The sequence below is a fragment of the Peromyscus leucopus genome, unplaced genomic scaffold (genome assembly GCF_004664715.2).
Source record: "Peromyscus leucopus breed LL Stock unplaced genomic scaffold, UCI_PerLeu_2.1 scaffold_523, whole genome shotgun sequence".
Lineage (NCBI taxonomy): Eukaryota > Metazoa > Chordata > Mammalia > Rodentia > Cricetidae > Peromyscus > Peromyscus leucopus.
In genome coordinates, this window is record NW_023505424.1 from 2,282 (window position 1) to 146,460 (window position 144,179).

At 41.6% G+C, this 144,179-nt stretch overlaps 3 pseudogenes; 1 reads left to right on the top strand and 2 right to left on the bottom strand.

The window, feature by feature from the left end:
• Positions 1-407: 407 nt before the first annotated feature.
• On the top strand, positions 408-5,123 carry LOC114701363 (annotated as a pseudogene).
• A 30,999-nt stretch (positions 5,124-36,122) lies between these two features.
• Positions 36,123-96,622, bottom strand: LOC114701346 (annotated as a pseudogene).
• On the bottom strand, positions 77,733-78,253 carry LOC114701364 (annotated as a pseudogene).
• Positions 96,623-144,179: the final 47,557 nt, after the last annotated feature.

Genomic DNA, 144,179 nt, shown 5'->3' on the forward strand with positions numbered 1-144,179 from the left:
GCAGTGGGGTGGGGGAGAGAACGAAAGATCTGTCCTCCGCCCTCGGAGGCTCAGACTTTGTTTAAATGGGTATTACCTGCATTGGCTGTCTCGGATCTTTGGAGAGGTGTGTTCTCATTCTTGTAGTCACAGTTAGCGTGTGGCGTGGTGAGGCTAACAATCCCAGGTCTTCCACCGGTTACTGGGTGACTTAGTGTCTCTGACCTTCTGGAGAGATGGCTCAGTGGGTGAGAGCACTGGCTGCTCTCCCAGCACCCACATGGCAGCTCACAACTGTCTGTAAGCTCCAGTTCCAGAGGATCTGACACCCTCACACAGACACACACACACACATACAGGGCAAACACCAATGCATATTAAATAAAATTAACTGATTAATTAAAAAAATCCAGCAAAGCCAGTGAACTTGCATTTGTATATCAATTGCTCAGGGTGGGGAATGGCTCTTCAGGTTCCCCTGTAGCTGCCAGTTGGTAGCACAGAGCACTCTGTTAGGAGGCCATTCCTCCTGGTGGACACAAGACCCTAACATCCCATTTCTTTTTCTCCTTCCTTCCTTTAGCTCTGGATCTAGTAACTGGAAAATCAAATGCTTCTTAACCCCAAACACTGAGTGTGACCTCACAGATGAGATCGTACAGGATGTGCGCCAGATTTATCAAGCAAGAGTCCTATCTGTCCCAACAAATAACACTTATTGGGGGAACGCACCACTTACAAATGCCCCAGAATTTTTACCTTACCGAGACAGTAAGTAGCTTGGCTTGTAATGTCTTCATTCTTGGTCTAGTCTTCTGTATATTCTTGTGCTTTGTGACCCCTACTGGCCATTAGATTAAACATGTGTCTCTATACACAGAGAGATAGATGCACATCTAATAAATGAGCTCCCGCTCTCTGCAGGTGTGGCAGGAGGTCCACAGAACGTGAACTTGTGTGTTGATCATTGTGCCATCTACTGTCTACCCTCAGTTCCTACCAGTAACCAGCTGGAGGCTGCACCAAGGCTAGGGTTGTGGCTTTTCCTCGGGATACTCTATCAAGATATTCGGCACACGATGGATTTTTCAATCCTTTCATCAGATCAGAGGTCCTAGTTGAGGATTTTCCCCAAACAAGCACAGGTCCACAGGGAAGCTCGCTTGTGCCTATAATCTGGTGCATTGGTTCCTCAACCAGCTGAGCTTCATTTGATCCCCAGATGAGCTAGTACCTGCCAGCTCTGGGCCAGCCTCCCTCGTGCTGGGTTTGAATGTGTGGCATGCATTCTTCCCTACCTTTGGCCCAGTGTGCTAGCCTAATAAGGAAGTGCAGAGAATTCCGCCAAGTAGGCGATTTGCCAGGAGGTGGGGGAGGCAGTCAGGACTGTGGTTCAGAAGTAGACATTTCATAAGCACATGCAGCATAGTAGGAAGACTGAACTCCACTCCTTTTTGCAAGGCCTGCTGGGTCAAACAAGAGTGTTGTATTTTTGGTGATCCCATCTGTACCCCTCTGACAGCACTGTGACATGGATGGGTAAGGGACGATCGACCAGAGTTTTACTTCTGATATTTGCTCTGATGGTCTCATTACCCAGGCGAATGTGGCCGAATTCCTAGGGTCTCCATTGACAAGGCCCTCTCTTCGGACTCCCTTGTGTTTTTCCCCCTGTGTTTCTGCTTCATCTTCATGCAGGCTCACTGGCAATCATTCTCCCCCAGCCATGACTATCCTTTATAGTTCTTGAGCTTTCAGTAAGCCAGGCCAGATCCTTTGTGGTACATGGCAGAGCACACACACACACACACACACACACACACACACACACACACACTGTCCTTCGACTTGCATAGAGTGAGGACTTATCTGACCATCATATAACCAGAGCACAGGAGGTAACTGAACCAGGAACCAATAGCTTAAAATGGACTCCTGGGTGGACCAGGGACACCTCTTGGGCTTCCCGGCCCCTAATTTATTATAGCTAAAATATGGCAGCTTGCAAAGCTGCATTGGACAATGTACATTCCATCATCCACACATGGCCACCAAACTCTAGAAATATGGCTAATGCTGCCAAGATGAAATATATGCCAGTTTTTGAAAAATGTAAAATATCCATAAAGTGTTTATATTGATTGAAGTTTATTATTAAAATTAATCCCACCAGTTCCTTTTCAGATTTTCTAATGATGAAAGCTCTCCTTGTATTTCCAGAGGATGGCATTGTCATGTGCTGTCTTGGACTCAGCTCCAGGAGCCTCCACCACCCTGTTCCTGGAGCTGAGTCTGTACAGATGTTCTATCTGAACAATAGAGGAGCTGTCCATTATGACAACTAAGTGATCTTTTCTTTGTATTGACTGTAATTTCCAGCCAAGGTAATTTAATTTTTTTTTCCATTTCAGCAAAACTCGGACAGCCAGTAATTAAGAATTTTAAACAAGTTGGTCGGAAACTGAACGTGACAGTAGAAGACCACGTACTCTGGTCAGACAGAACGGCACCTTCCTCACCCTGCGGGACATTTTCGGCAAGGACTTGAGTTACACACTCTTTTATCGGAGAGACGCAAGCACAGGAAAGGTGAGAAATTTCTCATTCATTTTTATGCCTTGTTTATAGACCCTTGATTCTCCACGGCCCGCTGCTTTCTTTCCTAGTTCAAATACAGCAGACTAGGGGTTGTCAGGGTGGTATGGACGACAGGTCCTCGCTCTCCTGTCACTTTGAGTTAGTTGCCTTGTGCCCTGGGGCAGGTCCTTTCAGACATTCCAGTTTCTCAACCAAGGAGCTGGACCAGATAATCTCCGAGGGCTGGGGGCGGGGATGACTTATTAATTAATTTGTGTGCGCACATGCGTGCATGTGTGCATGCCGCTTTTGTGATGCTGGGGATTGTTACGCAGGCCTGGTACACCAGACAAGTTCTCTACCACTGAGTTACATCCCTGGCCCCCAAATGTAGCCTCTTCAGTGATTCTATTTTTTTTTTCCCTATAGAAAAAGGGGCTGAACTGAGTTGGATGTACCTAAGTTGTACCTTTTCAGCCTTGGTGAAGGCATCCTTAGCAGTTATCAGGAGTTACTCGTTGACACCAGTAACTTCTAATCCTCCTATGTCAATGATGTCTGCATAGAACTTGGTTAGATCCCAGGTTTCACCCTCCTCAGTGACTAAATAAGGTGAAAGAATTCATGCTGAGCCTCGACGGACTAAGCACTCTTTATCTTTTCACAGAAAGAAGCCACTACAAGCACTGATAATTTTTCCATTGATGTGGATCAAGGAGGAAGCTACTGCTTCTTTGTCAAGCTCTGATTAACTCCAGGAAAATTAACCAAAGGAGCCCAGAAAGCATCACCGAGTGCACGGACCAATGGAGAAGTATAATGGGAGGTGAGTGGCCATGGCTGTCAGTGGCCTGGTGGGCTGCCCCATGTCGGAGACAGCATGGACCTCTTTGGTTCAAACATTCTGGGAGAAATAACTTTAGGGTGTTTTAGGGTTTCTTTTGGGTTCTCTTCGGGGCATTTAGAAATGATTCCATGTGGCCCCCTTGGTTAGCAAGCACTTTTCTGGGCACTCGCAATGGGTCCAGTTCTGTGGGGCATTGGGTATGCAGAGCACAGTTAGACTTAAGTCTCGGGTCACGGCCATCTCTGCCTGTGTTTGCGGACACTATGATCTGGGGGGCAGTGGCTTCTGGACCAGCTAGCTCTGGACATGGCAGATATTTCAGCACACCTATGATGGCCTGTTGCTACAGGGGATGTGTGTGTGTGTGTGTGTGTGTTGTGTGTGTGTATGTGAACACACACTCTGGGTGTTCAGTGTCATGCCTGAAAGCCTGTGGATATCCCTCTGGGCCCCACAGAGAAGGGGAGTTGCATGCGATCAGGGAAGAAGAGGCAGGGACAGAGCAGTGGCTGACCCCTGTTAAGTTTCAAGTCATTATGTTAAGGCAAGTAAGCCAGACTCAGAAAGACGACTACCACAGTTTTCTCTTATATGTGGTATTTTAAAATTATATACGTGTGTGTGTGTGTGTGTGTGTGTGTGTGTGTGTGTGTGTGTGTGTAGGTCATGGAACTAGAAAGAGGACCATGAGAGAGAAGGGAGAGCTATAAGGGAAAGGGAATGGAATAGATGTGATAAGAAAGTACAGGGGTGGCCTATCTGGAGAAAGACAAAGGGTATGGGCGCAAGGGATGAATGAGAACAAAGTCTAATTACATGTACTTATGAAAATGCCACATTAAACCCATTACTTTAAATGCTAACCTAAAAATAATATTTTAAAATGCAAGAATACATTGAAGTATTCTGCCTTCTTACTCCTATTGACAGAAACTTCTTTCCACTGGGCCACACCCTCTGGGCCAGCTCCTGAACCACAAGCCTCCAGATTCCCTTTCCTAAGCTCTACTCTAATTCTGTGGCCTCACCTCTATCCTCTGAGGTATTTCCTCTAGAAAGCCTCCTCGCTACACCAGCCAGCTACTGTCTCCTCATCTCCTGCACCACACTGGATCTCCTCTTTGCCCTTCCCATTCATCTTCTACTATGATCTCGGCCACCAAACACAGGGTCCCTTTTGGCACATTTCCAATGCCTGTTCTTGCATCTGACTCCAGGGGTCTTCTCTATCCTAGGAACATAGGGTGACTCATTAATGCTATAGTCGTTGTCAGTTTCTCTCAAGCATATGAGGTTGGTAAATTCTTTTTTAATCTAAGAATGGTAGAAAGAGTGGAAGAAATAGACTTCAAATTTCAAAAAAGCAGGATGGTGTCATTTGGGGTCACGCCCACCTGTGAATGGGATTTGAGCCTCCAAATTGACTTTGTGTCTTTTTTTTTTTTTTTTTTTTTTTTTCCAGAAACACTCATCATTGTGGGAGCAGTGGTGTTCGTGGTCACCATCTTTATCATCCTCCTGTCCATATATCTGTGCAAGCGGAGACAGAGCAGAGCTGGGCAGAAAAGGAAGGAGACCTCCCCACTTCGAGTGGCGTAGAGGAAGGAGGCTGAAGCCACTAAGTGCCACACGAGCTGCATGGCACTGTTACCAAGACCTCTGATGGGAACAGAGGATGTGGAGCGTGGAGCTCTAAGAGTCTGCTTCAGAAAGGCTCCCTGTGACCGATATTCCAGCCAACGCTCTGATTCCAACACTAGCATTTGTCACTTTAAATGTACTGAGGGTACAGACTGGTGAACACTACAGCGTCTCTTGCACAAATGCTTTTTTTAGATTGTGTATTCTACACTCAGGAAGACACTAGGTCACTGGGGACTTTTGGAAGGGCCCTGGAGAAGCGATTCATGGACTCTAGGGCAGTATAGTGGGAACTGGTGGACTTTTCTAACAGCTGTCCTTCTGTAAAGCGGTATGTGGTTTATTTGTCTCCCTTTCTAGGTACTTTTGGAAGTTCAAAGCAACTGGTAGACTTTCATATTAATGTGTTAAATGCAGGATATTTCTGCTTGGGCATCTTTCTGATATGTGTTACAATTCAGCACTTTAATGACAATGGTGGGGATTAAACATCGATAGCCAGTTCTATTTTTATAAGACTACTCCATAAAGAAACTGCACTGAGTTTTATGACTTAAGGTACTTCAAAGTGTCTATGGTTAACCTTGCACATATTTATATAAATTTTAAAGGTTTTGTATATGGGTTTTTCTATGTATATAGCTTCTATTTGTATATATTGAAATAATTTATTTAATATACTTTTATATAAATAAAGGCCATTGGGAATTGAGACTATTACATTTATATCTTCCATTTATTATTTACTACTTGGAATTTGCATTAGGTGACTTTGCTGCAGCAACACATGATCCTAAAACTCTCAGTGGCTTACAACAGTGTACAGTTTTCACTGACACCACATTTGTGAGTCTTGGTAGGCAATGGCTCCTTGAGTGTCTTCTCAAACAAAGCAGAGATCTCTATTTGGATCAGAGCAAAGGTGAACACACACACACACACACACACACACACACACACACATACACACACACACACCAAAAACCAAACACCAAACAAATAAACCCAGGTTGCTGCACCTTCAATGTTTAAGCCACTTTTAAAAAATCACTATTTAGGTTATAATATAATCACATCAATTCCTCCCTGGACACTTGGTCTCAATCAAACTCATGGTCTTAAAACTTCTGGTCCATACTTTGGTTCACATGGCAAACAAGTCATGTGACCAAGCCTGATAAGATTTGACCTTCTGAGAAGGACCAGAAGTCACAAATTGATGGGCAGGGATATAATCTTACAAACAAGGAAGAAAATGCTGAAATCCAGTACAGATGAGAGATTTCTTCCCATAGTCACTCACTTGCATTGTGGGAGGGCTAAAAGAGGAAGAAAACTGCTCTTGACTTGTAGTGGGTAGCCATTCCAGCTTTGATCTGGAAGTTCCAACCCCCATTGAGGCTTCGGCAACTGTCACGCCTACAAGGCAGGGCCAAGGGAGGTGCCTAGAGACCCGAGATCTGGATGGGCGAGCGTTCTCTCTGTGCCGGGACCCTGAGCAGTGGAGGTGGACCTAGCAGAGCTCCAGAGAACACCGCTGGATTGTGATACACCTTCCCCAGACCCCCCCCCCGCGACCTACCTATCCCTTCATTTGTAAGTTATCCACTAAATAAATCTTCCTTTTAACTACGTGGAGTGGCCTTAATAATTTCACCAATATCTGGCGCTCACGTGGGGCAAATTACAAAGGCCTGGGTGGCTCCCACCTTCAGCCTCCTCCCCAGCTCGCAGGTAGGTACCTAAACCCACCTGCAAAATTCCATTTAACCAGGGAACACCTACATGGTTCCATTCCCGAAAAAGGGAACAGCTAGGAGGAAGAAAGCTGCTCTTGACTATTTATTATCTTGACAAAAATTAGATCCAAAAGGGAGTGAGAGAGATGGAAAAAAGTCTGGACTGAGAGCTCTTTGTGGGTGACCACTGAGTTTAGCTCTTGGTTTAGACCTCTTTTGAGGAGACTAAGCCCAAGGACTTGGTCATGCTGAGCTGACTTGGTGACTTCTAAAGTGGAAACTGAGGGAGACCTTCACATCAGCAAACTCTGCTGTATAGAAGGAAGATTAGAAGCGGATGAAGAAGGTCTGAGTTGCCTGAACCACAAACCTGTTGGCTTCCCTCTGGAAGGCTGGGGAGCTGCCAGCGGCCCATCTAACCTGGTAGGCTTTACTTGTTTACTCAGTAACAACATGCTCAGTTGCCCACTGCAGGGGCCGAGCCTGCTTACACCCCTGCAGTGTTTGTTAGAGCAGCAAAGGGCATGCGCGGCAGTCCAGAGAGAGGAGGGCCAGGCTTGGTTCACGTCCTCAGAGAAGGGTGCCTTTGCCCTTATCTTGTTCCTGCTCACACGTCTTGCCGAGGACAAAGAGCTCCATGTACTGCATGAAGGGCAGCAGGCTGCAGGAGCTTGTGCCTGGCCCTGCCTTTCTCTGCCAGGAATAATTATAGCATTATGTAATTCCCTTCCTTCATAATCTAAGGAATTTGAATTATCCACAGACTGAAAGCAGGTCTGGATATAATAAGGTACCTAGCTGTTCACAGGGGAAGGCTTCCCAGATCTGGTGAGGCAGTAATGCAAGGATCAGAGGGCTCCACTCCAAACGTTACCCACTGGCGCAGCCACACCCCTTCTTACTGCTGACACTAAACAGCTGCTCCTTGATCATCACGGTGATGGGCAGCTGAAACCAGACACCAGGATTTGCTGCCCTCTAGTGGGCCAAGCTGAACACCTCCTTACCTTACTACTTACTGATAAAGCTTACTACTAACTAATAAAAGAACTTACGTGCTTTCTACAGATATTTTTCCCTCTTAAATTAGTTTGGCGTATACGTAAGAAACTAGAATATGTGAACTCTAAGGACAGTGACAGCTGATGACTCTTAGTCTGAGTACCAACCTCTTAAACAAACGATCTTGCTCCATCAGAAAAAACTCATTTCCAAATGCCTACACGGTCTAGGATCTGCATTATATTCCTCCAACTGTTGGCTTCCTTTTTTTTTTCCCATTTAATCTTGGATTTAATACTGTGGGATTAATCCCACTTAAGGAGAGAAGCTCTCCAATGACTATCATGTAAATTTGTTTATCGCAGCAGGAACCCTCTCTTAATTTTACACAAAAGGATGATCTAACTGGGCGGTGCACATAGATGATCTGGGTAGCAAGATAAGACAGTTTTGGGATGTGACACAGACTTCTGGAATATGCTTTACCACAAGTGCCACCCCCCATGGACTTTTCACTGGACCTATTGTAACTAATTTTTTTCAGCAAGCTGAAGTGGGTTTTCTGTTCTCTGTGATCAGGTTTTCTGTTCCTTGTAGTCAAAAACACCACACTAACACTATATAATCATTAATATGGAGGTTAAGAATAAAGGAAGAAGCCACGCATGGTGATTTAAATGAGAATGGCCCCCATAGGCTCATTTGGGAAGGCTTAGGAGTGTGGCCTTGCTGGAGCAGGGTGTCACTTACGTTGGGCTCTGAGGCTTAAGAAGCCCATGCCTTTCTGAGTTGGCTTTCTCTCTCTACTCCATGCTTGTGAATCAAGACAAGCTGTTAGCTACTGTTCCAGCTCCACGCTTGCCTGCCTGCTGCCATGCTCCTCACCACGATGAGACGGAGCCACAGATTCAATAGTGCTTTGTCACAGCAAATGAAAAGAAACTAAGACAGCACCTATAATGAAAACTTAAGAGGCAGCGCACCCCTAATGTAAATAAATTCCATTTCCATGAGTTCACAACTCTCTAAAGACTTTGCCGCTGAAATCATCTTTTTCTAGCATGACGTCCTCCTCGTTTGGTTATTCATATCATAATACAAACACACTATTTTCTCTCTTAAAAAACACTCCACATTATGAAAGTCCTATTCCTGGGACACCCATCCTCTGCCCTGTAACTCATAAATGCTGAGTTGACCTAGTGCCGGAACCTGTCTCCATGAGTGGTTAGTTGCTCTGGCATTCTGTCCAAGCCTAAGGTCTAGTCAAGTACACGTGCTGCATGCCCACAGCACCTAAATGTGACGATGCCTTCCAAAGACGTACTGCAGGCCCAGCTTCTTTCAAAGTTCAGAGCTGACCCAGCTACTTACACAACGTCCTTGATATCTAACAGGGAGCTTATTCAGACCATCCAAAGAAACTAATTTCCTACCCCCCTCAAGCCTGTTTTCTCCATTCTTTCCCATTTCAAGAAATGATACGACCATTGGCTCAGCCCCAAACCCTGGTGTAACCATTAACTTCTCCTTCCTTTTCCCATGCACACTTCAATCTAAGTGCAGTTGGCCAGCATGCGGGTTAAACCAGATCCCAGTTGCAGCCATCATCTCCACCCCACCTCCACCCCCACCTCAAGCCACCCTGCCTTCACTGCTCATCTCCTCACTCCCTGCTCCAGCCAATCTTCACAAAGACCACACACCAGTCTCAACAGCACAGCAGGGTCACAAAGCCTGGGACACTAGATGGCAGCAATCATCCCAGGCACTCCCATTATTCCCCACTGCTGTGTGGGGTTTCCTGGAGGCTGTGGACACACATCCTTCCCTGCAGCTAGGACACCAGTGACAGACCAAGGAACAATCCCATCTTGAACTGGGTTTGTCAGCTTGACATAAGCTGCAGACACGCGAGAATGGGGACTCCCAGATGAGAAAACGCCTCCAGAAGATCAGGCTGGAGACAGCAAGGCTGCATGGCATTTTCTTAATAAGAGATTGATGGGGGAGGGCCAGCCCCAGCCCATTGTGCGTGGGGATATCCCTGGGATAGCGGATCCTGGGTTCTCTAAGAAAGCAGGCTGAGCAAGGCATGGGGAACAAGCCAGTAAGCAGCACCCTCCATGGCTTCTGCATCAGCTCCTGCCTCGGGTCGCCTGGTTTGAATTCCTGCCCTGCTTTCTTACAGTGCTTCACTGCCCCGGCCAGCGGGGTCTTCAACGGGGACCTAAAGGGAGGGCCGGCGAATGAGAGGGACAAGAGACACAAAGAATGAGAGCCAGACAGGACGTCTGATCAAGCTCCAAAATTTTATTTTCTCTCAAGGCATATATATAAGTAGGCAAAGGGGGTTGAGAGCAGGAAGGGACTTAATTATGGGGGTTGCAAGCAGGAAGGGACTTAGTAATGGGGGCTGCAAGCAGGAAGGGACTTAATTATGGGCTGTTCAGCCAGCAGGAAATGTTGCTCTGGGGGTTATCTATCTATCCTTGCTAACTGCCTAATTGCTTAACTGCAGCTCATTCACCTGATATCTGAGAAGAGGTTCTGGTGTCTGTGGGAAGAGGTTCTGGTGCTATGGAGACTTAAGCAAGGCTTAGATCTAGGAAAAGAGGAGAGAAGCCCAAATATGGCGGCATGTGTGTCAAGGGTCGCTTAGGCTTACGGCTCCGACCGTCACTTCACACTGATGAAGAGTACCCATCCTACAAATGTATTGTTAGAGAGGGGAGGAGCCTGTGCACCCTCCCTCCCTTCCACAAGAGGGCGCTAATGGGCTCAGTCTTGTTAAGATCCCCTGCAGGTAACCAGAGCAGCGCTAATTTGATGGCAACTGTTCCATCATGCTCAGAGGGCGGGCAGAGTTCCAGATGACACTATCACTCACTCCCTCCTAACTCCCTCTTCCTCAGTTACTGCTTGCTTGGCTCAGAAGATCCTTTCCTAGTCGAGGGTGGTGGATGGAGGTGGGACAATGTTCCTTATTTGACGCCACGCTCTTTCCAGTTCTTGTCATGCCCTGGTCCTCACTACCTGCCATAGGAGGCACTGCTTCCAGCTGCCACATCCTTTCTGAGACAAGGATCACAGAGCTGCTGAGCTGACTAAATGGGAGAAAAGTCAGATGAGCGGGAAAGCAGTTTCCTATCCCAAAGGATAGCTATCACTCTACCGTTTAACAAAGGAAAGGATTTAAAAATCATTCACATCAAAGTGCCGACAACGACTCAGAATATTTTACCAAATCCATGCTCTTAGAATAACCAGACTTTTTTAAGAGTAATGGTGGTATTGCATTCCTAGCTCAAAGCTTAGGGGGAAAGGCAGGAGACATCCCCCACACATACACACACTGCATCTGCAGGCTGTCTTTCCGACAGCCCTCCTGTCCTTTGCTCTGAGCCCAGATATCCACTTGTCCACATTTTACCGCCTTTCCCCATATCAGAGAAGCTACGCCACTTACTTTTAAAGGAAAGCTGCGAAATGAAATCTTGTGTACATATTTGACCGCCTGGATTAATCCTGCTCATTTTCCAGCATGCTTCCACGACATCACCTTCTTCCAATGTCAGCTAAGCCACTGTGCTCCAAGTACAGTCCCCGATGATCAGCTCTGGTGTCACCCGAGAAATACTTAATTAGTGGTCTGTTTTGACAAAAAGCTCTGAAAACAATTCTAACACCTCAAGTTTGAGGCCTCTATTAACAACTGCAATTAGCACAACATTTATTACTTAACTCTCAAGGAGGCTGGGGTAGGTACAGACCAGAACAGGCATTCCCAACCATTGGAGAAGTCAGAATGCAGTCACTTCAACACAAATTAAAAGCAGGAAAAACAAGACACAATTTTCCCTCTGCTGATGGCACACTCCCTGTGAACATCTGTCTGCCACATGTGCAGCTGTGGGGACTGGCCCTACTGAACAGAAACGGTCCTGAAAGTTTAACTGAAAACTGGAGGTCTGGGGTGTGTGTGTGTGTGTGTGTGTGTGTGTGTGTATGTGTGTGTGTGTGTGAAGAATCTAGCTGTTCTAAAGATCTTCATCTCTTGGCTCAGTGGGTAAAGGCGTTGGCAACACAAGTTCCCTGGCCCCCAAGTAAAAAGGTGGAAGGAGGGAACGAACGGACTCCACAAATGGTCCTCTGACTGCCACATGCACACCCACACAAATAAGAAACTTAAAAATGTTCATTTTTTAAAAAAGACCATCTCCCATGGGTGGACTGCCCCAGGCAGTCCTGAGGAGGAAGCCGGGTCCTGCCTAGAGCCATGATAGACAGAGACAGAGCGAGACAAGGAGATGCATATGCAGGCCCCGGGCAGTTTGCCCCCAGGCTCCGAGGAGAAAACACAAGCCTGCCAGTGCCTTCTGCTCCAGGCAGACAGGCACTATTATATGATGTGGTATGGGGGGAGAGAGTGGGGGTGGGGTGGACAGAGGCATATCTGAAGAGGTGAAGCAGTGAGGAGGGGGCTGGTGTGGGTGACTTGATTACCACCCAGGGCCATGGTGATGTCTAGGGCTCATGTCTGGTTCATGGCTCTGATGAAGTCACAGTCTGTGATGATGTCTGTGGCTTCCAGAGGATAGGACTGTACAGAGTTGGCCACGCCCCCTCACTGGCTACAACATTAGGGAGAACTGGCCCTGCCCCTCACCGCCTGAAGCACTAAGGAGAGAGGTTCTACACCTCATCTGGGCAGCACAGTAGAGCTGACCCTGCTTCGTAAGGGCATGGTGAGCTGGTCCTGAGGGTCTGAGAATGGGAGAGTGGGTCTCGCCTGCCATGTGGTGAGGGAAATTTGCCTCCTTGTTGTGGAATATTTGATGATATAAAGATGTGTTACATTGTTTATGCTGCAGAATATCACTTTAACTGTGTAAAGGTGTATTACATTTGTTTATGCTACATTTGTTTAATTATGTAAAGATGTGTGGCATTTGTTTCACCTTGCCTGCCTAAGGCACCTGATTGGTCTGATAAAGAGCTGAATGGCCAATAGCTAGACATAAGAGGGATAGATGGGGCTGGTGGGCAGAGAGAATAAAAAGGTGAGAAGGAGGGGAGGAGAAAATGAGAAGAAAGAGATTGACATGCCCAGAGTCAGAAGCCAGAGAGCTGCCAGACAGACAGACATAGAGACAGCAGAAAAGTAAGATATACAGAAAGTTAAAAATCCCCAAGGCAAAAAAAAAAAAAAAATCCCAAGGCAAAATATAAAGAGAAATAGATTAAAATAAGAGCTAAGATAACTAGTAAGAAGTCTCTGTTGCTGTGGGATGATACTTCTGTACACTGTGAATATGTATTTCTCTCATTGCTTGATAACAAAGCTTTTTTGGCCTATGGCAAGGCAGGATAAGATTAGGTGGTACAATCAAACTGAGGACTAGGGTGAAGAAGGGGGAGTTGGAAAGACATAAGGAGCCAGAGCCACTGAAGAAGCAAGATGCCAGAGGACCAGTAAAGCCACAGCCATGTGGCAATGCATAAATCAATAGAAATGGGTTAATTTAAATGTAAGAGCTAGTTAGTAATAAGCCTGAGCTATCGGCCAAGAATTTATAATAAATATAAGTTTCTGTATGTTTATTGGGACCTAGCAGTCAGGACAAAAGCTCCACCTCCTCTTACACTCTATGTCATGATTTGGGAGCTGGTTGGTGGCCCAAAAGAAAAAGGTTGGTGTGGGAGCCCACAAGACTCCAGTTTATGGCTTGATTCCATCTTGACTCAAGGTCAGAGTGAAGGCGTCACAACACACCCCACGGTCGGGTGTGTTTGCATATGCCCAGCGGACACTTCTGCCTAGCCAGTTCCAGGTCAGGATAGCCATTTCTGAGTCAGGGTGTCTCTCGTAACAGGATGCCTGGCGGACCTGGACACTTCCGCCTAGCCAGTTCCAGGTCAAGATAGCCATTTCCGGGTCAAGGTGTCTCATGTGATCTACACACATGCGGAGTAGTGACATGACCTGGGCACACCCAGCCTTTAAAATCCAGCGCCATGTTCCCGGTTCCTTCTCCACACATGTGTCTCTCCCACAGGCCTGAACACTCTCTGTCCCTTTATCTCTAATAAAACTCTTACTAGCGGATTCTGTCATGTTTCGTGACATTTCCTTGCAGGGTAAGAGCACAACACAGCCAATTAACTAACACAGAGAGTTCTAGCTTGTCTTTGCTCCTGAAGGTTGGATAACAAGATGTTTGGCCAAAGGCATGGTCACAAGGTATCTTGAGAATTAAGGAAGTGTTTATGTTTGTTTGTTCCTTGAACCATGGTGTCCTTGAGAGGGGCAATTCTTTTGCGCCTCCTTGCTTTGGGTATAATAAAACTGAAAAATAAACTCAGGTAAGCCCTGAACTTGGCATTATGCACAGACTGGGCAACAAAGTATATAGCTACTTTTCCTAGAATTTGACAATTAACACAAATTTTTTTCTTTTCACAATAAAGATACCTTTACCCATACCCAGCAGGAAGCAATTTTAAGAACATGACCCCACATTCCCAAAGAGGTGGTGTGGGGCTGGTAGTTTTTGGTCTTTTAATGGTTTTGGGGTCTGAGATAATTTTCATTATTTAGGAGTGTTGGTTACAAGTTGTTATTAAGGGTTAGGAAAAGGGTTAAAAGAAAATTAGACTTAAGGTTCTTATTTTAAATAAAAAAATTAAATAAATAAATAAAGGATATATAGAAATGATAGAATAGAGGGTAGATTATTGAATCTACTTGGAAAAAATAAAGAGAAGATATAGATACAATATAGATAATAAGATAGATTATTGAATCTTCTTTTAAAAGACAATTACTAGTTTTAAATACTTTACATTGGATTGGATTTTTGTATATTGTATACAAATTATATATATTGAGATTGATATTGTTAGAAAATGCCATACATATATTTCTAATCTTGTTCAAGATATTGTACTTATACTGCTCATTTAACAATGTAATGAAAATTTGCTAATCCTTGAATGTTATTATTACCAACTATTAGGATATAAAGAAATGAAAGTTAGTAGTTAGACATTATAATCAAACTTGTAGCCATATTAGGTATGTTTTTTTAATTTTATTTATTTATTTTACAATAACATTCAGTTCTACATATCAGCCACGGGTTCCCCTATTCTCCCCCTCCCACCCCCCATTCCCACCTCCTCCAGGGCAAATCCTCCCCAAGGACTTCGATCAACCTGGTAGACTCAGTCCAGGCAGGTCCAGTCCCTTCCTCCCAGACTGAGCCAAGTGTCCCTGCATAAGCTCCAGGTTTCAAACAGCCAACTCATGCAATGAGCACAGGACTTGGTCCCACTGCCTAGTTGCCTCCCAAACTGATCAAGCCAATAACTGTCTCACCTATTCAGAGGGCCTGATCCAGCTGGGGGGCCCTCAGCCTTTGGTTCATAGTTCATGTGTTTCCATTCATTTGGCTATTTTTTTTCAATAATTGAGTAAAACCGAAATTTATTATAAGCCACAGTCGTCCTAGGGACTTCCATGCTATATATATAGCCTCCATGATTCTATGGCTTGTGGTCTGATTGTTCTTTATTTTATATCTAGAATCCACTTATGAGTGAGTACATACCATGACTGTCTTTCTGGGTTTGGGTTACTTCACTCAGGATGATTTTTTTCTAGTTCCATTCATTTGCCTGCAAATTTCATGCTTTCATTGTTTTTCTCTGATGAGTAGTAGTCCATTGTGTATATGTACCACATTTTTTTCCATCCATTCTTCCATTGATGGGCATCTAGGTTGTTTCCAGGTTCTGGCTATTACAAATAGTGCTGCTATGAACATAGCTGAGCATGTATCTTTATGGTATGAATCAGCATTCCTTGGGTATATGCCCAAGAGTGGGATGGCTGGGTCTTGAGGTAGTTCGATTCCTAATTTTCTGAGAAACCGCCATACTGATTTCCACAGTGGTTGTACAAGTTTACATTCCCACCAACAGTGGAGGAGTGTTCCCTTTGCTCCACATCCTCTCCAACATTGACTGTCATTGGTGTTTTTGATCGTAGCCATTCTGACAGGTGTAAGGTGGTATCTCAGAGTCGTTTTGATTTGCATTTCTCTGATGATTAAGGATGTTGAGCATTTCTTTAAATGTCTTTCAGCCATTTGTAGTTCTTGTTTTGTGAATTCTCTGTTTAGCTCTTTAGCCCATTTTTTAATTGGACTGTTCAGTATTTTGATGTCTAGTTTCTTGAGTTCTTTATATACTGTGGAGATCAATCCTCTGTCAGATGTGAGGTTGGTGAAGATCTTTTCCCATTCTGTTGGCTGTCTTTTTGTCTTATTGACTGTGTCTTTTGCCCTGCAAAAGCTTCTCAGTTTCGAGAGGTCCCATTTATTAATGGTTGTGCTCAGGGTCTGTGCTGTTGGTGTTTTATTTAGGAAATGGTCTCCGGTGCCAATGCGTTCAATAGTGCTTCCTACTTTCTTTTCTATTAAGTTTAGTGTAACTGGATTTATGTTCAGGTCTTTGATCCACTTGGACTTGAGTTTTGTGCATGGTGACAGATATGGATCTATTTGTAATCTTTTACATATTGACATCCAGTTATGTCAGCACCATTTGTTGAAGATACTTTCTTTTTTCCATTGTATAGTTTTGGCTCCTTTGTCAAAAACCAGGTGTTCATATGTGTATGGATTAATGTCAGGGTCTTCAATTCGATTCCATTGGTCCGTATGTCGGTTTTTATACCAGTACCAAGCTGTTTTTATTACTGTAGCTCCATAGTAGAGTTTGAGGTCAAGGATGGTGATACCTCCAAAGGTTGCTTTATCATATAGGATTATTTTAGCTATCCTGGGTCTTTTGTTTTTCCATATGAAGTTGAGTATTTTTCTTTCCAAGTCTGTGAAGAAATGTGTTGGGATTTTGATGGGAATTGCATTGAATCTGTAGATTGCTTTTGGTAAGATTGCCATTTTTACTATGTTAATCCTACCTATCCATGAGCATGGGAGATCCTTTCATTTTCTGATATCTTCTTCAATTTCTTTCTTTAGATATTTAAAGTTCTTGTCAAAAAGGTCCTTCACTTGTTTAGTTAGTGTTATCCTAAGGTATTTTATATTATTTGTGGCTATTGTAAAGGGTGATGTTTCTCTGACTTCTTTCTCAGCCCTTTTATCATTTGTGTATAGGAGGGCTACTGATTTTTTTGAGTTGATCTTGTATCCTGCCACTTTATTGAAGGAGTTTATCAGTTGTAGGAGTTCCCTGGTAGAGTTTTTGGGGTCACTTATGTATACTATCATATCATCTGCAAATAGTGAAAGTTTGACTTCTTCCTTGCCAATTTGTATCCCTTTGATCTCCTTTTGTTGTCTTATTGCTCTAGCTAGAACTTCTAGTACTATATTGAATAAATATGGGGAGAGTGGACAGCCTTGTCTTGTTCCTGAATTTAGTGTTATCACATTGAGTTTCTCTCCATTTAATTTGATGTTTGCTGTTGGCTTGCTATAAATTGCTTTTATTATGTTTAGAAATGTTCCTTGTATTCCTGATCTTTCTAAGACCTTTATCATGAAGGGGTGTTGGATTTTGTCAAAGGCTTTTTCAGCATCTAAGGAGATGATCATGTGGTTTTTTTATTTCAGTTTGTTTATATGGTGTATTACATTGACTGATTTTCTTATGTTGAACCATCCTTGCATCCCTGGGATGAATCCTACTTGGTCGTGATGGATGATTGTTTTGATGTATTCTTGGATTCGGTTTGCCAATATTTTGTTGAGTATTTTTGCATCAATGTTCATGAGGGAGATTGGTCTGTAGTTCTCTTTCTTTGTTGCATCTTTGTGTGGTTTGGGTATCAGGGTAATTGTAGCCTCATAAAAAGAGTTTGGTAGTGTTCCTTCTGTTTCTATTGTGTGGAACACTTTGAAGAGTATTGGTATTAATTCTTCTTTGAAAGTCTGGTAGAATTATGCACTGAAACCATCTGGTCCTGGGCTTTTTTTTGGTTGGGAGACTTTTGATGACTGTTTCTATTTCTTTAGGGGTTATTGGTCTATTTAAGTGGTTTATCTGGTCTTGATTTAATTTTGGTATGTGGTATTTATCCAGAAAATTGTCCATTTCTTCCTGGTTTTCCATTTTTGTGGAGTACAGGTTTTTGAAGTATGATCTGATGATTCTCTGGATTTCCTCGTTGTCTGTTGTTATTTTTCCCTTTTCATTTCTGATTTTGTGAATTTGGGTGCTCTCTCTTTGCCTTTTGGTTAATTTGGCTAGGGGTTTGTCTATCTTGTTGATTTTTTTCAAAGAACCAACTCTGTTTCATTGTTTTTTTGTATTATTCTCTTGTTTTCTATTTAGTTGATTTCAGCCCTCAATTTGATTATTTCCTGGCATCTATTCCTCCTGGGTGAGTTTGTTTCTTTTTGTTCTAGAGCTTTCAGTTGTGCTGTTAATTCATTGGTATGGGGTTGCTCCATCTTCTTTATGTGTGCATTTAGAGCTATGAATTTTCCTCTTAGCACTGCTTTCATAGTGTCCCATAAGTTTGAGTATGTTGTACTTTCATTTTCATTGAATTCTAGGAACTCTTTAATTTCTTTATTTCTTCCTTGACTCATTGATGTTTCAGGTGGGCATTATTCAGTTTCCATGAGTTTGTGGGTTTTCTATAATTTTTGTTGTTGTTGAGGTCTAACTTTAAGGCATGGTGGTCTGATAAGATACAGGAGGTCTTTCCTATTTTTTTGTATCTGTTGAGGTTTGTTTTGTGGCCAAGCATGTGGTCAGTTTTTGAGAAGGTTCCATGAGGTGCTGAGAAGAAGGTATATTCTTTTGTGTTAGGATGGAATGTTCTGTAGATATCTATTAAGTCTATTTGAGTCATAACATCTGTTAGGTCCTTTATTTCTTTGTTAAGTTTCAGTCTGGTAGATCTGTCTTTTGGTGAGAGTGGTGTGTTAAAATCTCCCACTACTAATGTGTGGGGTTTGATGTGCATTGTAAACTTTAGTAGTGTTTCTTTTATGAATGTGGGTGCTTTTGTATTTGGAGCATAAATGTTTAGAATTGAGACTTCATCTTGGTGGATTTTTCCTGTGATAAATATGTAATGTCCATCCTGATCTCTTTTGATTGATTTTAGTTTGAAGTCTATTTTATTAGATATTAGGATAGCTACACCAGCTTGTTTCTTAGGTCCATTTGCTTGGAAAGCCTTTTCCCAGCCCTTTACTCAGAGGTAGTGTCTGTCTTTGAAGTTAAGGTGTGTTTCTTGTATGCAGCAGATAGATGGGTCCTGTTTTCTTATCCATTCTGTTAGCCTGTGTCTTTTTATATTGATATTGATGCATATTAATGACCAGTGATTGTTAATTCCTGTTATTTTTTGTGGTTGTGTTGTGTTGTCCTTCTTTGGCGTATGTTGGTGTGGGATTATCTATTGCTTGATTTTTCATGGATGTGTTTAGCTTCTTTGGGTTGGATTTTCCCTTCTAGTGCTTTCTGTAGGGCTGGGTTTGTGGACAGGTATTGATTAAATCTGGTTTTATCCTGGAATATTTTGTTTACTCTGCCTATGGTGATTGAGAGTTTTGCTGGGTATAATAGTCTGGGTTGGCATCTGTGGTCTCTTAGTGTCTGCATAAGATTTGTCCATGATCTTCTAGCTTTCATAGTGTCTATTGAGAAGTCTGGTGTTATTCTTATGGGTTTGCCTCTATATGTTACTTGGTCTTTTTCCTTTGTGGCTCTTAATATTTTTTCTTTGTTCTCTGTGTTTAGTGTTTTGATTATTATGTGGTGAGGGGACTTTTTTTTTTGGATCCAGCCTATTCGGTGTTCTGTAAGCTTCTTGTATCTTCATAGGTATTTCTTTCTTTAGGTTAGGAAAGTTTTCTTCTATTATTTTATTGAATATATTTTCTGTGCCTTTGAGTTGGTATTCTTCTCCTTCTTCTATCCCTATTATTCTTAGGTTTGGTCTTTTCATGGTGTCCCAAATTTCCTGGACGTTTTGTGTTACGACTTTTTTGTCTTTAGTGTTTTTTTTGACTGACGAATCTATTTTCTCTATCGTGTCTTCAGTGTCAGAGATTCTCTGTTCCATCTCTTGCAATCGGTTGGTTATGCTTGTTTCTGTAGTTCCTGTTCGTTTAGTCAGGATTTCTATTTCCAGCATTCCCGCAGCATGTGTTTTCTTTATTGTCTCAAATTCATTTTTCAGATCTTGGAATGTTTCTTTCATCTGTTTAATTGCTTTTTCTTGGCTTTCTTCCCATTTTTTGTTCGTTTTTTCTTCCATTTCTTTAAGGGAGTTTTTTTTTTTTAATTTCCTCTTTAATGGAGTTTTTCATTACCTCTTTAAGGGATTTTTTTATTTCTTCTTTAAGGGAATGTTTTATTCCTTCTTTAAGGGCCTCTATCATCTTCTTAAAGTTGTTTTTAGGGTTTATTTCTTCTGTTTCTTCTGTCTTGGTATGTTCAGGTCTTGCAGGTATAGAATCACTACATTCTGATGTTGCCATATAGGTCTTTATGTTATTGCCTGTATTTTTGCACTGGCGTCTACTCATCTCTTCCTCTGCTTGGTGCAGGTAGTATCTTTGTCTGAGAGTGCCTCCCTTGTTCTAATTTTTAGTCTTGGTTCAGTAGGAGTTCTTGGTTAAATTGGTGCTATTGGGCTATTTCTTCAGGGGCAGCTGATTTCAGTCGGTGAAGTATATACTTATGATTCTGGTGATCTGGTTTGGTGGCTGGGCAGCGCCTTCTTCTGTGTTCCCAGGTCACGTTTTGTTCATTCATCAACTCCTCAGCTGATCTTGTTTCTTCAGACTTCAAACTGTAGGGGTCTGAATCCTCTCCCGGATGGATTTCAGCTGAGCGGGGTAGTCTCACCAACACCTCCAAGTTGTTGGGTTTTGCAGGATCAGCAGCTGGGCCCTGGGTTGTCCTCAGGCGGAGTGTTCAGATTCGTTCTGGTTCCGTCCCACGGAGATAGGTGTTGGGGTTAGAGGCTCCTCTACCTCTGTAGGCTGCCACTGGGCCTGTATGTCCCTGTTTTCCACTGCTGCTGGGCCCGTCTACCTCTGCGGGCCCCCGCCGGGCCTGTATGTCTCTGCCGGCTGCTGCAGCCGGCCTACCTGCCTCTGCTTGTTGCTGCTGCCGGGCTCGTCTATTTCTGCGGGCCGCCGCCGGGCCTGTATGTCCCTGTTGGCTGCCGCTGCCGGGCCCATCTACCTCTGCTGGCTGTTGCCGGTCCTGTATGACCCTGTCGGCCGCAGCTGACAAGCCTGTCTACCTCTGTGGGCCGCTGCTGGGCCTGTATATCTCTGCGGGCCGCCGCCGGGCCTGTATAAGGTATGTTTTTAAGATCGAGAAGATATATTTTAGATAGACAGGTCATCTTCAAACCCTTCAGAGATCTACAGAATATGGCATTTAAAATGTTTTAATAACTTAGAAATTTTTTTCTTTTTTTTTAATGACTATGAGACATGTTGGCTCCTGGCAGTACCAATCTACTTCAGAGAAAATGTGGGCATTGAAGAAACTGCATATGGAGTTAACTTTCATTGTGGCAAAGTTAGCCACTGGACAACAAAGTATCCTCGAATCAACAGGACAAAATGGACAGACAGGACATGAAACAAAGGACTACAGATTCTTGCCAAGACAAGTGTGGTTGTGGCTTTAGCAACAGGCATCCTCTGAGGCCAGGACAATATGGCACCATCCCTGAAGTGGCCTTTGCAATCCGGAAAAGCTACAGTGCCCTTTTCTTTGAAGACAGCTGAACAGGCAGTGGGCTGATGGCTTCTGATGTGCAGTGGAACAGCAGCTGAAATAGTTATTCATGAAAGAGTAACTAAGCTGACGGAGTCTAACCTCTCAATGGTAGACTGACATTTAATAAAAGAGTTGAAGCAACCCACAAGCTGAGAAGAATGGGATGTGCCAAGATGAAGCCACACACACGAGCCAAGAAGAATGGACAGTTGAATAAAAATAAAAAAAAAAAATCAGCAATTTCTAGAATTTAAAATCCTGAATCATGACAGGACACTAGTGGAATTCAGATGTTTCTGGTACATAGACTGCTCTCACCATGTGTGAGGTCGAACTGTTGGCCTTGTGTATATCCTACCTCACAAATGAGTCTGTCAGATACACTAAGCCTATAGGCTGAAGATGATTCTCCAACGCTGCGGAGAAACCTCGGGTGACTGTCCAGGCAGCTGGCTGTTTCTGTCAACTCACATTTTTTTGGAAGTCGCTTGTTTGCACTTCCTGTTTTACTAGGTTATATTATTTCCTTCTTAGGTCTCTGAGGGAATTGAAGATTAGATATTTATAGTTACAGTGGAAGATTAGATAGTTATACTTGAAGATTAGATAGTTATAGTTATAGTTGAAGATTAGAGTTATAGTTGAAGATTAGGTAGCTATAGTTATAGTTAAAGATTAGATATAGTTTTTCTTGTTAAGAATTTCAGAAAAGAAATTCACTAAAGAGGTGTAAGCGTATAAAATTGAAAGACATTATAAAATATTTCTGTTAGTAATATAAGTTAGGATAGAAAGTGAATCAGGTACATTTTAGACTTACAAAAATGGGATAGATAATGGAATTATTTTCTCTGAGTTTGTCAAATGCAAATGGACTAGACATTGTTTAGGTATTTATTGCTTGTATATATTGTATATAATTATTGTACTTTTTGTATATAGTTTTCTTATATTAGTTATAACTTTTTTCTTTTTATTAGAATAGAAAGGGGAAATGTGGTGATATTTTATTTGTGCTGAAATGTGATTTTATTTGTATGTTAATAAATAAAGTTGCCTGGGGGTCAGAGCTAACAGCAAGCCATTTAGCAGAAGTCTGGCAGTGGTAGCACATGCCCTTAATCCGATCACATGGCAGGCAGAGTCTGTATGTTCAAGGACACAGCCAGCTTGGTGACACACGCCTTTAATCCAAGTACCAACCATGGAGACCTGGAGGTCTGTATAGACAGGCAGTGATGAAGAAGTCATGTGGTTGGGTTTAGAACCAATGAGAAGGCAGAACAGAAAGTCAATAAAAAATACAGACACACAGAAAGTAGTTCTCTTTTCTCAGGGGAAGGACGGCAGCGGCTGGTAAGCTAAAGGCTATTTGCTAGTGCCCTGACCTCTTGGGCTTTTAACTCTTTATTTGGCTCTGTGTTTCTTATTTACTAAGATGGTTTAGAATGACATCTCCACTCAGGGCTGCTGCGGTACTGACAGAGCCCTCCTGGAGCTATTTGGCGTCCTCGTCTTTTCTCTTACATTTCTATTTTTTCCTATCTGTTTTTTCTCAATCCTCACTCCCCTATTCAGGACTGTTTGACAGGTTGGGTGGGATCCAACAGGCCGGTACACCTCCCTTTGCCCTTTAGCACCTCCAGGAGGTGGAGGACCTGACCCAACCCCTTACCAGCTACAGCACTCAGGAGAACAGGGCCCTGAGCCTCACCTGGGGGCCACAGTAGAGTTGCGGGAATGCAGGTGAGCCAGCGCGGAGGGCGAAGAGGGTCACAGCTGGTACCACCTCCGTCGTCTCTGGTGCAGTGGTGGAGGTGAGGGAAAGATGTCCTCCCTCCTTGCCTCTGCCGCCTCCAGCTGACAAAGGAGCTGACCCTCCGCTTTATCAGCTGCAGCACTCAGGACAACGGGCCCTACATCTTATCGGGGCAGCACAGGGGAGGTGACCCTGTTGATGGGGGCAGGAGTGAGCCCGTCCAAGAATGTGAATGTGAGAGATCTGGTCCTGCCCCTCATCTGCCATATGGTGGTATGGGTAGAGCAGAGATGCCCCCTGCCCCTTGCTGCCTATGGCAGATGGGAGAGATGGCTCTAAGGTCCTGAGAGTGGGAGAACTGTCCCTGCCCCTCACCAGCTACAACTCAGGAGGGTGGCCCCTGGCCCTCACCTAGGCAACACGGTAAAGCTGGCCCTGGTGGTGTGTAGGTGTGGGAGGGCTGACCCTGAGGGAGAACTGGCCCCACCCCTTGCTCATTCCTGCAAGGAGTGAACTAAGTAGCCAGGGCAATGCTGGAGAGCTCCCCCTGGTGATGAGGACAGGGGACAGCTGGCGGGCTGCTCAACCCTGCAAGTACCCGGGCCCAGAACCAGGGTTATGAATTGGTCCACCCCAACATCCACACCATCTGTGATCTGCTGGAGCCTGTGAAGGGGCTGGTCCTGTTGTGGAGACACACAGAGGCTTCCTAGTGAGAACTTACTCAGGGTCAGAGAATCTGGGCTTGCTTTACCCAGCAGGGCTACATAAGAAGATGATTTTGACCATGGGTATGTTTACCAGGTGTTTGGAAGGGTCTACACTTGGCTGTACGGTGTGCTTTGATCTTGGAAGGGGGAAGAATCTTTTGCCTGTAGCTGAAGTTTTCCTGGTCCTGCCTGGCCCACGGTCAGGACAAATCTCTCTCTCCCACCAGCCCCACAGATGCTCAGACCCAACCAAGTAAGCACACAGAGACTTATATTGTTTACAAGCTGTATGGCTGTGGCAGGCTTCTTGTTATCTAGTTCTTCTATCTTAAATTAACCCATTTCTATAAATCTATACCTTACCACATGGCTCATGGCTTACCAGTATCTTACATGTTGGTACATGGCAGCAGCTGGCAGCGTCTCCTAACTCAGCCTTCCTGTTCCCAGAATTCTCTTCTCTGCTGGTCCTGCCTATATGTCCTTCCTGACTTCTGGCCAATCAGCATTTTATTTATACACAGCGATATCCACAGCATTTGCCTCTCCCCTTGGCATTGTTATAAAAAGGCATTGTTGTCTCTCCCCTTTTGAATAAACCTCTAGGCTATTGGGTATCGACCCAGGCCCTCCAAAAGCTATCCTGTGTCTCTGTATTTCTCCTTGTCTTGGTCTTTCTATCTGATATTTTCTCATTCCTCTCTCCTCCACCTAATAACCCTTCAATAGGTGAGAGCAGGTCGGGGCTGGACTCCCAACAGTCCCCCATATCCTGCAGACCCAAAGCTGCAGGATCTCCACGACACAGCAAAAACAGGATGTCCAAGAGGAGTCTCAGTGAGGGCCCAGCATTGATAATGTAGCAGAAACCAGAGGCCTCAAACCAGACCAATGACTCTTTGCAATGAACACTTGCAAGTAAAGACATGTGGATAAAAGGGTTACTGTGTGACTCACTGTCACACTACAGCTTCCATGATGAGGTTTGATTTTTCCTCTTTTTTCTTTTTTGTCTCTTAAGTTTTATTTTATTGGAGGGGGAGGTTTGCAAGGGCAGAGCATAGATATGAAGGGACAGGGGAATGAATGGGATTGGGATCCATGATGTGAAAGACACAAATACTAAATAAAAAGAAAGTTAAAAAGAATAAATCAAAAAAGGCCATCTCTTCTTAAGCTCAATTCTGTGACTATATATTAGGAGTGTATCAGTGAATAATTTAGTCTTTTCTGAGGAAAATTAAACCACTGAAAAGAAAATCCAGGAATTGTAAGTGTTAAAAACTGTGATTCATGCCGGGCGGTGGTGGCGCACGCCTTTAATCCCAGCACTCGGGAGGCAGAGCCAGGTGGATCTCTGTGAGTTCGAGGCCAGCCTGGGCTACCAAGTGAGTTCCAGGAAAGGCGCAAAGCTACACAGAGAAACCCTGTCTCGAAAAACCAAAAAAAAAAAAAAAAAAAAAAAAAAAAAAAAAAAAAAAAAAAAAAACTGTGATTCATTTTAAATTAAACAGATAATTTTTTTTTGAGATAGGATCTTGCATGCAGCCCAGGCAGGTGTCAAACTCACTACCTGTTGCTCCAGTCTTCCAGTTTGGGAACTGCAGAGATGTATAATAAACTTCTAAGAAGAGGCCTAAGAAAACATTGAGAGGTTCCTGACACAGTCTTTATTCACCCTGATCTTCAAGCACCACCAACCACACATTGCTTTAGCACAGTAAGTCATCTCTGACAAGTATCTCAGGTCATGAGAAGGAGACACAGCCCCCAGGACAGCGGGCACTTTTCCCTGGCACAGATTTACAGCACGTCTTCCTTACAGTGATGGAGGGCCATCTACGGGTCCTGCGGGCAACTGGACAAGAACATTCAGGCTAGATCACAAAATTACTAAAAAGTCCACAAATGAAAGCGAAAATATTACACCCGCAAATGATTACAAATGAAGACTCATGAGAGAAGAGGAAGCCAGAATGACCGACTAAGGTAATATTCCCCAGGTTCCTGTGACTTCTGTGGCCCCTAGCTAGAGGTGTCACACAGTCTAGGGACAGCCTCTTTAGCAAACTAGTTGGAAAACTAGTTAGAAGTTGGAGTTCGTGGACCCCTGCCGAACCTACAGAACCAGAATCAGAGTTCTCCAGATGCTGTGACGCACCCTGAAATTGAAGGGACTGTTCTCTGTGATTTCCTTAACCACTTAGCCCACCATTCCCGATGTCATTCACAAAGGCTGGGTGAGGGACATGGGATGGAAGAGGACAGAGCTACAGACTCGATGAGAGGAGCCATTTATTAAGCCCCAAGCAAGCTGTTCACGCATGCTCACAACAGAGCTGTGACCCTATCACCAGCTACTTTCCCAGAGCCACAGCTGTGTGAAGGGCAGGCTTCCCTGCTCCAGTCCCGGTGGTGGGCGCCCTGCTCCCGCCAGCTTGTTAAATCTAGGCGCTTTCCCCTGCTCCGTCCGTCCCTCCTCCCCACTTCCTGCATCCTCACTGTGCTCGCACAACTCTCCCTGCTGCGAAGACAGCTGTTCGGCTGTTGCACCCCTTTTATAGACCGCAGTCCCCTTGGCAAGAGCCACACTTAGGCATTCGGATCACTCACGTATTCGTTATCCTCAGACTCGCTATGTGCCAGACACTATGGACTTTATTGAACTATGACAGGAATCATCTCAGTTCTTGTAGAACTTGCATAAGGGTTGGGTACAGTGTCGAACAAGCCACTAGAACAGCGGGCAAGTGTGACGACGGAGAGAGTGGAGGTGCGCACAAGAGCCATTTAGCCTGACCTCGTCAGGATGTTGTAGATTTCATTTTGAAGACAGAGTTCTCCAGGGAAAGGGAAGAGGGAACGCCCGACCTGAAGCACCCGAACGGCACCTTGGGCACAGATCACACACACGTAAACATGTCTCATCAAATCTGGGCTTGTGTTACTCCGCACATTCCTAGTCAGACACTCACTGCCCAGGTGTCACCAGCTAAAAAACCTAGTGGGGCCAACTAAAATGTCAAGAAGTGGCAAACAACAAATTTGGGGAAAATGTAAGTATTGATAATTTTTAAAATTTAGGATGACTTGATTTTTTTTTTTTAAAGAAAGAGGACCTTAATGTCCACATGAGACCACAGAGCAAGCTGTTCCAATCTAAGAAACTACATAAGCATCCCAAATCTATGATGCTCTAAAGGACATTCCAGAATCATGGCCCATTATTTTGAGTTTTCTTAAATATGCTAAGTTCTAATGCTATAATGAGTACCAATTTATGAAAAATGTGAACATAGGAACTGTCAAGTACTTCCAGCTAAAAAATGAAAGACATTTGTGTTTTCTTTTCCTTCTAAGACCCCCACAAAAAGGATACCAAGTAGTATTAAAAAGACTTGAATCGCCGGGCGTTTGGTGGCGCACGCCTTTAGTCCCAGCACTCGGGAGGCAGAACCAGGCAGATCTCTGTGAGTTCGAGGCCAGCCTGGGCTACCAAGTGAGCTCCAGGAAAGGCGCAAAGCTACGCAGAGAAACGCTGTCTCGAAAAACCAAAAAAATAAAAAATAAAAAATAAAAAGACTTGAATCTACAGGGCAAACAGGGAGGGAGAGGGACTATTTCTCTGCAGCATACATATAAGAAAGGGAGAACTATTTGCCTGTTGCTGGAGGGCTTCTCTCCAGGTTCCACCAAGCCCCACAGACCCACAATCCACATATAAAATAATCACTCAGACGCTTATATTACTTATAAACTGTATGGCCGTGGCAGGCTTCTTGCTAACTGTTCTTATATCTTAAATTAACCCATTTCTATAAATCTATACCTTGCCACATGGCTGGTGGCTTACTGGCGTCTTTACATGCTGCTTCTCCTGGCGGTGGCTGCAGTGTCTCTCCTCCTTCCTGTTTCCCCAATTCTCCTCTCTCTTTGCCCCGCCTATACTTCCTGCCTGGTCACTGGCCATCAGTGTTTTATTTATATAGAGTGATATCCACAGCATTTGCCACCACTGAGCTAACAAGAGGCTGAGACACCAAGACTTGCCGGATGGACAGAGAGCATTCTTGGACTGAGGAGGGGGAAGCACAGAGATGGGATGAAGGATGAGAAAAGGCAGTAGGAATTGCCACATGCAAAGAAATCAGAACATCGCTCTTCTCAACAGCGAACTCAAGACAACAATGACCACAAATATTCAAGGACAGGCTGCAGAGCTGGCTCAGCAGTTAGGAGCACCTGCTCCCCATCAGGTGGCTCACAGCCACCTCCTAACTTCATTCGCAAGGCATCCAATGCCCTGGACCGGCCTCCATGGGCACCCGCACAAAGGTGCTGCATACACACACTCACACAAAAGTAGTTTAAGGAGAGGGGACTGTGGAGGAGGCTCAGTGGTACAAGGCAAGCGTGAGGACCTGAGTTTGTGTCAACAGCTGGGTGTGGTGGCGTGCGCTTGTTAATCCCAGTATGGGGGGCTGAGACAGGAGGACACCTGGCAGTCACTGGCCAGCCAGTCTAGCCTAATGGTGAGCTTCAGGTTCCAGTGAGAGACCCGCTCTCAAAAGTAACAACAACAAAACTAAAAACCCCACGAAAAATACCGAACCAGGGGAGGGGATGGGTGTATGGCTCAGTCAGTAAAGTAGCTTGCCTTGCACGAAGGACTTTAGTTGAATCCCGAAAAATAACTGGCGGGACAATGCACACATGCAGTCCCACACTAGAGAGCAGAGACAGGAGGATTTTTGTAGTTTTCTAGCCAGCCAATCCAGCTTAATTGATGGTCTTCAAACCAACAAGAGAGCCTGTCTCAAAGGAGGTGAATGACTTGACCAAGGATGACACCCAAGGCTCTCCTCTGGCTTACAACACACGTATCTACATGTAAGGACACACACACATAAATACATTACAAATAAAAAAAATAAGATGAACAGCTCTTTAGGAATGACATCCAGGGTTGACCTAGTATACACACACTTATTCTCACACTTGTGTGCACATACATACACATTTTTTTCCCCCAAGAAAGGGTTTCTCTCCATATCCTTGACTGTCCTGGAACTCACACTGTAGACCAGGCTGGCCTCAAACTCAAAGACATCTGCCTGCCTCTCCCTCTCCACTGCTGGGATTAAAGGTGTGCGCCATCACCACCCAGTTTAAAATAAACTCTTTTTTTTCCCTTTTATTTTATTTTACAATACCATTCAGTTCTACATATCAGCCATGGATTCCCTTGTTCTCCCCCCTCCTCTTCCCCGCAGCCCATCCCCCATTCCCACCTCCTCCAGGGCAAAGCCTCCCCCGAGGACTGAGATCAACCTGGTAGACTCAGTCCAGGCAGGTCCAGTCCCCTCCTCCCAGATTGAGCCAAGCGTCCCTGCATAAGTCCCAGGTTTCAAACAGCTAACTCATGCAACGAGCCCAGGACCTGGTACCACTGCCTAGTTGCCTCCCAAACAGATCAAGCCAATCAACTGTCTCACCTATTCAGAGAGCATGATCCAATCGGGCCCCTCAGCCTTTGGTTCATAGTTCATGTGTTTCCATTCAGTTGGCTATTTGTCCCTGTGCTTTATCCAACCTTGGTTTCAACATATTCTCGCTCATATAAACCCTCCTCTTTCTCGCTAATTTGACTCCCGCGCTCCACCCGGGGCCTAGCCGTGGATCTCTGCATCCAGATTCCTCAGTCCTTGGATGGGTTTCTGGCACGACTATTAGGGTGTTTGGCCCTCCCATCACCAGAGTAGGTCAGTTCCGGCTGTCTCTCGACCATTGCCAGCAGTCTATTGTGGGGGTATCTTTGTGGATTTCTGTGGGCCTCTCTAGCACTTTGTTTCTTCCTTTTCTCATGTGGTCTTCATTTACCATGGTCTCCTATTCCTTGTTCTCCCTCTCTGTTCTTGATCCAGCTGGGATCTCCCGCTCCCACAGGCTCTCTTTCCCTCGACCCTCACCCTTCATTACTCCCACTCATGTCCAGGTTGTTCATGTAGATCTCATCCATTTCTCCGTCACTGGCGATCCTCGTGTCTTTCTTGGGGTCCTGTTTTCCAGGTAGCCTCTTACTAAATTTATCCCAGATGAACTTTTCACAGGTATAATGGAACAGAGATACTTTTAGACATACCTAGGGAGCCATGTAGGTAGGACATGTTCTGCTAAATGAGAGAATAAACCAACAAGAGGAAATAGAAGATAGGGAACTTTTTCTTTGTTTTTTCGAGACAGGGTTTCTCTGTGTAGTGTTTGGTGCCTGTCCTGGACCTCACTCTGTAGACCAGGCTGACCTCGAACTCACAGAGATCTGCCGGGTTCTGCCTCCCAAGTGCTGGGGTTAAAGGCTGTGCTACCACCACCCGACTAAGATAGGGAACTTTATGTAGCTTGGGCTACAGCACCACCAGCCTAGAGTGCAGGAGGATGGGCAGCCTGAAAGAGCATCCTGAGGGTCACAGGTCACAGATATGTCGAACAACTGCTTAATTGTCTTAGTTAGGGCTGCTATTGCCGTGACGAAACACCATGACCAAAAGCAAGTTGAGGAGGAAAGTGTTAGAATTCCTAGCCACTCCCCCAGCTACATGACCACACTTTCGCTGTCCAGTAAGTAGCCAGGAAAGATGCTTAGCTATCCTAGGGCCTTACGTCCTATGTAACCTGTGTGCTGTGTGATCACATAATCTAAGCGAAGTGTGGTCACGCAATCTATGCACATGCATGGCATAGCTACGTAAGCCCATATGTGCATGTGTGTGGGGAACCTATAAGAGTTGGTTCCACCTATTTCTCCCCTCTCTTCCTGCACGGTCATTTCATACGCCTATGCACACCCCTTCTATTCCCTTCCCTTAATAAACTCTTTATAGTGGGTTTCGTTGTACCTTGTGTCTTTTCTCCCTTAATAAATAACATTACACCGCTTAAATAAATAACAGAAATGGTTTATTTAGTTTACACTTCCACACCATAGTCCATCATTGAAGAAAGTCAGGACAGGAAACTCAAACAGGGCAGAAACCTGGAGGTAAGAGTTTGATGAGGGGCATGGAGAAGTGCTGCTTTTTGGCTTGCTCTCAATTGGCTTGCTCAGCCTGCTTTCATATAGAACCCAGAACCACCAGCCCCCTTCCCACCATGGACTGGGCCCTCCAATATCAATCGCTAATCAAGAAATGCCCTACAGGCTTTCCTGCAGCCTGATCCTTAGAGAGAGATTTTCTTAGTTGAGGTTCCCTCCTCTCAGATGGCTCTCAGATGACTCTGGTTTGTGCCAAGTTGCCATAAACATAGCCAGCATAATAAAAAAATTAGTACCTGTTGTAATGATGGCTGACAAGACAAGGCTAACAAAATGGTAGGATCAGATTGTAGAGGGAGGTCAGCAAGAAACACTGTGTTCTATTTGGCTCTGCATGCCCCACAGGATTGTTCAAAGGCTGGTAAGGGGTTTAACCACACAAATAGAACTTCTGCTGCAGTCTACTGATCATAGACGTGAATGACTGGGCCAGGGATGGCCCCACACTGTCTATTCCCCCACACTGGCCTAGTACCACTAGCTTTGCTGGTATCAAATCCAAATTCTCATATATCAATAGATAGTGCCACCCTGTCATGCAACCCTGTCTACACGACATACAGATAAAACTTGTATGACAAGCCCCTCCTGACCTAGTCTCTTTCTGCATCAACACCCAAATCTCCAAATTTGTCACAATAAGCTCTACAAGTTCAAGAGGTAGCATGGACTCACCTTTCCATGGATAATGCTGACACCACAGTGTTATAAAGAGCATATGGATGGGACAGGACCATCTTTGAAAAATGCAACTTGCCACTAAGGTTAATGTATAAAAATCAGCAGCACTTTTTTATCATGGCAAAAATGAGAAAATGAAGTGTTAATAGCCGAGATATGTAAGTCTAGATGCTAATCAAAAGATGAATGTAGAAAATGTGGTATATATGTGCAATGGAGTTCTACTCAGCAATAAAGAATGAAATTATGTCATTCTCAGGAAAAGAGAAGGAATTGGAGATGGTTATGATCAGTGAATGTCAGACTCAGAAATACAATTACCATGTTTTCTTATGTGTAATCTAGGACGGATAAGAAGCAAGGAAAAGAGAGAGGGAGAGGGAGGGAGGAGGAGAGCAGACAGGGGATATTTGTGAGGAAGGGACACAACTGGGAGAGAAGCTGGGTGGGAGAGGGTAATGGGGCAAAGATGAGCCAAGTACAAAGATACACATGTATGAAAATGTCATAACAAAACCCATTATCTTGTATGCTAAAAAATAAAAAAGATACAATTGATACTATCATCAAACAAGTATCAAATGCTTAGGAATAAGACTAATTAAGGCGGTGGAATATATCTACACAGAAAGCCACGAACACTACTGGGCAGAAAGTGAAGTCCTGAGTAAGAGGACTTCACATGTATTTCACGACTGCAAGAATTCTCTATTAGGCCTGGTTAGTCATGCTCAAATGGGGTTTAGGGGAGGGTGTGTCTTCACTTCTTCTATTAGTTTTCCTCACAAATAGCTCAGTTGCTTGTTTTTTGCTTTATTCTATCCTGTTTTAAATCTGTATTATTAGGCACAGACAAATGGAGAATTGTTACACTTCACTGTTACAGGATCAGCCGTTTATTCAATGTCCCTCTTTACTTATAATCTACTTTGTCTGATATTAGAGCACTTAATGAATTAAAGACTCATACAAGAATTCACGGGAGAAGCTCTGAAATATCAACAGGACATGTTATTTCTGGAAGGGGCCTGAAGTGAACCCTCCACCAGAGGATGTAGACACAGTTAGTAACCACGAAGAGTTCAACCTCACTGGTGATTGTGGAAATGTGAAATGAAGACACGATAACCTACAGTCCATGGCTAAAGACACAGTGAGAAAAAAACAAAACAAAACCAACAACAAAAAATACTGACCATTGTCAAGGACTGGGAGATGTGATTCTACACTTATGGTAGAGGCAGACAGAAGGCCTCCACCATACAGCAGAACCTAAACAACCAAGCAGCCCCACTCCAAAATGCACCAAAAGACACGCCTAGGAATGTCTACAAGGCTGATGCACAGTGGCTCCAACAGAAGCCAACCTAACCCACTGAGGGCCAGGGAACAAGCACCCAGATAGGTAAATACAGCGTGGAACAGGAACTGCCGCCGCACCAGCAGTCAACCTCACACACTGAGAGAACAGAGTCCTGTACAGAAGGCACCTTGTAGGTAAAACGTCTAAAAAACCGGGGAAAATTACACTAGCCAAGTAGGGAGCTAATAATTGGGAAAAGATGTAAATGAGGCTTTTGAACTGTGATAAATTTCTATTTCCTGGTTTCAAATGACTGCAATCGTGGACATAAAAAAAAATCACTGTGCTTAAATTTAAGGTTGTTTCTGTACATATGCTGTAATATAGTGTTTGTAAGGTTTTAAAAATGATTTAACTATATGGGAGGAGGATGTAGCAGGAAGGTAAATGATAGGAACTATCCAAAGCTAACAAGTTATGATAAAACAACCTGTAATCCCAGTACTTAAGAAGCAGAAACAGGATAGTTGCAAGTTTGAGGCCCACCAGAGCTACGCAGTGGGGCCATGTCTCAAAACCAGCCAACCAAACAACAAACGGACCTAGTCATAATGTTTAAAAAAATTAGGGTGAAAAATGGTCACCTTTGGGGGCAAAGGGTATCGGCTGGGTTGGTGCTGGTGAGTGGGTGAGTGGGTGAGTGAGTGAGTGAGTGAGTGAGTGCGTGCTTCATTTTTTTTGGCACTATCATTCTAATGTGACACACACGACATATTTATAGAGAAGGTTAAAACATCTCCATCTTTCATGAATGAAAAAAAATGAATGATAAACATGTTTAAAACATTGTGAGCAGCTTCTTAAAATTAGTAATGTCAATCTGACAATGGAACTCGGTTACTAGGTGCAGGTCAAGGTTTTAAGGACTAAGCTTAAAGGCTTAAAGTCATGTTAAGAAAATGGCCCCACAGTACTGACCCATAGTTATAAGGCAACTGCCACTCACCAGCAGACACACTTCACACCAGCAGTGCGCAGCAACACTGTTTACACACGTTCTCATTAGATCAAAAGAACTTCCGGACACGGAACAACATACTTGATTTGCAGAATGCAATCCATAAAGTTCTTCCATTCACTTTCTGATTTACTGTTCAGGTTAAACTAGCACTTTTCAGTGTAGTTTGTGATAACTATGCAGAGAATGACTGCACAATCATCACGTTCTGGAAACACTGCTAGAGTCAGCCCGAAGAAAACCATAATGTTAGAATACACTGGGGTTCTCCTGGAAGACTTTCCTCGCTGCCTCAAATGGTGAGGCATTTTGTTATTAGATTAAAAGAAGGAAGGATTCTGAGGCAGACAAGAGGATGGATACTTCTGCTGGCAGCCATCTGAAAACTTGTCATTTCCCTATGCCTTAAAGCCTTTCTCAGTACAGACCATTTTTTAAGGTCTCTTGGCTAGCTGGTAGCATTTCTGAGGTATAAACACCTGGTGAGGATTTTTTTCTAAGCAATAAAAACACATTAAAAAGTGTACATTAGCTAGGCAGGGTGGAGCATGTCTTTAATTCTAGCACTCAGGAAGCAAAGGCAGATGGATCTCTGTGAGTTCAAGGCCAGCCTCCTTTACATAGAGTCCCAAGCCAGCCAGAGCCATATAGTGGGACCCTGTCTAAAACAATAAAACAAAAAAAATTTAAAGGCCATTTAATAAGGTTCTATAAAGGTCATCTGGGTGCTAAAAGCATTTTCTGAATATCAGCATTTAGGCACAAGAATAAAAAAGGACAAGCATAAGTTGTGTGTAGGTTATCCAATTTTTTTTTTTAATCTGAACAGAAAAAAGTATACAAGTTTGCTAAGGAGACACAGTAAAACTGAATGTGATGTATTTCTGGACTCAATACATCAAGGTTATTTTGGTAGCCAGTGATTCTGAGTTATGCAGAAACAAGACTATCAAATGCCCTTTCCAAACCCGTTTGGTAAAGCCAACTTCATGACCACTTATTGATCATGTCCAGCCTTGGCCCTCCTTTGTGCAAACAACAGGTGTAGTCACTAATGGTGCTCGGGAGCCAGAGATGATCTCTCAACATGGTAATCCAGATACAAAAGTAGTCGTAGAGGAGTCAGAGGCAGCTCCTAGGAAATGTCATTCACCCATGTGCATGATAATGTTTACCATTTTTAAAACAAAAACTCAGTCAAGGACAGCAGTAACACTGCGTGCTCAGTGTGTTACTTCGTGTAGTGCCTCTACAGTCATATGGGGTTCACCACTACACAACCACATTTCTGATGAACCTGTCCAATTCTTTTCACAAAAATCTAAAATTCTTGTAAGACCTTGAGCTTGACACAGGAGATCCTGCCTGGACACTCCAAACATTGATAAAACTGGGTGTTAACGTGTATTAACCACAGGCTGTAAGCACAACCACACACTGCTGTACACCACCACAAAGAACCTTCAAAACAACTCAGTCCATAAGACTGAGGAGGTACACTGATTATTTAGCTAAGGAAAACCCAAATGGCTCTCTTGGAGTCAAATGTACCTCAAGGCTTGTATGAGGAATGAGTATAAAATCAGCAGCTAAAGAAATCTGCCACTGGCGCCGGGCGGTGGTGGCGCACGCCTTTAATCCAGCACTCGGAGGCAGAGCCAAGCCGGTCTCTGTGAGTTCGAGGCCAGCCTGGGCTACCAAGTGAGTTCCAGAAAAGGCGCAAAGCTACACAGAGAAACCCTGTCTCGAAAAAACCAAAAAATAAAAATAAAAAAAAGAAATCTGCCACTGGGTAATAAGTGCTATCCTGTATTGATGGTATACACTTTAATAATACATTGTGATTGGTTGGTTCCCATTACCATGGGACACACAGAAATGAAACTCAAAAAGACTATTTTGTTAGGACAGAACAGCTAATGACCCCAGTTTTAAATAGGTTCTTCATTAAAAGAAAAGATAGAGCCATAAAAGTCAAATTAGCTGACTTCAAATGGTTTACATCCCAGGATGAATCAGGTTACACTGATTTAAGCCCAATTTAATTCAGGCAGGTTTTTTAACCACAAGAATAAGGACATTCTTAGTACATAATTAATAATTAAACCAACATATACACAATTAGCAATATCCTATACAATATTAAGTGTTTTAACATGTTTCAATTAGATCCTGTATCTAGTCAATTTGTTGCTTTGTTTTTTTTAAAAAAACAAGCTTAACTTTATTTTACAATGCACTTTGCATTAACAAATGCATTCTTGTTTCATCGAAGCAGGTGAAGGTCTTGAGGTGGTCTTTACGATCCGAACTCAACTGTATCTTCTGTGATCTTTTTGAATTCATAATTGCCTCTACCATCCATATGCAGGTAGTACTATGGGAGAGAAGGGCAAGTCAGTAACTACGAACAGTCCGCTTGCACAGGCATCCCACAAATGAGATGCTTCCACAGTTCTGGACTGCAGCTCAGAGCTACCACGACGACCCGTGCCAGAGCCTGGGCAGCACTGATGCTTCACTGTCAGCTACCAATCTCCACTTTCAAGTCTTTTGTTTAGGATTAGTGGAGATGAAAAGGAGCCATTCATGTGCCTTCTGAAGACACAGAACAAAGCCTCCTGTTTTTAGTTAGTGAACCTTTATATATTAAAGATTTGTTTTTCTGTATTGTGATTTTCTTAGCTGCTCTTTGTGTCCCCCAGCCCCCTTCACATGAACACGGCTCTTGCCTAGCAAACCCAAGGCCTAGGCTAGATCCATGGCACAGGGAGGGGAAGGAGAAACAAGGGGGAAGTTGGAGGAGAAGGGAGGATTAGAGAAGTGGAGGGAAGGGAAAGAACTTGTTCTCAAACATTACCCACCAACCCTATGGACACTACCCAGAATACACAGCGCTTCTGTACTACGCAAAACTCAGCACTGTGTCTTTGTAAATTACCGTGACTGATGACAGATCCTACTTTATTACATTCCAAACATGGCTGCATTATGCCATCTCTCCCTTATAGTCCTGGCCTCTACTGAAAATGCTCCTAAGCTTCTGCCATCTAACTTAAGACTTTCTCTTCCGTCCAACCTGAATGATGACACAGCTCTTTTACCCTTAGCATTACACAGCGGTCACTTAACACTAGAGACCTCACTGCTCGCTAGTCTCGGTAGAGTGAGAGTTTATGTATGCTACAGCTTTTCTAACTGATGGAATAACTCTGAACAAAGTCCTACTGTACACTATAAAACTCAAAATCACTCTCTGCCTTAAGGTGTAAGCCTACATAGCAACATTCAACCATGAAATCCAAAACCAGTCACCAAGACCCACATTTTTATGTGAGATAAACATTCATCATCCCATACAAGCAAAGAAATACAGACCTCATGGTGTTTCCAAAGGGATTTTCTGTGTGAAACGGTAAAGAGGGTGATGCCAACCTAATTCAAAGAAAAGGTTTATGTTTACATCAGTAATAGTAAGCCACAAATTACAACACATTTAAGTTGTTAGGAATAACATGGTCAGTGGCTAGTTAAGAATTAATGTCAAAATATATCCCCCTACATTGATTTATTATGAAAAACAGTAAGACAAAAATAGCAAAAGGTAGCCAGGCGGTGGTGGGGCATACCTTTAATCCCAGCACTTGGGAGCAGAGGCAGGAGGATGTCTGTGAGTTCGAGGCCAGCCTGGTCTACAGAGCAAGTTCCAGGATAGCCAAAGCTACACAGAGAAACCCTGTTTTGAAAAAACAAAAACAAAACGAAATGAAAAAAAGCAAAGGTTAAAATCAGGACTAAATAGCATAAATGGTCTACAGCCAATTTGCTTTCAAATGCAGGGTCATAATTTGCTATTGCAGTCTTATTTTGGGATGTGCCTTGGAATTCAGACATATTCAGAAGTGTGATCATTCATCTGTTCTAGAAGGTTCTAAGGCAGAATTCTGCATGTGTCTACAGTAAATGTGTACAAATACTGACATTGAGACAAGAGTTTAAACTCTTTTGTAAGTTTAGATCAGGTATTGCTATGCAATAAGCCTGCTATAAAATTATAAAAAAGATGTCCAGTCTTGGTCCAGCTTTCAGGATTTCAACTGCACTTCAGATTTCAGAGAGGATCAATAGATTCAACTGTAGTTGCTCTGGATCAGTGAGAGCAATGGTTCTCAACTGAGGGAGATCTTTCTCTGGTGGAACTGTGGCTATGACTGAAGACAATACTGCCATCTAATGGACAGACACCAGAACTGTTGCTAAACATAGTATAAATGTCCAGGACAGCCCTGCACAGACTGCCTAGGAGTTATCCAGCCAATACATGAGGGTGAGAAACACTACTGAGGTCAGATCTTTAACACACCCCTTTTATGTTTGGGAGATTTGGCAAATGTAAATCTACCAGCTATACAAAGGCCCTCAGAGGCCAAAGAGGGTGTCCTAATCCTTTGGAACTGGAGTTATAAGTGGTTGTGAGCCACCATGTAGGTGCTGGAACTGAACCCAGGTCCTCCTGGAGAGCAGCCAGTGCTCTTAACTACCAAGCCATCTCTCCAGACACTAATTTTATTTTTATTTGTAATAATTTTTAAAAGATTAACCTAAGTAAATTCTGGATAATTCTACCATGAAATTTTATGACTAAATTATTCTGTTGGCACCAGCTGATATCACTGAAACTATGTCATAAGTTTGGCTCCCTGTGCAAATTAGTGAGACCTGCATAAGAAGATAAGTAACACTATCAGCTTTGTTAAACACACATTTCAACTGCATCAAAGCCACTTAGATATATTTTTCTGTTCCTGATTTTATAATGGATTAGACCTTAATTAGAGTAGGCATACTGTATATTAGAATTACTTAAGCCAAAACACAAAAGCAAAGTTTAAATACTGAGATCTGAACTACCTTTCCATAATTAAATCTTATGCTCACGCTTAGTTTTGGCAAGCAGCACCACTGTTCTCTTTAATGTTAAACATTCTGAATTGAGCTGAAGTGTTGCTTTATTCCTTGTAAATTTACACTGGTTTTGTAGTTAGAAAAAAGTTCTCGACTGACAAGAGGCCTTAGTGGGTAAAGACACTTGCCACCAAGGCTGAGTTTAATTCCTGAACCGGCATGGTGGAAGAGGGCCGACTCTCACGGTTTTCCTCTGAGCTGCACATGAGCAGCACGGAATGCAGACAAATACGAAATCAACAACTACACAAGGTTCTAAACTTAAGATCATTCTCTCCGGTTCTGCTTCTTGTTATACAGTGCCACTGTGACAACGTTAAATTATCACCGAAACCCCAAGTGAGTGTCCTCCCTCAAATGGACTGTGTTCTACAGATTTAGAGACTCTTAAAACGTGGGAGGCAACAACAGAATTGACAGGGAGAAGCCTTTAAGTCCAAAAACAGTCTACATAGTCTTATGCATGAAAACACACACATTTCTAATACCTTTAACATTGAAAACCACATACAGATTACTAAAGGGGATTCAAAAATAAAAAAAATAGTCATTAAGAAATACAGTCAATGTTCAGGCCTTCCTATGGAGAAGACTACTGAGGATCCTTTTATTATCACACCACACTTTTCAACTTTCATATGCATCTGCATGGGAATTTTGCTAATATGCCGTTCTATTTGGCAAAGTTAGAGACTGTGTATTTCTAACAAACTACCAGGAACTGCTAATGCTGGTGATCCATGGCTAGCCTCCAAATGGTCGGAATTCAGTGTGTGTGTGTGTGTGTATGTGTGAACAACATGACTATTTCATTTATTGTAAATTCCCCAGATATAGACAAAAAGTGTTAAAATATTCTGTAACTCGTTTATTACAAGACCTCTAAAAAGAATATATTATTATTTTCAAATCTAACCAGAGTACAGAGAGTTGCAGCAATTCCTAAAACAAAAGCTCACCAGGACTAGTGAGCAAGTACTTAAATAACGGCAGCACAGTCAGCCTCCTATTTTGTCAACTAAAAGAAATTTGGTAAATACTGTCAGATAAAATAAACTAGATAAATTTATAACTATAAGGAAGGACTGGAGAGAGAACTCTGTGGATACAGCAACTGCTTTGCGAGCACGAGACTAATTTTGGCTCTCTAGCACCCATGAACAAGCTGGCAGGTGTGGTGGCCCATCTGAATCCCAGGGTTCGGGCCGGAGACAGGGCAAGCCTGCTAGCTAAACTAACCCAATCAGCAAACTACAGGTGCAGCAAGAAACCCCGTCTCAGTATGTGAAGGGAAGTGCGATCAAGGATAGCAAAAATCAGCCTGTGTCCTCCACACGTACCCTGTGCATGCACACCCACCACACATGCACACACACACACAAGCAACAGGCATGTATGCCACCACACATACACACACAAAATGAGAAATTGAAAAAATTTTAGATTGCCAAAAATCAACTATTGACTTTCTTGATTTAAAAAGTGATACATAGGTAAAGTTAGTGGGACAAAGGAAAGTTAAGAATTTTTTTTGTTAAGTCTAAGTAATGAGGTAAAAGGTGAATATATTTAAATACTGTACCATGTCTAAGAAATTGCTAAAGAGAGTTCTATTTAGAATGCAAGGATAATTCCTTGTATTCTGCTCATATCTATAAAGTTGTATTTAGAATACACCAATAATTCTTTGTACTCTATTCATATCAATTAGTTACAATTTAAAGACAATATAGGGCACTATCTTTTGTAGCAACCTTGTGGCTTGGAATTTCCTTTTGGTGTGGGTTTGTGTTTGGACACGGCACACAGACACTCCAGTGACGCTGGTGTGGTTTGTGTTTGGACACGGCACACAGACGACACTCCATGACGCACCTGCAGCGTGACACTCACCTTCCGACAGTGGCTGTAAATGTAGCCTTCCACATCCACACTGACTGCACTTGTGCATTCATCCAAAATGGCAAACTGGGCTTGTGATAAAACAATCTTGCCATCTAAAGCATAAAAGGAGATAGTCTGTGTAAACAAGGCAGGCCTAAAGATAAAACTAATAAAGAAAGATAAATTTACTTCAGTTAAATATGTTTTCTGGTGTCTTATAAAGCTAAAAATATGAAATTATTCTAACTAAAAAGCATCATTCCTAGAGACAAAAATAATATAAATAAAACAGATTGTTTTACTGTCATCTTAAACAAAGAGAGAAATATTGTGTTTGGAAATATTTATTGCTATGAGAAAAACACAAACTGCTGTGAGATGGACTGAGTTTTAAAATAAGGAAAGTTCACTAGACAAACAAGTTTCGTGTTTGAACTAGACCTAAAGCTCAGATCACAGATCTTAAGCAGGTGCTGTTTAAGTGATGGCCCCTGTTAGAGCTCCCGCCAGCAATCCTGTGGCACTGACAAGCCTCCGCTGTCGGCCCCGGTGTGCGCAGTCTTTGGAAGCTTCTGCTGATCTTGTAGATGACAGACTCTTCATTAGCAAGCTGTGGACCTCTTCCCTTACTTCCACTCCGAGCGCACTCTACTCTCTGGCAAGTTCTGTCTGTCCTTGTCTTGGACAGTTATTTTGTCACTTGTCCCCAACAGAGATCATCCTGTCCCAAACCAGGCAGGAGACATGTTCCTAAACCCATCACTTAGGCTGTGTGAAACATCCACTCAAACCACTCCCTTCTGGAGAGAAACATGAAGCCACTGGCGCCCCCTGCTGCCATCTTCTTCCTTCTAGTGCTCCCCACGTGGCCATTCAGCGTGTGTATGTGGAGTTCTCAGAACTAAATCCCAGATCCTCTTTCTTCTGAATCTTCTTGGCCCTGTCTTAACCCTCTCTCTCAGCCACTCTCCTTCCGAGTTCCTCGTCTCTGCCGTGCCCCTATCCAGAGAACACTCACTTTCTCCCAGGATGACACAACCTTCAGCTCCTTCTCTGCTGTCCTCCATTCTCCGTGTAACCAGGGACAATCTATCACAAACGCAAGCCAAAGAACCCCAACCCGACCTAAACCTTCTCCACAGCTTCCCCTTTCTCATCTCCAGGTCCTGTGGAGTCTCCTCCTCCTGCTCTGATCTCGACATCCACCAGCACTCGACTACTAGGATAAGGCATCCAGGCCTTAGAGACCCCTGTGTCCCTTTCCTTCCCCTTCCTTCCTTCTGAAGTAAGGCATCTAAGCCTCAGACTCTGCATGCCACTTTTTTTTTCTTTTCTTCTCATTTTGCTGTTGTGTTATTTGTTTCTGTTGATAGAGGCTCTTATTCTGTGCCTCTGGTGGCCGGAACTCACTATGTAGCCCAGGCTGCCTAAACTCATGGCAATCCCCTGCCTCCGCCTCTGGAATGTTGGACCATGCCTGTGCTATCACTTCAAGCTTATTCTTCTTAAGTCCCAATGCCAGACTCTGTCCAGACATCTTCAAGTGTCTGCTCAATGTCATTCTCTCAATCCAAGTGAACCCTTTATGGAATTGCAACAGTCTGTATGTGGCGTCCTGAGTCTGCGTGTTTGCCTAAGCTGTAAGATTCACTAACACAGAAACAACATGACTAAACCACTACAACACACCTAACACTTACACCAAGTGGATAACTGAAACAAACTGCTTTCTTGGGGTTTACACGCATGTGCATGAGGTGAGGAAGAGGAAGCAGCAAACAGACACGATCGCAGAGATACAGTCATTTGACAGCATTTCCCAAGTGCCTCCCTTTTCTCCTCATGTGTCTATGTGTGCGTCTCCATCTCCCTCCATGCTGTCAGCTAATCTCGCCACAAAACAAGGAAGCTGTAGAGCAAATGTTCAAGCCAGCACGCTGCCTGAGCTGAGCTTGATAAGCGCCATTCACCAGTTCTAACATCAGCAGTCGCCTGGCAAGCCCTAACCCACTCAAGTGCAGTTTCCTTGGTGGCTGGATAGTCAGGATTACTTAATAGCACTGTTTTAAAGATACAATGCTAGCCTTTGAATCCGCTTGGCATATTGCTATCATCTACAAGCACTCAAAAATTAGCTGCACTGACCTGGATAACAGCCTCCTTTCAAATAAAAAACGAGTTCTTCTGCTGAGAGGTAAAGTAGTACGGTAGAAAACTGAAGCCTGGGGCTGGGAAGATAGCTCAGTGGGTCAAGTGCCAGTTCTGCAAACACCAGGACCTGAATTCAAATTCCAGCACCCATTTAAAAAGAAAAAAAAAAAAAAAAAAGCTGGGCATGGTGACCTCCACCTCTAATCCAGTGCTGGAAAACGGATCCTGTGGCCTTACTGGCCAGCCAGCCCAGCCAACTTATGAGCTCCAAATTCAGTGATAGACTGTCTAAAAAAGTAAATACACAAGGCATCTGATGTAGACCTGTGAGTCACCAACAGTTGTGAGCTGCCATGTGGTACTAGCCATCAAACCTGGGTCCTCTAGAAGAGCAAACAGTACTCTTAACTACTAAGCCATCTCTCTAGACTATTTCTTGATTACTAACTGAAGTAAGAAGGCCCAGCTCAGAGAGCCTGCATGGAACCGAACTAGGCCCTCTGAATGTGGGTGACAGTTGTATGGCTTGATGTGTTTGTGGGGCCCCTGGCAGTGGGACCAGGACTTATCCCGGCACATGAACTGGCTTTTTAGAACCCATTCCCTATGGTGTGATGACTTAATCAGCCTTGATGCAGGAGGAGGGGCTAGATCCAGCCCCAACTTGGTATGCCAGCCTGTGCTGACTACCCAAGGGAGCCTTACCCCCTATGAGGATGGATGGTGGTGATGTGGAGGTGAAGGGGAACAAGAGAAGAGAAGGAGGAGAAACAGGGGTTGGTATGTAAAAGGAAAGAAAAAACATTTTCAAATAAAAAAATCATTAAAAAAAAAAAAAAAAAAAGGTGGCCCAGCTCCCTGGAGCAGTACCATCCTTGGACGAGCAGTAAGCAGCATCCTCTGTGGTTTCTGCTTTAAGAGCCCTTCCTTGAGTTCCTGCCCCGACCTCAACCAGACGATGGTCTGTAAACATGTACACTAAAACAAAGTTTCTTCAGATTGGTTCTGGACATGTGTTTATCATAACAATCAAAAGCAAACTGGGACAGAAAACTGGTACCAACAGTGGAGTTTGCTACAATGACCTAACCAATGTGTTTTTTGGAAGGATAGTGGAAGCATTTGAACTTGGAGCTGAAAAGCCATTTGCTGCTCAGAGTTAATGGGCTGTTCTGTGGGAGCTTGGAATATAATAAATAATTAGGGGATGGTATACTGGAAGAGTAAGTGCTGGGAAGCAGGGGGAAAATCTGTTTTTTCCAAGTAATTTTGTTATTATACATTAAAAAAAAAAAAAAAATCAAAACAGTGCCTTTCCAATTCTTCTTTATCCTAGGAAAGTTTTAAAATTCTAACTAACTTTAAGAGTAGGTCAGTTAAAGGGGAGAAACAAGTTACAGTAACAGTGAATGAGGACAATGGCAAAGCCAGCATGGAGAACTCACACTCCCAGCACTTACAGGCACTCAGGAGAGCAGTCGGAAGAGAGGAGCGTGCTATCTAGAGGGAAAAGCTACAGAACGATGGAACCATGATCGTCATCCTCACAGGCCAATGTCTAGAAAAAATGAACTGGTGGGATATGGAGATCTACAGCTTTCCCTTTCACAGAACAATAGCATTACTGATACATTCTTTGGAATTCCAAATTTATATGAAGTTGAACATTTCCTAGCACTTTTATTACAATTTAAACTAACTAATACTTTAATAGTTTAATACTTGCTGAAAAAGACAAAACTCTGTGTTCGGATTAGCCAAACTCTGGATTCTAACAGTGACTCTAAGAAGTATTTGTACCAGTCTCAGAGGATACTGACCGCCATCCTTTGTTTTTCTCCTCCGCTGAGTACATCCATCCAGTCCTGAACACTGTCCCAGCCTCCTTCCCGTTCAAGGATATGACCCAACTGCACATTATCCAAGTACTCCTTCAGCACCTTTATACAAAGATGAAAGACCGAAAAAGTGTATTAGAAGCTAATGACCTGTCTCACCTTACTGTTAGACTAGCTCATTAACTCCATGGCCAACCGAGTGGACAGGTAGTGCTCTTCAGAAAAGGAATGGCACAAAGCTGACCTGAACGGTCAGTCTCTAGCCATACTACCCTTAACCGTCTGGGAGCTTCAGGACGGTAATGGTGTCCTATAACTGAAGGATGGGGGTGATGAGGACACAGCACTGTCACAAGGTTAAAACATGCCATGAGTAACACCTAAGGAAGCAGCTCCTCCTGCCACCGCCTGGAGAGCTGCAACCATGGTTTGGAAGCTTTAGATTAGGCCAGAGAGGCCACACTATCTGACGTCTAAAATGACAAAGAATCTGAAGTGGCATGCTTGGTGAATGCAGGATGTGATCACCCCTTACTTGGTCAGATATCCCCTTCTTCTTCTGATCCTCTTTTCCGTCTGGATATATCACTTGGTCTCTCAGTGTTCCAGGTCATATAGGGTCGCTAGTAGTCATAATGACATAGCAAGAGTCATTAAAAGTACATTTTGAGATAGCAAACCAAAAATTCTTACAGGTTACAAAAATAGCTCAAAGTCTTACCTGAGGAACATAAAATAATTTTCCTCTCTCAGGTTTAGTAAGACGTCTCCAAAAAGAGGCCATAACTGTGAACACAAAGAGAGGACAGAAGTGACTGTGACATTCAGAACCTAACAGCATTACAAAATAAGATGGTAAATTTGGAAACCATATGCACATACTTCACCAAGAACACGGAAGAGGGAACTCTTTCCACATCCATTTGGACCACAAATGAGAACATTGGCCCCAGATCGAACCTGAAAGACAGTAAGTCTTTGAATTAACTAATTAACTAAATTAATCATGTGTATTTCCTTAGAGTCAAAAAAGCTCTCTGCTTATTATTAGCTTCTCATTTTACCTGTAAATGTGGTGTAGGTACAACTATGGAGTGATTAGGAGAAACCTTGACTTCCACTTACTTTCAATTTTTCCTTTTGCTCTTAAAAAACATCATTAATTTATACTGTTCAATGTGTAGTCTTAATCAGAATGTAAAATTTGAAAGCTTAAAAAAATCTGAGATTCTCGACAATAATTGTGTATATTCATGTTTACTAACATATTTTTAACTGAACTGTAGACTACATTCTTTTACTTAGAGGTCTATATTTACTTAATAGTATGTCACAAATATTCCTCCAGGTCACTGTATTTATGTCCCTTTCGCCCATTCTTTTAATGCCTGTAGTACATACTAAGAGTGTACCATTTTACCTAAAAATTCCCCAATGATTAGATATGTAGGTCATATTTCTTTTGCTCTTTTAGATAACATTGTGCATAACTTGTGTCAGCAAGAATACATACAAAAAATAAGTTAAATTGTATACTACAGACTCAGTACTGTGGAGAAAAGCCACAGGTAAAAAAAAACCTCACTCAAAAGTGAGAACTGAGAAAACTTCCAGAGATGTGTAAGGAGCTTATCATGGGAAAACCACTCCTGGCCACCCATAGCAAGCAGGCATGAGGACAGGAACGAGCCTCATCTCACAGGACAGACAGACTGCTTCTGCTGGAGAAGACAGCAAAGAGAACAGTAGCACTTACTGAGCTCAGAGAGGTAAGAGGTAGGAAGAGGTAGTGGACAGCAAGTCCTAAACATAGCAACAAACCAACTGAGGGCTCCTACTGAGATAAAACAGACAGCCATCAGCATTATTTAAAGTAGCCAAAAGGTAGAAACAGCCCAAGCAGGTGAAGGGCTAAACAGAATGTAGTCTATGCACACAATGAATACTATTATCTTAAAAAGGAATAAACTATGCTGTACTGAGAGCTCATAAAGCACATTGTTTAGCTCTAACACAACATGAAAGCAAGTAGGAAAGGTGTGCTTTCTGATGGTCGAGTCGGCCTTATGACGACTTCCAAAGAAAGGAATACTGATTTTCAAAAGTGAGTCAGATGGCACAACTAACTGGAAATGATTTAAAAAAAAAAAAAAATTGAAGGATGTTTGTTCCATAAAGAAACTCCATGTTGAGGAAAATCCTGGGAGACAAGAAAAGACCAAATCTAACCTAGAGGTGAGGCAGAAAAGGATTCTTAACAGCAGACCAAGAGAACAAGAAGACAGTTTCCAGAGAAAGAGAAACAGGGACCAAAGGAAGCTAACAGGTGAGTCAGGAACACGACTGTGAGGGGAGGAAGAGGCTATGGCAAATCTGGGCAAACTCGGGCCTCAGACAGACCTGGCCAATGAGACTCCAAAAGCAAGCAGCAGTGGCAGACGGTCTGAGTGGAGCTCAGGGCTGCTGGCGGGAAGAAGGAGCGGCTGCTTACAAAGGAAGCAGCCTGCGACTGAGAGAAGTGCTCCTCACCCCAGCCTGTCCAATATTACCAACCACAGTACAGTTTCTACTTCCTGTTACAGGGCCTGGCTGTAAAGGAGGCATGACAATGATACAATACTCACTTTGCATAACTAACATTTCTAATTCTTAGTTACTTAAGACAGTAGATATATTTAGTAAATATAAATTAGTAAGAGCAGAAAACTAAAGAATTACCTAAGATTATAAGAGTTTAAAAGCAAATCTAACAATACTCTTTATTTTATAAGCTATCAGAAAACATTTCAGTGAAAAGCAGCTAAAAAACACATACAAACATTAGCACGAGGGTACACACAGAGGAGGTTCTAGAGCAAGACTGTCCAATACTGTCACACATGGCTATTGAAATCAAGCTAATTAAAATCAAATACACTCTACAACGGAGTCTGATGACTGCGCCTGCCACACTTTCAATGCTCAATACCCACCCTGGCCACAGAGCGGCCCAGAGTTCTCCTGGCAGTGTGCGCTACAGGACAGTATCTGGAACTTAAGAGACCATTTGTAGGGTAAGAACGTGTTGCTAATTTTTAAGACTTTGAGCTCAGCAAGTCTCAACAGACAAATAACCTAAAACAGTAATCCTCAAACTTCAAGAAACAAATCAACACGAAAACAGTCACGGACAGCCTTTCATTTTACCTATCATATCACCAGTTTAATTAGGAAAACACAGTGAATCGATATCACTGTTTACCTGACTGACAGCCTGCTGGCCTACGCGGGTGCAACTGTGCTGCTAGTTTTCCAGGGACTAGTGAGTCGGCTCAGGAGGTGAGGATGCTTCCTGCCAAGCCTGATGACCTGAGTTCAAACTCCTGGAGCCCATACAGCAGATGAAGAGAACCCACTCACTCAAACTGTGTTCTGACCTTGACATACTTAATAAGACATGTGCTCCACCCCCAACACACAACACACAAAATGTATAAATAAAATGTAAAGAGAGAGAATGATCTTGTATTGTTTGTAATGGATATAAATCTTCCTGCATAAACACCCCCCTCAAAGAGACTTTTGATTTAGAGTTTGTTATTTAAGGCAATTAAAGTTGTATTTGCATGTTTAAGTTTTCATTATACATGTAAATCTAATTAGATGGATCTTTTGTCATGGACTTTATTTGCAAAAAAATTTGTTTGAAGATTATTTTTTCATTTGTGCATGTGCATGCCCGCATAAGTTTATGTGTACTATGTGTGTGCAGGAGCCTGCAGAGACCAGAAGAGGATGTCAGATCTCCGAGGACTGGAGTTACAGACAGAAGTCAGCTGCCATGTGGGTGCTGGAACAGAAGCTGGTTCCTCTGTGAAAGCTTAAGTTCTAACTGTTGAGCCATCTCTCCAACAAAACAAATTTGATGCAGTAGTAATCCCTGAAAATTTTAAAGCCCAATTAATTTTAAGAAAAACGAGATTTCTAGATGGTTCAAAGAGTTAGTTTCAAATGTAATAAGTATGGGTTTAGATAGAGACAACTCAAACCTTAAAGTTAATTTAAATATTCAAATTTCCAGTTCATATTTTGAAGATAATTTAAACTCTTATATGAACACTTAAAAACTTACTTCAAAACTAAGATCCCGGATCAAGATATCTCCATTGGTGTTGCTAAAGTACATGATCAAACCTAAAAAAGGATATTAATAAAAAAGGGAAATTAATAACAAGTAAGGAACTCAAATAACTCAATACCCCAAATAGAAATAACCCAACAAGTAACGACCATTCAGACACTTCATAAAAGAATACTTTCAGAAGACAAGACGCAACTGAAAAGGGTCTCGAGATCTTAACCACCAGGGAACTGCCTCTCCAGACTGCAATGAGTGTCACCCTGTGAGGACGACAGTTATCACGATGAAGGTAAGTGCTGGCGAGATGCAGAGGAATGGGAACCCTTACCTACTGTGGCAGAATGTAATTAAACAGCATAGAGGGTCCTCAGAAAAATAAAGACTTAACTGCTATGAGTTCTCTGCTTCAGAGAGACAATCCCATTCCAGAGAGATAACCAAAGGAAATAAAATAATTGTCGCAGAGTGGTATCTGCACTCCCATATGCACTGCAGTATTTATTAAACAAACCAAAAGGGGAACCTGAAAGTCTTTCAAATGATAAAAAGAAAAAATATATCATATGTGTAAGCACACACTCCTCATACAAAGGAGTATTATCCAGTCTTAAAAAAAAAAAAAAAAAAAAGCTGGAGAGTTGGCTCTGTGGTTAAGAGCACTTACTGCTCTTGCAGAGGACCCAGGTTTGGTTCCCAGCACCCATATCAGGTGGCTCACAACCACTTGTAGCTCCAGTTCCAGGGATTCAATGCCTTTTTCTGCTCCCACATGCACCTGCACAAACATGGTACACATGCAGACAAGTAGGAACACACACAAGCACGTAAGTAAAAATCTGCTTTAAACTCTCAAAACCCACAACATATTTGTAAAAGAACTCAATCAGTCATTTTTGATGGTTAGAGAACATCGCGGTAAACAAAGTAGGACAGAAAAAGAAACACAGTTCATATATAACTTATATGCAGAATCTAAATCATTAAATTCATAGCAGAGAGTGTTGCTAGGGACTGAGGAAGGGAAAATGTAAGTGATGTCATTCAGAAAGTATGAAGGAAGATGAGTAAGTTCTAGAGTCTAACCAGCAGCATAGGGACAACAGTTAAAAATATGCTCTACACACATGAAATGGCATACACACGTTCAGATGAAGAGACAAGAGATACAATAATTTCTGGAATATGGACACTGTTTTACAGTGTGTATGTAATATCAAAACATCAAATTATAGGCATTAAATATATATAACTTTTATGTCAATGATACCCAAAGCTATTTAAAATTTTTTTTTTTTTTTAAGATTTATTTATTATTATGTATACAGCATGTATGACTGCAGGCCAGAAGAGGGTACCAGATCTCATTTCAGATGGTTGTGAGCCACCATGTGGTTGTGGAATTGAACTCAGGACCTCTGAAGAGCAGCAGTCAGTGCTCTTAACCTCTGAGCCATCTCTCCAGCCCCTATTTAAAATTTTTAAAGTCAATTTTACATTACACACGTAACTACAAGCTGATGAGAAAGGCTGCCATGAAGTGAAGTAAATACATATAGTACAGCACAGCCTTTTCCTGTACATACTTTATAATGTTGTCTGCATTGATGATTTCTCCAGTACCAGGTATCAAGGGCTAACTTGTGCTCCTTCAGTACCTTAAATGGAAAACAATTATTAAAACATCATATATTAGGAGCAACTTACAACTGTGACTACAAACTGGGGTGTTTATATTTACCCTTTTCCTGCTGCGATACCATCGTGCGTTCATATTGCCATGATTTAAATCCTTTAGTACTTGCATTAATTCTGTAATCCGAGCCGTAAAACTAAAATTTAACAGAAACCATAATCAAGGTCAGGGTATTACTACATCTTTTATATAAACTGAAATGTCTAAAATTGTAACTTAGCTTAAGGGACATAAAAGAAGTCTCATCAGCATAAAATATTAATGATAACACATGTGCCCTATTTTGCTTCAGTAAAAGAGAAAGAAAAAAAAGGGAGGAGGTTTCACAGGATCCTCTTCTCAACAACACCCTATTAAGAGGCAAGACAGCAGTGTTTCCCTTGTCAAGTAATCTTGCTAGTACACTTTGCAGACCCAGGAAGGTTGGGTCCTGAGCTGCTGGAGTGACTTCTTGTCACGACTAATACTTTCTACCAGAAGCACGGATTCACTAGAGGAATGCTACTTCTCTCTAAATGGGAAACTGAAGCTATTTCTGCTCTCATACTCTGAAGAAGGAAAAGATGAAGAATTCTGAATATATGATGAGTTCATGGACAATAGAAATCAATCCAGTAGCAAGAAGTTGGGGATTATAAGAAGGTCATGGAGGTCAAAAAAAGTTTTCTCATCAGAGAAGCAAAGGGGGATAGTATTTGTTTGTTTATTGGTATAAATAACAAAAGAAACTCCCAAAAGGAACCTTGGGAGGTGACAGATACAATTACACTCTCGGTGTTGATAGTTTCACAGAAGCATACTTGTTCTTAATTCATGATTTGTGTGCATTAAATATGATGTTTTTAATATACCAATCACTCCTTAATAAAATGTTTTTGTGGGAGGAGAAAAAAGAACCCCTGCAAGGAAACTGACATGGATGAACTCATACAAGTCTGAGGAAGTTACTAACGATACAACACATAGCAGCTTCTCAGGAACAAGGCCTCACAGTGTTGACCTCTGACTTGTTATGAAGACCTAGCACTATGACAGAGAGAGAACGCAGGAACAGATACAGGCCTAGAGAGAGCTGGTGGCAGCACACTTCCTTAGACAACCAAAGTCTGTGCACTTTTCACACCTTGTATGGTTTGAGGTTCTGCCTTCTATTTCAGCTTCTGAGCTGTTCAATCCATCCATGAGCTAAAACAGCTTTGCTACTGGGTAACATATCTACAACTAACCACAGATGCCGTAAGGTAATTGGTTTATTCCACTAAAATCAACCTCTATTCATTATTTAGCTAAGATGTTGGTATAAACCCTTAGGGGTAAAAATCCATAGTTGAGAACAAAAATGTTCAAATGTGAAACTTCTACTCACTAACTTAAATTTCTGTAAGAAAGGGCTGCCAAGAATGGTAATTTTCCAACTTATTCGAGGCCAGAGTTTGTGAAATACAGCAAACATAACACTATTCTGGATAAGATTCAAAACAGCTGTCTTCAGGAAGCACAAAAAGTTCACTGAGAGAGAGGTCTTCCTTAATTTTCTACCCAAACTAGCTTCCTAGAGTAGGAAGGGTCAGTCGCTCCCTCATCTTAATTTCAACTGGGTACCACATTTTAAGAACAACATATATTTACAACTGATTCAATGCATTGCTTATTATTACTAATCTTACCCAGCCAGTCTAGTCATTTCACGGCCAGCCAAAACTATACGGCCCAGAGCTTGAGACATTCTCAAAAGCATTCTTCCACTTTGGTAGTAATCCTTAAAGAGAAACAAGCATTAGATTTTGCTCACATTTCTAAAATAAAAGCAAAGCCTTAATGTGAATTTGCCCTCATCAGTATTATTACTTCACCTCTAGGAGCTCTGAATGTGTACTATGAAGGTGCCGAGGATGGGAGAGATCTAGGAAAGGGCGACTGACAACCAGGTACCCGACTACTGTGGCAACATCTGGAACAAAACAGTTAAATTAAGTATCATTACTTCACTTGCCCCACAAATCATGTCCCACCATCTCTTTTAAAACATACTTACATTTGGCAATGATGCTATCAATGAAACCCATAGAAAACCGAAAGAAAATGAAATTATGTAGGTGTTCCACCTGAAAGAAAACAAAAGAAAAATGTATTTTTTTTTCTTTACAAATAAAAGAACTAATTTTCCCTAAGGATAAAGCACAGTTAATTTACAAACAGTAGCTATGATTCATCACTCTGCTAGACACCAAACAATGAGCACAACACTGAGAAAAAAATCAGGTTCCAAACACACACCCTATCCAACTATTACTTAACAACAACATATTACACATAATAGTATAATGCTGTTTACAATACTGCTAGAGACATACAAACTCATCAGTCACTAAAGCAAAGAAGAAGGATGAGAATCCATTTCAAATAGGCTTGTCAGAGAAGGTAAAGCTGTAATAAGCTGTTAGTATTTGGGCTGATAACCCCGGGCTTAGAGAAGCGATGTGAAAAGCTGGTCAGTGGACAGCAATCTTAAGGAAAGGAGCTTTAGATGCTCTAATCAGTGAGCACTCTAAAAACTCAAGTTAACATTAAATGGAAAAAATACAATTTTTGAAGTAGCTCAAGACAACGTTTTAGTATTTGTAAAATATGTACTTAATATCACAATTTCCATTAAAATACTAGCTCCCTAGAGACAGGATTTCATCTATCATGCTCACCACCTAATTATCATTAGCACCTAATGATGGCACCTACCAAGCACTCTAGCTGTACTGCAGTATCTGCTGAATGAGTAAAACTATTTGAATAAAAAATTTCCAAGCATCAAATAAAGAAAAACTGTTTTTAAAAAATCTCTATATTCTAAATCAAAGGTCACTTGCGTTATCAATCAGTTTTATTAGCATAGCCACACCACTCACACATATATTATAGTTCCAACAGAGACTATGTGGGCAGGAAATGTAATATATATACATAACTATCTTGTCCTTTTTAGCTTGCTGATTCCTGCTGTAAAATGTTCTCCACTAATCTGTGGAGCTATAACTAATCATCCAATGAGACTTCTTTAACAACCACTGCAAAAATGCGCAAGACTATTTTAGTAAATCATCCCATTTAATAAATGGAGAATTTAATGTTAATGCAATAGTTTTAAACTTTATAGTTTAAAACACAGTATAAAGACTTGCTATTTAAAATACATCTTTAACTATGTATTCAACTATATAAGCGCACACACAAAAAAAACCATGTGACCCTCAAGTGTTTGTTTTGTTTGGTTTTTTTTTTAAGATAGTTTCTCTGTGTAGCCCTGGCTGTCCTGGAACTTGCTCTGCAGACCAGGCTGGCCTCAAACTCAAGATCTGCCTGCCTCTGCCTCCCAAGTGCTGGATTAAAGGTGTGAGCCACCACCACCTGGTTACCTCAAGTCTTATCTTACCAGTTTTCGGAAGACTGAGTGGATTGTCTGCTTTTCTCGTTTATTTCCATTGTAAAAGGCAATTTCTTCACTATTAAAGAAAATAATTCAGCAATTATGTCAATGTTCTCTCACCCTGAAATGTAACTGACATGCGGTGTTCAATGAGTGAACATTAATGTTTGTATGGACATCTTGGTCCAGTGTGATGGCTCAGGGGTAAAGGCGTGCTGTGCAAGCCGGCCAACTGAGCTCAATCCCCAAACCTACAGAAAGGCAGAAGGGGAGAACGAGCTCCACAAAGCTGTCCTCGTCGCCTCCTCAATAATAATAAAACAAATAATAATAATAATAATAAAGAAAAGTAGCTGTCACTAAGAGAACATTTGGCATAAGCCAAGCTAGGACTGTACCTGAGATCCAGTTTCTTTAGGAGTATATGGCACACACCTGACTGGATCACAGACTGGACTATAAGCTACCTGTATGTAACCTGGTATTAAAGATGAAGTGAGCAAATGCTCACAAATTGTAACTGAGGCAGAAGAGGAAGACACTTTGATATAAAGGAAGATTAGGCTGAGGTGGACATTATAGACCACATGTTAAATTGCAGACCTAAATCAGAGCGGGGACAAAAATAACAAAAAAATACAAGTAGTGCTATTTTGATAGACAGCCTTTGAAAAACTGAAAAGCCTAAAGTCCCGACAGTGCTGCAGTGCCCTCAGGGCTAGATGCACCAAAGCTCTTCTTATTTTTGTCCCACACATTCCTCAACAATTTCCTGAGAGTGTGAATGGGTCCACAAGGGCAAAAGATCTTCAGCAGGGAAAAACCAGTTCCATACAGATGAAGAAGGCTCAGTATAATTAGATAAATTCTTTAGAAAGCCAGTACCTTACAGGTGAAGAAAGGCTCAATGTATTATACATTCTTTAAAGTTACATAACCAGCAGAGTTCAACAGCTAAAATTATCACTCTGTCTAAACTAAAGCTTATAGTCTTTCTAACCCTGTAAATATGATGTAAACTGCCCAAGTAAAGGACTTCCGGAGTTACAGATGGTTGAGCCACCATGTGGGTGCTGGGAATCAAAGCCAGGTCTCTGCAAAAGTAACAAGTGCTCTTAACCATACAGCATCTCTCCAGCCCCTACAAAGTACTTCTTACAGCACCAGAAAGTAAGTATCTACATGGAAGCCCAAATACCACACCTTAGACACACTGAGAATACGTGTGGGGCTGGTGAGATGGCTAGGCAGCACTTGTATGCAGGTTGACAATTTGAATGCCATCTCTGAACCCAAGGTGGCAGGAAAGAACTGAGACCTCCACATGGGTACTATTACGCACCTGCACACGCAATCTATAATCAAAGTGCACACAAGAGTTAACCATTGGAAAGGGATCTGTGGTGGTTTGAATGAAAATGGCCCACAGGTCCGTAGGGAATAGGCACAATTACGAGATCTGGCCTTACTGGAGTAGGCATGCCTTTGTCAGAGAAAGTGCATCACTAGGGGGTGGGCCTTGAGGTCTCAGAAGCTCAAACTAGGCCTACTGACTCAATCAGTTAATTCCTGCTGTCCACGGATCCAAATGAAGAATTCTCAGCTACTTCTCCAGCACCATGTCTGTCTGCATGCCACCAAGCTTTCTGCATGATGATAATGAACTGTAAGCCAGCCCCAATTAAATGTTTTCTTTATAAAAGCTGCCAAGGTCATGGTGTCTCTTCACAGCAATAGAAACCCTAACTAAGACAGATGGTACGTAAGGCAGGACAGAGCCAAGAGGAGAGCCAGCAAGAGCCACAACTCCAATCCTACTGTGCCTTGACTGCTCTGTCCTAAGGATTCTTGTGTGCACAAGCAATATCTCCACTACGGGAGCATGTTTGTTTTCTAGTAAGAGCATCCCATAAACAGCTCTTCACTAACTGTACTATTATTCCCCTCCCCCAGCATGAAATCCACATATAAAATTAATATGGTTTAACAAGGAAGCAAGAGAAGAGGACAGTATTTTTTGATTGTTGGTTTAGTTTTTTTTTTTCAAGACAGGATTTCTTTGTGCAACAGCTCTGGCTGTCCTGGAACTTGCTCTCTAGACCAGGCTGGTCTCGAACTCATAGAGATTCACCTGCCACTGCCTCCTGAGTGCTGAGATTAAAGGCATATGCCACTACCACCTAGCTGGAAGAGGAAACTATTAAGAGTGAGATCTCCTAAGTAATTCTGTAACTTCCTATAGAGTAGCCTACATAGTATTACATAGATACTAGGACCCTCAAAATTGACTTAAAGTTGGCAGATGGACACAAGAAAATTTACAGAGCATTCTAGCTCCTGATCAAAACCTGAGCCAAAAGCATATATGTAGAGTTAATCCTCATAACAACTCCATTATCTATCTACGAGAAAGTGAAGCTATGAATAACTTGCTAAAATCACGTAATATAGAAAGAATTGATAAGTAGAAAGGGTACATTTTGAAACTATTATGGATGGCTTCAATACCTACATTTTTTTTCCTTCATATTTTAGATGTCAAAACTGTCCAGAGGTCTAAGGGCATCACTTCAATGGAACAGTACCTGCCTAAATTCAAGAGATCCTGAGGCTCCCCTTCTCCCACAAAAAAAAAAAAAAAAAAAACAAAAAAAAAAACCCTATCTGGAAAACAGGATCACTGAGCACTGCAAGACAGTCGCAACTTTAAAATGTCTATGGATAAGTTAAGGCAAAAGTTTCTTTGAATAAATACAAACAAATTTGAATTATATCAGGACTAAACTTTAAGATGAAATTCACAGAAAATCAGTTAACAGAAGATATGAAGAGGTCAATCAAGGAAACTACATGGCTAACAGAAAGAGGGCTTGAAACATGCAGGATTTCTACTTTATAAAACCAATATTCTTCATAAAACTTGTTTTCAAAACAAGTAAACACCACACTATTTCAGTAACTATACTGCTAGACTTTCAATATAAATGACATCAATATCCACAAAAAGAAATTTTCTTTATAGTTCTAGAATGTTTCTCTTACCTATTTGTGATAAGTCGAGAATTAACATATCTATATTCTCCTTCATACTTCTGCTCCGTTATTGTCATCTTGCCAATGGGTCTTCTAAGTCGAGTTAGGAATAGCCAGAAACAAGCAAGTAGGCCATCATGCTTGCTGGGCCCTATGGTTAACGAGAGAATGACACACAGAGCTCAAGGACACGGTAATGAAAAAGCATGTGTAGATGGTCCGAAGTAACAGCCTGAGAAAGCTGAGCCTCGCTTATTTCCTTTCTTTCTGGGAAACAGAACACTAGTCTCTACCTTTCTGTTACTATCATCCACCCAACTCCTGTAGCTCTCCTCCCCAATATCTGTCACCTAAAACCTCTCCGGGAACTTACCTTCTCAGCCATCTAACACTCTTCCACTGGAACCATCTTAATGTTCTCTCAGTCCACAAGAATTCTCGGGCTCTGTTTCAACATTCTATTTGAATGTTAATGTTCCCCTAGGTTCCTTCCTAACTCTTGTCTCATCCTAAATTATACTCTAAGCCTATCATTTTTAGAGTACAAGATATTATTGCCAAGTATGTGCCCTACACCCTCACCTGAACAGTGTATAGGTGCCTCAAGGACACTTTGTTAAACAAACTATCAGCCTTTCCCTGCTTGTACCTAAGCTTTCGTCTTCTATACTTTACAACTCTGTAAATGACCTCACTGTACACTGACAATCTTAGAAGATGCAACCAGTTGCCAAACCACCCTTAATTTCTACACATCTCTCATATTCAAATCAAATTTATCCCAAACAAAACTGTTTTCCTGAACATGCCATTCAGAGGAGCAGTTTTTACATAAGTTTAACATAACTAATGGAGATCTAAGTATCACTTCAAAACAGTCAAATGTCAGCTCCAATTCTTCCAGCACTAAATACTTCCCTGAAACTTCCATTAGTGGACATTCTCACTTCATTATAATTGCCTGAATAACTACTTTTTTTAGACATTGTAAGTTTAAACTTCGGCAGGAACTGATTCACCTTTCATGGCTAGTACAATGTATATGAACATATGTACCAAGATTTTTCAAAATTGTACCTGAATGATTCAAAACACTTCAATAAAAACAGCACAAGAGCAGAGGTGCTAACTGTATTTTAAAATGTTGATGCAGAATTGTACATATCAATATGTACAAGAAATACAAATTACAGTATAGAAACTAGAAAAATTAGGTCCATTCACTCTTATGGTACAGTCAGCTAGAGAATGATTAAACCTTAATCACAGGGTAGTGAAGAGAAAAACAGGAAATTCAAACAGGGAAGCAATAAAAATAACAAGGCAAACTATTAATCAACCACAAAATGGTTGTAAAGATACATATATATAGGTACATAAAACCAACACATTGTTATATGATTTGCTATAAATATGTAATCACTATAAAATAATTATTCAAGTTAGACATCAGTAAGACTCAGAAAGAAAGACTCTTGTCACCATAAATATCAGAGACAAGAGGATAAGGCTCATGGACTAGTCAATAATTATATTATAAAACACTTCTGAATGAGTATTCATTCTGAGTATATTGATGATTTTATTCTTTTTAGACTCTGTCAAGTCTCTCTTTAGATGTTACTTTGAACAATAAGTACATGTGTTCAATGTACGTAATATGTGCTTAAATATTTCTAGCTACTATTGTGAGAAAAAAATTTAAGTAACTAATTTAGTAAACATTAAAAAGCCAAATTACAATACTTTTAAAGCCTCCAGTATAGTATTACTTTACAACCAGGTCATATTAGGTATAATGTGAAGATGTTCCAAGCTTAAATTTTTTTTCTTAGACCTTCATGATGATCACAATGTAATATTGTAGATTTTAAAATGTAGAACAGGGGTAGCTGTGGGATGACTCATCACTTTCTGAGAGCCAACCTGGGTCTGCCTAAGGGCCTTAGCAACAGCAGCTGAGACATGATCTGGAGATGACCTGGACCAATGAGAGGCAGCCATGTCACACCAGCAGATGCATATTCATCAGACCTACCCCCAAGGTGGAAGGAGGGTATATAAGACTTGCCTCTGACTGAATAAACTGAGCTTGTTGTTTTGACATTCTCTCAAGAGTCTGTGTCGTTGACTCTGCGCCTACTTGGCCCCCTCCCACAAAGGGAACAACAGCACAGGACCCTGCCACAGGTAGCAAGATGGCTCAGTGGGTAAAGACACTTTTTGCCAAAGCTAAGCTCAATCTGGGACCCTACATGGTGGAAAGAGAATATAAAACTCCTATAAGTTCTTCCTGTGATCTGTGTGTGTATGTGTGCATGTGTGTGTATGTGTGCACACAAATGCATCTATACAAATACACAATGAAAGAAGAATAAAAGTGGACTCACCTGAGCTCCAATTGCACTTGTTAACTTGAAAATATACAAAACTATATTCTAAAAATGGCTGTAAAATAAACATTAGAATATACAGAGTTAGAGCTCTTGAAATAGAGGTATCTCAAACAATGACTACTGACTATCAAGTGGGAAAAATACTTCTCTCATCATTAAGATAGCTCTACTAGGATAATTACCCATTAGTAACACAGTAACATTAAAAAAACTACTGAGTTATAATTCCAAATCTGCTATGCATTTTTCTGGTTTTGATACAACTTCATCTGTAAATGAGAGGGTCTTTCTTCTGTAATACTATTTGAGTCTATTACTTTATTATAACAATTACATAAATGAAATAATCAAGTGAGTCTCTGGAGCTTATCTGATGATCCAATACTCAAGTTTCTACATATTAAAGTACTGCTACCACTGAGAACAAATTCAACCAGGGTTCTGACACTAGCATGTATTTTAACTCTTTTCAAGAAACCCAAATTGTGTTTCATTTATTGAAGTCTAATACTTGAGTACTAATACAAATGGTTTGCTTTATGAATTGGCTCATACAAAAATGTACCTTTCACTTTCTCTGTCTTGCCATTATAAAGAGCTTAAAAATATTTTAAAAATTCAATTCAAATATATGTAAAGGCTACTGGCCAAAAATAATATTCATAATTTAAATCATGTTTAAAACAGAGAATGCACTATAGTGCATAGAAACACTATATTAATTTCAGAACACTTCTCTATTGTGGGTACGACACTTTACGAGCTACAAATTTGCTCAAGTGCCAAGAGGAAAGAATATGTAACAGTTTCTCTACAAAATTAGTTCCATAGGTCTATTTATACACTGAAGAGAGAGGTGCTAGGAAAATGAGTCGGTGGAATAAACTGTTTGCCATGAAAACCTGACCATCTAAGTTCTGATCTCCACAACATGGCAGCACAAGCATCTGTAATCCCAGCATGTCCCTCTGGAGATGAGAATTGAGATGGAGAATCACCAGAATAGCCTGTGGCTAGCCAGCTTAAACCCAACAGTGAACACAAGAGAGATACTATCTCCAATACATGTGGATAGGTAAGAACTGACACCCAAAGTTGTCCTCTGACCCTCCACATGCATGGCATGCACTGAACACGTTAACACATTCAAACGCAAACGCACGCGCACACACCACACAACACACACACACACACACACAGAGTTACTTTTTTCACATAGAATGATACTGAAAACAGGAAGTCTTGTCTCATTTTACGGATGTATACTTTGAAATTAAAAACTGAAAAGTCAACCTGTATCAAGTGCTAGAGGTAAACAGGCAAGAGACCAATGGCTGAAATCAGTCCACAAAATTCTTTATAAAACTTTTGTAAGACACTACTTTCAATCTAAGTAAAATACTTCACAGAAATAAGATTTTAAATTATATAATTAAAACAATTATAATTATCCTAATTTCTTTTAAAAGAATTATTTATACACTATTCCCTTCCATCAATCAATTCTATATGAATTCCTCAGATTCTAAATTCAACAAATTTAACAAAATTTTTTAAGTAAAAACTTACCTTACTAAGATTTGAAATATAGTCAACTACACTGTTACAAAATTTTTCTACATCTTGTGTGAGCAGCTGGTCTGGATTTGCTATTCTGTTATCCAGGTTGCCCATTTATATAATAGGTGAAAGCTCTGAAATAGCAATCAAAAAGTGTTTTCAAAACAAGCAATTACAGAAAGCATGCATTCATATACCACCCACTGCATAAACACAAACGGACCAGTCTAGACACCCTAAGAATTGTCCTAAGTTAGTCAGCCGTGGGGAAGCAGCCAGAGAAGGGTGGTCTGATGGCTATATAGGAGATAGACTAGAGCCCCGTCACTGACAGGTCATCCTCCCCAGGTGCCCTAGTCTAAGAGACATTTTCTTCAGAAACATCCAGTAAACAAGAAAAACATCTGATATCATAAACATTACTGTCCAAACTTAAGTATTTGAAATAGGCTTCACTTACTGGAGATACTCTCATAGAGGTATCTAGTGAGCCTCACTCGGAAGCACAGTTTGAGTTCGTTTAAACCATACTTCAAGAAGTTATTAACCAACGAGATCTAAAACAAACAAGCAAGCATTACTGGTTTTGTTTCAACCTCTACTTACTAAATTGCAATTTACTCCTCTATCAGTTTTCTGCATCTACAAGTTCTGATTTTCATAACCCACAGGCATACTGTACTTCAGTTCTGTTTTGTTTAGGTTTTTATAAAATGCAAAAATAAGCAGCTAAGCACATGCACTTAATTATCCTATCTGGATTTTAGTTGGAGCTAATTTTAATATATTATTATGAGATCCTTCTGGGTGATCAAAAATGCAAAGCTTTCGATTTCTACACTGATAGAGACTTTACAAGTTCAGAAACTTGTATTCTACACTCTGCTCCACTACCAATACTACAACCTGGACAGCAGGTTTTTGTTTTCAAAGTGTGAGTTTTATATGCTACTTCCCAGAATTATTCTAGAGCCACTTTACTAATCTATCCCACCATTAAATCAATCCTTCCAGTTCGTTTAAACTCATTTATTAAAGATGCTCCACATAGTACTTCCAACCTTTGATACCTGTTAGCTATCTTAACTTTTAATTAAAAAAAAATCTAAAAATTATGTATGTCCATCCTCAAGTATTAAACTAGAAATTAATTAGATTCATAAGCAAAGTTCTCCTAAATCTGGACATTAAAAGTCTTATATGGCCAAGAAAATAAAAATAAAAACCAAGGCAAGAAAATCATTTGGTTTTTAGGCTAAACTAATTGCTAAGTAAATTCAGATATAGACTCCAATTTAACAGTGGTTCAAGTTGCAACTGTTTATGTTTTATTCATTAGTTTCCTGGCGGTTTGCCATCTTATTCCCAATTTCACAACCTGGAATGTATTTTATCCAAGTGGGAGAGGGTGTGATTGCCACTTAAGAGAATGTGGCTAAACACTTGAGAAAATCTAGTCAGGAGAACGTTGAAAAGAAAGAGAGAAAAAGGAAGGGAGGGAGAGAAAAGCAGAGAGAGAGAGAGAGAGAGAGAGAGAGAGAGAGAGAGAGAGAGAGAGAGAGAACAACAGAAACACAAAAGAAAAAAAAACAATGTGTGTGTGTATGTGTGTGTTATTACAACCACACACACAACATAAAGAAGATCAAATCAACAAAATTTTTAGTTTTCAATTAAGTGTAGTGTTACACTGAATATTAACCATAAACTACAATTTTAACACAAAATTAGAATTTAATACCACAAATCTTAAAGTTAGTAAGTACAAATTCAAGATTAATAGGTGTAAAGTTCTCCCAAATCAGAGTTCAAAGGAAGTGCACTTACAAGAGGCATGGCAGCGATGAAGTTGAACAAGTATCTCTTGAAGTCTTTACTGCTACGGCCAATGATGCCACTGCAAACCATCACATGCAATGCATTAGTTGCAAAAGAAGCCCAATGTAACACTGGAAAGCCTAGAGCTCTAAAGCCCTTCTTGGGAATGTCTACTGAATCATAAAGTAATAAAAAAAAAATGAAATCTTGGAAACAAGTTTGCAAATTTGCAACCTTTTAACAGCTTGCTTGAATTTGACTCTGCAGATGATAAAATGAAGTAAAAATGGTAACCAAGGGCTACTGGTGTATTCAAGGGAAGACCTGTAGAACCTGTGCTTAGTTAGCACTGCAAGGTTCCGGGTTACAGCACCCGGAATTCTGGGATATTACAGATAAACCAAAGTAGTTTTTTGCTGGTTTTAAATATTTTGGCATCCTTGATTCTCACTGGAATGAACTAATGACAGTAGAAAGACTAAGAGGGTCTATCTCAGTGAGCTTGAAAGAGCAGAGGAAAGAAGTGTAGACTTTGTGGGTCTTGTTGCAACTACACATTTGCTGTGGGACGGTCTGTATGTCAAATTGCTCTGATTGGTCAATAAATAAAACACTGATTGGCCAGTGGCCAGGCAGGAAGTAGGTGGGACAAGGAGAGAGGAGAATTCTGGGAAGCGGAAGGCTGAGGCGGAGAGACACTGCAGCCACCGCCATGACCAGCAGCATGTGAAGATGCCGGTATGCCACCAGCCACGTGGCAAGGTATAGATTTATGGAAATGGACTAATTTAAGCTATAAGAACAGTTAGCAAGAAGCCTGCCATGGCATACAGTTTGTATGCAATATAAGTCTCTGTGTTTACTTGGTTGGGTCTGAGCGGCTGTGGGACTGGCGGGTGACAAAGATTTGTCCTGACTGTGGGCAAGGCAGGAAAACTCCAGCTACACACATTGCTTCCACTACTGGAGTAGTGGAAACCTAGACAGCCTGACTAGACTCTAACAGAGTTTTGCCAAAAAAAAATATAAAAAAAAGAAAGAAAGAAAAGAAAAGGAAAAAAATGAGACTGAGTGTGGTGGTGCACACTTTAATCCAACACTCAGAAGCAGGCAGATCTCTGTGAGTTTGAGACTAACCTGGTCTCCATAATGAGATTCAGGCCAGCCAGGGCTACATACTGAGACCCACCTCCTTTTTTTTTTAAAGGTGAGTAATGAGACTTCTCCTACAGGTTCTGACTGGCCAATCCTGGAACTGGCTGACACTGAGAGAAGCATCAGAATCAGTCTGTAAAAGCTTCAGTCTGTGCTGGAGAGATGGCTCAGCAGTTAAAAGCACTGGCTGTTCTTCCTGAGGTCCTGAGTTCAATTCCCAGCAACCACAAGGTGGCTCACAACCTTCCTTAATGAGATCTATTAACCGCTTCTGTTTGCAAGCATACTTGCAGACAGAACACTGTATACATAATAAACAAACATTTTAAAAAAATGAATAAATAAATGAAAAAATAAATGAATGAATGAATGAATAAATAAAGCTTGAGGTCCCTCGACACATTCAACAAAATCAGCTCCCTTCATCTGCTTTTAAAACACATATTAAGAATCTAAAATAAGGGTTCTACTACTTTAAGAGTTTGAGAGTAGGGCTGGAGAGATGCCTCAGCAGGAAAGAGCACTGCTCTTCTTTTTGAGGACGTGGGTTTGGTTCCCAGCACCCACACAGCAGCTCATAACTGTCTGGAACTCTCTTCTAGCCTCTGGGGGGCACTAGCCATGCATATGGTGCACACACATTCATGCAGGTAAAACCCACATACATAAAATAAAAATAAATCCTAACAAGAGTTTGAAAGCCATTATGACAGTCGTATACTATGCATGTGTATCTATTAAAGAGATAAAACGTGGGGTCAACAGAATTTCTTCTCAGAGAATTCTTATTAATATTCCCTAATGTGATTATATAAAATATTTCTCTCTCTCTCTCTCTCTCTCTCTCTCTCTCTCTCTCTCTCTCTCTCTCTCTCTCTCTCTCAAAACATGGCAGCAAACAATTTGCCTAGATCTTCCAAATACCTGACTGGTATATTGATAAGGAAATAATTTATTTTTTATGAGGAAGTAGGTAAATAAATTTGGGAAATCTGGATTTAAACAAAGCTATCAAACATCCTTACAAAGATCTCTCAAAGATTTTATAATATATAAAATTCTAAAATGGCTTACAGCATGCTCTGTTTCTTTGACAAAACTTTTTAAGAAATGGTACCTTACACTAATGGGGAAAATAAAATATGCAATTTTTTCTATAATTCTTGAAGAGAAAGAGATACTGGTCTTTTGTAAAAGCTGACTAGAAGGAAAACATGGAACAGTACCGACATACTGTTCACAGCAATGACTCTACTTGAAACATGAAGCAATTAGGACAGTACAAAGCTTCTAAGTCTCAGTTAAAATTGACTCGAACTGCAGAAAACCAAAGTGTTTTAGCGCTGCCCAAGCTGTGAAGCACTTGAAACTATCTACAACATTTTGTCACATGCCATCCATCATTGTGCACTGTTTACCAATGGAGTAGCTGCTATAAATTTAAAAAATGGTTCCTTGAATAAAGCCACACTTCTGCTTATTATTCCACTGCAAAAGAAAAATAATTAGCAATGAAGTAACCTAGTCACTATTACTTCCCAAAACATAAAGACATTTATGAAAGATTGTTTTTGTGTTTTAAAAATGCTTAAAACAAAACAGATGAAACTAAAATACATCTTTATGGTTGGATAGAGCAGCCATAGTTAAGAAGGATCCTCTTGCACACTGTGGCATCACTAGTTTCTACCTTACAAATGTCTGGCCTATTACAATTTACCATTCTACACACTTTTTGGCCATTACTAACAAATCAAGTCTGAAATATGAAAGAGAATAAAATGTAGCACACTAATTAACACTAACAAAGCTCCTGGAACTCTAAACCTACTTATAAGAGCCAAAAAGAAAAAGACAAACAAATTCATTCACAATGTAACTTTAATATTGACACAAAAAAAACTGTTAATTTTTCAAATGAAATTGTCTTGCAATATTAAAACTACTTTAAACTACCACAGCTAAGTGACTACCAAGTGTCAAAGTCTCATACATTCCTGATGCTCGAGAAGTATACTGCAGAGAAAGCTGTCTTTGGTTACTCTCTCCTGGGAAGGGATGCCATGAGCAGAGAGCGCACGAGCACAGCACTGACGAGAACAGCGCAGGCACTCCTGAAACCTCAAAGCCCACTTGCAATGAAAAATTATTAAAATGTTTATTGTGTTTTAGACAGGGTCTTGTAATAGAATGCAGGCTGGCCCAAATTCGCAGTCCTCCTGCTCGGTCTCCTGAAAGCTGGGATCACGGTGTATGCTACCACACCCAACCCCTAAAGAATTGTTTTAAATAAAGTAAGACTTCAAGAAAACTTGCAGCAAAGAATTTTTTAGTTTCACAATTAAAATGTAAAACTTGATACCCAATAGGCTGACTCACAGAATTATAAACTGGATCATATCCGTCATCATCAATTAAATTACATACGACACTCTCAGCAATTGCACTTTCCATGTTACTAAGTATGTAAGAAAATCAAGTCAACAAAAAATAGAAATGTCTAGTACATAAAAAATTACTTTTGGACTACAGAAACATGAATTTATGATATCTGAAAAGAAAAAACTTTAAAGATAATTTTCCATTTTATTCTTTAAGAGATAAAGCAATATTCAATTCTGTAATCATTCTTTATGTGATTCTACCCAGATACTTTAATATAATATTTGTAGTGGGCATAAATTGTATACTTTTACCACACACAAATACAATAATATCATTTGTGAAAACGGTAATAGTTGGAGGGACTCTTAAAATATAGATAAAATTATCAGAGAAAAATATGGAAGGTTAGAAATGTCTTCTGTGTATTTATCATATGAGGCCTCAAATTACTTGGGCTTATGGCTTACATAAATATAGAGCATGACCAAAAAAATATTGCACATGCACACACTTAAGACTCCTACAGACACCCTCAACGGAAATCAGATGATCAACAAGCCTTAATGTTTTTTTAAGGCCTTCACTCTGAATTGTGAATTCACAGCCAAGAGTCAAAAGCTGCTTGAGAACATCCTCTAACATAAACAAGACCATTAAGGACACAGAAATAATACTGGCAACTAATGACAAAACAACTAAGAAGAAAATAAGGTAATAGCTTCAGAAATGAAAAAGTTCCTTAAGTGAAAGTATGACTACTATAAAATGAAGATCCCTACAATAGATGGTTCTTGGAAATAAAGTTCTAAGTGTGGAGAAGCTTTCTAGCTAATAGAATTAAAGACATGGTAGGTAGTTTTCAATCCTTCCTGCAAATCAGAATCACCCGGGACGTCTCAAACAGCAACAGCTAATTAAACTGGAACTCCTGAGTGACCTAGGCATCAGCAATTCTTAAGATGGTACCGAAGATTCTACATCCTGCAGCCAAGATGAGAACTAGAAGCCATAGAGTGACACTTTCCAAGTCTGATGACAGCTCAATCATCGATTGAGAGTGTGAGCACAGAAGACATTTTCAGAACCACAAGGTCTCAAAACTTTATTCTCCTTGGCCCTTTCTCAGAAAAAGACTGTGTCTACCAAAATGAGGAAGTTAACAGGGAAAATAACAATCAAAGATTTAGGCACACAGGAAACTACAGAGGCATGGTGTGGGGGTGAAAACAGGGATGTAAAATTAAGATTGCCTGTGTGCTGGGCAATATTACATTAACCATGCTGTGGAGATTTTACAGTACTGTGAAAAACCTTGTGCTGAGTCAGAACAGTGGGCAAACAAAACCCTGTAATTAATAAATGGCAGGCCAAACAGCATGCTTTCAGAAGAGCAGCTACCAAAGCACAGCCTGTAGCTTAGCTCCCAGCAATACACAGTATCAGTAACCAATAATTCCTGACAACCAAACACCAGAGAATGACACCACAGAGACAAGCCAGAGACTTCTCTCCTTCCAAAGACAAAACTCCAAATCCACACGGCCCACAAAAAGAAATGCACACACATTCAGAAAGATCACTGTCGTATTTGAAAACCTACATAATTTACCTATATATGTTTACATGGGCATAGAGCATGCTTCCTACAGATCAAGGATATAAATAAAAACATTATTTTAAAAGATTTCGAAAGTTTCGGTATATTATCCAAAAAGGAAACTTAGATATATATTTTAATACATATCAGATAAACACTGCATACTACAAAAAAGAATTCCAATAAAAATTTTCACTTTGTCATTCATATTATACTAGCAAATTCTTTAACAGACAAACGAGTGTTTGCAACAACTTGAGATCCCAACTGCCCTTTTCAGTATTAAATCCAAAATTTTCAATTGCAGTGATTAAGTTATGTGGTGGTATTGTGTTCCCCCAAATATTGTGCACCCTAATAAACTTATCTGGGGTTAGAGAGAACAGCCAACTAGATACAAAGGCTAGAAAATGGTGGCACTCACACCTTTAATCCTAGCATTCCAGAGGCAGAAAATCCATGTGATCAAGGATATAGCCAAGCAGGGTGACTCACGCCTTTAATCCCAGGGAGTGATGGTAGAAAGCAGAAAGATATATAAGGCGTGAGGACCAGAAACTAGAAGCATTTGGCTGGTTAAGCATTTAGTTTTTGAGCAGCACAGTTCAGCTGAGAGCCATTTGGATATGAGGACACAGAGGCTTCCAGTCTGAGGAAACAAGACCAGCTGAGAAGTTGGCCAGGTGAGGGTAGCTGTGGCTTGTTCTGTCTCTCTGATCTTCCAGTGTTCACTCCAATAACTGGCCTCAGGTTTGATTTTATTAATAAGAACTTTTAAGATTCATGCTACAAAGTTATGTCAGAAATATAATAAAAACCATAAAAAATTAAGTTTAGAAACAGAAAAGATTAAGATTTTCTTCCTATTAAAAGAAAGAGGCACACTCCATATGATTCACCAATTTGACACTTTCCTCTAAATTATCTTATTTTAGACAATCAACACTTGCCTGCTGCTCTTTTTTTTTTTTGAGCTGAGGACCGAATCCAGGGCCTTGTGCTTGCTAGGCAAGCGCTCTGTCACTGAACTAAATCCCCAACCCCTTTGCTTGCTCTTTTAAGCTTGAATGTAGCACCTGTCAGACTGCATTGTAATTCTGGGCTTCCTTGTCTGTTCTCCTTGATACACTGTCAGTTCAGCAAGGCTGGATACAGAATTTCTCCTGTTCACTGGTACACATCCCTACCATCATGTACCACAGTGCTACCAGGAAATACACAGGAAATACCCAGAAACTATTTATGTAAATGAACAAACACATAACTAGACTTCAGTATATTTTACTCTATTTTTTTTTTTGCTTATAAAGGCAATGCTTAAATACAAAGGCAAACTACTATTTCACACACACAAGAAAAACATGAATGAACAAGTACCTTTCAATGAGCGTCCCATTTTGAATCATCCAAACATCACAGTATGTTCGAGATACCAGCATAACAGCAATAAGTATCAAGTAGCCTGTCTAAAATAAACCATGTAGAGTAAACTAAATGCATTTTAGAATGTTAAAAGAAAAATAACTTGGTGAAGTTTTTGGTTTCAAATTTCCAAGTTTTACTCTTACAATATTTATTTACATTGTATGTGTATTTTATCTATAATAAATGTTAAAGTTTAAAAGGAACTTAAAATTATACCACACAAAAAGTCAATGGTGGAAACTAGACATGTAACTTAAGACTATCAGGCTTGGTAATTTGTGATTTTCTTATTTATTTTTAATATACTACTTTAATAAAGAACACTGGTAATGGTTACTGTGTTAACTAAACAATAAGCACTGAAGCTTAAAAATTTGTACAAGCTAAACAAATGAGGTTCAACTTGTTAAAAAAAAGTCTCTTAACACTGCCGGGGTTTCTTAGGGCTTTCAACTTGAGTGCTTAAGGCAAGAGCTACACATAAAAAGCAATAAACTCAGTCAGACAGAGTTGTACAACCTCATGGAAGTGAGAAGAGGGAAGTCTAGAATAGCAGAAGCAGCTGTGGCAGGAAAAATACATTACACAGACCAAGGGAAACAGGAGAGGATGGAGACTGAGGGCAGGAAAAAAGACTAAAGCCACATGGAGCATGAAGGTGCGGATCTGACAGATCGGGATAATACAAAATTATCATAAGCTTCTACTAGGTAAAAACGGGTATTAAAAAGTGATGAGCAGGCAATGGTTACTTCAGCAATACAGGTGTCAATTTAGAGACTATTAAGTCTTCTTTACGTACACAGAAAACATCTTACCTGAATTGTTATGACTTATTGTTCTGAATACTTGTGAATATGGAAAGTTGAACATACAGTATTATAATCTCCTAAGACTTACCTCTTTACAAAATGTTCTAGGGACCATGATTTTCAGGATCTGTGAGAGCCTTGATAAAAACACTTTGTCCACCACAGCTCGCTCTTTCTTCCCTTCTTTCTACATTTAGAGAGAAAAAAAGACCATTTTAAGATGATGGCTGCAACATATGCACAGTGATTACAGGACCACATTTAAGAAAGCTGCAACAAGTACAGTGATTACAGAACTACATTTAAGAAAGCAGCAATAAATGCACAATGATTACAGAGCCACATTAATATAGCTGCAACAAATGCAAACTAATTACAGAACCACATTTAAGATGGCTGCAGCAAATGCAGTGATTACAGAACCACATTTAAGATGGCTGCAACAAATGTAGTGATTATAGAACCACATTTTAAATAGCTGCAATAAATGCAGTGATTACAGAACCACATTTCAGATAGCTGCAATAAATGCAGTGGTTACAGAACCACATTTAAGATAGTTGCAGCATGGGCTGGAGAGATGGCTCAGAGGTTAAGAGCACTGGCTGCTTGCTCTTCCAGAGGTCCTGAGTTTAATTCCCAGCAACCACATGGTAGCTCACAAACATCTATCATGAGATCTGGTGTTCTTTTCTGGCCTGCAGGCAAAACACTGTATACATAATAAATCAACTTTTAAAAAAAAAGATAGTTGCAGCAACACACAGTGATTATGGAGCCACATTTTAAGATAGCTGCATAGACAAGCATTAAGATGGACAGATAAATTTAGAGCACACACTTGAGCAGCTCTCTATTCAGACAGATTCCAAGAAAACAGAATTACCTAGAAGAGAAATGAGGTGTGCTCTCTAAGAGAAGAGCATAATTGAATAAAAAGTAAGTGAAAACAGCATGTCAAAGTATTCCAGGGACAACGAGGTGGCCAGCATGGATGAAGGTCTGAGACGTGCAGAGCAGTCAGAGTATTTCCTGACTATTTTTGTAGGGACAGGAACTGAAACCAGGACCTCACGGTAGGCATGTGCCCATCCCCACTGTCCTACAACCCTAGCCTCCACTTCTTGATACACAGAAGCTTTCTAAAAATCCTGAATATGATTTTCCCTAATTTGAAGAAACTTCTGCCAGGCAGTGGTGGCCACATGCCTTTAATCTGGAGGTAGATCTCTAAGTCTGACATAAATGACGAAAGTTAGGAGTGCCTACAAAGAACAGAGCCTAAAGGACATAGAAGAAGAACTTCTTGTCAGGATGGAGATTTAAGGTAAGGTCATGGCGTTTCCCTTAGAGTCTGTTTTCAACAGTGCAAGAAAACAGAAAGACAAATCATTTGCAAAGCTAAAAAAGTGGCTTCTACAGCTTTTGGTAGGGAGTATTTTGTTTGCTACCCTTAGACTGGGAGAACAGGAAAGAGAGACCCTGAAAAACTACAAGCTACTGTAGAACACATCCTACCCAGCCCTTTCCAGATCCCCAGTCACAGCTCACTTGTTTAACTATTATGTTCTCAATAAACAAATGCCCATGACAGCGCAATTACCACTACACAAGCATTTGTATAAATATTATATTAAACTAATACTAAATGACTGTAAAATGAATGGTTTTATGTAGTGATACACTGTGTACCCTAATAAACTTGCCTGGGGATCAGAGGACAGAACCAGACACTAGATTAGACATAGAGGTAGGCAGTGGTGGCACACACCCTTAATCCTATCACTTGGGAGCAGAGATCTATCTGGATCTCTGTGAGTTCAAGGCCACAATGAAACAGAGCCAGGCAGTAGTGGTACACGCCTTTAATCCCAGCACTGGGAAGCACACACACATCCTAGGAAGTGATGTCTGGGCAGAGAAAGGTATATAAGGTGTGAGGAAACATAAACTCACTTTCTTTAGGCTGAGGATTTTGTAGAAGTAAGAACTAGTGGCTGGCTGTTCTTCTCTGATCTTTCAGCTTTCACCCCTATATCTGGCTCTGGGTTTTTTTGTTAAAAGACCATCTAAGGTTCGGACAACAGTTTTAATACTGAATGAAAACAATAAACTAGGGGCTGGAGATACCGCTCAGCAGTTAAGAGCACTTGCTGCTCTTGCAGAGGACCTGGCTTTGGTTCCTAGAACCCACATGGTAGCTCACAACTATCAGTAATTCTAGTTCCAGAAAATCCAATGTTCTAGTTTGTGTTCTGTGGGCATCAAGCATACATATGATACAAACACATTCATGAAGGCAAAACACTCATAAGTAAATAAATAATAAAATTGGTTTAAAAAAACATAAATTACTTTCCCAGGTGTCATACTGTGCTGAGTACATTTACACACACACACACACACACACACACACACACACACACACTACAGCAGTTATTTTAAAAAGGAAGTCTGGAGGCAATATGTTTACAGAGTTAGAACTAGGGATTTCAGATTCAGATTTTGTCTTTCAGAGGAAGCTGTGGTGATCCTTAATGCTGTCAAGGTGACAGCATCTAGAATCAATGAGGAGACAAGCCTCTGGGTACATCTGTGAAGAAGTCTCCAGATCAGGTTACCTGGGGTGGAGGGGCCCACCCTAACTGTGGGTGGCACCATTACATGCACTGAAGACAAAGAGAAGGTGAGCTGAGGCCTAGCATCTACCTGTCTGCTTCCTGACTGCAGATGCAGTGTGACCAGTGCCTCAGACATGCCACAGGACTCCTCTTTCTCTCTCTAGACTGACCTACCCTCAGACTGTGAGCCAGACTAAACTTGTCCTGAGGTTGCCTTTGTCAGGTATGTTGCCATAGCAAAAAATTCACTCTCAAACACCTCCCAGTGAATGGCAGGCCCAGTCTACTTCATTCACACATAGCTGCATTTCATTCCCTCAACACTTCCTCCAGGCACTAATCCAAATGATGATGGCCTATTAGCAAAAAAGACAGACAAAACCCTACTCAGTCTATTAGTTGAGCTAGAGCATTCTCTTGCAGCCAAACTTTGTAACTTCAACCTAAGTCTCTTTGTATTTCCCCAGACTAACACAAGGCAGGAAGAGAACAGAGTAAGCACTACCTCACCACCCTAAGTGAAATGACTATTCTCAAGTCCTGCTTCCACCACCGGCCTCTCTCCTCCAAAAACAGTCGGGACATGCCTTACAGAGTTATCTCAATATCCCCGTCCATTTCTAACTTGAACTTGAAGCAGAATTTTGAGTTAAAATGACCTTCTACCTACAGAAACTTGGGAATACCTATTTCTAGCTGACCCTAAGAAATGATCTGGTACGATGAAGGAGCTAAAAAAAAATATGAGAGTAACAATGAAGCACTTTAAGAATATTAGTAGCTAAACTAATTAGTTTGTACAACTGAGAGAGACAGAGACAGTCAGACACAGGTTTAAGCCACATGTGGTGGTGAATGCTCCCAGCACTCAGGAAGTTTGTTGGCAATACTAAATAAATAAATTAATTAATTAAAAAAAAAAAAAACTAAACTAAAAAAGTAGTGGCTAGCTGGGCAGGGTCTCACTATGAAGCCCCAGTGGTTTATCACTAATATATACCCTCCCCTATTTTTCAGTATTAAAAAAAAAATTAAACACTTTTGGTGATGCATTTAACATGGGAATCATAAAAAGAAAATAAAAAATTAGATAAAGATCACTTAAGAAGTTTAAGTAACACATTTCACACAACTAGGAAAATAAAAGTAAAGTCAGGAGGCAACAAAGTCAAGGAGCAATGAGAAGCCCCTGTTCACATTCACCCAACTTAGAAGAATGAACTATAAAACTGCAAATAGTGTCTGACACACTGAGGTAAGAGGTATTTGGGTAATGACTAAAGTATTCCTGTACATTGTTGTAAACATTTAAATTGCAACAATTATGCATCAGTTATCAAAATGTAAAATAATCCAGCAAATTTATTTTTAGCAATTTCTATTGTGGAATAATCTTTTTGTACATTATGAAGATTTGTCACTTGGATTGGTTTAATAAAAAGCTGAATGGCCAATAGCTAGACAGGATTTTGGGGCAGAGAGGACAAGGAAAAAAGGGCGGAGACAAGAGAAGCCAGCCAGATATGGAATGAGTTGGACACACAAACTGGGATAGAGGTGAAAGTAACATGATAGAACATAGATTAATAGAAATATGGGTTAATTTAAGTTATAAAAGCTAGTTAGAAACAAGCCTAAGCTATTGGCCGAGCTTTCATAATTAATAAGAAGTCTCTGTATGGTTATTTGGGAGCTGGCTGGTAGGACAAAGAAAGACTCTCACAAATTTAACTTCCAGATAAACCTATTCATACATTCAGCAACATTAATGAGGAAAGCAGCATAGTTTATAAGCCTATAAAATTAAAACAATCTAAGTACACATCACTACTACACAAGTTATGGTGACTTTGTTCTAAGAAGGGGAAGCAGTTCACATTCCTACAACAGAACATGAAGTTACAGGGCAGTGACACAGAACAGAGAACTATCAACACACAGCTAAATTACGTAGACCTCACATTGAGCATGATGATGCACAACTGTGATCCCCATGCTCTTTTGAGCCAAGGTGGAAGATACCAAATTTAGGGCCAGCCTCAGCTACACAGTAAGTTTCAGATCAGCCTAGGCTACAGAATAAGACTTCATCTCAAAAACTGAACAAAAAATTAACTAGATTCTACTGTTTTCAGCATGGATGAATCTAAAAAGCATTATACAAGAAAAAAATAGAACGATGTGCTTTCACTTTAAAAGTAAATTCATAAAATTCCTAAATATGTAAAATAATTCTATATACATTGTTTGTAGGTATACACATACCCACACACTAATAAACACCCAGAAGAATGCTAAATACCAATCACAGCATAGTGTTTACCTTCATGCTGTGCATGACACCAAATTAAATAAGTATTTTAAAATAAAATAAACTCGGTACTATTTTCTAACTATCTAACAGCTTTACACCTTAAATTTCATCTTATGAAAACTGTCTTAGTTATCCTCATCCCGGAGTATGATATGAAAAAAAATATTTTTGTTTTCTCTCCTAAGTAACAGTCACTGTAGAAAACATTTTAAATTCTGATCAGCAAAGTAAGAAATCTGTACCTCCCACCTGGAGTTCTCAACTGTTGATATTTGGGATGTTTCCTATCACATTTCACTTTAGCATATCTGTGCTTCCTAACAATTTGCCAGTGCGGTGCTGCAGTGGTCTGAATGAGAACTGTCTCCCATAAGCTAAGATGTTGAAGAAGTAATACCTAGTTGGTGGTACAGTTTGGGGAAGCTATGGCATCTGCAGGGGGTGGAGCCTTGTTGGAGAAGCAGTCCCTGAAGGCAGGCTTTGAGAGGCCATAACACCTCAACCCATTTCCAGCTTGCTCTCTCGTGGTTTCCTATCTGACAAAAACATTATCAGTCAGCTTCCTGTGCTGGCTGCCTGTTGCTGTGCCATCTTGCCATTACAGACTCCCCACTGGAACTGTAAGCCTACATAAACCTTTCCTTCTATAATTATCTTGGTCATGGCGGCCTTTTATCATTGAAGAAAAAAAAAAAAGCAAACTGATACAACTGTAACTATTTCCATTACCAATCACTTACCTAACTTAAATCTACCTTGATTACACTATATACAACCTACAAATAATTTATGTTAACACAAAATTGTCCAAAAAGGGGGGGTACAAAATAAGTGGAATCAAATTAACTGTCCTAGAACTTAAGACACATTTCAGATGGATAATTTAGATGTGAGAGATTGAGGACAGAGTATCAGGAGACCAGCCTTAAGCATATAGTGAGACTGTATCTCAAACAAAAAACAAAAAAAAATTAAAAGAGGGAAAGCAAAATTTAAGGCACCTGCCAATAAATTTGATGACCTGGGTTCAACCCACAGGACCCACATGGTGGGAAAAGAAAAACATCTCCCTCAAGTCTCTCCTTGTTGAGTTGTCCTCCTAACTCCATCCTTCTCTTAAAACATTTATAGAAGGTCAGGCATAGTGGTGCCTGCCTCTAATCCCAACACCCAGGAGGCAGAGGCAGACAGATCTCTACAAGTTCAAGGCCAGCCTGGTCTACATAGCAAGTTCCAGGCTAGTCAAGGCTACAAAGTGAGAACCTGTCTCAAAAGAAAAAAAAAAGAAGGTGGTAAAGAGTGACCTTAATGGAGAAATACCAGTTTTGCTACAATGAGATATAGTCACAGTGGACAGAGAGACAAACTGAGATAAAGGGTGGGGAGAGCTTAAAGGATGTAACAGGTAATAATCACTTTGATGTTTAGTCAATTCTAGCAATAATTTTAAGGAAGAAAAAGAAGGCAAATTAATCTTGTATGTAATAGCCTGTATTAACATGCTAGGTATAAGAATTACATTCAAAACTATACTAATACTACAGGCAGTTAAAGCCAATAAACTAACACAGGGATAAATACCATTTATTTGAAAAAAAGTCAACTGAGTTATTATATAATCCTAAATTCCCCACTAAGTTATAGGTCATCCAAGAGAAATAAAAACCATGTATCCACCTCAAAACTGGTATATGTTCACAGCTGCATTACTCCTAAGTGTTTATGCTTATGTTAACAACGTAAAAGTCCCTCACCTGGTGTTACACCTATACAACAGAACTATTCAGCATAAAAAGGAACAGTATGGATATAGCAACAACATGAAGAAACCTTGAAAACATCATGCTAAGTGAAAGGCCTAAAGGACCACACATACTGCATAAGTCTATGAATATGAAATGCCCCAAATCAGGCAGACCATAGACAAACAGTAGATCAATGGTTGCTAAGGGTTGAGAGAAGATGCTAACAAGAAGTGAGTGCTACTAAGCATGAGACTTAGGGATGGGAGTTAATCAAAAAAAGTCTTTTTAAGTTGTTGCTCTTTTACTGTTGACCTGATCTGGCTGGCTTTAAGGAGAATAACATTCAGTTTCACAAGCTGAATCCATGCCGTCACCTCAGCCACAGGACAGTCAAGGTTATAGTATGTTTCTCATATGCTATTATAAATCAAAGCAACTTCATCACACTCTCTACTTTCCAGGTTAACTAAGTAATATGAAAAGGTGATTTTTTTTTCTTTAAAACTATAAGTACAATGAACATGGTATATGATTTTGAAAATCATTTACTACATTAACCTTATACAATATATCCTAAGACCATTATTTTAAAGGAATGGATCCTTACAAGACCCAAATAACTCATATATCATGAAGTTGGTTTAGTGTTTTTTTTTTTTCAACAAATGTGCACCAAGATGTTCCAGAAGCAAGGCTGATGCCATGAATATGAAAGCTGCTAGTTACAAGGTACTACATCTAGAACCTGGGGACACCAATTAGACAGAGCGGATGCCATTCTAATTAGATGATCAGGTGACATCACAACACAGTGGGATGCAGCATCAAGACTCTCTTAAGTTTCTATTTTCTTGATGATCAGAGGTCCCACATTGTCACCAGTCTCTTCATTGTGTTTTATGTGAGCGCCATTGCAGAAAGGAACTTTTTGGACCTCCTACAGCATCAGTAATATGACCTTATCTACCGGGTCTTCCATGTTGAAGGCATGCACGACCTTGGGGTTGTCTTTCTGGGATGTGAAGGTTCACCACAGCTTTGGTGTGATGATCTTTAACATAGAACTTTTTGTAAGCAGTAACCAAGTATAGCTGTCCCCACAGCAAGTGTGGTGACTCTATCCACTCAATTGGCACAGCTGAGGTGGAGCTGAGGCACATATGTGGACAGCAGGAAGGTGTGGCAGAAGTATCTCAGACGGGCAATGGGACTGCAGAGATCCATCTGGGCAAGACATGACCTCAGGGCCCACTTGGTACCACCAATAATTTAAGAGAGGGGTAACAACCATTCAACTCTGTGATGAATATATTAATAACTGACTTGCACACTTAAATGATGACTATTAAAGGGTATAAAGCTACTACTTAAATTTAATTGGTGAATACAGAAATAGAGGATCTGTTATCAGAGAGATCATCAAAAGATACCTAAAGATTTTACCAATAACTTGTGAAAAATAGTTATAAATAAACAAATAATATCAATGTTAAGCTGAAAACTATCAATATGCTGTTCACATCAAATCCTTTGGGTAACTATGTTCTATTTTAAGCACAATGTCTAAGGACATTCTAGGGTAAGTCCAAAAGCATATATATAGAATTTTAAAAAGATAAAAATGATGTCATATGATAAATATTCAAAGAAAGTTTCTTATCATAGCACTACATACATGTTAAATCCTACACTAAGGAGGCTGAGGCAGGAGGATAAAGGGTTTAAGGCCATCCAAGACTATACATATAGTGAGATCCTGTCTCAATACAAATAAGAAAAACAAAGCTACATGGGCAGTCAATCTCATCATGGGCTAAATCTAACAGAGTTAAGACTTCCTCCTTAGAAGACCACTTTCCATGAACAGATACAAGCAATATTTGTCTAGAAGACACTAGATGGGTGGGACTCTTAAAAGAAAATTCCTCTAGTTCTATCTAGTAGGTTGGAAGGAGTACTTTAAAAACTGCATTCTAAAATTCTGACTTCATCTTAATTCAAAAGTACCCAATAAAATTAAGTAAATAATGCAAATATCCCCAAAAGTAGATTTAATTTTTTTACCTCATTGTTCTGTAATGGTGGTTTTCCACTTTTCTTACTGCAAAGGAAAAATAAAAGAGCTTTACTTTATATACTATATGCTTTCATAGTCAAAATTATTCTAAGATGTCAAAAAATACATCAAATTCTCCCAATGGTTGTTTTATTCATAATCTAGAAAAGCAAAATTCATTCAGAATTCAGTTGCCTCTTTACAGGCTGGGTGTCTACTGCATGAAATGCTTGGGCCCAGAAGTGCTTCAGATTTCATAGTTTTTCAAAATTTGTCACAAAAACAAAAATGTTACATACATTTTACCAGATGCAAAAACCCAGGGTGCTCAAAAAATTATATTATTTCAGAAAATTTCAGGGCAGACATGCTTAATCTGTAGTATTATAATTTTTCCTATAAATCTTCCCACAGAATGGTGACAATTTACCTCTCCATTCTTGAATAAAACTGGGCCACATTAACTGTTTTGGCCAATGGTACTTTAACAAGTTGACACAAAGCTACATGTGCTGAGACTTAAAACACTGGGGGCTGGAGGTGGGGTGCTCCAGAGAAGATTTATTTTGTTTCAGAGTTTCAGAGGCTTCAGTCCACCATGACAGCAGAGCAGCATGCACTATGAAGATATGAGAGGGCCTGTGACAGTGAACTTCCTTCTACCCCTTTACCCCCATCTAAGCTTCCAGTCTGTTGGATGGTGTTTCTTACATCGAGGACAGGTCTGCCCACTTAGTCGATCTCCTCTAGAAATGTCATCCATAGATAGTTCTGGATTCTATGAGTGTTTCTCTACCAGTCACGCTGGCTGAGTTAGCCATCACACTAGAAAAAGCTTTCTTCTTTGTGTTCTCTCATGCTGCTCAGAATCTGCACCCCTCAATCACATGAGTAACCAAATCTAAATAGATGTCTCAAGGAAACAGTAGCTCAGGTTCATGATCTGATTACTAGTCCCTGTTTACACAGCATCATTAGCTTGGCTTACAACCTATTGTAACACACTATCCTTGTGCTTCTTCAATGAAACATGAACCACATTTTAAATTCCTGTTTGGTGTGTTTCCTTCCAGTAAAGTATTCTGAAGAGATGAGAAGTTGATGCAGATTGGTTTCCTGAAGTTGAGGGTATAGCATATTTGGAATATGAAATCTGTATCAGTGAACAGAAAGGGGAAACCAAGTTTAGGCAGAACTCAAACACACCCAGCAAAATATCAGCCAGTCAGGCACATATTCTTGGTAGTTTGAATGAGAAATATTCCCTGTAGTTTCGGGCATTTGAGCACTTGGTCCCCAATTGTGGCACTATTTGAAAAGGCAACCTTGCTGGAGGAAGTATGTCCCTGGGGACAGGCTTTGAGACCGTAAGGCCTCACCTGCTAGCAATTCACTTTCTGTTTCATGCTTGCCGTTCTAAATGTCAGCTCTCAGCACCATGTTCCTGTGCCACCATACCTGGTGTTTGCTGCCATACGCCCCTCCAGAACTATAGACCCAAAATACTCTTCTGTAGGTCGTCTTGGCCATGTTTTATCACAGCAGTAGAAAACAAACTAAGACATGTTCTCAATAAGCACTGTCAAGAATGCCCTGGCGTGAACTGAAATGTCTTTACACCTCTGCTTTGCTCAGGCTTATCCAAATGTATGCTGCTCTTCTTAAGTCATGACCTGGGGGGAGAGGGGGTCTGTGTGCTTGAAGTAGACTCTAAAGTATGGGCAGAGGGGGCTGCCTGGCTTACACACTCCTCAGAGTAGGCAGTGAGTCACTCTTTAAAGAGGAATCTTTGCTGCACATCTCCAAGTCTCTGCAAGGGTCATGTATACTCAGCCTTCCACTGTCAATGCCTCACTGAGCTCAACCACTCAGTAGACTTCATTTTCAGCATTAAGATACACAAGACCAAGCCGAGCTAGAAAGACACATCTAATGACAAGTCAAAGGATGTTCCGTTTGTTAGAATGCTTGAGTTCAGGCTGGAGAGATAGGTCAGCAGTTAAGAGCACTGGCTACTCTTGCAGAAGACCCAGGCTTAGTTCCCAGCACCCACATAGTGACTCAAAACTGTAACTCCAATTCTAGAAGATCTGGTGCCCTCCTCTGACCTCCATAGGCACAAGGCACACTTATATACATGCAAGCAAAACATACACATAAAATAAAAATACATAACTTTTTTAAGAAAACAGCACTTTAGGTTATTATTGTTCTTAATTTAAGGGTATTATAGGATTGTTTAAAACACATTACAAACTATAGAACTGTTTTAAAGTGTCTCTTAGCACAGCAAAGGTAATAATCAACAAGTGACAGCATCAGAATGAGAGAAACTATCTGCAACCATTAATTTAGTAAAGAGTTGGCATTCAAAACATAAATAACTTTTTTTTAAAAAAACAAGAAAACATAGAGCAGTGGTGGTGCACATCTTTAACCCCAGCATTTGGGAGGCAGAGCCAGATGAATCTCTGTGAGTTCAAGGCCAGCCTGGTCTACAGAGCGAGATCTAGGACAGGCACCAAAACTACACAGAGAAACCCTGTCTTGAAAAAAAGAAAAAAAAAAAAAAAAAGAGCAATGGACATTACTCATTAGTCACTAATCAAAATGCGTACAATGGCTAGTGAGCATATCAAAAAATGTTCAAGTCTCTTTATCAACAAAATGCAAATAGACACTACAATGATGGTGGAGTAAGGGCTCAGCAGTTTAAAGCATGCACTGCTCTTTCAAAGGGCCCAGGTTAATTTCCCAGAGCCCACCTCAAATTACAACAACCTGTATCTCTACTTTCAGGGAATCTGATGCCCTCTACCCTCCCCATTTATCTGCACAGACATGGTACACATAAACTCACACAGATACACACATATAAATAAAAATGAATCAATGAATAAACAAATAAATACCTTTTTTAAGGTTACAATGAGATATACCTAATACCTAGTAGGATCGCTATTACCAAAAAAACAAAAGATAACAATGATGGTAAAGGTGTACAGAAAAGGGAACTCTCAGATAGCTAAGAAGAATGCAAATAAAGTCATTAAAGAGAAAACACAGATTCCTCAAAAAAAAAAAAAATTAAAGAAGAATTATTACCATATGATCCAGCAATTCTACTTGTGGGCATTTAACCCAGAACATGGAGTCAGGATCCTGAAGTGGTGCCTGTACTCTGGTTTCACTGCCCAACTGGCTCTCCCTATGCCTGACTCTCATGTCTACCGCCAACAATAAACCTGTCAACCTTAAGCAATAACAATCCATGAGCTAGTTCTTTAGAAAATAAAGCACCGGGTAACCCAATACTAATAGGAAGAATACAGGCCATGTAAGGCTGTGCCTACCTTTTAATTCCAAGACCATGGAGACTGCGGCAGGACCAGGAGGCCAGCTAGGGGGACATAGTGCCTCCCTCAAAATTAAAAAATAAGAGGAATGCAAAAGCACAAGACAAAAGGCAATTAAAAATTTAAAACAGTAAGTCTCTGGATTTCTTATAAAGTAACTTAAAAAATTGGATGAAATGCCTAATTTCCTAGAAAAACATAGTTTTCCAAAATTGATCACCTAATCAATAGAGAAATAAAGAAAAAGGAAAAAAGTGGACTGAAAGGGTGGGAAACTGAGAAAATTGTCAGAATCGTCTCCTACCAATCCCAAGGAAAAGCACCACACCCAAAAGACTTATAAGGAAACTGCCCAAGAATGGATAATTTCAAAGTTACTGAGCACAACGCATCAAAAAGTATTGTCTGCTTCATGGAAGGCATCACTACTAAACCCTAACAAAAACCAAATTGTTCTTACTCCTATCAGGAGTTCTGGTTTTTTGGTTTTAATTTCACACCATGAGAATGTATAGTTTGTAATTAAAACTTTAAACAGTTTTCAGAACAAAGTCCAAATTCTATAGCATGGTACTGAAGCTGCTCAGGATCTGGCTCCAGCCCAGTCAGGCTCATCTGCCACTGAGCACAGACTCTATGTGCTGATGGTACTGCAACATTAGTTATGTTAAACTGTGGAATTACAAGTATTTGACCATCTCCATCTTAACGGTGTTGATTCCGCGTGCTCTCACACTGTGTTCTATCTTCACGTTACTACTGCTGACTAAAAGGAGTCCTTTTAGGCAAGAGTCACAGCGCATGCCTGGAATCCCAGGCTGAGCGTTCCAGGCCCACCTGGGCTCTATAATGAGAGCCTATTTCACAAAATAAATCAGGACGGGAGAGAAGGCTCGGCTGTTAAGAGAACTTGCTGCTCTCGGGGAGGACCTGGCACCCACATGGCCACTCACAACCATCTGTAATTTGACTTTTGAAATGAAGGTTGGACTGATCCTTCCTTACTGCTACTGTGCTGACAAAATAAATAATTATACCTCCCTTCAGTCTTAAGCTGTGCTAATCAGGATAACAAACTATCCGGCAACTCTATCTCAGAAGTCTTCTTTGTCTCCTTTTTGCCTCTCCAGCAGAGAATATCAGGCAGGCATCTGCTACACCCATTCACAACCCTTACAGTGAGTGCATTTATCGCTCACCAGCATGCGAACGGGGCCCTGTCCCGTTCATCTCCATTTCACTAAGGCCTAACACTATGCCTGACACATGGTAGATACTTCTGAAACTTGTATTTTGTTTTTCTCCTTTAAATTTTGGTTTCAGACCAAGACTTTGGGAATCTGCCTAAGGGAAAAGAGAAAAATCTAAGTGACCAGATACGCAAGCAGCTAACTCTGGTAAACTCCGGGAAAACCGCCAGAGCCAGTGAACAAGTGAGCAGCCTCCTTCTACAAGACATCTGCACGGACAAGGACACCAATTTTTTCATGAGACACACGGGACATGACTGTTTTTAAAAAGTGCCATTTCAAAGTAAAGCTCAACTACAGTCACTGACACGTCCACTTCCTCCCACCACCTAGCATCTTCCCAAGTAATTAAGCTGTTTTTCTCTCACTGTGAAGAAGCATTTTTATAGACTACTTAATAATGCTCACTGTTATTCTTTACTATGGTTGAGGAATCGTTGCCCTCCACTCTCCTCAGGGCACATTGTCTCTGGGAAAGGAAAAATGTTTTATTTTGCTGGGCATTAGTTTGGAGCTAATGGTTTCTTTCCCTGCCTTTACATATTTCTGAGTTTGTGCCCCTTTCTCCCTCTCATTTCCATATTAATTCTCAACTCTAATCTGTTCCTGCTGTCCTTTCTAATAATCTTCCCGGCCTTCCTTCCTATTTATTTAGCTACTGTCTTTGTTAGGTGTTTATTACGTCTGACTTGGATAATCACTTTATATACTCTAGTCCGCTCTCACTGAGGGCAGAGGTCTCCTCAAGTGACATCCCCACCCCGAACACAACTACCAGTTCTTCCTCACATAGCCACTGACCTCTGCATCTTCACAGTGCTTGGGTCTGTTATAAGCACTGTATGGGTTTTAGCTCATGTTAACTTGTGATATTATTTCCACTTTGTAGGCAGGAAAACAAGGCACAGAGCATTATATAAATTGCCCAAAGTCACACAGCTAACACATGGTGTCACTGGGATTCTGATCCAGGAATTCCCTTTCGAGCTGTAACTGTGCATACAGCTAGAATCTGAACATCTATCTCTAAAATGAATATAATTTTCTACCTTATGAAATAAATTATTTTGCTCATAGTGTCCATGGTATTATTTACTTCCAACCCCCTTTAAGTTACCTTCACACTAAATCCTGCTCAATTTTAAGTCTCAATTTATATTTTGCATGTTTCTGGAATAAAGGTTTAGTAACAGTAGTTCCTCTTTGTATTTCAAAGCACTTTGCTTAGATCTAATATGTGTGTAATTTCATAGTTCTATCAGTATTTTACTCTGGGTAGATCGTAACACCTCTTTGAAGGCAAGTACTATTCCTATTAACCTATGAGCCTGTAGTATGGCGTAAGGAATTTCTCAAAGCTTATAAGATGTTTGTTTTCAATTTTTAATTGCATAATATATATATACATATATTTCCTAGACCTTAAAATTATTTCTTTTTAAAGATAATTTTGTTTTATTTATGTCTGCTGTAGGTGTGGAGGTCAGAGGACAACGTTGGGGTTGGTTCTCTCCTCCTGTGGGTTGAGGACTGAGCTCAAGCACTTTAGCACTAGCCACCTCGCTGTCCCTGAGTGGGTGTTCTTCAGTTAAAAATGTACTCGCCCGTGCTAGAGTGGGAAGACCTCTTTTGGCTCGCACCCATCTACTGCTGACCTTCCTTGTTGCCGCTCTACTGTTGCGCTGGCTTCCCTTCTTCCCTCTCCTCTCACCTTGACAACATTTGGAAAGACACGATTTTGATTCCAGTGGATCAAAGGCAAGCAAGAAAACTGGTGTTTAGATCCCCAGAACCCAAAAGGAAGCCCAGTGGGTGTGGCAGAGACAGGAGATCCTTGGAGCAAGCTGGCTAGCAAGCCTAGAGAGAGACAAGCTACATCCGTGAGCTCTGGGTCTGATCGAAAGACTATGACTCAAAGAGGAAGGTCAAAGAGTGATGGAGAAAGATACACATACACACACACAGAAAACAATGTTAATTCAATTTTAATAATGTAATAAATTTAATAATTAACTTGTTTTGTATTTAATATAAAATCTTTTTTTAGACCATGAATGAGTCTTGACTATTCTTTTGAATCAAAGTTCATTTAAAAGAATTTGAGTAAAAAGCTTTATTCTTTACAATCCACATCATTAATTCAATCTTAACTGTTTGTAGATTTATGTTTCTTATGTGTATGAGTGTTTTGCCCACATGTATATGTGTACCACATGAGTGGCTGGTGCCCAATGAGGTCAGAAGGCAGCAGATCCCCTGGAACTGGAGCTACAGATGGTTGTGAGCTACCATATGGATTCTGAGAAGAGAACCCGGGTCCTCTGCAAGAGCAGTGAACACTCTTAACCACTGAACCACCTCCCTCATACCTGTTTTTAAATCTCTTTGATACCTCAGCTGCAAAAGGAAAATAGTAAGACTACCCCAAACAACTGATACACGCCATAAATGTAAGATATGTGTAAAATATGATGAGTATTCAATAAAAATAATGAGTTTTACTGTCTCCAATTTCATGTTCCTGCTGACCCTTCTCAATGTCTTTGCTCAAGCTGTTCTCCCTACTTGGAATGCCTTTGACCTCTTAGCAAAAGATTAAGATTGAGCTCAAAAGAAATCTATCCATGTAACAAGCAGATTAATTAAATCTTTTCTTCCATGCTCTCCTAAAAGACCACATTCCTAACAAAGGTCTAGGAATTCTGGATTTCTTAAATTATTTGTAGTTTCATATTCAATGTGCTAATCTCACTCTCTATCATACCGAGAAACAACAAACGTTTAATTAAACGTACTGGATAAATTTTCTATTTCTCTCCATACTGATCCCTTTCTCCAAGGGAGAGCTTGCTATTGCTGAACCCAGTTAATCACATGAACTGAATGCTATCATTTATCCTACATTGGCTTCCCCACTTCCAGCTCTCTACTAAACAGCCTATCTTGGGCATTACTAATAGAAAAAGTCAAAGGAACTCTATAGTTCAAAATACCTTAAATCTATTTTTAATACAATATAATTGTATTCACAGGTAAATAGAGAATGGTATTCTAAATATAGTATTACTAGAGGATTATTTTAGTAGGGATGCTTGAGATTGAACTAGAAAAGTAGTACTGAAATGTTATACTGCACGGTTCTCTTTTTTTCTTTCTGCATGTGTACTCGTGTGTGATATACATGCATGTGTTATTATGTGGGTGCAGTGAGTATGCAGGTGGATGTGGGGGCCAGAGATTAATGTCAGTGTCTTCCTTGATCACTATATTCTTGTACGTTAAGGTTCAAAGTTGGCCCATACCCTCAATTCTCAGAGGATCCCTTGATCATCTACTAACAGGCTAAAACCTCAGCATCCTTTGAGAAGTTTTTTGTTGTTTTTTTTTTTTTTTTTTTAAACAGGGTTTTTCTGTGTAGCCCTGGCTGCCCTGGAACTCACTCTGTAGCCCAGGCTGGCCTTGAACTCAGAGATCTGCCTGCCTCTGCCTCCCGAGTACTGGACTAAAGTCATGCACCACCACGCACAGCAAGAAGTTATTTTATCTACCTACTGATCTCAGGCCAGCCTGCTTCCTCCAACTCTTGGGTCTGGAATGAGGAAAATATATGATTCTATTACAATTTCTTGTTTTCCTAAGCTTATGATATACTGAAGAACAGTAATAACATTAAATTTAGAGAGTCCTCCACATAAGCTGATACAGTATTTTTACAAACAAGATAAAAACATGCATAATAAAGAGGAAATGCAATAACCTAAGTACTGTTCTAGTCAAAACTAAGATACATCAGTTATCTTTTGCAATTTAATTTCAGAAATTAAAATGTGAAAATGGATGCTATAATGTGAAAAAGTAGATTTTAGATCAATGAAATATAATGTAACAGTGATAAATGATAGGTGCTTTCTCCTTTTCTTTTTAGTATTCAAATTTAAGGTGTATTAATTTTTGTTATTAAAAATGTTTAATATTTGAAATATGAAGCATTAGAAGAATAATTTTAAAAACTATTTCTTGCATCTGGTGCTATTCACTACATTAAAAAAGCATCACTTCCTTTTTTATAGATACCATGTTACTCACTTCATAGGGTTGGTTAAGTTTCATGAATACTTTAAAAATGAAAACATACAGTGGGCGGCCATAAACACAATACACTATCTAAACTATTACATACCTAAGAGGCTGCTCTGTTCTACATAGTACACCTACAGGTTAATGCCGACAGATACGAAATAGTAAGACAGGCTGGGTAGCACATGCCTGCAGTCTCAGCACCTGAGAAATGGGGAGGCAGTAAACTCAAGAATTGAGGTCATCCTTGGTTACTTAGCTGAATTCAAAGCCAACCTGGGTTCCATAAGGTCTTGTCTCAAAATATGTGAACAAATAATAAATATATTAAATTGTGGTCTGAAAAAAAAAACCACACCATTATGCATTGCTTAAAAATAAAAAGAAGTCATCAAAATAGTTTACACATGGAGTAAATCATACAGTCCACTTTAATGTCTGCCTCACGCTACCAGTACAATGCTGAGGCTTCCACACCTATTTATAGGCATCATGATGCTCTGATGAGCTTCAATTTCGATTTATACTTTGTTCAGTTACATTCACTCAGGCCTGCTACACTAGCAAAAGGATAAGAAATGTTATTTTTTTTTTTTAAATACAAAGCCGTTATAGCACATGCCAGTAATCTCAAAAATTTAGGCGATAGAGACAGGAGTTCAAGTCATCCTCAGCTACCTAGTGTTCAAGGCTAACCTGGACTACACGAGACCCTGCCTCAAAAAAAGTGGCTGGGTGACAGTGATACACACCTTTAATCCCAGCACTCGGAGGCAGAGCCAGGCGGATCTCTGTGAGTTTGAAGCCAGCCTTGTCTACAGAGCGAGATCCAGGACACGTACCAAAACTACACAGAGAAACCCTGTTCTCCCCAAAAAAGTTTAGCATTAACAAAACAAAACGCAAAACAAAAACAAAACATTCACAGACCAGTAAAAATATCCTAATGTGTGTTACAGCCTCCATTGATGAACACAGCCTATGTATTGTGTCTTTATGCTTACCTCTTGACACAGATGTCTACAACAAAAGTGACTCTAATATAAGAATGTCTTGATTTTTTTAACCAAGGCCTAATGCCTTTGTACATAGTGCAAATTCCATTTTTAAACAACCTCTAACAATTCTTAAAACTCTACAAAAGAAATAACATTTTGAATAAATTGAATTTAATTTGCTATATATAACTCCAAAGAAGACGTAATCTTTTCTTCCCCATGATTCCAGATTAAAGGTGGAGCATAAACATCAGATCCTAGATGAATGATCCTCAGAAAGCATTACATTGTATTTCTCTAAAGGTACAGTATGACCTGAGCACTTCAGAAGGGTGTAGTAAATTCTGGATTAAGCATGAGCTCACTTGCTAGACTAAGACCAATCTGGTCTCTGAAGGATGGTGGCAACTCTAATGTTAGACTAGATCAGGAGGGGTTTTCTCCCTCTTCAAGGTCAAAGGACCACTGGCTCTATGATGTCATGCATGGCAGCTCCATGGCCAAAACTGAAAGACCTTTCCCTCTGCTTCAAGAAAAATATTGCTAAAAGAGCACTCTACTCAGTAAGGAAGAGACGGATGGTGGCAAGTCTGTTTGTTACCAGAAAGTGCTGGTAAGTTACAGATAAAAACTAAAACAATTCTCAAAATGGTCACATCTTACCTATTCATACTCTAATCTGATCCTTTAAATTTACTAGGAATATATACAGAAAGAATACTAATTAAGAATAAAGAATCAAAACCGTTTGAAAGGAAAGACTCACAGGACCAGCAACGACCAATACTCAAAAGTTCAAAAAATAACAATAACAACAAAGGAACAAACTTGAAGAGAGGAAGTCAGTGAAGAATATGTGATGTCATAAAAATGAATGCAACTTCATGCTATTTCAACAAAAGCTTATGATCTACAAAAGTAGGTCACAGTTCTTTCTGCCCTGTGAGAGCACACTTTGAATACTATGAGTCTAGACCAGCTCTTTATCAGTGGAGAAATACAGAGTATCTATATTTAGGAGATGGCAACTGGAAACATGTAAGACCTAAAACTATGTCTCTGAAACCAATGTAATACTCTAAAAGCAAATCATCTACCAATTTCAAAAGCTATTTAAGGACATTTTCATTGACACACTTGACAGCATTTTCTGGAAGCTTCAATAGTTTCTGAAAAAGCTAACAGAGGGATATTTTGTTGTCTTTTTTAGTTTTCTTTTGGCAGGCCATTAATGATGGCTTCTGAGTTGAGCACTGGATTAAGATGTTTTCTTATTCAATCTTTACGTAAGTGATGGCTTAAATAAAATACTATTATCCTATTCTTCTGAGGCTCAGAGAGGGTGGGAAATTGGTGAGAAGCCATAGATCTAAGGCATAGGTAACTAAACCTCTGAACCCTTACCTGACCTCAAAGACCATGTCCTTTAACTCTATCAAGCTACTTCATGATCATAATGCTGCTGAATGAAAATAAACAAAACCTCATTTCTTGCCAATCTATAAAAACACATGTAAACTAACTTTTCAACATCGTTTTAAACCTCTAAAAGAGAAAAAAAATCCCTCAATAATGGTAAATTATACTAACATTCATAGCATTACAAATTTTCATGACCCATTTTAAAAAAGTCATGTTCACCCACCCCTTTCATCATGATAAAGACATCCATACACTTCCATTTATTAATCCTCTTTCTGCAATTTAGTCCAAAGAAATTATTCAGCAGAGATATAAATATTTACTAAAAAAAATATACTATCCATATACTATCCATAAAAATCTATAGGCATGGATCAGTGGTAGAACCCCTCTAGATTCCATTTCCAGCACTACAAGAAAAAAAAACAAAATCTTTCACAGGCAGTCAAAATACACAACACGGTAAGGGTAAAATAAAATAGGATAATTACATGCAAACTATAGTCATAAAGGCCATATAGAAAAACAGGAATTTATGCCTTAAATGAAAACTGTGAAATATGAAGTTGTAACTGCAAAAGGCATATAAATACAGAGTAAGCAAAATAAAATGTTTATTATATTTATGGTCATATGAGCAATTTTTAGTTTATTTAATTATCTTTAATATTTCTCCTCCTTAACTGCCAAAAAAGTTGGTTTTAAAAAAAATCATAAATTAATGCTATCATTTATATTAAGTTTCTGAACCTACAAATAGCATAAGAGGTCTAGGTCTTAAAGAGATGACATGCTTAAGATAACATACACATTTATAACAAGAAAACTGTTATTTAAATTAGCAGTAGCCATGCCCTAGGAAATTAGCATCTCACAGGTAAAATCACTGGACAGTATTTTCTGAGTACACTATGCCAGATGCAGTTCTTCCCACTAGGGCTATACCAATGAATAAAACAGACGGGAAATATCTTCCTTTGTGGAGTTTAACTACATCCCAGTAGCACAGACTGTTTGACAGTACTAAGTGCTATGGAGGAAAGTATTGCTAGGAAGAGACACAGAACGTGTACACACAAAGGATGTTATTGAAATCATAGGGGCAACAGGTCTAACTGTGAACTGATCAATGACTGACAGGGGAAGGGATAAACAGTTGACATCATGAAAAACATTGCAGACGGGGAAGAGCAAGTGAAGGAAGAGCACTGGACAAGAGTGGCTGTCTGAGGGGCTAATGTACCAAAACCTGAGAATTGTAATAGACAACCCTTACCCAGTAGCCCCAGCAGACCACAGACCGCTTTCTCACAACTCTTGCTCCAACTGGGTTCAGTACACAGCTGTTGTTGCTAACATACCCTTTTTTTAAAGGTATGTTTCCTTAAGTATCTCCTTTAGTCTAGAAAACCCAAAAATAGGGCCAGCATACAGCTCTACTCAACAGTTAATTCTAAGGATGTCAATTCAGACCAGTTCCTCACATGGCTCATGCTTGTACAAAACCCTCAGTGAACTTGTAAAACTAAGAAAGGTGAAGCCAGCCACTAGCTTGATTTGAAAAGGACAGACAGATATAAGGAAAGGACGAATTAAGTTTGCAGGGAAGCTACCAGGGATTAGAGAAAGGAGTGCAAGAAGTGACCGCTAGACGGGAGCACGTCCAGTGCTAAGGCAGAGGCCTGGCACAGGCCCTGAAACTCGGGCTGAGGAAACCGCAGAGAAATTTCCAGTGGTGGGAATACACAAGAAATACCTGAAGTAAAAGACTCTTAAGATGTTAACTAAGCTGAGATACCACCTTTGCTACTAATTCCAATTTTCTAACAACTCTTCTATAAACAGTTGTGCTGGGGACCATGCTTAGGGTGTAGAGCAAGCAATACAGGTATGAGACAGGCTCAAAAGACAGTGAGTGGGATTGGAGACAGCACACGCCGAGATGGGAGTAAGAGGAATACACGCTGCCTGAAACTCTGCAGAAGCATCTGGGGAGGAAGATGTGCCCCACCACTTATAGACTAAGACTTTAGAGGTGTACCTGACACACCCAGCTGGATTACACCCAGTGAAGCAGAGTACAACAGGCAAGGCACTGGCGTGACAAGTTAAAAGCAGGGTGGGATCACTGAGATCATCAAGAGCAGCTCACTACTTGATGTCAGGGTGACCCTTCTCTAGCCAGGTAAGTATGTTAAAGAACTGGAGAACAAAGGAGACAGAGAAATTACAGATAAGACTGATCACATGGGTAAAGGTCCAAAGCCAGGAATGAGGGTAGCCTGCTCAGAGAGAGAACAGTGCAGAAACTGGCCTATTTGGAACACAGAGGACCAACTGGCAGGCCAGACCACAGTAAGATCAGCCAGGTAAGGTGACACCAGATGGAGGAAAGCTCTGAAACCTAGGATGAGAAATCTGAACTTTATTTCACGAGCAGTGATGGGAAGGGAAACTGCTTTCTTCTGTTTTGACGCTTTTTATTTCACATAGTAAAATACTGAGGCAATGTAGACTGGTCCCCTTCCCTGCATTAGAACTAGCCTGATTTCCCACTCTTCAGGTCACGTTGCAAACTCTCGGGTACACTCACGACTTCTATGAAGATAAGACCTCTATTTGCTTCTCCAACACCTGCCAACTGTCCTTAAGAGTTCTTCCACAGCTCTGCACCACTTATTCCTCTGTAACATTCACTGAGTGTCTATCCTGGACATATCCAAATGAGGATTTAAATATGACTCAAAGTCTCCCTAGTTCAGTGGTAAATCCCTTGCCTAGCGTGGACAAGGCCTAGGTATGATCCCTGGTACAGTGAAAATAAAAGTTAAGCAAATTGGAAATTATAAGCATGACTCAGTCCAAAGGCTAAAGAATTTCAGAGTCTGATGTAAGCAGAAGCAAGAAAGCAGACCAGTACAAAACCTAACTGGTGGGTGCTAGAGAAGAGGAATCTTACAGTGTCAGAAAAAGCAAAGGACAGATTTGTCAGTGTGCAGTTAGGAAAGACAGAGAAACACCTAGCAGAAATTCTTTTTACTGAGCTAAGCTGTGAAGAAAAATAACTAACAGTGGGGAGACGTGGTGGAGATGGCACAAATCCAATCAGACCCCCAAAGGAGGCCTATCCCACCCAACAGACTCCAAGTTAATTGCACAATGGCTGAACCAAGTACAAAAGCAAAGGACCACATCACTAGCATGGGTCAGCTAGGACTGTAAAGTGGCTGTACACTCCACTCTAACATCTTACACTTTCAACATTCATGTGCCAACTCTCTTTTCCCTAATAAGAATGTAAGCTCCTTAAGATGGCTTACATTTTTTAAATGTTACACGTATCTGTCTCCTACAGCATGGAGCACAGAAGTACACCATCCTAAACAAAACAATTCCTTTTTAGTAATTAATTGACTTTTGCCATGAGTAAAAAAAAAAAGTCAATTGTTTAAGGAAGAGTAAAGTAGGAAAATTAGCAAAACAGTAGTAGGAAATAATTAGAAAGAAATACAAAGGAACCTTCTGGGGAGATGAAGATGTTCTAATTTGTAGGATAGAATGTAATACAAATGTCTCTGTTGAAAAAAGTGTAACTAAGAATTGCACATTTCAATGACTGTCTTTACCTAAAAATCTATAAAAAGGATCAGGGCACAAATAGATATGGATGAAACAATATGGATAAAGTTAATGGGGGTTATTATATTCTACTTACTCTGTATATATATAAAATTTTCCATAACAAAAGTGTGTGTGTGTGTGTGTGTGTGTGTGTGAGAGAGAGAGAGAGAGAGAGAGAGAGAGAGAGGAGAGGAGAGAGAGAGAGAGAGATTGATTTAACAGGGTGATAAAAATTACATTAGCAGAATTTTAAAGCAACAGAAATTTTATCCACTCTAAATATTTAGAATAATGTTGCAACAAAACTCCTGAAGTGGTTTTACTTGCTCTGTTACCTACCCAAGTCCAAAATAATATAATATTCTAAAGAAGACCTACTATTCACAAGATGGACAAAATAAGGACTAGCAACCACTTATCCCTTAGTTAAGCACCAGACATTAAAATAATTAGCTCTGTTACCAATACAAACAGTAGAATAGAAGGTCAGAATTTTCTAACCTCCAAACTGTGAAAACCAAAGGTAGGGGACTGAAAGATAAACATGAGATCATGGAAGTACACAATATAATATATATATATATATTAGATACTATATATATCACTAAAAATTATATATGAATGGTATATATATCATTCTTAGTGATTTTTGTAAGTTATTTTATCTTAGGAATTTATGACTCACATTTATCTGTCCATAATCTGCATTTTCACCCCTCAAAATATTAACACCTAAAACAAAGATTTTGCTTACTCACCCCAATATGAAAGATTAGCAACTCTATTTTGTTCATTAAATTACCTGTTGCATAATTCTATCTCCAGAAAGTTCACAAAGAGTTTCTCAAAAAGATTTTTGGAATGTTAGAATGAACAGTTTCAATTACTTAGGAAAATAAATTATATTATACTATGTCACCACTATTGCTACATTTTCCCATTATATTATTTTTAAAAATCCCTGTACTCAATAATCCTACAGCATTATAAATCAGTGGAGCTGTTGGCTTGGACTGTGACTGGAAATGGACATGAAGGGGTTTCTAGGATGCTGATAATACTTCTTGACCTGGGCACTGGTAACACAGTGTGTTTCTACTTACACAAGTCTGACAAGCCTGACATTGACGCTGGATGTTGTTTTCTGTATGTAATGTAATGTCCTAGCAAAGAGAACTGTTTTTAATCGTCAGAGCTGTTAGCAACCAAGTTCCCTTCCTATTAAAATGCCTGTTCTATGCACTGAAACGCTCCTTAGCAAAAAGAAAAAAGAAAAAAAGAAAAGTAGTTTAAAGCATTATTTTCTATCAGCATATCCCCAAATAATTGATAACTTCTAATTGCAAATGGGAGTTCAAAAAAGACACAACCTAAGAGGAAAGTATTTACCAGTTAATCCTTTTCTCCCACCTACCCCCAAATAAATATTTTAAAAAAGGCGAATAGTGTATGACAGTGATGCAGGTCATTATTTTGTAAAGCTGTTGTAGGAATAAAAAAGTATCCTGCAGACAACAGGCAAGTCAACGCAGGCAGAAGGACAAAAAATACTTCATGGAAAGGGTACTAGGAACTCCGTGCTAGTATGTTGGACCACATTCTGATAGTTCAGGCAAATCAAAAGCAGGAGACAACAGTACCTGCCCAGAGGGTTAATGAAATAAAATGCATGGAAGCATTACTCTAAGACTGAATATTAACTATCTAAAGACTAGCAAGAACGCTTAGGAAGTAACCTTTTCTCCTTCACTCGCTGAAATCAAATGTGCGACAAGAAATAGAACTGTGTCCCACTCCCAGAACCCAATTCTCTTCTTCTCCCCTCATTTCCCCAAAGTTCAAAGCAAACTCGAACGTTCTCTGCAGGCGGGAAGCAGTGTGGTGTAATTAACAAGTGCTCTTCACCTAAAACACACTTTCACCTTTCACCTACAAAGCCGAGGGAGGAAACTTTGTCTCCACACAGCACGGTGCCAATTCAGCTTTTCCAAATGAAATGTCAGGGCGTTCGCCGATCAGGTCGGGCCGGGGACGAGGGCACCCCTTGGGGAGAAAACCGTGCCAAGTGGACCTAGAACACCCCCCTTCGGGACGCCCTGGCGACTCCGCACCGCTACTGCTCCGGAGTCCAGCCCAAGCTGGTCCCGGGGACTCGGCCAAGTGCTGGGTCCAGCCCGGCGAGTTAAAATGCCATCCCGAACGCACACGTCAACGTCCGGCGAACAAATCCTTTCGAGCTCTCCGTAGCGATGAGATGGCAAAACCAGAACGCACCCAGAAAGTTGGCACCGAGGAGGGAGGTGGTGAGGGGGCGCGGGGGACACGGCGCGCCCTCTTCCCTCCCACAGTCCGGGGCGAGCGCGGTGACCACCACCAGGCCGCCGAGGGCCGCGGGGACTCGGAGGGGCGGGCGGAGGAGGGGCGGAGGAGAGGACCGCCGGCCTCGCTCCGCGGGCACCCGCGCAGCTCGGGCCCGGGAGGAAAGGGCGAGGCGCGCGCCCGGGGCACCCGCTCGGGCCCGGGGAAGGCGGCGCGGCCGCGAGCCTCACCCGTGCAGGCCGAGGGCGCGGCGCCGCTTGTGGAGCAGGCAGAGCAGCAGGAACGCGGCCCCGGCCAGCGAGGAGTTCCGCGCCGTCAAGTACTTGCTGAAGGCCGCCATGGCACCGGCAGGGCGAGCGAGCCGCGGGCTAGGGGACGCGCCGGCGGCGACTACCTCCAGTGCAGGAAGCGCGGGGGAGACTGGGAGGAGAGCTCGGCGCGCCGAGCGAGCGAGCCAGCGGGCGAGGGCGGGGCCGGCCGCGCGGGAACGCCCCCCGGCGCGCGCCGCCGCCGCCGCGCCGAGCCCACCGCGGACTTTGGCTTTCTCGGGCGCGCGCACCGCGCGGGGAGGTCGAAAGGTTCGCCCCCCCCCTCCCACCACCACCCCCGGGGGACGCTCTGCGCACGCGCCGGACCCCGCGGACTCGCCGGAAACGCGGCGGGTCCTTGGGTGCCGGGTCCGTGGCCGCCCCCGCTTCGGCCTTGTGAGCTCCGCGTGCACACACCCTGGCTTTCACAAGACCTGGAAGAGCGGGCCAGGCCTGCGCCGGCGGACTCGCGGAGCCCGGCCCCTCCGCCATCCCCTGGATGAGTCGGCGCCACCTCCTTAAAGAAGCCGGGGAAAGAGGGCAACGGCCCATCACCGAGCCCTGCGAGACTGGAGGAGGTGCGGTCATCGTTTGCAACTTGAAATGGAGTGAAGGGAGACCTGGGAAGAAAGACTACAGCAGATCAAATATCTTATTCCAAGTCGTCGTGGGTTATGATCTCTATAGAGTTCTGTAAAATCGGTTTAGGAGAACGAGCCCATCATTCAGTCTTCAAATACTATGTAGTAGAAAAGAGTGTGTGACAAAAGGAGTTTTAAGGGGGAAAAAACATTCTTTTTGTATAGCTATGTACCAGGAATGGCGATTTAAAAAAAAAAAAAAAGTATTTCTTTATGTTAGGTCTGGTCAAAGAAAGTTTGAGAGACGCTGTTCTTTGCAAAGGGACATTCAGAAATAACAATCGTGCGTTGTATTAATGCTGGCCTTACTCCCAGAAGCAGAAGGGCTTTACAGATTACAGCATTCTTCTCCTGTCCCACCCCTATCATGCAGGAATTGTTATCCCTGGCGTTTAGTCTCGCGCATGCACAATAACTTAATGAATGGTTGGTTTCAGTTGAGGAAAGCGTAGAGAGGCAAGTGTCAGTCAGAAAGAGGGCTTATAAAACCTCACACAATGCATACACGTTTGAAAGTTGCCTACGAGTTTAACCAGTGAAACAGTGGTGCCCCAGGTGTTCTCTGTGTGAATGGATGGTCGTTTAAAAGGTTATGAGAATGGCAAAGACCAGACACAGTGACGTGCGCTGTGTACAGGTGCTCAGCCGGTCAAAAGTCTGAATTACACAAAAGTAAAGCCTCTACCAAATCCTCCATATGCCATTCGTGTTTTTCCTGTTACCCTGGGAATCATTTAGGTAATTAGGTGTGCTTGGCCAGAGAATGCAAGTATGAACAATCAGTCCCTTATTCTCCAGAGGCCAGTACAGGAGAAAAACATGAAGAAAAATATGGATGAGTTAAGTGACTTGTTAGAAAAATGAACTGGGTACTATGAGAATACCAATAAGAACATTTAGAATTTTTCTAGAACTTTTCATTAAGGCTTGACAAATACGATGATTTCAAAACTACACCCTAAGGCCAAAGGAGTCTATCCGCAGATGGGAAGAGGTGGGTACTAGTTCACTAGTGAACTGCAGTGTAGTTTGTAATAATGAAGGGGGTGCTTCTAAAACTGATTGAAAACATCATCTGTGAGGAAATAGACTTCAAAACATTCAGGAAAAAAAAAGACAATAATCCACAGACAAGATATTCTACAAAAATACCTTGCTCAAGAAGCATAGAAGATTCTAAGGGGCAAGAAGAGAAAGGGAAAGAAAGGAAGGAAGAGGGACGGAGGGAGGGAGGGAGAAAGAAAGGAAATTATACAAGCTGCAATGTTTTCTAGTTGTTGATATGCCCATCTGATAAAAAGCACTGAGGGTTAGTCCAACAAAGTCAGCTTTCCAAACTGATGCAAAAAGCGACACCAAACAGCAGAAGGATTGTGACCCTGACTGATCCCAAAAAAGGATGAAGAAATTTCTGCACTTAGTATAAAATCTGAATGAAGTAGTGCTTGAGACGCTCAAAGCAAATCAGATCTACTTCCAATAGTAAACCTGAGTTGAAAAGTAGACTCCAGGTTCTATGCCTTTGGAAACATAAATTTAAAATCAGTGCAGAGCATTGTTTATAAGCCCCTTGTCTCTAATTTTTGACCTGTCTTAGTTTGGAATTCAATAGCTGCCATGAAACACCATGACCAAAAAGCAAGTTGAAGAGGAAAGGGTTGATTTGGCTTATACGTCCACACTGTAGTCCTTCATTGAAGGAAGTCAGGACAGGAACTCAAACAGGCAGGAACCTGGAGGCAGGAGCTGAGGCAGAGGCCATGGAGGGGTGATGCTTACTGGCTTGCTTCCATGCTTATTCAGCCTGCTTCCTTATAGAACCAGGACAGCCTAGGTATGGCACCACCCATGATGGGCTGGGTTCTCCCCCCATCCATCACTAATTAAGAAAATGCTTATAGGACTGCCCTTGTGAATCTTATGGAGGCATTTTGATAACTGAGGTTCCTGCCTCTCAGATGACTTCAGCTTGTGTCAAACTGACATGAGACTATCCAGCACAGGACTACTTCTCTAAGTCAAACTCGGGTCATTCAAATCCTCCAAACAAGAAGGGGCTTTTTTCTCCTCTTAGTGATATGATCTCAGAACCCATCGTTTAGGGTTTTAGAGGAAAAGTTCTCCAGCACTATGTCATTCGATATGCATTTTTTTCAGATTCGCATTTCATCATGCCAAATACATATAAGAAAGAGAAAACGGCATTTTATTAAGCAGTCTGCGGGAGACCTGACTTTAGAGAATTTGAGCTACTGAGAACAGGGGAGATAGGAGACAAGTGGAGCTGGAGAATCAAGAAAGCACCCTGGGGAAAAAAAAAACTGGCAGCCAATCTCCTGATTGTTCTCCTGAGCTTTGCTCCTGTTGTCCTTGCCTTTTGTCTCTCCTCCAGAGCTGGTACAAAAGACTAACCTGATGATATGTGACTCTTGACTGAGATCCTAACAAGCACCATGACTTCTGCCTTGATCTCCTGCACTGCTTTCTATAGAACCGTGGTTCTCAGCCTGTGTCAGGTCATGACCCCTTGGGGTCCCATTATCAAATATTTACATTATGATTCATAACAGTAGCACAATTACAGTGATAAAATAGCAATGAAATAACTTTATGGTTTGGGGGTCACCAGAACATGAGGAACTGTATTAAAGGGTCACAACATTAGGAAGGTTCAGAACCACTGCTATAAGTGAGCCAGCTGCCATGGAGAATTCTCTGGAAGCCCAGAGAACCCAGCACCAGCCTGACAGTCACTTGAGAAAAGACCTCTCTCTGCAGGCAAACCTTCAGAAAGCTACAGTCTCATGAATGATCCCATCATACAACTCAATTAAGATGCACCTAAACTCCTGACTCACAGAAACTGTGAAAAATAATACATGTTTATTGTGCTAAGCACTAAATTTGGAGTGTGATCTTTTTGCAACTGATTGATTTGCATCAACCCCTTAAAAAAAAAACACTGGGACATTTAGAAGAAATAATGAAATCAAAATCACAGAAGCAAAAATAAAGGCAGATCGAGGAGGACGGCGAAGGCTGAGTTGGAGGAGGGGTGTGAAGTGAGGGGGAAAGGTGGAAATGTTTAGTATCAACTTGTGGAAGGCATAAGTGCCAAGGTGCGCTTTGTTCTGCATGTGAGGATATCCATTCTGTACATCATGTGGAAGTTTGGGGAAAGACTAGGACCTTAGCTCTGATTTAGGGCAGAGAACATGCTCCTGGAGCATGATGGGTAAACTGAAGGAGGAAACACTAAGCTGAGAGACCAGTTTACACACTTTTGTGACATATCTGGGTAAAAAGGTAATGAGAACTGAGTCAAGGCAACAAGAAGCAAATAACAAGAAGAAGATTCTGGGGGTTGAATTTGGCTGCGGGTAGGTGATGTTGCTGATTAGTAGTAGGAAGAGAACTTTGTAATTGACTGTGATATCTCCTGGCTGAGAGAATAATCTTATTTACCCACAGTCAAGGGCACAGAAGTGGTGCGTACTTGTTACTGAAGGAGAATGGGAACCAAATGAGCAACCCCTTACTGTTCTCTCACCAACAGGGTGAACTCCAGGATCCTCAACACCCACACGAAGCCAGATGCAAGAGAAGCTCTGCCTACCTTTCCAAACTTCCCACTACCGCAGGAAATAGTGGAAACTCCAGTCACTTCCTCCGGAACGTACTCTTCTTTCTGCCTTAGATACCAGATACTTCCTACCCTAATACCCTATTTCCAACTCAGTTCATCCTACAAGGCGAAGCCCTCTCGTTTCCAGATTCTGGTAGGATCCTTTGAGTCTTCTCCAACTTCTATTTCAGTTCAAGTGTTGACAAAAAGTCATGAAGCCCTCCACCCATGGAGGAGGCAATGATGTACAGAGCCTGTCCTCAAAACAGGTGAAAAGGAAGAAGAAAATGTTTAATATCTCAGGAAGTTATCTGGTGAGTCATGTATTGAGAACACACCTAAAAGTAACTAAACAGCCCTGCCCGCTTGTGATTAACAACTGGAACAAGAGGACAATCCAAAAGGAAATGTAATAGAAGCTGCGCTGGGTATATAATCAGAAATATGTATGAATGTGCAAGAGGAAGAAACTAATCCAGGCTAGGGACTTGCAAGGAAACAAATTCATGTTTACTGTCATCTTTGCATTGAAGGCAGGCCCTTCCCCATGCCTGCCTGCACTCGCATGCTCAGGTCCTCTCGTTTGTGAACTGTGCAGAGCAGATTGAAGTTAGTCTTCATGTTCTGCCCAGCAACCCAATGTCCAGTCATCCGTCTGTGTGATCCAACCAAACATTGCTCATAGACCGCAGTAATGCTCAGCTTGACTAGCTGTTGGGTTCAACATCACCGTCCTCTTTTGAGGGCACAAATTGCTAACATGAACCCACCTAGGACTGGATTCTTCCCCGTGCTATGTCAGGTCTCCTTCCTAGAAACAGACCTTGGCACAATACCCTCCTCAGGCTGAATCTTGCTCGACCATCTTCATGAGGCACAGGCCCGGTATCTGACTCCCACATTCTCCACCAGTACTCACCAGGCTAGAAAATTGTGTAGCTGAAGACAGTCTCATATGGTCTAGGCTGGCCTTTAACTCACTGGGTAGCTGGGGATGACCTTGAAACTCTGACCCTCCTGCTTCTAAGTACTGGAATGACAGGTTTGCACCACCATGCTCAATTTATATAGTGCTGAGGATCAGCTCAGGGGCTTTCTGGATGTTCTGGAAGCACTGAGCTGCATCCCCAGCCTAGAAGAAAATAATAATGATGCAAGGTAGTTTTAAAGTAAAGTTGATACAAAGTCGGGTGGATTCTTTATTATTTTCACTTTATAATATAAAACCATAGTTTCACAATATATACTACATGTTATAGTGATATGTTTGATATATAAAACATATAAATTGTCTTAAACGATGAAATATGTATATACATCAACTCATACTGAACTATCTGCTCTATCTAGGTTATAAAAATGTGTTAAAGACTTGTTGGCTGTCTTGCTATTCCGTGAGTGTGGTAGCTTGAGAGAGAATTTTGACTCAGGACAGATTTGCCTACTTGAGTTCTAGGACACTAGGCAATGAAGACCGGGGGACACAGCAGTGTGTGAAATAGTTCAGCATGTTAACTTGTTCCCAAGTTGCCTTTCTCGATGCCTGCTTGAGTTCCTAGAATTTTCTATAATTCATGATCATCAGCAGGCAAATCGCTGCTTTCCATCATGTGAAGAATCAAATGCAGGGCTTGGATCGGTGGGTCACGTGCTTGCTGGACAAGTGTGAGAACCTGCGTTTGCGTCCTCAGACCCGTGTAAAGCAGGACACAGCAGCACGCCTGTAATCCTGGGACTCCTGCTACAGGCTAGGAGGTAGAGACAGGAGAACACCCAGCAATAGAGCCAGTTAGTCTGACAGATACAACAGAGAACAGAAAAATATGCCCAGCCTCCAACAAGGCAGAAGGCAAGGACCAATATCCAAGGTTGTCCTCTGACCTCCGCGCGCGCATGCTGTGACAAGCAAACGCTCTCACATGGACACACATACACACAGAGGTTTAAAAAGAAAGAAGAAGAAATACAGCCGGGTGAGGTGGCTTATGCCTACGGTTCTAGCTACTTGGGGACCGAGGCAGTAGAATCTCTTGAGCCCAGGAATCGGGCCAGCGTGGGCAACGTGGTGTGACTCTCAACTCAAAACCAAACCAAAAGAAAGGAAGAAAATACAAACTTCTCAGCCCTTACAGATGTTTAATCTGGCCCCTGGCTTCCTCTTTCCCTCCAGGCACAGGGGTTTCTTACTCAGTAGCCCAGGCTCTGCCAACTGCTGCATTCTGATAAAATAGTTTCAAACCTTAATCTCCTGCCCCATCCCAATACTGTTTGGCTTTCCATGTTTAACTCGGTTTCTGTATGTTTTCTGTCTTTTCCTATCCACTTGGCCCCTCGACAAAGCAATTAGAGTTCTGTGCTATACTAATTTATTAACTTGACTTCTGCTCCCCTCAAATAGCGAGTTCCTTCAGGGAAAGGGCTGCAAATTTTGTCTACAAAGGGACAACTAGTTAATAAGTTGGGCTGTCTGGGCCAAAGAACCTCTGTTATAGCTGCTTGGCTTTGTCAGTGAACAATGAAAGCAAGCATAGGCAATAATGTACATGAACAGGCTGTGTTACAATAAAACTTGATTACAACAAAAGCTTGAATTCAATATGGTCATCATGTATGATAGAATATGGTCATCGTGTATGTATGGTGGGATATGGTCATCGTGTATGGTGGAATATGGTCATTGTGTATGGTGGAATATGGTCATCATGTATGATGGAATATAGTCATCATGTATGGTGGAATACTGTTTTCCAGTCGTTGCTGTTTTAAGTTGATTGAAAAATGTAAAATTTAAAAGCTAGATGTGGTTGCACTCAGGAGGTGGAGGCAGGAGGATGAAGAGTTCAAGGCCACCCTTGGCTACATAACAACAAGTTCAAGGCCATCTTTGGCTACGTGGCCAGATTTGGCTGAGCAGCAATAATTTGCTATTTCATTAGGGACACGGATGAATTGCATATGAAAGAGCTGTCAGTAACAACTGTTGACCTAGATGCCTTTTGTTTCCAGCGTAGCTACACGTGACTTCTATAGACTGTATAATGTTGGGCAAGGTATGTCTCTGCATGTGTTTTCTCATCAGTACAATGGCACCTATTTCAAAGAGTTGTTATTAGGATTAAGTGCTTTAGTTTCTATGACAGTCGAGCGGTGATTAGCACATAGCAAACCCTGTAAAAAGCAACGACAACAAACACTTTGATAATATCTCACCCCAGGAGAGACACTCAATGTATTTCTCCTTATATAATATATTAGAAAGTATTGAGAGGAATTGTCCAATAAGCAATTGCCTAAAAGAACAACACACACACACACACACACACACACACACACACACACACACACACCCCCAATTGAAGGCATAAAAATATGTGCGATGGCTGGAGAGGTGACTTAGTGGTTAAAAGCACTTGCTGTTCTTACAGAGGGCCAGGATCCAGTTCCCAGAACCATCTGTAACTCCAATTTCACAGGATCTGATGCCCTGTTCTGGCCTCAGGCGGTACTGCACACATGCTGTGCACAAACAGGAGGGCAAAACACTAATGCACATAAAATAAATTGATATTTCTAAAATATGTGAGATAGATAAGAGTCAAATACGAATACCTTTAGAGTCAGGGAAACTAATATTTATGGCAACCTGATTTTATATTCGTTCTTAAAACACTAGCTTCTTCCTTTCCCTAATATTGTTTGCCGATGTTACCTTTGCTGTAGCATCTTTTCCAGCCCAGTGACCTTACCTGGCCAGCTTTCCCACCACCGCATCTCAGTGGGTACTCTCTGTTCCTAACAGACCAGTTCTCCAAGTAGGCCATACTCATTTATAACTTTAAATCATGAGTCTAGCCGTGACTGCAAGGTTCTTCTCTCAGACCTCTGCTGTCTAAATCTTACCATTGGAGAAGGGTGAGATTCTCATTTTCTGCTTAAAACCTTTCTAAGTCTTCCCTGTTATGAAAGCCAACTCCTTGCCACAGCTACAAGGGCTTCTTGGTTGGTGCCAGGCGACCCTCGTTGGCTCTCCTTATTGGTAAGTGTTAGCCTCCTTCCTGTTCATCTGCTTGTGTTCGGGGGATGGAATAAGTTAAAATGTCTGTAAAGTGTTTAGAAGAGAGCTTAACACGTGGTAGATATTTCCTAGTTTTGGTGAAATGAGGTAAAAGAAAATATGTGTACATTTACAGATAATATACTTTCTTGATTTTGTTTGTCTGGAGAATACTGACTAAAATTAACCCTTTACATAAAACATTTGTAACCTCGCCCTAGAAAAGCAATGACAAAATTACCTAAAATAATAAAAGATTTGTAAAAAGTAGTAGGATATAAAATGAATATGCAAAAAGCTATATTATATATACAAACAAGTTAAAAATGTAACATGATAACATTTAAATAAAATTTTTTTTTCAAAAACTGACAACAAATGTTCAAAATCTATCTGAAGAAAATTATAAAATATTCCCTGTGGTGCTTCAGATTAAGGCTAAAGAGAGGTGACTGTTAAAAGTAATAGCTGACTCTAAATTAGAGCTTGATTTGAAATGAGCATGGGGACATTATTGAGTCAAAAACTAACAAAATTGAGATACTGCTGGTAGATCAGAGTATATATCAGTATTAAATTTACTAAAATTGGTAATTTCCTTAGTTGTATTATAAGGTATACATATTATAACTCATACACTAAACTGTTCAGATGTAAACGGGGCCATAAATTTTTTTTGAGACGGGTTTTTCTGTATATATATGAATTTATTCAACTGACTCACATGATATGGACTGGGAAGCCCCAACAATGGTGGTGTACACACTAGAGAGGCTTAGAACTCAGTGGCTACTCAGTCCAAGAGGCTGGATGCCACAGCAGTCCCCACTTGGCACAGAAGGAAGGCCTGCAGTACACCCAGAGGGCTGCTGGTCATCAGTCCACACCGGACAGCTTAAGGAACTGGGTTCCAGTGTCAGCAAATGACAGCGGCAGCAGTGGCAGCAACAGAGTAGATACACTTACCAGCAAGAGCCAAAGCAGGCAGTTTATATTGCTGTTGCCCTTGGCTACCCCTTACAGGTGGAAGGTAAGGCCCTGTTGCTGATGACACCATGCACTTCTGAAACAGGAGCCAGAGAAGCCTGAGCTGGACCTGACCTGAATACCCGCCCCTCGAGACTAGCTTTCACAGTATCAGAAGGAGCCATGGAGGCTTCCAAAGGCGGGAGACAACCGGCAGTCCTATAAACCAACCCAACTCTGATGCCTATGAACCACATTGACAACAAACACGGCCCAATAACCCTATGGGTGAGGTAGTAGCGCACACACCTTGGTAGTAACCAATCGCTCCTAATTGGACTTAAGACCTGACCAACAAAAGGGCTACCATGTCTGACACTGTAAACCCGGCTAACTGCTCAGCAAGAGTGAAATCGTGGTTACTGGAGGAAATCTACAATCACCAGGTTAGTAAAGCAGCATAATCCCTAGCAACAACCCATAAAAGTCTGTCCTTAGATCCACAAATAAGTGTAATATATATGCATGCAATAACAATTGTTGAAAAAAAAAAAGAGGCCCTGAATTTGAAGGAGAGCAGGGAGGGGGTATATGCAAGAGTTTGGAGGGAGGAAAGGAAAGGGAAAGATGTTGTGATTAAAATACAATCTCAAAAACAAACAAACAAAAAAGAGCAGCATTGCTCTTCATAGACCCGTTTGGGTCTGTATCGCCCCTGAAAGGGGCTGCATACTCTGAGGGTGGGTCTTCCCCTTTAGTCATTCCAAGAAAACCATCACAGACTCATCCAGAGAGGTTCCTCTTAATTAATCCCCAATCCAAGCAAGCTGACAACCAAGATTAACCATCACAGCAGTTTTATCCAAAACAGCCTAAAGTGAGAAATGTCCCCAGTGTCCTTTAGTGACAGAGCGGGTACTTTATGGTACATCTATGCAATTACAAGACAATTTGGTGACGCCAAAGTGCAAGACTTCACAAAATCAGTCTATGATAGAAGTCAGAAAGTGGTTTCTTTGGGAAAGAGTAAAATCCTCTGAAAAGCAGCATGGCAGAACTTATTATAAGCCACAGTCATCCTAGGGTCCCCCTGCTATGTAGCCTCCCTGGATCTGTGGGTTGCAGTCTGATTGTTCTTTGCTTTATCTAGAATCCACTTATGAGTGAGTACATACCATGTTTGTCTTTCTGGTTTGGGTTACCTCACTCAGGATGATATTTTCTAGTTCCATCCATTTGCCTGCAAATTTCATGCTGTCATTGTTTTTCTCTGCTGAGTAGTACTCCATTGTGTATATGTGCCACATTTTCTTAATCCATTTTCAGCTGGCGGGCATCTAGGTTGTTTCCAGGTTCTGGCTATTACAAATAGTGCTGCTATGAACATAGTTGACATGTATCTTTGTGGTATGATTGACCATTCCTTGGGTATATGCCCAAGAGTGGTATGGCTGGGTCTGGAAGATCGATTTCCCAATTTTCTGAGAAACCACCATACTGATTTCCACAGTGGTTGTACAAGTTTGCATTCCCACCATGCCATTCATTTTGCTAATTATTTATAATTCGTAACAAATTATCTGTCTGTGGAGATGGTGAGGATTGAAGCTAGGGCCCCAGGCATGCTAAACAAGTGCTTTAGCAGGAAACTATATCACCAGCTCACTAACCATGCGTTTGAAAAGGAAACGGCTTAGAGCAAATCAAAATAGGTATGTTAAGACCATTTGCTGATACGTTCACGCTCCATGAGTACTTAAAACTACGGAAGAGAAATTATTATCTTAAGAAAACATGAGAAGAAAAGCAATCTAGCTCAGATGTCCTTCAAATAACCTTTAAAATAGTTACAAATGCCCCATGGGATGTACAGTTAATGTCAAAACACTTTCTAATCCAAAAAGATGTCTGCCATCAGGGATAGTGCGTTATACATAAGGAGTGAGTGGCAGTTCTCCCTAGAGCTGAGGCTTGTCTGGATACCATTGTGTGCTGGGTGTGTTTCTGGGCCAGCCCATGCTGGGCATCAGGACTGTGACTATACATGTTAGCAAAGCTGCACTCACTCCAAACGTGGCTCCTTAACAGCACAGAAAGGGGTATATTTTACTCAAACAGTGAAAGGAATATAATACAGAGAAACAAGATTGCATAATGATAGTGTGTGTTTAAAACCTGTGCTATCAAAGATTGAGAGAGTGATTTAGAAGTTAACTGGTCTTGTGGTCTTTTAGAGGACTCAGGTTCAGTTCCCAGAACCCACATGGTGACTCACAATCATTTAGAAATTAAAAAAAAAAAAAATCATCTGTGCTATATTTCAAGTACCCTTGGCCATCTCCATAGGCTAGCTTGACAGAGAGCATTAGGCCTTTCTCTAGAGGCTGTAAAGCTGAAAAATTGACAGACCCTGGCTGGTATCCTGCCTAATCATGTGGGGCTCCACCTGCAATGTCAGAATGCCACTGTTCCTCTGTCTCCCAGGCACCTCTTGCTATCACAGTTGTTTAAACAAATCCAGGACTTTCTCCCACCATCCAGTCTCAGACTTGCACTTTCAAGGGCAGGCATCTTATCAGCAATTCTTGTTTAAAAAATATTTACTGTTATTTTACGTGTATGAATGTTTTGCCTGCATGACGGTGTGTGCAGTGCCAGCAGAGGTCAGAAGGGGAGTCAGGTTCCCCTGGAGGGTGAGGGACCTGAACCTCTGCTGGAAGAGCGGCCAGTGCTCTGGCCCTGAGCTCTCTCTCCAGCCTCTCATATTTCTGTTACAGTTCTAGAAAGCTGCTTTCTTGCTAGGACTTTCATAAGAAAATCTTCGCTGAGGCCTTCTGGCTGCTAGGATCCTTGTTACTTCCTGCTAAATTCCTACTGCAGCCCGGTTGGAAGGGTTTTTTTGTTTGTTTCTATCTATCAGGTCTGGGGCTGTTCTTGGTTGGGGTTTTTGTTTTGTTTATGTGTTTGCTTGCTTGCTCACTGGTTTTTTTTTTTTTTTTTTTTTTTTTTCGAGACAGGGTTTCTCTGTGTAGCTTTGCGCCTTTCCTGGAACTCACTCTGTAGCCCAGGCTGGCCTCGAACTCACAGAGATCCGCCTGCCTCTGCCTCCCGAGTGCTGGGATTAAAGACGTGCGCCACCACCGTCCGGCTCACTGGTTTTAAAGAGCTCTGTATGGTACGAGGTGAGAAGTGAAAACATTTGAATGGAGATCTCCCTCCCAACACATAAGTCTCTCCCTCTGTAGCTACAGCAGCTGAGGTCACCATATGGTACTTTCCTGCTCATAGGCGCTTTCTAAGTCTCATACTCCGATTGCTCTGGATGCAGGCCCTGAACCACCGAAGTCGAAAGAATCATGTGCCTGGGTCCTAAGTTTAAACCCCACCTCCAGCCTTGTCATGGTAACCGTATGACTTATTTTGGGGAGGCTCTGAACAGTACCAGGTGTGACAGAAAGGCCTCAGTATCAGTCACTTTCCAGAATCAGTCTTAGAACACTTGACTCCTGGAAAAGGCTTTTGAGTGGAGAAGTCTAAGAGTGGGCACAAGAACTCACCCGCGGGCATCCAAAGAGATAAGCTCTCACATATCCACATGCAAACCCCACCTAGGGAGGCTCATCTTCTGGACACACATTTCTCTACCATTAAACAAAAAAGTGTTCATTACTTTTATATCGTTAAAAAAACAAAATTATAAAATACAAACATGTTAGACAAGTTGATTCCTAATGCCCTTTATTGCTTGAAATCGATGTCATAAGTGTTGGGGTTAAGGGCTGGAGTTCACTCTAAAGGAGCTATCCTAGTGTGGTGGTTTGAACAAGAATGGCCTCCATAGGCTCATACAGTTGGAAACTGAGTCATCAGGGAGTGGCACTACTTGAGAAAGATTAAGGGGTGTGGCCTTTTTGGAGTAGGTGTGGCCTTGTTGGAAGAAGTGTGTCACTGGAGGTGAGCTTTGAGGCTTTCAAAAGCCCAATCCAGGCCTGCTCTCTTCCTCTCTCTCTCCCTCTCCCTCTCCCTCTCCCTCCCCCTCTCTCTTTCTGTTGTCTGTCAATCCAGATGTAGAAAGCTCAGCTACTTCTCTAGTACTATGTCTGCCTGTGTGTCTCCATGTTTCCTGCCATGATGATAATGCACTAAACCTCTGGAACTGTAAGTCGGCCCCAGTTAAATGTTTTCTCTTATAAGAGTTGTCATGGCCATGGTGTTCCTTCACAGCAATAGAACAGTGACCGAGATGTTCTGGACTAGATGACTAGGGACTTTAGGAAGGCGGAACTGCTCTGTTTGATACTACAGTGGTAAAAAGAATGACCACATCCTTAGTAAAATGTTCAGATTGCTGTGCCACAAGCAGTAAAGTTTACCATAGGCAAATATAAAAAATAAATCAGGCTGTTGAAACTCTTAGGATGGAATGTAGACTACTCAGATTAATCTTAACTGTACAGACTCACAGAGTGAGAGAAGAGCTGACAGGTAATTTGGGAAAAACAGTGTTTTGGTGCATTTTTATTTTATTTTGTTTTGTTTTTCAATTGTAGGTGCTGTGGGATGGTCTGTATGCCAAATTGTTCTGATTGGGTCAATAAATAAAACACTGATTGGCCAGTGGCCAGGCAGGAAGTATAGGTGGGACTAACAGAGAGGAGAAAAGAAAGAAACAGGAAGGCAGAAGGAGTCACTGCCGGCCGCTGCCATGACAAGCAGCGTGTGAAGATGCTGGTAAGCCATGAGCCACGTGGCAAGGTATAGATTTATGGAAATGGATTAATTTAAGCTATAAGAACAGTTAGCAAGAAGCCTGCCATGGCCATACAGTTTGTAAGCAATATAAGTCTCTGTGTGTTACTTGGTTGGGTCTGAGCGACTGTGGGACTGGCGGGTGACAAAGATTTGTCCTGACTGTGGGCAAGGCAGGAAAACTCTAGTGACATGTAGGGTTGAAGACAAAAAAGAACTGTAGACAATACTTGTATTCTACTCATGTTTCACACACAAATACAGTTAGCAATTAACTGTCCATAACTCTTTCCAAATGTGCAAAGACTAAGCATAGAAACAAATAAACAAACAAACAAAGAAAACTGTCAGTCATGAAGTCAGGCTTCTCATCGTCAGAGAAAATAAGTTATCAATCAGCAAGAAGGTAGGAGGAAACATGCAGGGCTGGGACTGAGTCTATCTGTATGAACTCAGGTAGGGTGATAGCTGGCTAGATGATACAGAAATTAAAAGTGCCTGCATCAGCCAAGCCTGGAACCAAATCAGCAAGCTTAGATGGGATTAAACACAAAGAATGAAATAAATGTCCACCAATCCATATTGTCATGGACATTCACATAAGTGATGGTATAACAATTGAACAAAGGGAAAATTCTTTGTCACAGGAACTTAAAAAGCATCAGTTAACAAATGTAGAACTAACTGGGGCAATAGAAAAGCAGCATTTGAACATATGGTAATCATTGTAAAGGACAAGACTTATAGAATACATACTAAAATTAGTGAGTCAAACTTTATCAAGGAATAGAACAGTCACGTAGCCTCAAAGTCTATACTAAAAGTTTTGCTGACTTTAACACGGGTCCGCACATTCTTTGATACCCTCCCATCAGGAGGTAACACAGTTTGTGTTTGTCACCTTTGTCACTGTGAGAGAATATTTTCAAACAACAATATAGGAGGAAAGATTTATTTTGGCTCACAGTTTTAAAGGTTATAATCCATGGTTATCTGGCTCCAAAGAAGAAACATCATCGCCAAAGATCATGGTGGGAAAGTTGCTCGCTTCATGGAAAGCAAAGAAGTAGCCAAAGAGAAAGGGTCCAGGGACAGACCCTTCAGAGGCACATCCCTGATGACTCACCTCCTCTGGCAAGGCCTTCCCTTCTAGAGTCTATCCAGCTATGAATTCATCTATGGGTTAACCCACCAATGAAATTACCATCCTTATAATCCAATCACCTTTTAAAGTTTTCCTGTGTCCTGGCTGGCTGGTGGTCAGGATAAATCTCTCCCACTTGCATCCCCCAAGTAAAACACACAGAGGTTTATATTAATTATAACACTCGGCCATTAGCTCAGACTTATTACTGACCAGCTCTTACACTTAAATTAACCCATAATTCTTATTTATGTTTAGCCATGTGGCTTGGTACTTTTTCTCAGTTCTGCCTTGTCATCTTGCTTCCTCTGTGCCTGGCTGGCAACTCCTGACTCTGCTCTTCCTCTTCCCAGCATTCCTTTGGTCTGTTGGCCCCACCTATACTTCCTGCCTGGCTACTGGCCAGTCAGCATTTTATCTATCAACCGATCAGAGCAACACATATTCACAGCATACAGAATGACATCCCACAGCACAGATGTTCAACACAAAGCCCTTTTTTTGTGTGGCACTTTCATATCTAAAACGACCCAGACCTGGAATGTTAACTAAGCTTAGTACCTCATTTCTAATGAATACAAAGTACAAAAAGAAGAAAGTGTAGTCATTTTATTGTTGAGGGATCTGGCAGACCCCACTTTAACCAAGTGGTCAGAATTGGCATTTCCAAGCTGAACAGTGGTGGTGCACACCTTTAGTCCCAGTGCTGGGGAGTCAGAGGCAGGTAGAGCTCTGTGAGTTCAAGGGCTACACAGACAAAGAAAAAACAAAGAAGATTGGCATTTCCAATAATAACTTGATAGCTACATATTGTTATTATGTATCACTGACACCCAACAATGAAAAGGGTTCTTCCCTTCTGTGCTATTCTGAAAATCCTTTAACTCCAGTTAAATCACAAGAACATATCACATAAATAGAGCTGAGCAATTTTTATAAAGCATCTGACTAGTGATTTTCAACAGTGTTAGGCTGATGAAAAGAAACACTTGCAGATTGGAGGGGGGGAAATGGCCTCATCATGACCAAATGCAATACAGTATTCTACTGAGTCCTGGAGTCAAGATAAAGATGCAAGAGGAAAAATTGGAAATTTTAAATAGTTTGTGGTTTAGGTGGCAGTCCTGTGCCGATGCCAACTTCTTGGGTTTGGTAAACCTAAGTACATCTGGTGCAATTGTAACATCATTAGAAGCCAAGTGAAGGAGGTGCAAGATTCTATGCAGCATCTTTTAATTTGTCTGCATATCTAAAAATAGTTTCAAAATCAGGTTAGAGAGATGTGTTAAAATGCTTTCAGTAAGCTGGGTGTGGTGGCACACTCCTGCAGTTCCAGCATTTGGGAGGCAGAGGTAATAGTCTGAGGCCAACCTGCTCTAGGTAACAAGTTCTGTGTCAGCCAGGGCTATGTGGTAAGACTCTGTCTTGAATTAATAATAACAAGAAGAAACAACTAAAACAAAATGCCTCCAGTTCCCAATAAGTTATTTTTAACCAAAAGCCTTATCTTTGGATCCAGAAGCCAACTAAGAAACTAGGGAAAATAAACCCTAAAAATTAAAATACAGAGAAATAGAGATCATTGTGCCCTTTTTTGTTGAACATCTGCCTTGTGCTGCTGTCTCATGTCTATCAACAAAACCTGGAAACATAACTTGCAAATTGTGTGAGATTAGAAGTCGTTATTTTTATCAGTCAGCTAGCTTTTCCCATCTCTGGAAGAACCTCAAAAGACGTGTCGTTCTAGGCTGGGAAAACATTTTGTTTCCCAAAACCATAGGGAAAAAAAATCAGTGTCAGCACAAAATAGGTTGTTGTCTTTGTCTTTTTTCCAGAGACAGAAATGTGTGATGTTATATTCATATAACTTTAAAGACCCAAAGAATCCACATAAACTTGTTGCAAAAATACAGAAAAAAACCACAAAATATTTTATTCCTATTAGAAACTATTTATAAGAAGGAGGGGAGGGATGAGGAAGAGGATGAGAGACTATGGGAAGTCATGAGGGGATGGGAGTCGATGGCTGGTCCTTGCTGATCGTCACAGTCAGGGTATAAGGGTAGATGATGCAGTGGGAAGGAGCAGTGAGAAGATCCTGAGCGTCTCTACTCCACGTGGCAGTGTATGGTGAGTGTTAAATTCATAGTGAGATTTTCTTGTCAGGTGCACAGTGTGAAAGGGAGAACATGGGTAATCATCGAAGCTTCCATTTATAGTGGTACATCTCACTTTATTCTCACAGAAGCCTGAAGTGGCAGGGCCTATTATCATCCTCAGTTTTATAATTGGGAAAGTGGAGCTAAGGAATATCAAGGAATTTACCCAAAGTCACACACAGGTCATAACTAGGGAAGGAAGGAATGGAATTTAGGATTAGGTCACTGTGGTGGCTAATCTTGGCTGTCAGCTTGACTGCATGTGGAATTCACTAAACCACAAGTTTCTGGACACTCCTGAGGGATTTTCTTGATCAGATTATTTGAAGCAGGAGGACCCACCCTGAATGTGGGCTACACCTTCTGGTAGCAGCCCAGATAAATGAACATGGAGGAAGGAAACTTTACTCTGTTCCTGCTTGCTCTCATCCTCATTGGCCAGGCCTTCTAGCCTGTAGCCGAGGCTTTCCTTCACAGATTCCAACGTAGACTGAAGACCAGAAGCTCTCCAGGAGTCCTCAGGCCTTCGTGCCAGATCGGACTGCGGAGACATCTACCCTCTTTCTTAGACTGAGCAGCTGCTGGATTCTCGATCTCTCCAGTGTGAGATAGCCACTGTTGAACTACCCAGAGTGCATCCTGTATACCAACCTAATAACTACCCTTTTAATATACATTCTGTTCCTTTAAAGATCCCTGACTAATAATACAGTGATCTCAGAGTTTGTGTCTCAGTCATGATGCAGAGTCAAAAGCTGAACAGTCTTGGGAACCAACATGGAAAACGTGGGTGAGCACAGATAACAGGAGAGATTAGTGCGTGTGCGTGCGTGTGTGCCTGCTTATGTGTGTGTGTGTGGGGGGTGTAGTGCCTCAGATCCGTGGGCTGACCCTTTTTTCAATAAAGTGTCCCATTATGAAGCCCAAGCCAGCCTGGAAATGCTAAGTATCTAGGCCTGGCCTCAACTCACAGTGATCCTCCTGCCTTCGCCTTCCAAACACTGGGATTACTGCCATGAACCAACATGCTTCTTTCCTGAGATCTGCTCTTACTGGCTAAGATTGGATTCCAGACTTAAAAGTTAGAGCACACAAGAAATTAGTAAGGGGGAGAAAGAGTTCCCTTTTTGCTCACTCTCACTTCCCCTGCCCAGCTCTGCTGCCCTGCCCAGAAGACAGGCCAAGGACATGTTAAAGGCAGAAAAAGACAAAGTGAAGGGCAAACCACGGAGATCTGCAAGGTCATCTGCTCAACATGTTTTCCCCAAGCATATAAAGAGCTCTGCAGAGAAGGAGAGAGAAAGTATCCAAAGGGGAAAAGGGAAAAAAACTGATGTCGGCAAGGATTCGGGTAACCCTGAACACAACAGGAATGCCAAAACAGCCCAGGCAGAGAAAGCTGGAGATGCCAAGGAAAGCATGTGCGTTTTCTGTAACTGCACTTCCGGGGACTGTACAGCCTGAAAGAAGATTTTAATCAAGTTTTACAAAATTGCATAGCTTTACTTCACTTTTATAAACTATCTTGGTGGCGCACAGAGCACTCCATTGTTTTGTGGAGAGAGGGGCAGATGTTATTCACAGAATGTCACCAGAGCTGGCTCAGTGTAGAGAAAAACATCTTCCCTGGCTAGTTTTAGAGACTTCCTTTTGGCTCCCAGAAAGGGAGAACCCCTGAGGTTGACACACGTAGCCACCTTGGCACGAAATGCCTTGTTGGTGTGGGAAAATTCCAAATTAAAATTTATGTTCTCTTCCACCTCCATCGTAAAAAATCTACTTAACTCCCTGAAAGCCAGAACGCAGCCCGGACCTGACTCCCTGCAACTAATTTTGTCCATGGTCAGGCAGCCAGGGCTCCGCAGTGACATCACAGAGATGGTGACCCCCAAAAGAGCAGCCGTCCCTTTTCTAAGAGATTGTGGGTCTTTGGATTGATGGTTCTGTCATTATCATTTCACTTTCCGAAAGTCTAAACCGGCTTTGTGAAGGAGACTAAACAGCACACTGAATGTGAGCTGCCAGCCCCCACGCTCAGCTTCCCCGGTTAGAGCACCAGACGAAGACATCATTAGATGTTATAGCGCCTTTCTGATTTTGACAGTCTGCACAAGAAAGGGGGGTTAAAAGTTCCTTCATACTGCTAACGACTGTCTGCCCATGTGCTTCCCAAAATGCCAGGGTTGTTAGTGAAGAGTATCTTGAATAAAGCCAGATAACAGTTTAGCACGAAACAAAAACAAAAACCAAAAAAAACAGAGGAGTCAAAAACAAAATGTGCTCTTCCTCTGTCTGTCTCAGTCTGTCATTGTCACGAAGGCACACACATAAATCCTAGCAACCAACAGATTAAGTGGAAACGGAGCTGCTAGAGGCATCCACACAAGCCTGCAGAAACAGATCCTAGCTCCTCTGAAGGCGAGCCCTCTGGTTGGCTCTGACCTGCCCAGGCCTGGTATCTGGCAGAGCCTCCTCTAATAGAGTTAGCCAGAGCCCTTTCACTTTGAAGGAGTGGTACCCGCAAGGCTTCGTGGCTCTCACACCTGCGGATTAAAGAGCCAGTGGTACGTTTGTCTCCGTGAGAAGTCTTCGCCAGCTAGTCTAAAACACCAGGGTCCCCCATTATAAACTCTGCTGTCTCCCATCCTTCTCTACAGCGGGTTTTATTGTAATAATTAGCAAATCACTTGAACTAATTTATCTGACTCCTGTTTCCTTGCACTTATCTAGGTTTCACAAAAATGTGTCATTTTCTTTCCCTTTTTCTCTTCACAGTACCCTTTCAGTTTCAAGGTCAGTACTTGAGAGAGATGCACAACACTCGGACTGAAAAGGAGCGGCAGGAACGTGAAGCTCCCTGCCTATGTAGCCACAGCTGGAGAAGGCCGTTCTACCTGACCTTCTGTACTGTTCCCAGAAAGGATTTCAGCCTGCGCGCAACACCAGCCTACCAGGTTGTCACAGTAACCACATCACCAGTTTTGACTAGGTCCTTTCTCTGGGGTTAGCTCCTACCTACCTCCCAAGACAGGCTAACAATACTAATCAGGATTGAAGTCTGTAGAATTGGAAACTTGTAGTAAAGAGAAGTTTGGATGTTGCTGGGTTGTGTTAGAGAAGGGGTTTTGTGTGCATACTTTATTTTAGAGAAATGAGGTTTTATTCAGGGTGGAAAGACAGCAGCAGGTGCCGGTGGGGAACCCAGAAGGGCTGGTGTCATGATATTTTGTTTGTGCTCTAACAAATAAAACTTGCCTAAAGATCAGAGCTCAGAGCCAGCCACTAGAGACTGAGCAGTGGTGGCACACACCTTTAATCCAGCGCTTCAGATCTCATGCCTTTGATCCCAGTACTTGGGAGGAGGAAACAGGAAGTGACATGACTGGGTGGAGAGAGGAAGAGAGAAGGCGAGAGGCAGATTCAGGAGAGGTAAGAAGTCTCTCTAGTAGCTGGTTTGTTTTCTTCTCTGATCTTTCAGGATTTAACCCATATATGACTCCAGGTTTTTATATTTTAGACCAATTAGAATTTGTGCTACATCTGGCCTTTTCTACTCTGCTCTACGCCAATGTCTTGACCTTTATCGCCAGTGCTGACTGGTTCAGTTGGACGTGACCAATGAGAAGCACTGACTTAAGACATGGGCTTCAGACAATTAAGCAAAAGAGATGGGAGTGAATTCCCATACAGAATTCGCTAGTACAAATGTTTGCTTTATTCTGCTCTAAGGGAACCAGACTCTCTCAGAACAAAAATTTTACTAACCACTAAACATTTCCATTTGTCTTTTTCGTTTGGAGGTTGACAAAAGCCAGACTGGTCTCGAAGAATGAATGTGGATTTACACAAACCTAAATGTGGTGAGTTCTGTTGTGGTCTGCTTTCTGTTGCTGTGGTAAACATCATCACAAACTGCAACTCGGATGGGGAAAGTATTTATTTCAGCTTATACTTCCAGGTACCAAACAGTCCATCACTGAAGGAAGTCAGGACAGGAACTCAAGGCAGGAACCACGGAGAAAGGCTGCTTTCTTAGCTTTCTTCCTGGGTAACTCTAGTTAAGTTTGTCAAGTTGTGTCGGGTTGAAAATAAAAACTCACTAGGACAACATCATTTTTGGCCTGGAACCTGGTGTGCAGATATTGACCTAAAGAATTTATTTTCCTATTATCAAGTGTGATCAGAAGTAAGTTCCCTATACACTTCAGAGAGCATAGTATACCCACATGGTCTTGTTTCACGGCTATGTCAGCTCTATTTTCTCTCATAATAGAATTCATAGAGAAAGAGTTTTACTACCTGAGCCTACTGTGTCTATAGATTGCTGTGACCCCGAGGTCAACGTGTTCCAAAGATGACTAAATAAAAGTGCACCATTTCAGTTGCTACTAAATAAAATATCACATCAGTACAAATGTGCAGTGATAGCACATGCCTTTAATCCCAGCACTCAGTAGGCAGAGGCAGGCAGATCTCTGAGTTTGAGGCCAGCCTGGTCTACAGAGCAAGTTCCAGGACAGCCAGGGCTACACAGAGAAACCCTATCACAAACAACCAAAATAAAAAGAATTCATAGAGAAATAACTATTCTATTATCTGCCAGGATGTCACACTGGTTCATTGAATTGGTTATACAATACTAGTTGTACTTGTTGAGAAGAAGAAGAAACAGCACCCTAAATGTCTTTGTAAAACACACGTACACTAAAGGGTAGAAGGTGAGTTCTGAGGAAAGTTAGTGACTGGTACACCAGAGATACTTCTGGGCATGATCTGGGCATGATGTTCAAAAGATGTCAATATGTCTTCTCTAAAGTTAGAAGCAAGTTGTTGTACCCAGCAACTTCTTTCTCACTCTCTCTGTTTCTGTCTCTCTCTTTCTCTCTCTCTCTCTCTCTCTCTCTCTCTCTCTCTCTCTCTCTCTCTCTCTCTCTCTCTCTCACACACACACACACACACACACACACACACACAAACTCATACACACATCTTTAGATTTTGGAGGCAACCTATAGTGTCTTAAGACATTCCTCAAGTTCTTTAAACAGTTAATGCAGAACACATCCAGTTTTGAGAAGTGTCTGGAACAGAAAAGGTTTTGCCTCAAGTACAGATGGAGGGCAAACTGTGCTGCTACTTGGGCCTTTTGATTTTATAGGCCCAATTGTGTGGAATATTCCTTTATACTGTATAAATTACACTGTGATTTGTTTAATAAAGAAGCTGACTGGCCAGTAGCTGGACAGGATAAGGTTATGTGGGAAAACCAGACTAAGGACACTGGGAATTAAAAGGGCAGAGTTAGAGGAGTTGCCAGCAAGACACAGAGAGGAAACAGGAGGTACAAGATGAAAGAGAGGTAATGCCACATGCCAGAACATAGGTTAATATAAATGGGTTAATTTAAGTTGTAAGAGTTAGCTATTAACAAACCTAAGTTATTGTCCAAGCATTTATAATTAATATTGAGTCGCCATGTCAGTTATTTGGGAACTGGTGGGCAGGAAAGAAAAGTTTGTCTATACAATTGCACTTCTGTTAGATATAGATGCTCTCTCTTGGTTGGTTTTTTTAGGAATTCTACACAAGCTTACAGTTATCCCCATAGAGGATGGTTTTTAAGATAAACAACCCCAGAGAAAACAATTTCTAGTTCACAAGGACACATAGCTGAGCTGTCTGGCTAGGTCATAAATACAAAACAGTCCAATTATTGCTAGTTGAAGGTTGATTAATTCCCCTGCACCCATTCCTGACCTCAATTTGCTGATATGGGTATGCACCCTGAAGATTCAAAGTTCAGCTGACTGAGTGTTTTTTATGTAAATCTAGAAACAGAAATAACTTTTGTTCAGGGCACTGCAAGAAAGGAAATTCTGACTAGTCAAGACTACAATGGGTAATTTTAACTCTGTAGCCCCAAAACAGGGATCTGTAGGTTTCTTTTTGTGTCCACACGGAACAGAAAGTACATTTTAAGATTTAAAGCATCATAGTGCCATAGCATCTTAGAAAGTGCCAACTGAGCTGATGCTGAAAGAATTATGGTAGCTTAGGGAGGTTGACTGAGCCTGAACTAGAGGATTTATGATATACCAAGAGCCTCTATGTCCAGAGACCTGGCACTCTCTGGTGACAAGCTACTTAGATATATTGCATGTGAATTGTCAGGATGACTCTGTTTTTAATCATATCTTTACCTATAATCATTAATTTAAGAAATGGAATGTAACCTCTTTGTGACTGCTGTATTGCCTGAAAGAGTTGGGGTATGTAAGCTATAGAAAGACATGAGAGAAGAAGAGCACGAAAGGAGAACCAAAGAAGGAAACCATCAGGAGAGTGTTTGAGTGTCTTCATTCCCTAGCCCCCTCAGATAGAAAAGTCTTAGTGTGCCAACACCATGGATTTCTTTCGAACCCTGTGTTACTGTGGGGCTGGTTCCCATGGGTGTGATATACGCATTTCAGTGAATTTGATTGAATGTGTGTTTTCAGCCTCATTCTCCCTTTCCTCCACCTCTTCATCACTCTTCCTCTTTCTGGGTAAGTATATGTTACACATTTATTATGTGGCAGGGATTATGTTAGTCTATTCTTTGAGTCCTTTGTGTGTGCGTGCGTGCATGCGTGCGTGCGTGCGTGCGTGCGCGCGTGTGCAGGTGTATGTGTGTGCACACAGGTATATGTACACGTATGTGTGGAAACCGGAGGAAAATCTCCAGTATCATCCCTTAGGAGCTATCTACATTGACTTATCTGAAGCAAGGTCTCTTTCACTGGCTTAGAGCTTACCAAGTAAACCTGACTGGCGGTCTAGCAAAGCCCGGGAGAGCCTCGTGTCCCTGCTTCCCCAGCTCTAGGATTACAAGGATAGACCTTGATGCCCAGACACCCAGCTTTTTACCCAGTTCTGGGGGTCGCCCTCAGTTCCTCATGCCTCCACAGCAAGCACTTTCCTGACTGTGCCATCTCCCCACCCCCCACTACTACATCCTCGGCAGTCTTCTGAATTGGGAAACACATTGACTCAAAAGACCGTTTTGTAAAAAGATAACCCAGTCATAACCACACTGTGGTTAATTTAAAAAAAAAGAAACAGGACCTTGGCACTTCCCTTCAAGATACTTACAGATTAGTCGGCGAACAAGTGTGTGTATCCGCACACTGAGAACACCTAGAAGGTGTGTTAAAGAGCAGCTGAGACTTCATGGCGAGTGCCAGTTGTCATTTCTAAACTCTGCACCGTCTGCTGCAGTGATGACGTGTTTGATTGTCTCCTGCTACGTGTTCTAACTACAGAGGACACAAAGTACTTCTGTTCCTACCAGCCTGCTTTCCCATAGGTGGATTGGCCGGTAGTCCACAGTGCTAAGATTTAGACCTTTCTCTTGGTTACTAATCCTACCTAACACTGCCTTGGCTCCTTACACTGCTCCAAATTCCGCAGTTTAAGGCTGTCTTCACCCCAGTCCTGAACAATCTGGGGAAACCCATCCATCCCAGCGTCACTTAACTGAGGACTCAATTCCCTGTCATCAGGCCCAAGATGGCAAATGCTAGATTCCTTTCCATGGATGCTATAAACAGTCCTAACGTATAATATGCCCAGATAGCTTTTCTTAAACTGCTTACAGAACAACTACATTTCTGGAAAGAATATTTTGGGGGCAAATTCTTCAGTCTTGGATGTTTTTAACTAAAATATTGCTTTTCTTCCTTTAGCTAGATTTAAAATGAAAAGACTTTGATCTGATAAATCACCAAGGACATGGAATTCTAAAATTTGCTTTTTTCCCCTCACATCTCCTCACCTATTTGCATCCATAGGCACCCAACATTGCTTCAGGATTGGGAGCTATTGTAGGCGAGGGCTCCTTTTCAAGGGCGAGCTTCCGGGAGTGACCTGGGAGAAAACACCCTAACTCTAATTTCAATGAAGAGTTTGCATGTTTCCCTCTACGCAAAATCTAAAAAGTGAGTCCTGACCCTCTGTTTTGTCAGGGTCTCCCGGACAGTCTGAGTTGTGTCCTGACTCCAGGCTTTCTTAAGTATGAATAAAACATAACCAGCATGGATGCTGGATATCCAAGGATAATCTTCCCGTTTGCCACCCTTTTTTATGGAATATTCAAGAAGCTTGCTTGTATACATTCATTTTTCTCTGCTAAAAAGTTGTCTTTTCTTTACAGTCAGTCTTAACTTTCTAGACATCAACTCGTCTGAGCTATCTGACAAATTACAACAGACATCAGCACCTCCCAAAGCCTCCTTACCATTTTCAAGTAATTAGATGGACTCCAAACTGACAACCTTGATAAGACCTCAGCATTGCTCCAAAGGAAAATAGTCTTGTTCTGGAAAAAAACAAAAAACAAAAAACCATGCAGAGCCACAGGCATTGCAGAATTTGGTACTATGCCTTTCTGAGATCAACGTGGTTCCATGGTGAGGATACTGAGGTATTGGATCAGAGACCATGGCAGGAGGAAGAGAAGTAGAGGCATGAGGTCCTTGTGCTCACAGCTAAGCACTAGGGAAATCAGGAACGTTAGACACACAGGGCTGTCTCTTTAACAGAAGAGATGTAAAGCTGCCTTCTGCCCAGAAGGCTGGGAATGGATGTAGTTAATAGCCTAGTGACCTGTGCCATCTGTGGGGCCAGGCCACACCTGAGTCTCCCAGACTATTATGTTTTTCCTAGATTCTTCCTCCAAGACCTCTAACTCGAGCATTGCTTCTCAGTCAACAGAACCCATCTTTAGAGGAGATGTCACATGTACTTTCTAGCTTGATGACTTCTACCATATCTGTATGAGACCACACAAGAACTAGGCCCTTAAGCTGTAGAACTCATCTTTATGGAGAGGCCACATGTACTTTGGAAAGAGTTTCCATGTCGTCACACTTTAAGCTTTATTGTGCACATGGATTGAGATAATTGTAACCAGGAAACTTTTATCCAAAATTGCACTGTACTTAAGTTTCCAATGGTGTCACCTTCAGGCTGAGTCTTTCCACCTAATCAAGACAGTCCCTCACAGGCATGCCAGAGGCTAAATCCAAAGGATCCCTCACTCAGGTGTGTCCAGAGGCTTGTCTTCCAGATGATTCCAGGTCCTGTCACATTAACAATCAACACTAACCATCACTCAGTGCTGAAGAACACTGTTAACTGAGAGCCTCTGTGAGAACTCTCCTACAAGGCTGAGGCCAACAGAAAAGGATGCTGTGGAACTGATGATAGGAGAGAAGAGGTTTCCAGAATGGCAAGGGTTACAATAGCAAGCCTTAACTGTTAGGAAAAGGAATGTGATTGTTGTAACAAAGCTGGAAGAGAGATTCTGGTGTATCTGTCACCCTAACCAATCATGGGTTCTGAAGAGTGATGGGAGTGAACTAGAAGGTTATTTGAATTGTCAAGAACTTGTGAACAGAAACCCTCACTGATTTTCACTGCATAGAAAATCATGTCTGCTGTGGAATAATCCTTTTGTACACTGTGAAGATTTGTTGCTGTGATTGGTTTAATAAAGAAGCTGACTGGCCAATAGCTGAACAGGATAAAGTTAGGTGGGGAGAGCCAGACTAGGAGAACAATGGGAGGAAGAAGGGCATAGTCAGGAGTTGCCAGCCAGATTCAGAGAGAGCAAGACATGAACATGCCATGTTAATAAAGGTACTGCCACACGGCAGAACGTAAATAAGAATATGGGTTAACTTAAAATGTAAGAGCTAGTTAGCAATAAGCCTGAGCTATTGATTGAGCATTTACAATTAATATTAAGCCTCTGGGTGGTTATTTCAGAGCTGCTGTGGGCCAGGAAAGCTCTGCCTACACATGCCCCATTCAGTTTTCAGATAAGTCACTTCACAGGCTTGGAGCCCATTTACTGAACAAAAGATGAATCTCTTCAAGGAAGGACATACACTGCAGCATATGTGATAAATACTCCCAGGGTCATCCCTGCCCCACCCCACTCACCCATCCCTCCACCCCCTCCATCCCCCCACCCCTCTACCCCAACCCACCCCCTGCAAAAGATTTAAGACTATCATGGAAACATGTACTGGCAAAAGAAAGAAAAATCCTCAGACTTTGCAGGAACATGTAGTGTTCATGGCTGTGTCAATACTGAGATACCTGGAATGCTCCCATTATCTTTTGTTCAGAGGACACAAAGAAGCCAGGCGATAATGACATTTTAGTGCAAGCTCCCGTCGGTGAGTTCAGTTTAGCTGTTAGACCCACCTTTGGTGATTTCCCTAGTTTATGACTATACAATTAGAATAGGGCTAATAGTGGCAAACCTTCTCCTGCCTGTGGAGAAGGATCCCGATGGTCAACTGAAACTGTCACTCTCCTCTCCTCCGTGATGTTAATAGGTCAAAGGAATGACATGTACTGGGAAACTCTGCAGAGGTTAGCAACACCATTTAAGATTCTACAAGTGCAGAAGCAGGCTGAGGAAACACTAGTCAGCAAAGTGTTGGCTCCTCAAGATGAAGATCTTAGTTCAGAGCTCTAGCACCCATCTGAAAAGCTAGGCATGAATATAATGCCAGCTCTGGAGAGGCAGAGATAAAGTGTGTGCCCTTGAGCTTGCCTGGCAGCCAGCTTGGGTGAACTCCAGGCTTAGTGAGAGAGCCCTTGTCCCCAAAGATAAAATGGAGAGTGACCAATGATGACACCAAACGTTGGCCTCTGCCCTCTGTGTGTGTGTGTGTGTGTGTGTGTGTGTGCGCGCGCGCGCGCGCGCGCGTGCACACACGTAGGAGCTCTGACACCCATTATATTTTCAAGCAATCACTAATGTAGACTCTGGACGAACTAAAACCTGTGGACCATGCTGGTTATGAGAGGGAAATTAACTAAATGAATAGTTTATGTCATATCAACTAATTCAGGTATGTGTCTCCCAGAAAGAACAAGACATCCTTTATAGTGGGTAGCTGTTCCATCTTTGACCTGGAAGTACTACGCCATGACAGTTACCGAAGCCTCAATGGGGTAGTACCTCCAGGTCAAAGATGGAACAGGCTACCCACTACAATTCTTTGTACTAGGTGTGCAAGTTTATTTCTTCTCACCCTTCATCAGTAAGGAAAATCGAAGCAGCTCACTTTTACATGGGAGGATAGTAGAACATATTTCCCTTTTACACCTGGGCTCCAGGAACTCTCTTTCTTAGAATCTGCCGGGACTTTCATGATCTTAACATTCTACAAAATATAACTCTTAAATTAATGACATCATGCAATCAGACCTGTAAACAGACAGCAGAGAAACTTGGAGATGTACTAGAAAGACATATGAGTGAAACCTAGGTTGACTAAGGAAAGGATAAAAAGCTGAATAACAATGATGAGATTAGCTGTAGCCATAAAATCTGTCAAAGTATTCTATGTGTGACTTTAAATTATCTCTGGCTGTCTTAGTAAGGGTTTCTATTGTGGTAATAAAACCCCATGAGCAAAAGCAACTTGGGGAGGAAAGGGTTTATTTCAGCTTACAGCTCTACATCACAGTCCATCATTGAGGAAAGTCAGGCAGAACTCTGTCACAGCAGGGACCTGAAGGCAGGAGCTGATGGAGAGACCTCGGAGGAGGCTGCTTACCCACTTGTTCTCCTGGCTGTTCAGTTTTGTTTTCTTCTCTACCTCAGGACCACCCACAATGAGCTAGGTCTTCACACATCAATCACCAGTCAAGTGTCCGCCCTACAGACTTGCCTACAGACCCATTCATCCTTGGAAGGCATTTCCTGGTTAAGGTTCCTTCTCCCAGATGACCCCAGCTTGTGTCAAGTTGACATAACACTATCCAGCACATCAGCACACCTAGTCATTATTGCATCAACCAGTTCTGGACAGGCTTCAAATGACTTTGCACACTTCACCCATATCTCTTTAACTGTTGCTCCCAGGACTGAGAGTCTTTTAATGATCAGGTGTGAGATATGAATAGGAAGCCACTTATCACCCATGATCACTATGGAAAATGCAAGGTTGTTAATAACCATGAGTCTGGGCCCATCTTAATATGCTTAGAGGCCAGAGGATAATGCTTCTCTCTTTCTTCTCTCAGGGAGCAGTTCTGAGATACATCTCCTAAGCTGACTCCTCATAAGGTCTTTCCAGAACTGAACACCAGATAATCATAGTGGCTGTCAAATTAATAACTGGTTTTTTCCCTTCCCTATTTTAATTCACTCCTGTTCCATATGATGCTTTTCTTAAAAAATAGTTTATTAATATCATTATTGTTGTTAGCATACAAAGGAATGGGTTTCATTGTGGCATTTTTATAGATTTATTTATTTATTATGTATAAAGAAGAGGGTGCCAGATCTCACTGAAGATGGTTATGAGCACCATGTGGTGCTGGAATTGAACTCAGGACCTCTGGAAGAACATTCAGTGCTCTTAACCTCTGAGCCATCTCTCCAGCCCCTCATTGTGACATTTTAAAACACACATATATCATTGTATTTTTGTTGTAGAATATTATTTTAAGATGCATTACATTTGTTTATGCTGTGGAACATTTGTTTAATGATGCCAAAGATGTATTGCATTCTTTTGTGTTTTATTTGTTTAGTTCTGTGAAGCTGTGTTACTTTGCTGTCTAAAACACCTGATGGTCTAATAAAGAGCTGAACAGCCAATAGTGAGGCAGGAGAAAGGATAGGCAGGGCTGACAGGCAGAGAGAATAAATAGAAGGAGAAATCTGGAAGAGAAGAAGAAGGAGCAAGAGAACAAGGAGAGGAGGACACCAGGGGCCAGCCACCCAGCCACCCAGCCAGCCAGCCACCCAGCCACCCAGCCAGCCGTGGAGTAAGAGTGAAAGTAAGATTACAGAAGTAAGAGAAGAAAAAAGGCCAGGGCAAAAGGTAGATGGACTAATTTAGTTAAGAAAAGCTGGCAAGTAAGTCTCCATGTGGATTTATTTGGTAGCTGGGCGGTAGGCCCTCAGAAGAGCCCAAAGAATAAAAACAACCAACAGCATTTTGGTGTTCCAATGGAGGCCTGCAGACCGCCGAAGGACGTATCCTGTTCTTGCTCTCCTCTTCATTCCTCTCTCCTCCCTTCTTGCTGTCCCCAGGCAAACAGGTAAAGTAGCATTTCCATGGTGAAAGTCTGCATCTACTTGGCAAACTTTCAGTTGGATGGTTCCACAGAGCAAGAACAATCAGCCATTTCTATGAGCCATGATATTTCCCTTTCTGTAGAAATTTAATTTATTCAATAGCTGTGAGGAACAGATCTTACTCTTCCCCTTCTAGCTATAAAGACTTGCTCACATTTAGATGGTCAGTGAGTGGCAAACACAGGCTTTGAACTGGGTGCTTTGTAACTTCAACGTTCATGTTTCCTCTGTGCTGTGATCAATTATGACAGAAGTACAGAGAGCTTCTGGAGTATAAATAAATTCATCCTAGCAGGAGGACTCCGGGAAACCTTTTGAAGGAAGCAAGATGTAGGTCTGGCCTTTGGAAGGATTTATGGTGACTTTGGAGACAGAAAAACGTCCCAGTGGGGAGTCCATGCGCGAGTCAGAGAAGAAGCCATGGTGGGGCCAACTTTAGGGGACGTGGCTGCCACAGCATTTGCGTCTACAGGCCAGATTCTACCCAGTCCTAGCCATCCCAGAAGGCATGGTGAACTCTGCCTTCCATGATGTGGATGCTGGCCCAGAGTTGCTTCTATGATACATTCTGTAATGCACAAGACATTATTGTGGAAAGGGCTACTCAATCTGCCACCCCTTAAGTACAGAAACCAACAATCTTGGACGGCTGTCTTTACCAGGTAATATGCCAGTCATCACAGGTGGAAAGCCAACCTCGTTTGCAATGCCTCCACCTGGCCTGTTCTAGCCAGCTTCCTTGTTCTGTTATCAGCCCCCGAGAGGACAGTGATGAGCTCGTGCTGCTGTTGTGGCCACGGAGATCTTTTCAGTTGGGGCGGCTTGCTTTGACGCTGGAGAACTAATCAGCAGAAAGAGCTGACTTCTGCTGCAAGTGAGTGTGACCGGGGAAGCCAGCACAAACTTCTGGCCTCAACCCGGATGATGTGTCTTTGGCAGATTTTATCATCAAGACGAGTTCACAGAGAAGTGGGAGGCAAATAAGTAGCTTATCAGGAGTCAGCAGAGAATGCCAACTCTGTGGTGAAAAGGACTGGGCACTGCAGAAGGCAGCCATCACCTCTGCCAGGGTGATTCCAGGGAAGCAAGGGTTGCCAGCTCACTGGCTATTGTTGAGTGATAATCACCTGAGTAGGCTCTGCAAGCCATCATCTCCCTCCCAGTCACACTCCTGGAGCACTGCCTGTCTACGGCATAGCCACCTTGTTCCTCCAGTGACTCCAGCAAGACTGGACCTCTCCTACAAAACGGAACGCCAGTGAGTCTGAAAGCTACCTCTTTTCAGCCCCAAGCCCCCAATCACTGATATTTCATGGCTGGCTTAAGTGAAGGGTGGAAAAGCAAAATGAATTCAGTCTTTTTAAAATTTTTTTTTCTTCTTCTGAGACAAGGTTTTTCTCTGTGTAGCCCTGGCTGTCCTGCAACTCGATTTGTAGACCAGGATGGCCTCAAACTCAGAGATTTGCCTGCCTCCTCTGCCTCCCAAGTGCTGGGATTAAAGCATGTGCCACCACCACCCGGCTAGTTTTCTTTTTAAAAGGAGAGAAAGAATATGAGGAGAGGATGAGGAGGAGAAGGCTAGAAGCTGGGAGGGGAGAAGGTGAAGGAGAAAGGAAAGGAAAGAAAGGTAATGGAAAGAAAGAAGAAGGAAAAAGGAAGTCTGGAGAAAGGACAGTATAGTATATCTGGACTATCGGTAGTACAGTCTATCCATACCGTGGCTATGGAGTTCAGAAGGCCGAGCAAGCTTGTTCTACACCAAGCTACGTAAGTCCAGAACTGGGCCTGCAGTTTTCCATTATTGTGTCGTCCCAACAGCAAAGCACCTGACATGCAGAACCCTTAATGTATATTTTCTATAATAACAGACTGAAGATAAATCTAGAAACATGGCCAAATCAAGACTCAAAGGGCTGGTAAGGCTAGACTGGGTTTGACCTTTATCCCACGTGTAATAAGAAGCCAAATGAAGATCACTAAAAGAACAATCTTATCACTATGAAAACATGTGTAGGAGCACTGGGGACCATTGGTGAATCCACACACCTGCACGGACTTCAGGTGGAATGTTACTGAAACCAGAAAAGTATCAGTTGGAAAGCCAGGTTACCAAATGATTTACTAAAACCTGGCCAAACCTGAAATCAATTTCTGGCTCATTCATAAGCAATATTTTGAAGAGAAAATTGTAAACTGTAAGCGTAAGTAGGTAACATCAATATCTAGAGAAAGTTTTATAAAAGAAAAAAAAAAAAACTTCAGACTTGTGTACTCAACGAGCAAAGGGATCAACTAGCAATTAGCTTTTCCCATAAAATTGTTTTAAAATAAGTATTTTTTAAAAAAATGGCTATCTAGAACAAGTAATTTACAAATAAGTTTGATAATGTCCTTATACAAATACAGACTATATACCTATGAAAATAAATATTGCATAACCATTAGAGTTGATAACTTTCAACAGCAAAGAATAGAAGTTGGTTGTATTTTTGTTTGTGAAAGGTTCAAGAAGTGAAATTGATGTCCACAGCAGAAGAGGTGAGGTTCTTCAGACCATCCAGAAATAAAAGGTCCAGTGAGGAAGAGAAACAGTTGGAGTAGGAGAGAGGAGACAGATGAGGCGCAGCCTAGTGCTGTGGGCGATGGACCAGGGGCTGCATGCACTTGCAGAAGCAGAAATGCCTCATCCTGGTGTCTTAAAAAACAAAAGTGTCCGTGAAACCATCACCTAAACAGCAGGGACTCAAGAGCCGTCTGCTCAGCAGAAGCTCAGGGAAGGAATCCATCCAGACTGACAGCAAGTCAGTCAGCGCAGAGCCAGAACACTCGCCCCGCCCGGGACTGTCCTAGCCTGGCACTGGAAGAAGCACCGTGAGTCAGCCTGGTGGCTCCCGTCAACACGCCCAGCCCTTTAGAGGTTGGGCCACGAGCCTGAGGTTAGCTTTGAGAGACTGAGCTGGCTGGAAGAAGAGAAGAGGGGGGGTTGCTGGAGGTTCTCTCCAGGTTCCACCAATCCCCGCAGTCCCACAATCCATGTATAAAATAATCATTCAGACAGTTATATTACTTATAAACTGTATGGCCGTGACAGGCTTCTTGCTAACTGTCTATATGTCTTAAATTAACCCATTCTATAAATCTATACTTTGCCACATGGCTGGGCTTACCGGCGTCTTACATGTTGCTTGTCCTGGCAGTGGCTGCAGTGTCTCTCCCTCCTTCTTCCTGTTTCCCAATTCTCCTCTCTCTTTGTCTCACCTATACTTCCTGTCTGGTCACTGGCCATCAGTGTTTTATTTATATAGAGTGATATCTACAGCAGGGGGGGAGGAAGAAAAGGAAGAGGAGGAGGCAGAGCGGCCTTAAATTGTGAAATGGATATTCAGGCAAGATAAGTTTCACAGAGATAGAAAGTTTAGAAACCCAGAAGCAATGGCAAGTGATCTACCATATCTACTAAAAGGAAAAAACCAAACTAGGAGCCGGTTAAACATCTTAGAGAAGTTCCCAAACCCCTAGAGTTGAGACAAACCTGCAAACTAAATAGAACCAAAGTAATACAGCTCATTGAACATCCCAAATGGTCCAGGGAATTTCTTTAGCCATCAAATGTTCAATTGGGAGCTTACAAAATTCCAACTTTTTATCACTTAGAAATCATCATATCAACTCCTAGAAATTCAGAATGTAGGAAAAATTCATATGGGCATTTCATAGCCTCTTCAAAGTCTTTTGCTAAGTATGTAACTATACATGATTTCTGATACTACTTACGTACTTATAGTACCCTTTCTACTAGATAAAAGTTCAGTTGTGAATATGATATCACATATCAAGGCACTCTGTAAATAGTGTGTAGTGAATATGTACTGACTTGAATCAATAGTCTTCTTGGAACTAACAATATATAGTACACAAGAATAAAGCTTAAGTTGTCTAGTAACAATCTTTACCTTTAAGAAAGAAAGTGTATTTATGAAACTCTGACTTATTACTTCTATAATGAAATTTAAATATAAACTAGGATAACCTAAATTGATATAATGGCAGGAGCCTTTTGTTCACCATGACCTTCAAAGACATTTTTTAAGTTATAGATGGTCATTGACAATGAACCTTTTACCCTGTCTAGATGGAGGTATTTTGCCTGCTCATCTTCCTTACACAGAAAGAGCTCCCGGAGCTCTGGGGTTTGCACCCTTTAAAAACTGTATGAAAGCCAGGCATGATGGCCCATGCCTTTAATCTTAACACTCAGAGACAGAGGCAGGCAGATCTCTCTGAGTTCAAGACCAGCCTGGTCTACACAATGAGTTCCTGGCCAGCCAAGGCTACATAATGAAACTTGCTTCAAAAACAAAACAAACAAATAAACAAAACCTATGTATAAATGGGTGATGGTGCACACATATAATCCCAGCACTTGGTAGATGTAGCCAGGTCAGAAGTTCAAGACCAGCCTGGGCTATAACCATCTCAAGACAAACCTGGACTATGTAAGACTCCATTTAAAAATAACTTTTAATGCATATAAAATACAAAAAAAAAAAAAACAACCAGACAGATCATTTTGTAAAATTAGAAGTAATCACTTCTAAAATGCTAGAAACCACAGATAGATATATTTAAATATAAAAAGATAATAAAACATAATTCCTGGGAGAAAATGGTGAATATTCTTCCACTCTATTTTTTCCTGAGCACATTTTGCAAAATTAAGATCACACATTGATGTTCTATTTGATACCCTACACAATTATTTGCATGTTTCTATCACACTCACAAACCCAGGGAAAGTCCTTATAGTGACAGATAAGCATTCCTGAAGTCCTATAGGGGTGACATTTCCAAGTTCTGAGTGATGGTTAGTAGTGGAGTCATGTCAGGCACAAGGACTTTGAAATATCAAGTTCCTTGGAAGTTAGTTACACATACCTTCTATGGTTGGGGAAAAAGAATTCATCTATGTCTGATACACTGACTGATAAACATGGGCTGTTTATGTGCCACTAGGGGCAGGACACACCCCCTCCTCAAATGACAGTGAGTGTCAGGGAGCCGGTGACAGTGGCTGCCCATCAGGTAAGAAGTGCGCTGTGTGCAACAGCCTGTGGATAGTTCGTGGTCCTTATTTTTCTTTAAACATTTTTATTACTTTATTTGTGCATGAGTGTGTGTGTGTGTGTGTGTGTGTGTGTGTGTGTGTGTGTGTGCACTCACACTCACACATACATGTGTGCCATGCTGCTCATATGGAGGTCAGAGGACAACTTTTAGGAAACAGATAGATCCCTTCCCTGAACCGTGTGGGTCCCAGAACAGAACTGGGTCATCAGTTGGCGCAACACCTTTCACGCTGAGCCGTCTCGGCACTGGCCTCTGTCAAGGACCGCTCCCGGCCAAGTGTTCTCTTCCTGTGTTTGTTCTCGCCCGCTCAGCTCTTTCCTCACCCCACTGGGTGTTGGGACATCAAAGGTCTTAGTCCAGCACATGATTGTATAGTATTTTCTCAAGACCATTTCTAGACTTCTGAATGTCAACTCCAGGGAAGTCTCTTGTGACACTCACATTCACTTGGAAATATGGCCACATGCTACCTTTGCTTGGGCTAACAGGACTCCCATTGCTCCATTCTGTAGCGAGCCTCTGGGAGTTAGGAGACACGAAGATTTAATTTCTGCTACAGGAAAAACTGGCCTCTCATCTCCATGCTAGTCCCTGCTTCCTTCCTGACTACCATCAAAACCACCTACAGAAGCCAGTTTTATTTTTATTTTTGAGACAGGATCTTACATGCCTCAGGCTGACTCGAACTCATTTTGTGACTAAGGAGGACCCTGAGCTTCTGATCTCTTGCCGGGCCTCCTGAGTACTGGGATCCCAAGTGTGAGCCTGTAGCCTTGTAAACCCAGGGTTCACATGTGCCAGGCAAACAGGACCAGGTGAGCTGCACCACAGCCCACCAACAGCATTTAAAACAAGTCCTCTAAGTGAGTCTGCAGGGGTTCGTTTTCTTTATGGTTATGGCCAATAGTTCCTCAATTCTTCTCTAAATATGTTGGAATCTTGGTCCCATTTTACTGAGCCCAGCTTCCCTGGAAGGCTCTGCACAGCCCTTTACATCTGAGTGTGTGTTGTCCATGCTGAATGGGAGCTCCCTTTGACGTGAGAAAGCCTCTTCTCACTCTATCAGGACACTCAGCCTCTTCCTGCATCTGGAGCTGTATACAGAACCTAGGCAGCAGAGAGGTCTTATGACCCTCTTAATCATCCTTATGGGTCTCAAACATTGTTTTCATGTGGGGGGGGGGAGTGGGTTGTGCCTATGTTCATGTGTACCTGTATGTAGAGGTCGGTATCAAGTGTTTTCCTCAATCATTGTCCACCTTATTTTGAAACAAGGTCTCTCGCTGAACCCAGAGCTTGCTGATTCAGCTATACTGGCTATCCAGCCTTCCCTAGGGATCCTCCATATCTGCCTCCTCAGCTTGAGGATTAGCGGTGTGGGCTGCCATACCCAGCTTTTTTACGTGACTGGGTTCTGGGAGATCTAAACTCAGGCCTTTGTGTTTGTGCAGGAAGTACTTTAGCAGACAGCTACTTTCCCAGCCCATGACGTGGTCATTCGTTGCAGAAATATCTCTTGTGATACGGAGATTGGCATCTGCTATAAGCAAATTGCCAGACTTTCAGAGCAATGAATTTAAGTTGGCAATTTAAGTCACTTGGTATTAAACAAATGTTTATATTAACTACTGTTTTCTGAGCCCTGGAGACCATGTTCTTGGCATACATTAATTGATTTTACTCATTATAGAAACTAGAGGGAATAGAAGATGGACAGACAGAGTGCCTTCACCCAAAACACATGCTTGGTAAATGACAATTCAAACTCAGGTCTGTTGAATTCTAAATCCTTGCTCTTAGCCACCCTCCTGCAAGCCTCCCACAGAGAAAACACAGAGACCTGCTCCACTGCTCCGTAAGCACGGACCACATTGTTATAAAACAGGTTATTTGGAATCTGCACTTACCGGTCAATGATTTACAGAGTCCAGCTAACTACAAGGCACACAGGCAGGTCAAGGAAGGACAAGACAAATTATGATATGGCCCTTGCCTTGGAGTTGGAGAGCTGACACCAAACTGAATGCTGAACCAAAATGCAATCGTGAAGAACAGAGTTAGGCAATGGCACAAGAGATGTGAAAAATAACCCAGGTAATTCACTGTGCCTCGGACTCGGCTCCAAGCACTTGAAAAATATTTTTCATTAGGTAGAAATATATAACATGAAATTTACCGAGTTCAAATGTACAGTTCAATGACGTCAATTACATTCACATGGTGCGACCATGACCACTGTTCCTCTATAAAAGTAGCTTGATTCAGTTTAGTTTAGTTATTTAGTGTAGTTTAATTTGTTTAGTTTAGTTAGTTTGAGATAAGTTCTCCCTATGGTCTAGAATTCATTCTGTAGCCTAGGATGACCTCACATTTTCAATGCCGCCTTAGCCCTTCTGAGTGCTGAGAATACGGGCCTGTGCCACCATACCTGACTTGGGCTTTCTTGAAAGTCATCCCACCCTGAATCCCCGTACTCACTCAACAGTGATGCCCACGTCCCCTCTCTTACATTCTACAGTGACTACAATGTTATGCTTTCTGTCTCTATGCATTGGACTGTTCTAGACACCTAAGTGGGATCACAGAAGATGGCCCCCTTTTGAGTCTGGATTATTTCATTTATCACATTTTTAAGGTTCATCTATAGAGTAGCATGTATCAGAATTTCATTCCTTTTTATGAGAGAATCCTCTTTGTTGAGACGGTGGGGCTGTGAATGTAAGTCAGTTATAGGGACCTGCTTTGCAAGCGTCAGCATTTCAAAGATGGGATTCATCAAAGGATGAATAGGTAAACATATATCATATACATCCAGCTTTGTTTATTCATTCACGGGCATTTGGGTTATTCCAATCACTTGGATAAGAATTAACTGGTGATGGGGCGGGAGAGATGGCTGGGTGGTTAGGAGCACTGCACTGCACTTGCAGAGAGCAGGGTTCAATTCCCAGCACCAACATGGCAGCTCACAATCATCAGTAATCCAGTTCCAAAATGCCTGAAGCCCTCTCCCAGCCTCCACGGGCACCAGGCTCATAGCTGACTTATAAGCAGGCAGAACACCCATGTACATTAGAAAAACTACAGCATTTTTTTTTTTTTAAAAAAAGAACCTATGATTCCCATTTTTCAGATGAAAAACCTAAAGCTAAGATAGAGCACCAGTCTTCCTGCCCTAGTATATACTTAATAATTTTGTATCCCTGTATTTTTAAGTGAGAGCTTTGGAAAACTAAATTCATTATGCTACAAGAATGTTGAAAATCCCTACCAGTTGTACTGGGGTCAGAAGCTCTTTGTAGAGCTGTGACTCTCAGTCTGCATCTTAGAGACATGAGAGATTTAAATAGAGTGTGGCTTTAAGAACCTTGATGTGAGAGGGTAGGGATGAGATTGTTGGAGACAAATGATTATGCAAGGGCCGGTAGGACCAGCCTTTCCCACAAGAGAGGTCATGTGCCAAGCCAAACACCCACTTCAAAACTACTAGACAAACAACTGCCAAGCACTTCCCACAGCCTGCTCAGCAGAAACGGCCCTAGAGATGGGATGGATGTTTCCCTGCCCAAAATCTGTGTGTGCACTTCACTTTTTAATCAAATGGAATGATGGGTGCTTGAAAGAGCTGGCTATCTATCGAAAGAAACATGCCATTTCTTTTCAGGTGATATAAGTTATAGGTGCCCTGTTTCCTCACTTCTTATTTCCCTGAATCTTGATCAGTACCGAGTAAACACAAGCCAGTTTTTCATCGCTCCGCCTCCTAGCGTGATTCTGCAGAGATCTGAGTAGGTAAGGACAAGAAGAGTCGTGAATTTATCTATGTAAATTAGATGTGGATGACAACATGGACGGCCTACAGGGCCTGAGGCCCAAGACAGCAAGTCCTTGCTCTTCTTTTAAATCTCGGGTGCGCCGGTGGCCTAGAATGTGACAATACAACTCCAGAATGGCATGGACCTAAAAGGCAGGAACTGCTGGGACTGAATTTAAAAACAGCTCCTTCCTTTGGGCATCGCCACTCTAGCTGTAGGACAAGCAGCAAAATTTTGAAATAAAGATAGCAGCGCCTGTTCACTTGCCTTTTGTTTTCAACCCAGGCCCTTCGGTTTAGATGCTTTTTGCATGGACGGGCACCCTCCTAAGGAGAAACCCAATCCAGCACAGGTCGTGTATTCACTATGTTCCTGGATTTTAGCTAGTAAAGGTAGAACTCTCAGGTAACTACACCAAGAAGACTAATGACTGGTTATTTGATAAACTCAGCAAAGTTGGGCAATACACTATGGTAGTCATTGTTGACTAGTACAGCATTTCCGTTTGGATCATTAAAAGCTCTGAAGATGGAAAGTGGCTATAAGATTGCAGAAGACTATAAATGAACGCAACTGTCACTTTTATATGTTGCCATGATAACAAAAAACACTACTGGACACTCACAGTAGCTTTCTGTATTTTCCAAATTATGTGGTTCAAAATAAGGACCCCAAGTACACAGCTTGGGTTTCTAAGCTTTCCAGGATTGTTTATTTATGAGATGATTGGCAGCTTATGATATGACTCAGCACAAAAGGGCCATAGGAACACAGTGGTGAAAGGAACCATGGGAGCTTTTCATTTTCTGTCACGCCCTCCTCTCCCTCTCAACCTCTCTCTCAAATCTGACTGGGAAATGCTGAACTAAGTCTGTGTGCACCATGAAAGTGGAAGCCCAATAACCAGCAGAACAGTTGTGATAACTGTAGTATGACCAGGATGGCAGAGAACAGAAGGCAACCGAAATACAAGCAGATACTGTAAGTAGAAGACAGGGGAGACAAAAAGCTGGAGGAATGAGTTCTAACGTCCTACTGCACAGGAGGTGACAATAGTATATACTTACAATAATTCTAGACTTTATAAAGAACTAGGAGTGTGAAGGCTTCACACACACACACACACACACACACACACACACAAATATCATAAATATCTAAAGAGAAAGAACTGGGGATGATGGTACACCCTTTTAATCCCAGTACTTGGAAAGCAGAGGTAGGTGGATTTCTATGAGTTTGAGGCCAGCCTGGTCTACACAGTGAGTTCCAAGCTAATAAAGCTAGATAGTGAGACCCTGTCTTCAAAAATAATTTTAAAAAGAGAAAGATTTGCTAATCATCCTGTTTTGGTTATTATATATTGTATGTATATATATATATATATATATATATATATATATATATATATATATATATAAAACACCATTGCCATAAATACAATTATGCATCAATTAAAAATACCTATGCTGTGAACTAATTTATGACAATGACATTAATTGTTTACCAAACCATGAGCTCTTTAATGTAGATTTTTGTGCATCTTTACAGCCCGTTCTTACCATTGCATTTGAAGGCTTATTATAACACTATTTGAAAGCATGACTCAGAGAAAGTTACTCAAAAGATGCGCTGTGAATTTTCTTACAGAGAATTACCAGAAGGAAGGGAGAAAGGAAGGTAAGAGGTGGAGGGGGAAGAGAAATGAGAGAAATAAAGGAAGGAAAGAGAGGAAGAGGAGGAGAGAGAAAAGAAGAAAGGGAAGAAGGAAGGGAGGGAGGAAGGGAGAGAGGAAGTAAGGGAGGAAGGAGAGAGGAAGGAAGGAAGGAAGGAAGGAAGGAAGGAAGGAAGGAAGGAAGGAAGGAAGGAAAGAAGGAAAGAAGAAAGAAGGAAAGAAGGAAAGAAGGAAGGAAGAAGGAAGGAAAGAAGGGAGGAGGGAGAGAGGGAGGAGGGGGGGAGGGAGGAAAGAGGGTGGTCCAGTTGTAGAGCAGTCATATTCCAAGGGAAGCAATCAAGCGGAGGACAGCTGAGAAAGCACAGCAGAGAAGCAACCTCTTAGGCTCCAGAGGTCTCGAGGCTCATCATCCAATAGGAACATGAAATAACTCCTAGGACAGGGAACAAGGGACAAGCCTGAGGGCCATGGCAGCCATGGCTTCCCAGAAAGGATTTCTGTTCCTATCACAGTCCCCAGAGACAGACCATCAACTCTAACGCCAATGGTCTTGATCGGACATCCATGGAATTCCATACATAATGCCCTCATCCTTTAACTTCAGCTTTACAGAAAACACAACACAGAGAAGTACAAGGAAAATTCACTATGGCTGCGAAGATGTTGTTCTGGCCTGCTTCCTATGAGTAGAGTCTGAGACAGGGTTGTGTGTGGTTGGTTATCTGATGTAGTAGTGTACAACCTGGAAGAGTGGACTGAGGATGAGAGTCAAAAGGGGGTGGTGGTGAGTAAGACAGTCCCAGAAAGCATCACTCCTACAGGAGCCAATTCTTTAAAAATAATCTTTTGAAGATCACTATGAAATATGCCTCAAACCATTCAAAGAAAGAGAACAAGGTAACAATCAATTTACTGGCTTGGATTTCCTATCTATTTGGCTTCTATAACCTGAGCTAATGCATAGGTATAATTTGAAATTATGTATTCTTCCATGTCCCTGACCAACAATGTATGTGTACCCTTTTTGAAAGCAGCAAATGCAGAGGTTGAAAGCAATCTTTTAAAATGAATATCCACCCTAAGTCTTTAATATAACATTTAGATATTAGTTGATAAGCAATGATATTTGTAGTAATGGATTTTTTTGTTGTTTGTTTAATTTTTTTTTTGGTCTGGGTCTGTTGGGTCAATTGAAGTCTGTGAGCTAATCCCTTGTCTCTGTTAAAGATTTCTGTAAAGTATTCCACTCCTTTCCCATGTGGTACTTTCTGTACAGTTCAATCAAAAGAGAGTAGAAAGCTCTTTCTTTAGGAGGTCAGAAGACATAGGGAACATGAAGTAGAGAATTCAAATCCAGACTCACTCTTGGTTAAGTGACTTCACTAATGTGCTTGTCCCATGGGACAAAGTCCACACCTTCATGTCATCAAAACCTCCCTTTAATGTCAATACATTTAAAATAAAAACACATGGACAAACAAAAGAGCTACAAGAAGGGGGAAGAGAAGGAGAAGGGGAGGGGGAGAAAGAGGAGGGGGAGAGGAGGAGAAGGAGGAGAAAGAGGAGGAGAGGGGAGAGGGGAGGGGGAGGAGGAGGAGGAGAGAAGAAGAAGAAGAAGAAGAAGAAGAAGAAGAAGAAGAAGAAGAAGAAGAAGAAGAAGAAGAAGAAGAAGAAGAAGAATCTAATAGGAATGAAAGGAAAGGAAAGATATACCTGCAATTACAATAAAGACTTCAACATCCTTCTCCTAATAATTAATAGGAAGCAGCAGGGCATGGTGTCACCACCTTTAATTCCAATGTTTGGTAGGCAAAAGCAGTTTTTATCTCTATGAGTTCTAGGCCAGCCTGGTCTACAGAGCAAGGTCCAGTTCAGCTAGGGTTCCATGGTGAGTAAACAAAACAAAAACAAAAAGCAAGTAGACATGAAATAATAGATTAATGGAGGGGTGCAGTATTGTTCAGTGGGTAAAGTCACTTGCCACCTTGTCTAAAGACCTGAATTCAATTCCCTAGACCAGGTGGTGGAAGCAGAAAACTGCCCCCCCAATTGTCCTTTCACCTCCACTTATACACTGTGTTACGTACGCACGCGCACAGACATACACATATAAGTAAATGTAATTTATTTTATTTTTTGTTTTAATAGAATAACTAGACAGAAAATCAACAAGTATTAGAAAAACTCAGATCCATCAACAGACAGACCTAAGAACAGTTATAAAAACAGCACATTCAGAAATTTCTGTTCAGGAACCCATGGAGCATATTCCAAAATGTCCCAGGTCGTAAGAGAAATCCTGACAAATTTAAGAGAATTGAAATCATATAAGTATTTTCTGCAACAACAATCAAACTTGGATAAAACCACAAAGATAAGAAGAAAATCTCTCAAAGCATGGTGGTTTGTGCCTTGTCACCTCAGCACTTGGAGACTGAGAGAGGAGGAACTCAAGTTTGAGGCCAGACTGGGAAAGCAGCCTGATTCCAAGGTAAGGCAGACTCGGAGATGCAGTCAGACCGCGTCTCAGAAAAGCCAGTGCCGGCTGCGGAGTCCGTAGAATTCCTGCCATAGACAGTACAAGAGCTAGTGCTAGCTGCATCTTGGAATCGCTTGGCAAACTATATAGATAGAGCTGTATAAGTAACCCATTTTCATAATATTGTATTAATTATTTGAGGACCTCCCAACAAGCCATTTTGACCGTATTTACCGCTATCCCACGACTCCTTGCTTCTCTTCCCTTTCCTCCGTTCCTCGTTACCCACCCAACTTTGAGGTCTTCCTCCCTCCCCTCCCTCCCTCCCTCTCTCTCTCTCTCCCTCCCTCCCTCCCTCCCTCTCTCTCTCCCTCCCTCCCTCCCTCTCCCCCCCCCCTCCCAGAATCTATCAAATGTCAGTAGCTCCTCGGCTGTGGGGTCCTGTGCCCCTCCTTCATGCTGGCGTTTTGTCTGGGCTGTGCCTGCACCAGTCTTTGAGTGCTGTTCCAATCCTGGATTTACATATGCAACTGCCCTGTTAGGTCCAGAAAACAGTTTCCTCGATGCTATCCACCACATCTGGCTCCTACAATCTTTCTGGTAGGTTTTAGAGGATACACGCATCTAGAAATGAGCTCAGGCTGACTATAGTAGGATTTCTGGCAGTTAGATAAAAGCCAGTGTTCCTCAGAAATTGTGAAATGGGTTTTCTGTCCCTCCAGCTACTCACCCTCCTTATAACCTGCATGATTTGTCCACCGCACGCTCCCTTACGCTCTCTATTATTCTCTCACTTCTCTTGTCTGCAGTGCAAACAGCCCTGGCCACGTCCAGTCTCTGTGTATTCTTCTGCTCCGAACTCTTCCAGATATCTATGGATATTTTCTCTCTCTTACCCAAAACAAAAAACCTTCCACCAATGGAGGCGTCATGTTGGCAGTTTCTGTAATGAACCCTCTTGCATACATCTGGTGCCAAAACCCAGGAGGGCACAAATGGACCCCTCTCTCAGGAGCTCGGCCTCTCCTGACCAAACCAAGCTGCTGATTTGACTCCCCTAAGGTATGGATCATTTGTTCTGCCGCCCACCACATTCACTTCAAATTCTGGAGTCCACCTCTTCAGCCGCTTCTCCGCCTGCCCTAACAAACTCAGCTCTTCTTATCTTCTCTAGTAAGTGTCTCTCTCAGAGCTGCTGCTCTGTCTCTCTCAGCTCCTGAAGCCTACCACAAAGCCACACTGGTCCATCAGGCAGCTTCCATACACCCTTCTGGGCACTCCATCATATGGAGGAGGAACACCCCTCCACTGATCTGGCCATCCCTCTGACAAGTCTCTTGGTCCACTTGAGGACACCCCAGATTGAAGCTCTTGACATCACAGCACTAACCCTCTAAGTCCCTCCATCTCCTTCTGCTCTGCTCCTGGCTCCCTCCCCACGTGTCTCTCTGTTCCCTCCTGGAGCTTACTCTGCCTTAACCACGCCTAACCACTTGCCTGTCCTGACCTCCTGCTCTGTCTCTCTGACCCTCTTGTTGGCTCATGGGAGCCCCCGTATCTGTTTGTCTCAGCCCTGGAGCCTACTCTAAGTCATGCAGGTACATCAGGCCTCTGCCCTGTGCCTCCTGGGCCTCTAGGATATTAGAATCCTCCCTCTGACAGAGTTCCTAAACCTCTCCCATCTCTTCTCCATTGTGCTTCTGATGGATGTGCTCTTTTCTGCTTTCTCTCTCAGCTTGCTTTGTCTCTGACCATGAGCTCTTCCTATTCAGCATTAGACTCCTTAACTCCTCACCTGCCTTCTCTAATCTCTTTCCTCTTCAGACTCAAAGATTTCATTAAAGCCTCACTGTCGCCAGGCGGTGGTGATGAATGCCTTTAACCCCAGCACTTGGGAGGCAGAGGCAGGCAGATCTCTGTGAGTTCAAGGCCAGCCTGGGCTACAGAGTGAATTGCAGGAAAGGCTCCAAAGATACACGGAGAAACCCTGTCACCCTGTCTCAAAAAGCAAACAAAACAAAACAAACAAACAAACAAAAATTATCATTTCCAGGCGGTGGTGGTGCACATCTTTAACCCTAGCACTTGGGATGCAGAGCCAGGGAATTTCTGTGAGTTCGAGGCCAGCCTGGTCTATAGAATGAGAACCAGGACAGACAACAAAACTACACAGAGAAACCTTGTCTCAAAGAACAAAAATAAAATAAACTAAACTCCTAAAGTTATAATGGTCTACTAAGGTTAACAAAAACTGATTTAGAGATATATTGTCTAACCACTGATGTCTTGCTGTGTTCTGCACCAGGCTTCTAAAAAAAATATTTTTTGGATAAGGAACAACATTTTTTGATGAATAAAGTTTATGAATTCCTGAGGTCTATTCTGGCTAGCAGAAATGACTTGAAGATGTATGTCCAGCCATGGTAACTTTATTAAGCTTTAGCTATTTGATAAACTGAATCATACAAGAAACTGTAATGTTTTGTAAAGATATACTATAAAAAAGATCAGGAAAATAAGGTTTCCAGTCTTTCTATGGACTGTATTTATGGTTTAAAGTTTTATTTTAATGCTAAATAATCTTCAATTGAATGTTCAATTAAAATCTTTAAGGCTCAAACTTAACAGGGATAAAACTGTAAAATCCTAATTTTACAAAAGCTACTAACTTGTCATAAACTGTTAAGAGATAATTAAGGCATGAAAGTTAGTAGTCAGTCACCTTTCAAACCCCTCAGAGAGATCTGTGAATGTGGTATTTAAGGTGTTTAATGAAAAGGCTTCCCATAATAGACAGTAATGCCTACTCCTAAGGTCTCCTCCAAAGAAGATGGGGAAGTGGACTTCACTTGAACTTGCTTCGAATGTGGCCACAATGGTCACTGGGAAAAGAACTGCCCTTCTTCACCTTGCCCGCAGCCAGAACCCTACCCTGTGGACAAGCAGGGCACTGGACAATCAACTGCCTCTCCTTGCCTCTCCAAGGCAGGTCAGTTCCTCAAGCCTCTCTCCCACAGAAAAAAATGTCTCAGATCTTCCCGGACTGGCAGCCAAAGGCTGATGCTACCCTGTGTGGCAGCCCAAAACTTGAAAGACTGACAACCTCCACCACCATCAAAGCCATCAAGATCACCATGGAGAAGGCTGCTAAGTAGTGAGTAAGTAGTGAGTCTCTGTCATTCTTAATTGATGTAGAGGCCATTTGCTCGTCCTACTTACATACTGCTACTTCCTACTCAAATTGATCCTTCTCAGCTCTCTGTGATGGCATTGATGACAGGCCCTAGTTTAGCAACATCAGGCAAACCTCAGCCAGCTCCTCCCTGCAAAGCCACGTCAGTCCATCCCTCGCTAGAAAGCCTGCTCTCATCTTCAAAAGGTCTGACTTGTTAGCAACTTTGGTGCAAAAGATGTACATGTTGCTTGTTGATGATACAAATTTTAAAACTTTAAAAGAAAAGTTTAAACACAGACAGTGCTACCTTGATGACAGGCTTCACACTGAGAAAGATAAACTCACAAAACAGTTTTAATGTAAAAAATTTTGCCTTTTACGGTTCTTTTATTTAAAGAACGTGCTTTTCAATGACTTCTCTCAGTAATTAACACCAAGTTATCATGGTTAATGACTGGATGTTTCCAGATAAAAAGAAAAGAAAAAGTTTAAAGTTAATGTAAGTTGTGAAGACCCGAGGACGTATTTGAGGTATGTGAAGGCAAGCTGTGAAGGTCTGAAGAAGTGGATTTATGGTATGTAAAAAAAAAAATGAGACTTGAGGATGATGCATATAATGTTAAGATTTCCAAGTTCAGAGTTTAGTAATGAGTAATGGAGTTCTGATTAATCTGGTCTTGGTAACAAAACACTGGCTACTAAACCTTTTTAAAATGATCATAGTCACAGTCTCAAGTTTTAAATTTCCTTTGGTGGTTTTCTAACTATAGAATGAAAGTGCTTCTCACTGTGCTGAAAAGCCCTCTGTCTAATCTGTACTCCAGATCTCTACATAAAGAAAAAACGTTCATGCTTTATCCCCAAACCATCCTCTTCCCCTTTATGCTCTTCCTTGCCGCCCCCAAAATTGTCTTACTACGAATAAATGTTTATCCTT